The 103,161-nt window shown below is 47.8% G+C and overlaps 3 protein-coding genes across 3 annotated transcripts; 2 read left to right on the forward strand and 1 right to left on the reverse strand.

Moving 5' to 3' along the window:
• Nucleotides 1–34,517: 34,517 nt before the first annotated feature.
• GALM (galactose mutarotase) lies at nucleotides 34,518–69,997 on the forward strand. The gene is made up of 7 exons (XM_065401306.1): nucleotides 34,518–34,762; nucleotides 40,340–40,494; nucleotides 45,298–45,504; nucleotides 48,351–48,432; nucleotides 66,095–66,236; nucleotides 67,096–67,270; nucleotides 68,352–69,997. The coding sequence occupies exons 1-7, from the start codon at nucleotides 34,567–34,569 to the stop codon at nucleotides 68,427–68,429; spliced, it is 1,035 nt and encodes a 344-aa protein (XP_065257378.1). The 5' UTR covers nucleotides 34,518–34,566; the 3' UTR covers nucleotides 68,430–69,997.
• A 2,269-nt stretch (nucleotides 69,998–72,266) lies between these two features.
• LOC135875609 (serine/arginine-rich splicing factor 7) lies at nucleotides 72,267–87,795 on the reverse strand. The gene is made up of 9 exons (XM_065400550.1): nucleotides 87,674–87,795; nucleotides 81,526–81,706; nucleotides 79,951–80,127; nucleotides 79,009–79,083; nucleotides 78,824–78,925; nucleotides 77,884–77,937; nucleotides 76,024–76,068; nucleotides 75,425–75,460; nucleotides 72,267–74,121 (listed from the first exon to the last, which is right to left on the reverse strand). The coding sequence occupies exons 1-9, from the start codon at nucleotides 87,699–87,701 to the stop codon at nucleotides 74,064–74,066; spliced, it is 756 nt and encodes a 251-aa protein (XP_065256622.1). The 5' UTR covers nucleotides 87,702–87,795; the 3' UTR covers nucleotides 72,267–74,063.
• Nucleotides 87,796–90,085: 2,290 nt separating this feature from the next.
• On the forward strand, nucleotides 90,086–100,249 carry GEMIN6 (gem nuclear organelle associated protein 6). Its single transcript, XM_065401367.1, has 3 exons — nucleotides 90,086–90,165; nucleotides 92,312–92,457; nucleotides 99,606–100,249. The coding sequence occupies exons 2-3, from the start codon at nucleotides 92,330–92,332 to the stop codon at nucleotides 99,976–99,978; spliced, it is 501 nt and encodes a 166-aa protein (XP_065257439.1). The 5' UTR covers nucleotides 90,086–90,165; nucleotides 92,312–92,329; the 3' UTR covers nucleotides 99,979–100,249.
• The last annotated feature ends 2,912 nt before the right edge of the window (nucleotides 100,250–103,161 follow it).

Genomic DNA, 103,161 nt, shown 5'->3' on the forward strand with positions numbered 1-103,161 from the left:
TCTGGATGCTCAGCAGACAATACTGACAGGACGGTTACCAGTCGTAATAAACCATCTACTGCCAAAAGGCAAGGGGCTGGTGCAATGCAGCCCTACGGCTGCCAGCCCCACAGCTACCAGCATCCCGAGCGCCGATGAAGGCTACTACTCATGCTGCACCGTCTACCGCCAAAAGGCAGTAATCTGCTGCTGCTGTTTAGCAATGCAGTCCCACGTTTGCCGGCACCCGGAAGACATATGGTGACGGTGAGCTGAGCTGAGCGGGCTCCATGCTTGGCGTGGTATGTTGTCTGCACAGGTAACCCAGGTAAAAAGGCGCGAATCTATTGTCTGCCGTTGCTGTGACGGCGGGGGAGGTGCGTGACGCAATGTACCCAGAACCCCCCACGGCACTGCTTTGCATCATTCGGGCATTGCGATCTCAACCCATAATTCCAATGGGCGCCGGAGACTCCGGGAACTGTGGGATAGGTACACATAGGCACCCATAGTGCTATGCGCCGGAAGTCGACGCTAGCCTCAGTACTGTGGACGCGGTCCGCCGACTTCATGCACTTAGAGCATTTTATGTGGGGACACACACAGTCGGCTGCATAAAACCGGTTTCTATAAAACCGGCTTCTATAAATCCGACCTAATTTTGTAGTGTAGACAAGCCCTCTGTCAGCCTCCGACCCAGTGTTTAGCCTCCAAACTGCCTTGCTCTGAAGGAGGTAAGGGTCAGCTCTTGTGCCATTGTGGGGTAGCATGGCCCAGGGTTCACCCTCTTACGTGAGAAAGGATTACTCTATTGCAAATTTACCCTGCAAGGTTTGTGAGTGTATAACAGCCTGTACTATCGCTGTGTGTATCCATTACTAACATTCCCTGGTGATTGGTGCTAGTAAACACCCATAATAGGGCCATGTGTTGTTCCCCAGCCTTTGCTGCTTGTGTATGTTCAGATGACGCAAGGAGTATATACTGCTGCTCAGCTCATGTTATACATGTCTCCTTGATGTTTGTAGGGGCCGGAAGGAACATCTCAAGACAGGGGTGCTGGAACAGTTTTTTTAGTGGGGGTGCTGAGAGCCATTGAACCAAACTGTAAACCTTGTATATGATGGAAACCACTTGAAGCCAGGGGATGTGGCAGCACCCCTACTTTTAACATTTATGTCTTGAGGTCCTCTCCAGCCCTACGTTTATATGATTCTATGATGCGCTGATGAGCCCATACCTATCTTGAATTACCCTTTTGTGCATGCGTGACTGTGCATGTGGGAGGAAAGCTATTTGTGTTTGGTGCATGGCTAAGCCTTAAAGAACCTTTAGGCGGCTTTATGCAGCACTCTTTTGACTGCCTAACCCATGAAAACATGGAGAAGAACGGTGGTTAAAGTAGAGCAATGGAGTATAGGGAGTTCACACATTCGGTTAGCCTTTACCAACTGGGGGGAGGGTGGCGTTGTGAAGGATTTTTCTTTTTGATTAGTCTATTGTCTTTTTTGGCTTTGTTCTTTCTGTTTCATTCTATTGAATTGCTTTATTTATCTTTCCCTCTGTCTTTTTCAGTGTCTCTTTTCTCTCAGTCTGTGGTTCTTGGAAGTTTTTCAAGTGTATTGTTAAGATTGTGGTATCCAAACAGCTAAAGTTATGCCTCTGTTTTAGGGACAGCTTGTCAGAGATTAATATCAATTGCCATTGTGATTAAGCTTTCTTTTCTCTGTACTTGCCATTTTTCTAGGTACCCAGCACATGTTATCCCAAAGACATTTCTATCCTGGACATAAATGCTTACCTGCAGTATATGAAGTTTCTAATAAATATCAGTTATATGGAGTGTAGTTTTGGGGTTTTATCAGGCATGACATTCTTCTAGGCTGTGCTGCAGATCTGAATTATAGTCAGATAAATTCCGCTGCCTTTGTGGCATGCTGTGATAATGAGGTCATGTCTACACTACACAATTAAATCGACTTAAGTTAGGTCGACCTACAGCCACCGCAGTAATTAAATTGGCTGTTCGTGTGCACACTACCCTCCTTCCGCCAGCTGTGCGCATCCTCACCAGGAGCACTTGCACCGACTTAAGTGGGGCATTGTAGGGGGCTGCCCACTGGAGTCCCGCCACCCCTGGGCGGACTGCTGGCAGTGTGGCTCTGTCTGTCAGTCCCGGAACGGCAACTGGTGATGTAAGCAACGCAGTATCCACATAGATACTGCATCAACCTAACTACATCAACTTAAGTGCTTTGCCTTTCACCTAGGTGGCGTTATTAAGTCAGTGTAGTGGGCAACTGACATCCCCGGGAGGGACATTTTAGTTTAGGTGCTTAGAGAGTAAGGTCAAAGTAAGCTGCCTTAGGTCGACCTAACTCTGTAGTGTACACTAAGCCTGAGTTTCTTTCTTTGTGAGAATGAATGATTGTTTGACCAAGCTCATTTGTGGTCACTGTTTAAGCAGAATCTACCCTCTGCTAACAGGAAATAGCCAGAAAAGTTTCAATATGTTTCTATGTAGCATAAGGATTCAAGGAGCGCCATTTGGTAACAGATCCAGTGTCACTGATTGATGCAGTGTTTGCATATTCCAAATGGGGATTTCAAGATTTTTTTTCTCACTCTCAAGCTGCAACACTGATCCCTTTACATCCTGCACTTCTGTCTTGTTCCTTAACCTCTGTAAGGCACAGGCTTGGAACAATACACCTCTACCCTGATATAACGCAACCCAATATAACATATATAGCGCTCGGGGGGGGGGGGGGGGGCTGTGCACTCCGGCGGATCAAAGCAAGTTCAATATAACGCGGTTTCACCTATAACGCAGTAAGATTTTTTGGCTCCTGAGGACAGCATTATATCGGGGTAGAGGTGTAATTCTTTCTGTTTGTCATTCATACTTTTGAAGGAAAAAAGTAATGGAAATGTATCCCATTTATTTACACGCAAAATGTAGTACATAGGCTTGGAACAATAATTCTTTCTGTTTGTCATTCATACTTTTGAAGGAAAAAAGTAATGGAAATGTATCCCATTTATTTACACTCAAAATGTAGTATCTGATTCAGAAGATGATCCAGGCAAATATGCATTAATCATCTATACTGTGATCATTTGTTGAACGGTAGGGACGCCATTGTTTTTGATGATCAGATTTGTTTCCTTGTATGAGAAGGAAAGCCAATGGGTGGTAAAGTTTTCCAAAATAATCTTATTAATTTTCATGCAGTTTTTTATTACACAGTATTATTAGTGAATAGGAGATACGGTTTTCAGTCCGCTACGCTCCAGTAGGAAAGGAATTAAAGATTACTCACGTATCAGCATGCACATAAGTGCAATGGCATAATTACACAAAGAATATTTGCTCAGAGGTTGGAACAAAAACAACCACCTCCAAACTCTGAATGACTTGAAACCACCTGATAGTGCACAGAGCTATGTAACCACATGGTCCTGTCACTGGGCTTGTCTTTGTTGCTGTGTTAGCTATTTGAGTGTTGCTCCTAACCAGACTATCAACCACACACAAATTTGTCTAGCTTGAGTTAGGTGGTATTTTAAACTTAGCTGGCCTGTCAGGGAGTGGGGGTTGAAGCTTGAGTGCTGCTGACACTAAGGGTATGTCTACACTACCCGCCGAATCGGCAGGTAGCGATTGATCTATCGGGGATCAATTTATCGCGTGTAGTGTAAACACGATAAATCGATCCCCGATTGCTCTCCCGTCGACTGCTGAACTCCAGCTCGGCGAGAGGCGGAAGCAAAGTCGACGGGGGAGAGGCGGCCATCGGTCCCGCACTGCAAGGACGCGAAGTAAGTGATTCTAAGTCGATCTAAGATACGTTGACTTCAGCTACGCTATTCTTGTAGCTGAAGTTGCGTATCTTAGATCGATTCCCTCCCTCCCCCACCCCCCCAGTGTAGACCAGGCCTAATGCAGTGTGGATGCATCTACTCTGTGCTGCCTGATTGTTATTTTGCAGACTGGTTGCTCTCACTCCAGCTAGGCTAACATGAGAGGGTGTTAATTTGAGAGTAAATAATGAGCTAATTCTGCAGTGACGACATACCCACTGTTGACCTTGTCTTTCCTCCTCCATTGTTTCTTTGCTTCTTTGCATCAGTTTGCTGTGACTTATATTCAGTTACACTGTACACTATGTGGTGCCAGGACTGTCTCTTACTATGTGTATGTACAGCACCTGACATAATGAGGCTCCGATTGGGACTCATTGGCATTACTGGAATACAAGTTATTATCAGAAGAACAAACAGCAAAACTATTTCATGCATTTAGGCATAAATATAATAAAATAATCAACATGGGTTGATCTAACATAGCTACAATAGCAGGATGAAAATGAGAAAGAGAGCTCCCTGGAGATCAGTGTGCTCATGAGGCTTTCAAATGTGAATTGAAATTATGCGTTACACTTTGCCATCTGTTGTATGCCCATGCAAGTGGCTATATTAGGATAAGGAGGTCATGGTGGATAATCAGCTGACATGAGCTCCCAGTGTAGTGCTATGGCCAAAAGAGCTAATGCAATCCTTGGAAGCAAAAATGAAGAGGGGAATTTTGAGTAGGAGTAGGGAAGTTTTTTTACCTCTCTATTTGTACTAGTGTGACTTCTGCTGGAGTACTAGTAGGGATGTGCTGGCCGCCGCTTCCCACAGCTCCCATTGGCCGGGAACAGCGAACTGGGGCCACTGGGAACTGCGGGCGGCTGTGCCTGCAGATGGTCAATGTAAACAAACTGTCTCGCGGCCCGCCAGCGAATTACCCTAATGGGCTGCATGTGGGCCGCAGGTTGCCCACCACTGGCCAAGAGAATGATTAAAGGATTAGAAAGTATGTCTTATAGTGAGAGACTCAATCTGTTTAGCTTAAATACAAAGAAGGTTAAGCAGTGACTTGATCACAGTCTGTAGCTATCTACAAATATTTGAAAGTGGTCTCTTCAGCCTAGAAGACACAGGTGTAATGAGAGCCAAAAGGTTGGAAGTTAAAGCTAGACAAATTAAGACTGGAAATAAGGTGTACATTTTTACACAGTGATGGTAATTAACCATTTGAACATCATATCAAACGTTGTGGTAGATTCTCCATTCCTGGAAAATTTTATATCAAGATTGGATTTTTTTTAAGATATGCGCTAGAACTTACTTTGGGGAAGTTCTATGGTCTGTGTTATACAGGAGATCAGACTAGATGATCACATTGGTCCCTTCTGGCCTTGGAATCTATGAATGCTCTTGAAGACCCAGGGCACGATGCTGTGCCCACAAATCCACATCAGCTGTGGGTGTACTCCAGTGCATTCTCTTTTTTATTGTTGGGAAGTGGTCTTGAGCGCAGGGCTCCTATCATGGCTCCAAATCTCATGACAAATCCCATGAGACCTTATAGCTCCAAATCCTGTGCCAATCCTGCAAGACCTCCAACCCACCCCAGAAGTCCCATGGGAGCTGAACATCTTGTGGGACCCAGCCCCTGCCGTACAGTTTACCCTCTCCGATTGTGGGAGCCACCAAACTCATCTCTCACTAGGCTCGTGGCTCTCTTCTGTTATGAACCTTCAATTTTTTTGTTCTTTTTCAATATCTAATGGCTCTGTTAAAGAGTGCATGTCCTTAAATTGGAATAGGCATACAGTAACCTGTGTTGCTAACTAAGAGGAACGAGGCCGCCCCTGGAGTCCAAGCTTTCTTGACCTCTTGGAAGCTGTGACAGGACTTTTGCAAACTAGGCACAGCTAGTGATAGACAGGGTCTGTGTCTGCCTTCTCAATTTGTCGAGTATCTCCAACCTTCACCAAAATTGTGCAATCTCAGGTTCTTTGTAGACTCATCACTGCTCCTGGATGCTCATGGAACTGCAGTGTTTTGTAAACCCTTTTTCTATCTGTGTCTCGCTAGAGGGTTGCACTCTTTCCTCCCTGAATGCACTTCACTAGTTATCTGTACCTACGGTGACCAGATGTCCCGATTTTATAGGGACAGTCCCGATATTTGGGGTTTTATCTTATATAGGTGCCTATTACCCCCCCACCCTCTGACCCGATTTTTCACACTTGCTGTCTGGTCACTCTAGTCATACCTATCCATGGAGGACTAGTACAGTGCACTTGACATATAGGAATAGTCTTGAGTATTGCCTGTAAACTGGCATAAGGAAGATGCAGCTGCTCACCTCCTGAATGTGGGGCTACTATAAGGAGATAACAGTAAGGTTCTGTGCTACATACTGGCTATCTATTTGCTTCTCTATGCAGGAAAGAAATACCAGTATAAATTAACACCTTAGCCTACACCTATATAATTATACCAGTGTAACACCAATGTGGACAATCTTATTCCTGTGTTAGAATCGCCTTGTTTTGGTTTAGCTTATGTCACTTTGGAAGGGTTTAATTTAGGGATATAAATATTGTTTTAAAAGTTAACCGGTTAAATTATTACAATTATATCATTTAACTGGTTAACTGAGGTCGCTCCAGATGTCCCGGCGCAGACGGGGCTGGGATCCCTCCGGACGGACAGCGTGGGGGGACTAGGGCCACTCCGGCCCATCCATGGCTGGGGCGGGGGCTGTGCCTGCCAGCGCACAAAGGGTTAATGGTTAAGGTTGGTTTACCTGGTAAACCTAATGTTAACCGGTTAATCTTTTACATCCCTAGTTTAATTATAATAATACTGGTATAAATCATAAAACTTTCCTATCCAAACAAGCCCACAGTGCAATTCAAGGTGTGTTAGGGTCTTGAAAAGACAGAATGGTTTGGAACCTGACAGAGATCAAAGGCTACATTTTCAAAATGTGGCCTCTAAAACTGCATACCCAAAGCAGCATGCCCAAGTTGATGTATACCCTCCAATATGGATCTGTTAACTCAGACTGGGCTGTTAGATGTATAACTACCTGGTTTTGGCACACAAGTGTTTGTTCACACAAATCTAAGTTCTTGGCATGTGCAAAAAGTTTAGGTTGAAATCTAGAAGCTGGGTTTAGGCCACTTTGGAAATATTCTGCTCTAGCAGCAAGACAAGAAAGGGTCATCATACTCATTCATTTACAGGGTTTATTGCTTCCGCTTATCACACACTAACATCCATCCCTCTTGCAAAAGGATTATTAAAAGGGTAAGAAGAACTGAAAGCTTGTTTTGGTTTGATAGCTTCCTCTCTCTGCACAATGATTATGCTGCTATTCAAATTGGAAACAGATCACAGTGAAGTGAGCACTACAAAGTTATTTGCTACCGTTATGCAATGAGCAACATTATTTAAGTAGATCGCAAAAAGTAAACATTTAGGCCAACATTTTCAGGAGCATCCATGTGACAGCATTTCTGCATCCTACTGGTCCCCAGTACACAAGGCAGCAGCAGGACGATAAAAAGGGCTGCTGGAGAGATAGGATGGGGAGCATACCTGGGGAAAGTCAAGGCTGCCTATTCAGATGAAGTGGTTTGATCCTTAGCTGGGGAAGTGTTTGTCAGTCTCTATTTATGCTTATATCACCTTTTTTGGATTTGGGGTTTATAAAGATCTTCTCCTACTGAACACTATCTGCTGTTACGGTTTGATTCTGCACAGTCACCCACCAAGTTACAGTCCTCTAAGTTTGGATACTCAATGTAAGTCACCTATAGCCTGATATTCAGAGTTCCTAAGCACCCACTAGGATCCAGAGGAGCAGGAGCGGTGGCTGCTCAGAATCCATGTGGATCTCTGGTAGGGCACCCAAACATTGAAGCAACCAATGTTAATGGACACTTTTGACAATGTTGGTTTTAAAATTCTACCGTGAAAAGTAACTACGTAAAATTAGCACTTTCTTACCCAGTAGATCCTTGCAGTGTTGCTAACTCTCATGATTTGATCATGAGTTTCACAATATTTGTTGTGTTTCTTAAAGTATCAGATACTGGAATCAGGTTATTAGCTGAGAATCTGGGCTTTCATATTTTAAAAAAAGTTTCTAGCCCTTGTAGAGAAAAGCTTGAAAAGGTGATCTTTAAACACTCGAACACCAGGCCAAAAAACCACCCAAACAGACCCTTCCCCCTCTCCTTGCAACAACCATATTATCTTGAAATTCTCATGATTTTAAAGCCAATCTTATGATTTGGGGGGTCTGACTCAAGATTTTTGAATGCTTGGGATTGGCAATACTTTCTGTGAATATATTCAGAGGCATATACTTACTTTAGTATAAAACACTGAACAGCTTTTTTGAGTTCCCCTGTGATTCTGGGAAAGTCACTTCAACCAGATTTTTCAGTTGTGGTCACTAATTGTTACCCTGCAGACAGATTTGCAGAAGTCTGACCACCGATAACTGCAACTGAACTCAGTGGTAGCTGTGCTTTGAATGTATAAAGTGCTATATAATGCTGAGTGAGAACTCTGAAATATTGGGCCCTAAGTGTCTGAAATTGGGCATCCAATATGAGTGGACACTTTTGACTTTAATCTCTGTGCCTCAGATCCCTATTTGTGAAATGGGGATAATCCCAACCCCTTGCCTCACAGGGATACTGTGAAGATAAATTTAAGTTTGTGAAGCACTCAGATACTATAGTGATGAGCACCATAGAAAAATCCACGAGGAAGTCAATAATTCTGTCTTCAGGGAATTTTTTTTTTTTTTTTTAAATAATTTTGGGGGGAATTTCATGTTAGTTCATTTTATCCACCTGGGTGGGAGGCCCGGGGGGCCAGGCAGGTCCTGCCCTGGGGGGTGGGGTGGGTGGAAGGCCCCAGGAGGAGCCTACACACACCCAACCCACAGCGGTGCCCCCTGTACCACAGGACTGAAACTCTGGGCATTGCAACCTGATGCATGGATTCACAGTACTGCTCAGGTTTGGCCCAGCCACCCTGACAGAGAGGTGGCTATGCCAAACCTGAGTGGTGCAGAGACCCCAGGGGCTGGGGTTTTTTCTCAACATGAGTATTGGACACATTAGTTCCTACAAAACATAGAGACATCACTTTCACATCCTTCCTAGCTGTTGTTTTTGCCTCTGTTGTGCCAATGTCATGAAATAATTGTAGTTCTGTGGCAAATTTTCTAGAGTCTCAGTAGGTCTCCTTGGCTTCTAGACACTCATTTGATTTTTGTGTCCAGGTCCAGGTGGGCATCAGTGAATTGGTCCATTGCCATAGAATCACAGAAATGAAGGGCTGGAAGGGACCTCAAAAAGGTCATCTAGTCCACCCATTGCACTCAGGCAGGACCAAGTAAATCTAGACCATTTTATCCATAGTATCTGCAGTGGCCTTTTTTAAACAATCTCAGTATAACTTCTCTTTCTGTCCAAAACAGGACCATGTCACTGAACCATATCGCCAACGTTTTACTTTTATTTATTTCTGTGAAAATGCTGTCCACACCTAAACAGTCACTAAGCATCCCCTGCCAGCAAGGCCTATAAGGGATGTGAACAGCTGCTTCACCCAATAAACTAAAAGAGCCTTGGTTGAAATGCCTCTGGGGTCTCCTTCCTGGCACATCTGACTAGTATCCAGCTCAGCTACCAGGGCTGAGCAATGGCCTGAATGCTTAGATTGCAGCATGGACAGCTCAAATTTCAAAATACTGGTTCGTTGTTTGGATTTCATAAGAAGGAGATTGTTTCCTTCCTTTAGTTTTGCTTCCATCAGCTGCAATATTCACAAACCATGTAAAGTAAACTGTGATAACTAAAACAAATAGGTATTGAATTCAGGGTTATTTAATGCATAGTGTTTTAAGATCATTTATTTTAACTGGATGTACAAGCAACCTTCCTCCCTCTTATTTGCATGAGTCACTGGGAGCTCATTAGAAACTCCAAAAATGTGACAAAAATAAACCCAGGATAACAACAGTAATTAGTATCTAGGTCTTATATAGAACTTTTTGTCCATAGAACTCAAAACACTTTACAAAGGTGGTCAGTATCTTTATCCGCATTTTACAGATAGGTAAATGGAGTCATGAAGAGTGGAAATGACTTGCTCATGGTCACCCAGCAGGCCAGTGGCAGAGCTGGGAATAGATCCCAGGTTTCCCTAAAAGATCCAACACTCCAGATTAGAAAACAACCTCACTAGTGAGTGAATATATCAGTATTTTAATTCCCAGGCATTCAAAAGTATGAGTTAGACTCCCAGTGAGGTAATGAGGGTTTTTTTGGGGGTGGGGTTAAATATATATTGGGTTCTTTTTGTTTCCCTTCTGGTTTTTGAGGTCATTAGGATCCTGTTTATAAGCTTTTCTCTGCAGCCCTGAGAGCTAGAAGCTTACATTTTGAATTAAAGCTGAGATTCTCAGCTAATCAAATGATTCCAGGCTCTGGGGCTTCAAGGAATACACCAAGTATTGTGAGATTTGTGACAAAAAGGCTAGAGATAGCAACACTGAATATGGACCTGCTATTCATGTAACAAATTGCAAGGACACAGTTTGCAGAACTATGTGAGAAACTGTATTTGTCACAAACCTTAGACTGCTTCACCTGAAATCTGCCCACTGATCTGTCTCCACTTTAAGGTAGCTTGTCAGATAAATATTTTCTTTTTTATCTCAAATGTGGAGTTTTCCACCCTGAAAATTACACTGGCCAGAGGGCCAGGACAGGTAGTATGGAGTTCTGCATCAGTGACGTGTTTAAGGCCTGATACATCTTTATCCTGCAGAGCTGGAAACAGGGAGCTAAATTCTGTGCTGGTAAGATACACCAGCAGAGAATATGGCCCAGAGCTTTATTTCAATGGCAAGGAGAGATTCATAGCCCTCAGCAGAGAGGTCATGAGATCAGATTTTTAAAATTATGACATCTTTAGGTTTAGAAAAGCCACTTGAGAGGTTTTCATGGCTTCTGCTGAGCCAGGTGTAGTTGGACTGCAATCAAAACATCTGGCTTTATAGTCAAATGGATTTAAAATAGCCGCCCTAATTAAATCCTTACACTCTCTGAAACATCCATTTTCGGTATGTTAGGGCCTGCTCCAGCTCTTACTGGGGTCAACTGAAAGATTCCCATTGGTTCCAGCAGGAGTTGGATCAATCCTTTATGTGGCACATGCCAAATAAGTGATAGTGAGGCACAGTTTGAAGGTTTTTCAGCACACATTTAGGAGGTATTGTTGTTGTATAACTCTCTTGGCTTCATCACAAAGGAAGAATGGGCCCATCCCAAACACACACACACCTCTATCTGGCCAGCCCCATCTTGTAGAAGAGCCACCAGAGGAGCTCCATCTGTGTGGGTGGGGTTTCCCTGTGACGGAAAACCCCTGGAGAAACTCATGCATTTCCTGAACCTGGGTTGGTCTGGATGTTCACTTCTTGGTGCCTTAACTGAGTATTTCCAGACACTGCATTGGCAGAAAATACATTTGAACAACCTTAACTCTAAGGCCTTGTCTACATACAAAAATTGTATCACTTTAATGTTACCTGTATACTTAAAATGGTTCAACCCCTCTAATGTGGATGCAGTTATACCAGTATAAAGGTGCCTTATACCCAGGAGCGGTGCCAGGGTTTTTGCTGCCCTAGGCGGCAGCGCTCCTCCTCTGAGCATTCGGCGGCGGGGGCCCTTCCGCCCCGCGTCTTCAGGGTACTTCGGCGGCGGGTCCCGGAGCAAGCGAAGGACCTGCCGCCGAATTTCCGCTGAAGACCCGGAGCAGAAGGACCACCCGCCGCCGAATTTCCGCCGAGGACGGCAAAATGCCGCCCCCCAAATCCTGCCGCCCTAGGCAACCGCCTAGGGTCGCCTAGTGGAAGCGCTGGCCCTGCTTATACCAGTGGTTCTCAACCTTTTGGGGCTCAGGACCCATTTGTATATGTTCATGGCCTGTCCCAGTAAATAGCTTGGGGGTGGAGGCCCTGGGGTCGTTTTGGTCATGTCCTTCCCCCCTGGGAGGGGCTCTTGCCCAGCACTTACCCCACAGTGGAGGCTCCTGCAGCTCCTGTGCTGTGGGTCTGGCTGAGCTTGGCTCTCCGCTCCGGGTGTTGCAACCTCGGGTTGCACTGCTGCTCAGGTTTGGCCCTGCCCCCTGACTGGACCAAATTTGTGTGAGTGGAGTTGTGCCGTTCACTTAAATTTGGCCTACCCAGGCTCCCGTCATCATGATGGCTGGGCCAAACCTGAGTGGCACTGAGACCCCAGAGGTTGCAGTGCCTGGAGCAGGGAAGCGAGCCCAGCCAGCCGTGTGGGAGAGGAGCCACAGCAGTTGCTATGTGACCCTTTGAAACATTCTGGCAATGCAATTTTGGGTCCCGACTCACTGGCTGAGAAACCCTGCCTTATACCAATAAAGCTTATTTGTGTACAAGAAGGAGAATATGCAATATTGATATGAAGCACCCTTATACTAGTATAAACAGAGTGCACACACGGTTTGTGCTGCTCAACTGTAAAGTCAGACACTTAGCTCAAGTATACTTCTGTTAGTCTTAAAGGTGCCACAGGACCCTCTGTTGCTTTTTAGCTCAAGTAGTTATACTGGTCCAAAAACTCGGTTTATACTTGGCCTAAGTTGACGAAGATTGCATGTGAATGTGTGTACAAAATAAAGCCTTACCATGCTGCCTTTAGTCCTGTGAAAAAAAGGTTAACGGCTTTTTGCACTCTAAAATGCATCTTTGTCCTGTGGTTTCCACAGCCATCCTTCCTCCCTACACCTTTCTGTTCTGCTTTTATTTAAACAGGAACTGTCTTGTTCAGAGTCTGCTAGCATGTTTTGCAGCTTTTTTTTCTCTCTATGCTAATCAGCAACATGCACCTCTGTTAGTGAACACTTCTAAGACAGCAGCAAATTTGCACTAACTTGGGTAAATCCTTCCCCCACAACCCTCTTCCGTCCCTCACGCCATCCATGGCATTGCAGATCTCTAGCAGCAACAAAGCCAGTAAAGTTCCATTGCACACGGGCTGGGGCAAGGCAAGATGCTGAGCCATGCAGGCCATCTGTGTACCATGGATGTGTGCTCTGTGGGGGCTCCAGCACCCTAGTGATAAAGAGTTGGGCAGGGATTATAGATGCACTCCTTTGCAAACCCACTGCAGAGTGGAGTGTGGGAGTTGAGGTGAAAAAACTACCACTCTATGGCCTGGGAGGAAGATTCCAACAAAGCTGGAGCAAACATTTAGCCGTAGATCATCTGCCATAGTGTGCTTTTCGGTGGTGTTTGCAAGGGGTGTGTGTGATGTTTCATGCTGTCTCTAGTGGCTCACGACCGTGAATGCCTACCTCAGGGCAGACTGTTAAAAAAACGGCAGATACCCCCAATTATGTTCTATGATTAGATTTTACCAAGCCAGTAACAAATGTGAACTCCTGGATCACTATAACAGTCTTACCATGGAGTCAGACAGTCTCCTTAGACTCTCCAGTCTATCTTGCCACCCAGGCAAACTGGACTTAGTGATAAATGGTTACACCAAAAATCACACTGAATTCAGATTGCTTTCAGTCCCAACAGACTACTCACTTACCCCAGATCAATTGGTACTCTAGATCTTACACTAAAGACAACCCCTGTGCCCAATTCTGTAATAACGTTAAATTTTTATTGAATAGGAAAAAATAAATAAGTTATTTACTGATTAAATCAAGCAAACATATGTACAAGCTAAATCTTCAGAGTGACAGAGTTGTAGTGCTGTGGTCTGTCAATTCAAAGTGTCTTACAGGGAAGATCCAGGAGGCAACCTCATAGGATCTCTGTCTTCAGTTTGGTGGCTCTGGCCCTGTGTGAGTTCAAACGGTGAAGAAATGGAATATTTTCCTGTGACTTTGTTTTATTTTCTTCATTCAGCTTCCAAGTCCCCAGGATGAGCATCCTGGCAGGTAGCATTTCCAAGGTGGGATAGGCCAATTAACCAATCATTTGTATTGCAGTGTTCCCCGATGGCCCATCTGATTTTGATGATCCTTCAGGATGGACAGAGGGGTAATTCCCATACCTGGGTTCACAAGTTCAGAGCAAATGTTTTCAAAGTTATAAAGCAAAAACCATATTTTCTTATAGCATGGAATAGCGACATTCATAGGCGTGCGCATGGGGTGTGCCCAGGTACACCCTAATGCAGGGGTGGGCAAATGGCTCCACTCCCCGACGCGGCAAGCCGCGGGGTCCGCGCTCCTGGGCCGGAGCGCCCAGCCGAGTGCAGCAAGCCGCCGGCCCCTCCCCCGCCTTCCCCCCTCCTCTGGAGTCATGCCGCCGCGCGCGCAGTGCTCTGGGGGCCGGGGCTCCGCGCTCCCACAGGGCAGCGTTTAGCTCCGCGGTGAAGCAGACACGCTCCCCCCTCCCCTGGAGCCATGCCGCTGCGTGCGCAGCGCTCTGGGGACCGGGGCTCCACGGGGAGTCAGACACGCTCCCCCCTCCCCTGGAGCCATGCCACCGCGTGCAGTGCTCTGGGGGCCGGGGCTGCACGCTCCTGCGGGGCAGTGTTTGGCTCCGCGGGGAGGCTAGGAGCCTCATCTCATGGTAAGGGGTCTGGGGCCAGGGGGGTTGGATAAGGGGTGAGATCCGGGGAGGGGTGGTTAGGGGGTCTCTGGAGGGGGCAGTCAGGGAGCAGGGGGGGTTGGATGGGGCATGGGAGTCCCAGGGTCTCTCAGGGGGCGGCAGGTGGATAGGGGTCAGGGCAGTCAGGGGACAGGGAGCAAGGAGGGTCCTGGGGCGGGAGTTAGTGGGGGGAACTCTGGAGGGGGTGGTCAGGGGACAAGGAGCTGGGGGGGATTGGATGAGTCAGGAGTTCTGGGGGGGGCTGTCAGGAGGCAGGGGTGTGGAAAGGGGTTGGGGCAGGCAGGGAGCAGGGGGGGCTTGTAGGAGTCGGGAGTTCTGGGGGTCCTGTCAGGGGGTGGGGAGCAGTTGGATAGGCGTGGGAGTCCTGGGGGTCTGTCTGGGGAAGAGGGTGTGGATAAGGGTCGGGGCAGTCAGGGGACAGGTAGGGAGTAGGGTCCTTGGGGGGCAGTCAGGGGACAAGGAGCAGGGAGGTTTAAATAGGGGGTGGAGTCCTGGGGGGCAGTTAGGGGCAGGGGTCCCAGGAGGGGGTAGTCAGGGGACAAGGAGCAGGGGAGGTTGGGGGTTCTGAGTGGGGAAGTAGGAGAGAGTGGATGGGGGCGGGACTAGGGCAGGGCTCCCTGGGTGCACACCCTAATGAAATGGGCTGCGCACGCCTATGGCGACATTATAAGTGGGACGAATGCATGCAGCAACTTACAAACGTTTCATAGAGTCTAAACACTCCATACACTCTTATATGACTAATACCTATTTTGAGCAAAACTAACATAGCTGGAAACTAGACCAGTTCACCTATGTGTTTCAGTTCTTAGCTAATGACTGCAGCCTGGGCTGGAGCTGGCATTTAGCCTGCCAGTGTCCTGATGGACTTCAAAATAGACAGGCATGGTCTGGTTGTGCATGCTTCCCCAATCCAGACAGGTGAGTTCTTAGTTATCCTATGCCCCTAGCATTGCTCCTCCATAAAGGAGAACGACCTGATGATGTTCTCTTCTGAGGCATTAAGATTTAAACATGTCTATAAAGACTAAATAAGCAGCAATTTACTACATCCAAACAGTAACAAGACATTTATAAGCATTTGGATCAAGATACTTACAAATGTGCTAAACCCCCCGGGAGGGTGTGTGTGTGAAAATCCTCATTGTGGTCAGGCAGGTATTAACCATGAACCCTTTAACAAACAAGTGATGTCATTGCAAATTTTCGGCTTCAGCTAAAGACCAGTTTGAGACAGGTTATCCTTTTTTTCCAGTCTGAATCCAGATAAGATTTACAACTTCCTTTCTCCCCAAGGCCTTTCCTCCCTCTCTTCCCCTCCTCCTTGCTGACCAACAGTTTTTCCTAATTTTTGAGATAACACTGGTATGTGGGGTGAGAAGGGCCATGTCGGCTCCTTTGAAGATAGATACTGTGTCTTATTTAAACCCATCTGCAGTCACCCCTATTGGTCCAAGGCCGCCTTTTTAGAAGCTTCCCCTTATTTTGTTAGTTATTCTTTGAACCAGACACTTTCCCCACTTCATTCCTTCTGGCCTTATAAGTCACTTCTTGAAAGGCTCTTTTTTACGGTCTAGTTTGGGTCTTCCTTTATAGTACATGTTTCTATAGCCAAACTTAAGCTAATTTTAATTCTCTAATTTTGTTTATGCTCCAGCAGGTAATGCTAGTATAGGGGAGTGCATCTGAGCTCAGATCATCCTCCGCACCTCTTCATATCAGAGAACGGTGGCTATTGAGGCCTCCTTAACAAAAACACAGGAGCATTGCTTCCAGACCCATCCATCCCCTAGGGAATGCATCTCTCCATTCCTCGCTTAGGTAAAACTCCCACAGAATTGTCCCTTTGATCTTTAAATCAATGTCCCAGAAGTTCTCTAAGGGTGCACTGTAATTCTTGAAACCAAACTAATTACAAAGAGAAAAATTTAGTGGATCTCTATTGACGCTCTGTTGTGGGTAGGCTTTAAATGCTTGTATTCTTTCAAAGGAAAGATACCACATAGGTTATTTACCACACCCCTCCCCCAAAATCCCCTTTTCTGATGCAGCAGTGTACCTTGGGGAGTTTCATGGTTCTCTCTGGCACTGAATATACTAATTCTTGAACTACTTTTAACAGTTTTATTATTATAATAGTGCTACGATACCCCAACTGGGAGCAGGACCCCTTTGTGCTGGGGCTGTACATGCACATAAGAAAAAAATTCTAGACAAAACAAGGATTACTATCCCCATTTTATACCTGAAGGACAGAGAGATGAAGACCCAGATTTTCAAAGTTATTTGGGCACTTAACATTGCAGATTGGTGCCTAGTGGGAATTTCAGAAACATCTGAGGAAGGTAGGGGTCTAATCCTATTGATTTAAATGGGATGAAGGCATCTAGCTCATTTTATTGCTTTAGAAAAAATTCTCATTAGGCACCTATCAGCTTTTTATACACATGAATATCTGGCCTGAAGTGACTTCTCAAGATCACAGGGAGTCAGCAGCAGAACTGGAAATTTAATCCAGATTTTCCAAGGCCCAGACCCACACAGCACTCCTTTAGCTACCTGATGTGCTGCATGGCCTGGCCCATTTGGGTTGTCTCTTACAATACATACACAGTCCATCCCTCCCACCATGTATCTTTAGATTCCCAACATTACTGAACATAATACAGGCATATGTCAGGGGAGCCCTTCCATTCAGCTCACTCTGAACTTCCCCCTTACTGCCTGTTCCTGCCAGCTATATATCTTCCCTTATTGAGCTAATTACCTCATTAGCCCAGTCATTGCTGCCCCAAGCGTCAATCTCACCATAAGAGGTTAATTGCTTCTGATCAAGTTTGTAATCTTCTGGTATGCAGTTACCTAAATGAGGAAGGTGCTAGAGCTAGCATTCTATCCCACCCAGTCTAACACTTTAGCCACAAACAATCCTTCCTCTTTGTACATTTTGTAAGCGGGGGAACGGTCCCGCTATCGTGGGAAACTTTCGTGGCTTCTGCACTACCCCGGTGAAGTGGGCTAGCAAAAGGATCTGAGTCCTCGCTGCCACTTCCTTTACCCAGAGGCCTCCCTGCCCTTGAGGACTCCCCTTCCACTCTCCTGTCTGTCAGAGTCCTCGTAAACCCCGACAAGGCTGGGCCCAGGATTCCTGGGGGTCTCGACCCCCAACCCTGCTGTGGTCACCCAGGACAGGGGCTAGGGTGTCCCTACTCTGGGGTACTCTCTTTCAACTGGGCACCTCCCTGACCCACTGATCATTTCATACAATTTAAAGCAAATACAAGTTCTTTAATTAACAATTAATTTTAAAAAAGAATAAGGAAAAATGGGAAAGGTTAAAGGAAAACCCATCACCCCGCTCTGTGGCAGGGAACATCACAAACTGTGTCTCTGGAACGTCAGGGCAGGTCACAGTCTGTTCCTTGTAGGTCCCAGGCTCCTTCTCAGGCCCGGGCTGTGCTGCAGAGACGCTGCGGGTCGGACACTTGCTCTGGCGGTGGCCACACGCTCCCAGGCTCTAGGTGGCAGGACCCTTTTTCCCAGCGTCGCCCCCCCCCCCCGCCCTGACAGGGTTACGATCCCCCTCCAAGTCTGGCCTGCAGAGCCTCTTGGCTGAGGTGTCTCCCTGCGCTGGGCCTGCTGCCCAGGGTCCCCCTCCTCTCCTCAGGTGCTCACCGCACCCAGCTCCGGACTGCTCCAGCCCCTGCTCCAGCTCCAGCCCCAGCCCCAGCTCCAGCTCCACTCTACCTCAGCACGGCTGCTGCTGCTGCTCTGCCTTCAGCTCCCTGGGCTGCTTCTCTGGCCCCTCTGGCTGCTACAGCTCTGCCCCCAGGGCAGCTCTGCTCTCTCTGGGCTGGGCTCTGGCTTTGGGGCTGCAGCTCTGCTCCCAGCAGCTCAGCTCGGGCCCCTGCTCTCTCCTTAGCTCGGCCCCCTCTGTCTGACTCAGGCCATTCCAGTTCCCACGGAGGACGGGACCCCCCTGGCCTCCTGACTCCCTGATTAGCCTGCCCGCCCTGTCAATCAGGCTGACCTGGAGCATTGGCCTCTCCCCATTGTTCCTGGGGACTGTCAGTCTCAGGGTCCTGATTTCCCATTGACCCTTCCCCTTTTGGTACTGGGAGCTAGCCAACCAAAACACCCCCACTGAATGTTAGTAAGGGGCAACAGTCCCCTTACAGTTGCTTTTCTTTTCTCACCCTTCAATGTCCTAGGATGGATTAGATTAAAAATTAACTAGGATGGAAAATAAGGGAAATTCAGATGCTGAGGACAGGGCCGGCTCTAGCTTTTTTGCTGCCCCAAGCAGCAAAAAAAAGCGCCGCCCCCGAGCCCCCACCCAGCCGAGCGCCGCGCTGCCCCCCCCAGCCGAGCGCCGCGCTGCCCCCCCAGCCGAGCGCCGCGCTGCCCCCCCCGCCGAGCGCCGCAGGGAAACCCCCCCCCCCAGAGTGCTGCCCGCCGTGCGCCGGAGCCCACCCCCCCCCGCGCCGAGCACCGCCGGAACCCCCCCCCCAGCCGAGTGCCGAGCCCCCCCCCCCCGCTGCGCGCCGGAGCCCGCCCCCCCCATGCCAAGCGCCGCCGGAACCCCCCCAGCGCGAGCCCCGCGCCGCCCCCCCCCGCCGAGCGCCGCGTGCCGGAGCCCGCTCCCGCCGACTGCCGCGCGCCGCAGCCTGCCCCCCGTGCCGAGCGCCGCCGGAACCCCCCCCCCCAGCGCGAGCCCCGCGCTGCCCCCCCCGCTGAGCACCGCCCCCCCGGAGCCCGCCCCCCGCCGAGCGCTGCCCCCCCCCCCCCCCCGCCGCGCGCTGCCGGAGCGCCCCCCCCCCGTGGAATGCCGAGCCGCGCTCCTCCCGCCGCCCCTTACCAGGTGCCGCCCCAAGCACGTGCTTGGGTGCCTGGTGCCTGGAGCCGGCCCTGGCTGAGGAATATGTAACAAAAAAGAATAAGTGAGGCACAGGCTCAGCACAGCCACAGTAAAGCAAACGACAAGAACTTTAAGCTATTGTGTAGCTCAAAAGAAAAGTACCAATTCCTATAGCAACTGAGGGCTGGTCTACACGACACAGGTAGGTCGACATAAGCTGCCTTATGTCGACCTAATTATGTCAGATCTTGTCTACATTGCAGAATTTTGTCACCAAAAGGCAGCTTTTGGCAATGAAACAGTGGAGGTGTACACACTGCAACGACATTTTTGGTGACAAAACTCTTCAGTTTTGGCAACAAAATATAACCACCTCAATGAGAGGCACAGGGGTTTTTGCAGCAAACTTAAAGTGACAAAGTGTCAGTGTAGACACTGCTGTTCATTATATCGCCATCACTGGCCTCCCACAATGCCCGCCATGACTGCTCTGCGCACTGTTTTGAATGGCTGCCCTGCATTCCTGCTACACAAGCATGCCCCCCTTCCCTTTCAAAGCTCAGTGAAGTTCTGGCAACAAAGAGCAAATCATTAATGTGGAATGCTGCTCTCTCCCACACTAGGAACACAGAGGCAAGTAGGCAGGGGTGGATATATGTGTGTGTGTGTGTGTGAGTGAGAGAGAGAGAGAGACTGCTGTGCTATGCAGAGCCAGAGAGGGAGGTGGGGGCTGGTGTCGGGGATATCCCCCTCCCCCTGCCTCAGGACTGGTTGCTTTGGGCGACTGTCTGAACTTAGAGACATGGTGCCTACACACTCACTCCCCTCACTCTCACACACACTCGCCCTGACACACACTCTGTCTCTCCCTCAGACACATACACACGCTCCCTGTCACACACTCGCCCCCACCCCCCTTCCGTTGAAAAGTGTCTGGCAATCTAGTAGGATGCCCATGGAACAATGGGATTGAGAAATCTGCATCATGTGAGGCTGTGCCTGCCCCATGAGGCATTGCAAATCCTTCCCAAAGCATCTTGCAGCCAGTTGCACAGTGGGATAGCTATCTATAGTGCACTGCACTCTGTGTCAATGCAAGAGTTGCTGGTGTGGTGCACTCTGCCGACACAAGGAGCATAGTGTGGACATACAACAGCGCTTTAATTAAAGTGTCATAATTTTTGGTGACAAAATTCTGTAGTGTAGACAAGGCCTCAGTGTCTACGGCAGAAGCTGTGAAATTGACAAGAAAACTGGGCAGGTAGAGCCCAGTTGCCGCCCTGGAGAGCTGGGCAGCTTCCCTCCTGCTCTAGGATTGCCAACCTTCTAATTCCAGAAAACTGAACACCCTTTCCGCCGCCCTTCCCTGAGGCCCCGCCCCTGCTCACTACATCCCCCCTCCCTCCATCGCATGCTCTCCCCCACCCTCTCTCACCTGCTCATTTTCACTGCAAGGCCCAAACAGGCATATTTATTGTTTTGACAGATGTGTTATGCTAAGTTCAGGTTTTATTTGTTACAGGATGCTAGAGCTGGCAGCAAAATAATCAAAAAGGGTAATTTTAAAAAAAATGAAATTTCACAAAGGTTTTCATGATTCATTCCCTCCTCTCTTCCCATTTTTCTTAACCAGCTCCATGTTTTTTGTTTACTAAAGTTATTGTAATTTTATGTGTGGAATTAGGACCACACATTATCACATCTGCAATGGGTCCATTAAAGACCACTCCTGAAGCCCAAATACAAATCCATAGAGCACAACCACAAAAATGCACCAGTCCAGATACCTATTTAAATAAATCTGTAGAAACTGACTCCCACACTTACACGCAGATACACACGTGCATTTATGTGTACATATCTAGCATGCACTAACACACATACTTCCACGTTATTTAATATTACAATTGTTGTTTTGTGCCTAGAGACCCCAACTAAGATCAGGGCTGCAGGGTGGAAGGTGCTGGACACAGACATAAACAGAGAGAGTCTGCAACACAGAGTTTATAATGTCGCTAGACAAAGGTGGGGAGACGTATCTGATCCGTCGGCTCTTCTGCAATTACTAGTCAACAACAGTCACTGTTTAAGAAATAATACATTTCTTTTAGAGTTCCCTTCTCTTTTAAAAACTTGTTATGAAATTAATACAGACATATTTTATGTCATCAATTTTTTTGTGTGCAAGCCAGCAAAAGGAATAAAAGTCAAAGAGTTAGGCTGCAAATTTTATTCACACAGATATGCACACATGCGGCAATACATGTACCTCCCTACACGAAGAGACACCGTCTCTTACACACATACAATGCATGCATGTACACACTTGCTGTTAAGGCTGATTCCCCACTCTGGCACTTCGAGTGCAGAAGGTGGGGGCCCACAAGGATTTTAAAAATTAATACTGGCCACTTCAGGCTTGTATTAAACTTCCAAGGTTACAGCTTTTTTTTGACCTTGGATTGGTAGATGCTGCCAGCACCCAAGTGCAGAACCCCTTTGAGAGCCCAGGAAGGCGCACTTGGGAATTTCTTTCTGTGGGGTACCCTCAAGCCCTTTCACACACACCCGTCCAGGGAAGAGCTGAGAAAGAAAAAAAAGGGGAAATTAGCTATTGCCACCAGCTAATTAAACAACATGTGCACAAACCTTTTAAGAAATAAAAATCCAATTTTGTTTTTAAAAAAAGATAAATTTTATTTAAAAACAAAGAAAGAAAGAAAATACATCTGGAAACTTAGGCTATTGCTAGATTTTAAAAGAATAACTACAAGGATTAAGCACCAAGAATAGCTTTCTTGGGGTCCCGCTTAAAGGTTACAAGAAAAACAAAAGCACCTGGGGTTAGCACAGAGTTCACAAGCCATAAAGAAATAAAAAGAGATAAACCGAATCACATTTTTTTAGACATTTTCTGATCTACTTACATGTTTGGGGTTTTAAATGAGTAGTTTTTAGGTATGATACTGAGGATTTTTCATGGGATTTTATAGCTACTGGCTGGCTGGGATTCCATAAAAGGGAGCTACCCTCCCCCCCTTCATTTATTACACGCCCCCCCCAAATTACAGACGGTGTTGGGCAGCCTGGTTTAGGTCAGGTCCACACTGGCTGGGATTTCTTCCTGGAGATTTAGGAAAACAGAGTTAATAAGATACATGCACCTTTAATTTTACTACTAATTACATGAAGAATTAAACAGTATTTTTCACAGTTTAAGGACTACAATGACTTAGAATACAGGGACATTTTTACCCAGCTGATTTTGGGAAACCTTCCCGGGAAAGTGCATTAGCCACTTTGTTAGAGGCTTCTGAAATGTGTTGTATTTTAAAATTAAAATTTTGAAGAGCTAAACTCCACCGAAGAAGTTTTTTGTTAGTTTTTTTTGACTGTATGAAGCCACTTCAGTGAAGCATGGTTAGTCTGCAGGTGGAAACGCCATCCCCAAATGTATGGGCGTAGCTTTTCCAGAGCATACAAAATGGTGTAACATTTTTTTTTTTTTTTTTTTTAGACTAACCAGGGGCTTTTCCTTTTAGAATTTTTTTTGCTGAGAAACACGACAGGATGGAATTGTTGATTTGGTTCTTCCTGCATTAAAACTGCTCTTACACCACGCTCGGACGCATTTGTGGTTACGACGAAAGTTTGGTTGAAGTTCGGGGCCCTTAGTACAGGGTCAGATGTAAGGGCTACTTTAAGCTGGTTAAAGGCTTTTTGACACTTTTTAGTCAATTGAACTGCATTTGGCTGTTTTTTCCTGGTTAGGTCAGTTAGTGGGGTGGCAATTTGGCTGTAGTGTGGTACAAATTGTTTGTAATACCCGGCCAAGCCCAAGAAGGATTGGACCTCCTTCTTTAACTTCGGGACAGGCCAATTTTGGATAGTATTTACATTAGCCTGTAGGGGGTTGACCTGTAGGGGGTAGATTTTAAAAGAATAACTACAAGGATTAAGTACTAAGAATAGCTTTCTTGGGGTCCCGCTTAAAGGTTACAAGCAAAACAAAAGCACCCGGGGTTAGCACAGAGGAGTTCACAAGCCATAAAGAAATAAAAAGAGATAAACCTAATCGCATCTTTTTAGACATTTTCTGATCTACTTACATATTTGGGGTTTTAAATGAGTAGTTTTTAGGTATGATACTGAGGATTTGTCATAACTGGCCCCAAGCCGTTTACAGCATAACTGCCCTGTCTGACTTTCCCCGAGAACAACAGACAGACAAAGGGGGAATCTTTTTTTAATTTTAAAAAGTTCTAGCCTTCCCATTGGCTCTTTTGGTCAGGTGTCCACTTAGTTCCTTTTACCTATGCATAGCAGTGAGACTTTTTAACCCTTTACAGGTAGAGCAATTAGAGAACAGCTACTAAGAGGGATTTTATAGCTGCTGGCTGGGTGTCCATAAAAAGGAGCTCCCCCCCCCATCATTTATTACACTTACCTACACAGAGACACTTTTTCATACACTTTTCCAGGGGCTGCCTAAATCACCCAACTGGGAAGGGAGGAGAGTTGGCTGGAGGGGAAAAGATGGGGTAGGGGGTGGAGGAGAAAGGATGGGGAGGGAAAGAAGCCAAGGATGAGAGGAGGGTGGGGGTGAGAGGGGGGCAGTGAAGGAGAGAGGAGGGGTGGGGGGGTATGTGGGGTGGATGGGAATGCAGGGGGAGGCAGAAGGCTACAGGTGCATGAGGATGTGGGGGGCACACGGGTGTATAGGGACATAATGGGAGTGTAGCAGTGTATGGAGGTGGCAGGGGTGTGGGGGGTGAGGAACACAGGGGTGGCAGCTCTGGGAGGTGGAGAGGATGGGTGGGAGAGCACTGTAAGAGGTACAGGGCTGGGATGGGTAGGTGTGGGGGGCAGGACAGGATAGGATGGGGAGGGATGCAGTGAGGGGGATGGGATGTAGGGGGTTGGGACAAGGAGGGATACAGTGAGGGGGATGGGGGGCAGGGAGGGATGGGACGGGGAGGGATGCAGTGATGGAGGATGGAGGTGCGGGGGGGTTGGGACGGGGAGGGATGCAGTGAGGGGGATGGGGCGGGGGGGTTGGGACGGGGAGGGATGCAATGACAGGGGGATGGGAGGGCGGGGGGTGGGACGGGGAGGGATGCAATGATGGGGGGATGGGGATGCGGGGGGTGGGATGGGAAGGGATGCAGTGAGGGGGATGGAGGTGCGGGGGGGTTGGGATGGGGAGGGATACAGTGATGGGGGGATGGGACGGGGAGGGATGCAGTGATGGGGGATTTGGTTCAGGAGGGCTTGGGACGGGGAGGGATGCAGTGATGGGGATGGGGATGCGGGGGGTGGGACGGGGAGGGATGCAGTGATGGAGGATGGAGGTGCGGGGGGGTTGGGACGGGGAGGGATGCAGTGAGGGGGATGGGGCGGGGGGGTTGGGACGGGGAGGGATGCAATGACAGGGGGATGGGAGGGCGGGGGGTGGGACGGGGAGGGATGCAATGATGGGGGGATGGGGATGCGGGGGGTGGGATGGGAAGGGATGCAGTGAGGGGGATGGAGGTGCGGGGGGTTGGGATGGGGAGGGATACAGTGATGGGGGGATGGGACGGGGAGGGATGCAGTGATGGGGGATTTGGTTCAGGAGGGCTTGGGACGGGGAGGGATGCAGTGATGGGGATGGGGATGCGGGGGGTGGGACGGGGAGGGATGCAGTGTTGGAGGATGGAGGTGCGGGGGGGTTGGGACGGGGAGGGATGCAGTGATGGGGGGATGCGGATGCAGGGGGTGGGACGGGAAGGGATGCAGTGAGGGGGATGGGGGTCCGGGGAGGGTTGGGATGCGGAGGGATACAGTGACGGGGGGATGGGACAGGGAGGGATGCAGTGATGGGGGTTAGGACGGGGGGGATGCAGTGATGGGGGATGGAGGTGCGGGGGGTTAGGACGGGGGGGATGCAGTGAGGGGGATGGGGGCGGGGGGGTTGGGATGGGGAGGGATGCAATGACAGGGGGATGGGAGGGCGGGGGGTGGGACGGGGAGGGATGCAATGATGGGGGGATGGGGATGGGGATGCGGGGGGGTGGGATGGGAAGGGATGCAGTGAGGGGGATAGAGGTGCGGGGGGGTTGGGATGGGGAGGGATACAGTGATGGGGGGGATGGGACGGGGAAGGATGCATTGATGGGGGATGGGTTCAGGAGGGGTTGGGACGGGGAGGGATGCAGTGATGGGGATGGGGATGCGGGGGGTGGGACGGGAAGGGATGCAGTGAGGGGAGATGGAAGTGTGGGGGGGTTGGGATGGGGAGGGATACAGTGACGGGGGGATGGGACGGGGAGGGATGCAGTGATGGAGGATGGAGGTGCGGGGGGGTTGGGACGGGGAGGGATGCAGTGATGGGGGGATGGGAGGGCGGGGGTTGGGGCAGGGAGGGATACAATGATGGGGGGATGCGGATGCAGGGGGTGGGACGGGAAGGGATGCAGTGAGGGGGATGGGGGTCCGGGGAGGGTTGGGATGCGGAGGGATACAGTGACGGGGGGGATGGGACAGGGAGGGATGCAGTGACGGGGGTTAGGACGGGGGGGATGCAGTGACGGGGGATGGAGGTGTGGGGGGTGAGGACGGGGGGGATGCAGTGAGGGGGATGGGGCGGGGGGGGGTTGGGACGGGGAGGGATGCAATGACAGGGGGATGGGAGGGCGGGGGGTGGGACGGGGAGGGATGCAATGATGGGGGGATGGGGATGCGGGGGGGGGGATGGGAAGGGATGCAGTGAGGGGGATAGAGGTGTGGGGGGTTGGGATGGGGAGGGATACAGTGACGGGGGGACGGGGGGAGAGATGCAGTGATGGAGGATGGAGGTGCGGGGGGGTTGGGACAGGGAGGGATGCAGTGAGGGGGATAGAGGTGCGGGGGGGTTGGGATGGGGAGGGATACAGTGATGGGGGGGATGGGACGGGGAAGGATGCAGTGATGGGGGATGGGTTCGGGAGGGGTTGGGACGGGGAGGGATGCAGTGATGGGGATGGGGATGCGGGGGGTGGGACGGGAAGGGATGCAGTGAGGGGAGATGGAGGTGTGGGGGGGGGTTGGGATGGGGAGGGATACAGTGACGGGGGGATGGGACGGGGAGGGACGCAGTGATGGAGGATGGAGGTGCGGGGGGTTGGGACGGGGAGGGATGCAGTGAGGGGAGATGGAGGTGTGGGGGGGGTTGGGATGGGGAGGGATACAGTGACGGGGGGATGGGACGGGGAGGGATGCAGTGATGGGGATGGGGATGCGGGGGGTGGGACGGGAAGAGATGCAGTGAGGGGAGATGGAATTGTGGGGGGGTTGGGATGGGGAGGGATACAGTGACGGGGGGATGGGACGGGGAAGGATGCAGTGATGGGGGATGGGTTCGGGAGGGGTTGGGACGGGGAGGGATGCAGTGATGGGGATGGGGATGCGGGGGGTGGGACGGGAAGGGATGCAGTGAGGGGAGATGGAGGTGTGGGGGGGGTTGGGATGGGGAGGGATACAGTGACGGGGGGATGGGACGGGGAGAGATGCAGTGACGGGGGTTAGGACGGGGGGGATGCAGTGACGGGGGATGGAGGTGCGGGGGGTGAGGACGGGGGGGATGCAGTGAGGGGGATGGGGCGGGGGGGGTTGGGACGGGGAGGGATGCAATGATGGGGGGATGGGGATGGGGATGCGGGGGGGTGGGATGGGAAGGGATGCAGTGAGGGGGATAGAGGTGCGGGGGGGTTGGGATGGGGAGGGATACAGTGATGGGGGGGATGGGACGGGGAAGGATGCAGTGATGGGGGATGGGTTCGGGAGGGGTTGGGACGGGGAGGGATGCAGTGATGGGGATGCGGGGGGTGGGACGGGAAGGGATGCAGTGAGGGGAGATGGAGGTGTGGGGGGGGTTGGGATGGGGAGGGATACAGTGACGGGGGGATGGGACGGGGAGGGATGCAGTGATGGAGGATGGAGGTGCGGGGGGGTTGGGATGGGGAGGGATACAGTGACGGGGGGATGGGACGGGGAAGGATGCAGTGATGGGGGATGGGTTCGGGAGGGGTTGGGACGGGGAGGGATGCAGTGATGGGGATGGGGATGCGGGGGGTGGGACGGGAAGGGATGCAGTGAGGGGAGATGGAGGTGTGGGGGGGGTTGGGATGGGGAGGGATACAGTGATGGAGGATGGAGGTGCGGGGGGTTGGGACGGGGAGGGATGCAGTGAGGGGATTGAGGTGCAGCCCCATTCACAGCATTCAGAGATGGGGATACACATAGATTGAACTCCTGGGTGCTGGCGATGGGGTGACAGATAGACCGCGGATCGCCGCAGGGCATGCGCCGCGTCTCAAGCCCAGCCGTGCGAGGAGAAGGGGCCGAGCAGCAGCAGGAGAGGTGCACACCACGCGACCCCTCAACAGCCACCTGCTGAGCGCTCGTGATTCTTGCTCACACTAGTTCCTCCCCTGCTCTGATCCAGCCAATAGGAGCTGCAGCTGAGGGCAGGGAATGGGGCAGCATGCAGACCCCCCTGGTTACCCCTAAGGCTAGGAGCCGGACATGCTGGCTGCTTCCCGACCTGGGAGCCACGTGGCATGGTGGCTAGCAGGGAGCCTGCCAGCCCTGCTGCACGGCACCGCGAACCAGACAGTCAAGGGCCCAGTCAGTGGTGCTGACCGGAGCCTTCAGGATCCCTTTTTGACCAGGTGTTCCGGTCCAAAACCGGAGACCTGGTCACCCTACCCTGCTCCCAAGCAGCTAGTCAAAGTTCAGGGCCCTGGGGATGGTCCAGTTGGAAATAGAAATTGGTGATAAAACTGCATCAATGAAATACCTGACTTATTTACAAAGAACATACAAAGTCCTGTTTCTCTGAACTCTGAAGGAACCAGGAACAAAGAGAGCAGTTCCTCCCTCAATCTCCAGGTGACTCAGTGGTAGGAGTGAGCTGACAGGTTATTTCCCATTCTGGTTAACCTGTAACCAGAAGACGCTTGAAAATTGTAAATCGCTAATTTATGGTATTTGATCAAATATAGTACAATGGTGTTGCCACCCACTCACTCCTTTGAGCATCACTGTGGGCTCTTGTATGTATGGGTGGGGAACACAGAGAGCATGAATGAATTACTGATGATAATGTTAGATAAGCAGATGAACCCAGACCCTCCTTGAAATGAATCATAGAACTAAATCAGAATATCAACTCCTTTAATGTTACAAAAGCCACAGTCTCCATCACCACTTCCTCGCCAAGCTACAGATCACAGAGCACGTTTGCTAATCACAAACAGTTCTCCTAGTGTCAGCAGTATAGAACAGAACATTAGAATTCTCTATTACATTCTATAGGATGGATCCAAAAATCTAGAGAGAGGTTATCATTTTCTATTAAATTGGAAAAGTGTTGAGAGTAATTGCTATAGAATGGTGATACATTTCTATAGAACCTTATTGATTTAATCCCTATGCAATTATATAGGACTTTTCCACAAGGGTTGTCCCGAATACGGGATTTAGCAAAGCGCTTAAACCCCATTGGAGTCTATGGCATTTAGTCATGTGCACAGGGGCTTTGCTGAATAGGGATGGAATTACTGTGATTTGCTTGGAGCAGGGGGTGGGACTAGATGACCTCCTGAGGTCCCTTCCAACCCTGATATTCTATGATTCTATGATGGTTCCGGGAGACGGGGGGTGCCCAGGATGTGAGGCACCTCACTACCACCTGCCCTTAGCAACTCAAGCACTCCCTTCTCAGCCCACGTGGGCACTACTGTCCCTCCTGCAGGTCAGTGATAGGCACAGTCCAACCCCTGAGCCCTCCAAGCATCCTCCTACAGTGCCCAGCCCCTGTGCCACGGGACACTCACAGCATTGCCAGCCCCGCTGTTCCCCCAGGAACGGCACCGTGTCCCCTCAGTATTGTCGCTCCACTTCACACACAGCACTTATCATCTTTTGTAGTGAAAACAAGAATAAGTTTATTTAACAAAGTATGGAGATGGGAGAAGCAGCAAGTCCGATTAATAGAAAGAAAGGGTTACATATCAAATAAAATCATAACACGCATTCTAAAGCCTAAGCTTAACTAACAAGATGCCCTCTGTCTGTAGTAAGGTCCTGCTTCCCCATAGCTCTTCTCACAGCATTTGTCAGGCAGGATGGCTGAGACCCTCCTTTCATAAGAACAAACCTTGTTCTGGCAGCATGTGTCCCTAAATGAAGGATGCCCAGGCATCTCTCAGTACCTCTAGACCTATTAGACCAGTCCTTTGTTCTTCACTAGTAACCAGGGTTCCCAAACCCCCAGCTGTTCATCTCTTTCTGTTAACTTTCCTCCTAAAGTCCAATGGAGCCCACTCAAGCTTCATCCCACTTCTTAGTGCCTGACTCAGGGCCCACTGAAGAACAGTGGAAAGACTCCCACTGATTTAATGGGCTCTGGTTCAGGTCCTTAATGAGGATGGGCCGGGTCTCAGAATGGGGTAACAAGAACAAATCCCATTTACCTCAGCCATACTGCTAAAAACCATCCTCTGGGAACAACCCACTCCCCAGAGCTGAGCTACCTCCACCCACATACTCCCCAAATGCCTACCGCATCAAAGCCAACAGCCTTCTCCAGGGTATCCAAACAAATAGCCCCACAATCCCTCCTTCTGCACAAACAACCCACCCGAGCAGCTCTCTGTGGTAGGGCGTATACCCTTTCAGTGCGCCCCCAAGGGAATCCCACAGCCCTTCCTTCTGCTGCCCCACTCAGAGGCCCCCCCGAGCCAGGCAGTCTGTTCAGAATCAGATCAGGGGGACAGTCAGCCGCGAGGGGCTGTCAGTCACAAGGGAGTGAGAGGCAGGGGCTTTGCCAGCAGCAGCCAGGACAGGGAGCTCTGGGGAAACAGGAGCGGCCCTGGTTATTGGTGTGGAGTTCACTGACCGGACGCTGCATGGCCAAGGACTGTGGGCGAGTTTGAGTTTTGTGGAGTAAAGCAGAGCTTCTTAATACCCAGAGAGGGATGTTTATGTTTGATCCGGTGCCTCTTGTGACCAGAATTTTTAGTCACTTGGGCCACGGTGTGTGGAGGTGGAGTGGAGAGCTGAGCAAACACTGGCTGAGCTCTGTCGGTCTCCTGCTACCAGTCCACATCACTCCCCACCCTGGGGACACCCAGCCACAGCCTTGACTAATCCCAATTCAGTGCTGGCCTCAAACTCACCAGGCAAGGTCCCCCACTAACTGGAACACAGCAGTTCCCCATCCAGGCTGAGTGGTGGGGCCTGATGAGCACTACAGAGGCTGGGATGGGCTGCCCCAGACAGGGGCATGTGGATTTGAAAGGGTTCTCTTCCCACCTGCTTGTTGGAGATAAGTGGCAGGAAGTCTGCAGCCTCAGGTTGTGATGTTAATGAAATTAGGGGATGATCCGTTGGCTGCCATAATAATACCTCACACACATTGCTCTTCCTCTAGCATCACCACTCAATGAATATCTGTTTGTGTTACCATAGTGACTGCAGCAGCAACATCTGCAGCCCACTCCTGATCATGGTACTGTCTGTCATCACAGTTACATTGGCCAGCTGGCCACCAGGCCAGCTCCCCAGAGGCTTCTCCTGCCTGCAATAGGATCCCTTGCTTCTGCAGTTTTGCTTTTGCCTGGTTACCTAGTTGCTCCAGCCAACATGCTTGATTGTTCTTGTCTATATCAGCTCACTACCTGCTCCAGCCCAATCCACTGGTTCCTCTCCCCTAACTGTGTTTAGCCAGTATCTGTCCTCATCTCAGCACCCGGCTCTTCTCTGTGCCACTTTCTCCTCCTCCCTCCAGCCCCTTTTCCCCTCTCCTTCTCTCTTGCCCAAACAAGTCCACAGCCCCAACCCTTTCTCCTACTGTCAGGGACCCAGGGCTGAACAGACCCAGCTCATTGCCCTCAGCTGATTCAGCTAATGAACCTGCCTCCTGATTGGCTGAAGGCTCCTGCAGGCACATTCTCAAACCCTGCAGCAGGTCTGGTTGCTCAGTAGCATTTCATACCTGTGGCTATGGCCTTGGTCCTGGTCCAGCTGATGCTCTGACTCATTCCCTGGACTTGGTAATTTGACTCTTGAATTGGGCTCTGGTCACTAGGCCTGGCTGCCCTAGTTCCAACCAGCAGGCCAGCTTCCTCTCCTGACAAGGCCATGCACAGCCCTATCCATAATACCTCAGAGTCCTGGAAGCAGGGCCTGTCCTTTTCTTTCTGTTCATAGAGCTAAATCTATCTCTTTCACACACAGATATGTACCCCAACCCCCTTCACCTTCCAGTCCATTCAAGATACCGCTGCTAGGGTTGTTTCCCTGGCTCATTGCTTGTCTGTGCTACTCAGCACCAGTTACCACCTCACCATCACCTTAGACTCTGGCCCTCACCAGGGATCTGCAAGTCTCTGATTGGTGAAGTGAGGGAGTCAGTGCAATGGGGCCAGCCTTGAAGGCCCAGATGTCTGTATCTGTTGCAAGCTGCTCCATACTTCCATCCATGCTGTGCACTATTCATGGGATGTCCTCCTGGAATTAACCCATGAGGCTACTGCCCTCTTTCTTTAAACCCCAGACTGGCTGTTATGTTTACAGGCAATAGGTAGGGCTAGTAGGATATTTTCCATCAAAACTGGTTTTTGACAGAAAATGAAGCAACCTTTTTTCCCCTGCAAAAAGTGTCTTTTCCATGGAAAATTTTGACCTTTCATCAAGAAACCAAAGCCCCACATTTTTCAGTTTCAATGAGAAGTTGAAGATTTCTGTGGAGAATTTCAACAAAAACTATTTTTTTTTAACTTTTGTCAAAATTTTCCATGAACACCCTTTCCCCCATCTTCTGTCCAGCTCTAGTAATAAGGCAAGTGGGGAAAGATGTATTTATTTCATATTCTTCTAATGCTCCTCTAGTATATGGGGCCATCAGGCTGCACAGTAGTGACCTATGTAACTACATGATCTTAGTTTTGTTATCCTCCTTGTCCTTCCCTCCTCTTGACAAAGACACAAGTGAATGTGACAGGCAAGTCAGTTGTTTGGGGCAGGAACTGTCTACCTGTGCACTGATACAGCTCCTAGCACAATGAGACCTCTATCCTGAATGGGACCACAAGGCACCTCCTATTAGAAAGGATAAATCATCATGATAATGTAAATGCAATAATATCAACACTGTGACTTACAAAAATCCACGTCTCCCATCCATTTCCAAATGTGTAGCCATTATGCAACTACATCTATAGAAGTACACCTCTACCCCGATATAACGCGACCTGATATAACACGAATTTGGATATAACGCGGTAAAGCAGCACTCCGGGGGGGCGGGGCTGCGCACTCCGGCGGATCAAAGCAAGTTCGATATAACACAGTTTCACCTATAACGCGGTAAGAGTTTTTGGCTCCCGAAGACAGCGTTATATAGGGGTAGAGGTGTATATGTGCCAGATGTTGTTGCTTGTTATAAAGACTGTCAGTGTCCATGCTTCACAGATAATCAAGTTTATAAATTTAATAAAATCAATAACAAGACATTAATTGACAAAAGCCTCTGTTTTTCATAATGATTTTATTTTGATTTACTCAATGCTGCAACCTAGTCACACCTGCTTGATTTTAAGTTGGGACTGCCCAAGTGATATTTTAAAGAACACAAATGCTGAAAACAATGGAATCTACTAGCTAAGGTCCTGATCCTGCAATCCATGTGAATGGCCCCTTTGCTTTACTCCCATGCGTAGCCTCATTGATCTCAGAAGAGCTACTCATGTGAGTAAAGTGATGCAGGTGTTACAGGATTGGGGCCTAGGGATATTTCAACACTTATTTTACTCCCTTAATGTCATACTTCCTAGAAATATCAAGCTGTTTACCTGCATGGTGCTTAAATAATGCATGGCAAATACTGCCATGATATGGGAGAAGAGTATACCTTGTCTCTCCAAAAATCTCAACTTCAAAGGAGTTAAAATCACTCCTTGAGAGTTGCCAATTCTCGCGGTTTTATTGTGAGACTCATGATATGTAGTATGTTTCTTAATTTCCAGCTCCTGGAGTTCTGTGATTAAATGGGAATCTCAGCTTTCATTTAAAAATTAAGTTTCCAGCCTTCAATTGTGGAGAATACCTTGAGAATGTGACCCTTTAAAGGCACAAACCCAGAAGGCAAACAAAAAAACCCTGAACATTTATTATTTTAATAAATCTCATGATTCTGAGGCCCTGACTCGTGATTTAGAATACATGGGGGTTGGCAGTGCTGAAGGAGAGTGTCCGCAATGTGATTTCTAGTACATATCACTTCCAAGTCATAGCAGATCGCCTTTCTTCTCCAGCACAGACAAGTTATCGTTGTTGCCAATGCTCACAATTCGATTGTGAGGCTTGCCATATTTGGTGATTGTCTTAAACCCCCAGCTGCCAGAGTCAGGTGCTTATGGGAGAATCTCAGCTTCCTTTTAAAACAACAGTAAGTTTCTAGTCCTCCTGATTGCAGAAAAAAACTTGGAAATGTGATCTGAGTGTATCCTAAAAACTCAAATGCCAGAAGGCAAATAAAATGAGCCCACAATGGATTATTTTGTAAAATCTCATGATTTTTAAGTCAGTCTGGTGATTTTGAGGGTCTGACTCCAGCTTTTTGAACCCAGGGGGTTGGCAATCCTGCATTTTGAAAGTCTCTCTTCTCTTTTATTCTAGCTCAGGTCTCTCAAAACTACAGACCACAGCCTACAGCGCTCCCCCTCTTGGGGCCAGCAGTGTGAACTACATATCCCAGCATGCAATCCTCCATCTGGAGTTGAATGGCTGGCTGCTCATGTTATATCAGCATTGCATGCTGGACCCCGTAGTGTTCACCTGCTTGCTGAAATGGGACAGAGCAGCTGATAGTCGCGCTGTAGATGAGGTTGCAGCTTAGTTTCTGTTTAGCAGAATATTGGCTGGCCTCCCTGCTTCAGAGAGGGGCCAGGAAAACGTACGGGACAGTCTATCCCTGTCTGCTTATCTGGCTTGGCCCGCTTGGGGGAGGATCATGTGATTTCCTGGCTCCAAGCTCTGCCCTGTTTGCAGTGTGTGTTTTCTTGCTGCTGCCTCTGCTTTCCGGATTTCCCGTCCTCCGCCGTCTGCTTACCTTGGTGTTGTGGTTTCTCTCTTGTTTTCCAGAGACATCCGGCTGTGGGGAGAAATGACAGAGGTGACCAGAGAGGTGTTTGGACACTTGCCCCAGAAGGGAGGAGGAGGGGCCGTTGAAAAGTTCCTGCTGAAATCAGACAGTGTTAAAGTGGAGATTATCTCCTTAGGCTGTATAATCACTGCATTGGAAACCAAAGGCAGGGATGGGAACCTCTCTGACATTGTCCTGGGCTTTGATCGCTTGGAAGGTGGGTTTAAATCCATTTTTTCAAAGACAATATGCATTGACCTAGCTTCTTGGTTATTTTCTTTCTGATCCTTTTCTAAGGCACCTCTCACTAGGCCCCTGGTTCTCCATGGCCCTGCTCCCAGTGTAGTCCTCTGATGTAGTGCACAGGGGGTGCAAAACACTACCATATCCCAGTGGTGTTGTGTTCCATCCACCCACACTGGTGTGAGTGACTATGGGCAAGGCAATGGAGAGGCTTCTATTTCAGTCAGTGTGTGTAGGGGAGGAGAGAGGGGTTTGCAGGTTGCCATTTGCTTCAGTGGAAGCAGGATCAGACCCATATTATGCAGAATCTCCACCACAAGAGAAGAAAAATTTCCTTCCTCAGTCCAGAAGGACTTTTTATGTTTAGAACAAAGACAATCACAGCACAGCATCTGGGACTGTACGATTAGGAAAGAGATGACTAAGGGGGGGATATGACAGAGGTCTATAAAATCATACTGGTGTGGAGAAAGTGAATAAGGAAGAGTTATTTACCCCTTCACATAACACAAGAACCAGGGGTTGCCAATGAAATTAATAGGCAGCAGGTTTAAAGTAAACATAAGGAAGTATTTTTTCAAACAACACACAGTCATCCTATGGAACTTGTTGCCAGGGGATGATGTGAAGGCCAGAAGTATAACTGGGTTCAAAAAAGAATTAGATAAATTCCTGAAGAATAGGTCCAGATGGTCAAGGTTGTAACCCCATGCTCTGGGTGTACCTAAATCTCCAACTGCCGGAAGCTGGGGCTGGACAATAGAGGTGGAGCATTCAAAATTGCCCTGCTCTGTGCATTCCCTCTGAAGCATCTGACACTGGCCAATGTCAGGGACAGGATACTGGGCTACATGGACCGTTGGCCTGCTCCTGTAGAGTCATTCTTATGGCAATGAGATACATTATTATAATGTTGATTACTGTAGCAGCTAGAGGCCCCAATCAAGAATGAAGCCTTGAGAAGGAGGATGGTCAAATGGTTAGGGCACCAAGCTGGGACTTAAGAGATCCTGGGTTCAGTTACCTGCTCTGCCACAAACTCCTTTTGTGACCTTGGGGAAGTCACTTAGCCTCTCTGTGCCTCAGTTCCCCAACTGTAGAAGGGGATAATCGCCCTGCCCTGCCTGATGGCAGAGTTGTGAGAATAAATGCAACAGCATGTGAAGTGCTCAGATATGGTGATGGGAGCCATAGGAGAACCTTAGATAAATTGTGCTAGGTGTGTACAACCACAAAATGGCATAGTCCTTGCCCAGTATATAACCTTTACCTCTTAGCACCAAGTGTCTCTCTGTCGGTTGCACTGGAGTTGCCCCTGATTTACACACCTATGCAAGTGAGATCAGAGTCAGGCTTGCGAAACTTGAAAATGGGGCAGGGACCATGTTTTTGTTCTGTTTTTACAGCACCTAGCATGGTTCTGGTCCATGGCTAGGGCTCCTAGGCGCTAGGGCTCCTAGGCACTAGGGCAAGGGTAGGCAACCTATGGCACGGGTGCCAAAGGCGGCATGCGTGCCGAGCTGATTGTCAGTGGCACTCACACTGCCCGGGTCCTGGCCACCGGTCTGGGGGGCTCTGCATTTTAATTTAATTTTAAATGAAGCTTCTTAAACATTTTAAAAACTTTATTTACTTTACATACAACAATATTTTAGTTATATGTTATAGACTTATAGAAAGAGACATTCTAAAAACGTTAAAAGGTATGACTGGCACGCAAAACCTTAACTCAGAGTGAAAAATGAAGACTCGGCACCCCACTTCTGAAAGGTTGCCAACCCCTGCACTAGGGTCATACAGATAATTAATAACACTGTGAATGTGGTCAATCCCCGGCTGCCCCTGGCTGCAGCAGCAGAACTGGATGCTGAGGATGGAGAGGTTGGGGACTTACGGATCAGTTCAGGGTGGGTGTTCCATGTGCAGGTGGCAGTATGGATGCTGGCGCAGGGAGGTCTGTGTGAGAACTGACAAGGGGGCGGAGGAGGCTGGCAACCTTGGCGCAGCAGAGCAGGCGGGGTTGGTGGACAAGAGGCGGGAGTGGGCATGCAGTGAGTGCAGAGTCACGAAGACCCGTGAAGTGAAGACAAGTAGCTTGACCCCAATGTGGAGAAAGAGGGGAACAGGTGGAGAGGCTTCAAGAGGGGGCAGGCCGGGTAAGTGATCCAAGCAGTTGTGCTTTGTATGGAGAGGAAGGACAGCGATGTGGATGGTAGAGGCCTGAGAGGACAAGCGTGTATGTTCAGGGCTCTGGGAGCGAGGGATGTGAGTGGACGTTTCTGACTAGTGCCTTACTAGAGTGGAGCTAACAGGCCCGTCTGTTACTCCGCTGAGTCTAGTTCTGAAAAACATTTAGTTCCTGATTCTGCCCATCTTGCTCATGAACTACAATGGAGCAGTGCCACTGAAATGAATGGGATTCCTCAGACTAGGGGTTACTCTGCATTACGTTGAGCTGGGTCTTTGGAAAGCCCATGAAATAAGGCTTGACGGGGAAATGGCTGCCTTGAGGTCATTGTATCCCTAAACAGATCTGAGCCAGGCACGCAGCACACATGAGTGCACTCAGTCCTGCAATAAGCAGCTGATCAGTCACCACCTGACTGCAAATAGGCGCTTTCTTCCTGTTTTTAAGGCAAATTATATGAGCCACTTGGAGCACCATGGAGTGACCACTGAGGGCAGAATGCCCCAGCTGTCACATTGGGTCCATGTTCTCGCCTCTTCCGAATACTGAAGAAGCACCTCCGAATGCTCGCTTAGCTCCAGAAGGGAACACACACTCCAGGCTTGCTGGCAGCTCCCTGGCAGACACACATCAGACTGCTTTTATTTCATGCATTCCCTCCTTTTTGTTATCTCACAAATTTGCGTGAATGTAGGAGGCCAAATTCTGCTTTCCATTCTCGATGGAGAATCTGAGAGCAGAGCAGAGACCATGTATTAATCTTGCATGGTGTCCAGTATCAGGGGGTAGCCGTGTTAGTCTGTATCTACAAAAACAACAAGGAGTCTGGTGGCACCTTAAAGACTAACAGATTTATTTGGCCATAAGCTTTCGTGGGTAAAAACCTCACTTCTTCAGATGCATAGAGTAGGGTTACCATATATAACAAATAAAAAAAGAGGACCCTCCACGGGGCCCTGGCCCCGCCCATTTCCCACCCCCAGCCCCGCCCCAACCCCGCCCCCTCCTCCCTCCCACTCCCAGCCACGCGAAAAGGGCTGCCCGAGGGCTACCGGCTTCACGGTTTGCCGGGCAGCCCCCAGACCCTGCGCCCCCGGCCGGCGCTTCCCCAGCGCAGCGGAGCCCGGGAGGGGAAGCGCCCAGCCAGGGGCGCAGGGTCTGGAGGCTGCCCGGCAAACCGTGAAGCCGGTAGCGCTCGGGCTTCGGGCAGCCCCCATGCCTCCGGACCCTGTGCCCCCGGCCGGGCACTTCCCCTCCCGGGCTCCGGCGGCGCAGGGTCCGGAGGCATGGGGGCTGCCCGAAGCCCGTAGCGCTCGGCTTTTAAACAGAGCCGAAGAGTCAGGGGAGGAGCAGAGCCGCCGCGGCCGGAGGCTCTGCTCCTCCCCTGACTCTTCAGCTCTGTTTAAGAGCCGAGCTGCCCCAGCGCTACCGGCTTCGGGCAGCCCCCCTGCCTCTGGACCCTGCGCCGCCGGAGCCCGGGAGGGGAAGTGCCCGGCCGGCGGCTGGGGTCCAGAGGCAAGGGGGCTGCCTGAAGCCCATAGCGCTCGGGCGGCTCAGCTCTTAAACAGAGCTGAAGAGTCAGGGGAGAAGCAGAGCAGCTGCGGGAGGGGAAGTGCCCGGCCGGCATTTTTCCCGGACATGTTCGGCTTTTTGGCAATTCCCCCCGGACGAGGGTTTGATTGCCGAAAAGCCGGACATGTCCGGGAAAAACCGGACGTATGGTAACCCTAGCATAGAGTGCTCTCTATGCATCTGAAGAAGTGAGGTTTTTACCCAAGAAAGCTTATGCCCAAATAAATCTGTTAGTCTTTAAGGTGCCACCAGACTCCTTGTTGTTCATGTATTAATCTGGTTTTTTGCCCGAGGAATGGAGTAGATTTGGATGAATGGGTTTGGTTTCTCTGGTTAATAGGGTGCGTTTGTTACTATGGTAGAGCACTAATTGGTTTCTGTGTAGATTCTAATTTTCAAACCGCTCTAAAATCCACATGCGTCATTAGGGTGGCTCAAAAATTGGCCTGTCAGTTCAGAGTCTGGGGTGAGAATTTGATGACAGTGGATGACAGTGTTCTCTAGAGTACAGACCTCCTCATCCCTTCCCCCCCCCCCCGCCCCAAAAGGAAAAAGACCTGTTTTTTAAATGTCAGCCTTCTCATAATGCACAGATATGGACCCGACAGGGGGTGCTATCCCCCCAAATCCCCCTCACTGCACTGCCCTTGCTGAAACCTAGCATCAGCACCAAGAACCTTTTAGCTTGAATACCTGCAAGCTATTGGAGTTTGCTTTGTGAGCTCACCTGCTGTGAGCCAGGTTCATCTCTTGCAGCAGAGAGAGATTGTTAGGGAGACCTTCCCACACAATATACCACAGGGGAAGGGGAACTGAGCTGGGAGCTAGAAACCATGAATTAAAATTTCTTCCCCTGACTGTGGGAAATATTTCTATGCATTTCATAGCTCTTAATAGTAACCCAGGCTGCCTATATCCCTGTCCTGAGAGGAGATGACCGTCCTTCCCCTATTTAGCAAATAAGCGGCTGCTCAAGGGCCTTTCAGCCAAAGCCAGGAATAGACCCAGTCTCTAAAGACTGGCCCAAGGCTCCTCCCCTCAGCCATGCCACCCTTTTAAGTGAATCTGCCAAGGTGGCTTGCCTTAGGCAGCAACATAGTGTCCGTATATTGATGGTGAATAGGGCAGGGGCTGCAAGCAGCAAAAAGACGGTCTTGTGGCTGTGCAGTGTACTGGGGCTCAGGAGATCTAGTGTCTGTCCTGGGCTCTCCCACAGCCTGCCTCTGGGATGCTGAGCAAGCCACTTACAGCAGTGTGTTTTGGAGGTGACCACCTGGCTGAGATCTGTGTAGAGAACGCCTCACCTCCATGGTATTTAGCAGGAAGGATTGCCTTGTGGCTAATGCATCAGCCTCGTGCTCCAGGTGGCTACATTGGGTGGGAAGTGTCACCTTAGCTCTCCATTTCCTGGCTTTTTAACATGTACATCTTGTTTAGGCGGCTGTTCTTGTAAAGGGACCTTAAACTCCACAGTTCCTTGTTCGGCAGCCATGAGCTTTGAGGACTGAAACTCTCCCATTCTGGAAGGGCACGAGGAGTGCAGGGCAGTTGTTGGGTGTGATGGAAATGGGCATGCACCTCCAAGATGCGCCATTGGGGATGCCTTCTAGAACTCAAATTAGTAAACAAATGGAGACTTGCAGACACCTTCTACCCTTGTCTTTTTGCCAGGACTGTTTTTCCCACCCCACCCCACCCCAATCCAACTTTCTGAGCTCCATCCGCCTGGCTCTAGGGATCACAGTCAAACTAGAACTTCGTTTTGAATGATGACTCATTTATTTTTGTTAGGTTATGTCAACAAACACCCCTACTTTGGAGCCACAATTGGGCGAGTTGCTAACAGAATTGCTAATGGGAAATTCACGGTGGAAGGAAAAGAGTATCAGTTGGCCCTCAACAACCCACCCAACAGCCTGCATGGAGGGAACAAAGGGTTTGACAAGGTAAATCTGATCATGGTCAAATTGATTCTAATCTCCCTTGTTTTCAATCAGGAGCATCCTGTTAAAGCAAGAGGTTGATTTTTAGTAGCTTTATCCCTGTGTTATTGATGCTTGAGGACAAGCTTTCTGTACCTTGAAAGTTGACACTCTTTCCAAATGGCTTCCTTATCCCGCTAATATCTCCTTGTTTTACAATGATCCTTCAGCTCTATACAGTTAAAACACCCAGTCCCTGGAATTTGCACCAAGCAGCTTTTACAGCTGGTAAGCTGCCCCTAATTAGAAATATTGTCTGCTGCAGACTTGGCCACTACAGCTGGTCTGGGGCTGGACTTTACCTGCTGGGTTACTCTGGCAAGCCATTTCTCCTCCCAGTGGCTCTGTTTCCCCTTGCTCCCCTTGCCACGGCAGGGACCTCTTCAGTTTTAATTTTAGCAAAGACATCTTTTATCCCAAATACTAATTACACACTGGAGTCAAATGGATTCTAAAAAAAACTAAATAAGGAGTTTTAAACAGTGTAAGTCTCTTTCCCAGTACTTGTCTACATTTGAAAACTGTCCAGTGTTTAAACTCAATTGGGTGTGCTCAAGTTAAGAGTGCTGACCTCTGTGGCCAGAGTAGACAAGGACTGGATGTGTCAGCAGTGTAATAGCTGTTAGCCATGACTAGCTGAGTGGTGGTGAGCAGAGCCAGTTGTCATCTAGCTGGCCGCAGTGCTTTGGTCATCAATAAGTCATCTGGTTCCCAGGCAGGTTACTGTATAGCATTACGTTCTTTCTGTTTGGAGAGATGAACGGTCTTTATTACAAGTTTGAGATATTTTCCTGAAATATCTTCCAAATGTTTTCTATGAAACCCATTTTTTTCATACTTACAAATGTTGTAGGCTCTGTTCTTTTCAATCAGTTACAGAAATAACTGTATATAGCATTAACAAAGAGCTGGCTCATGTCCTCCAAAGTGCAGGCATTAGCAGCTTTGGATTGAGCACCCACGTTTAAAGATCAAGATGAAGTTTAATGCCAGGTATCCCCATTTTGTAAAACACTCTTTGCCATTATTACCATACTTCCCATACAAATATCAACACAGCTGTTTTGTAACCTGTATTGGCTGCCTTTTAAAAGACCCATTTGTGTTTGATCACAACCTTGTTTTGTTATCTGTATATGTATTTTGTTCTGTTTCTAAAAATGATAAGTATACAAAACTTGGCCTGTAAGCTCCCTTGGGGCAGAGACTGTCTTTTTGTTCTGTGTTTGTGCAGTGCCTGGCACAGTGGAGTCCTGGTCTATCACTAGGGCTCCTAGGTGCAGCGGCAATACAAATAGTATCATTTTCCGATATACACATGACCTCAATCACTCAGGTCCAGCCTCTTGTCTTTTGGGATGTCATTAGAGGCTCGATCCTGCAGGGAGCCCAGCACTCTGGTCCTGATCCAGCAAAGTCCATAAGCACCAGTTTAACTTCAAGCACATGAGCTGTCCCATTGAATTCAGCAGGACGACTTATATGCTTGAAGTTAAGTATGTGCTGAAGTGCCTGGCTAAATCAGGAATAGAGTACTCAGCGCCTCTTAGGATCAAGCCCAATTTCCCTAGGGCGTCACAGTGGTGCTGGAACAGTTTTTAGAGTGGGGGCGCTGAGCTGCGCCCCCCCCTTACCCATGTCTGTGCCCCTCACCACCCCCTCAAGCTGGGGCCAGGAGCAGGGCTATGGCTTCAGGAGCGAGGGATGCAGACAGGGTAAGGGGGCAGAGGCTGGGGTCACAGCTGGGGATGGGTGCGGAATCCCGGGCCAGGGTCAGGAGCAGAGCCCCAGCCATGGGGCTGGCAGCCTGGACCCTGGGTGCCAGGCCGGGCGGCCAGGCATGGGGCCTGGCGGCTGGGACCCCTGGTTGGCGGCCGAGACTCCAGGTATGGGACCAGCGGCCGGGACTGGGGCCAGCAGCAGAGCCCCCAGGTGTGGGGCCAGCAGCCGAGACCCTGTGCAAAACCTGGGGGTGCTGCAGCACCCCCTGCACCCGTAGTTCCTGCACCTGTGGGGCTCTGGCTGCCTTAGAGCCTTCATGGATGGGAAAAAAACAAATATTTAATTTAAAAAATGAAGTAGAAATATATGTACATTTAATAGCAAATCCTCTCAGACAGTTGTTTTTGTCCATGAAGCTGCTATTCTGGGCTTGGATGGCTGTTAATGGCTGGTGGGGTTTTGTGTGCTTGTGCTTTTCTTTTAATCCTGGGGGGCAATGTTCAACAAAAATTGTCAGTTTTTGCGGGAATAGTATGCTGATTTTGGGGGCCAGAAAACCTTAATGATGTTTCTTTGAATAGTCACTTCAATGAGATCTCCCCTTCAGCTAGTTAGTGTGTATGTACAGGCTCTAATAGGAAGGCCTTTAATCACCCAAGAAGTGCTGTTACCACAGTGCAATAGATGTCATGTTACCAAATAGTCATGTTATCAAAGCAGTCGCAGTATAACCAAAGGCCAGATCCTCAGCTGGGGTAAATCAGCATAATTCCACTGAACTACACATTTACATCAGTGAAGGATGTGGGCCAAAAACGCATAACATTTTTTCCTACGGTTTCTCCTACTGCACAATGAAAATGTCATCACTGAAGTCTTAGCGGCAATAGTAATTATGCAGTAGTACTTATTCTAAACATGTAGGTTATTTTTTTTAAACATTCTCTGAAGATTATTTTAAAGAGTAAAGAAGAGATTTCAGGACAGAAATTCAGCCTCGCAGGCAGGACACAATGTCCTGTGCTGTTGTTAAACTGACAGCTGGGAGAAGGGAGAGAGTAACAGTAATTTTTGTGACTACATCTCCTACCACCCAGACCGCATGATAAATAATGTTTGACACTCCAGAAAGCTGGTAAGAAACTAATCTTGCTTTCCTGGTCTGAGTTATATGAAATAGGTCAGGATTACATAAAATTACATCCTTGCCATCTGACAAGGAGTTAGTAGCCACTGACTGCAGCAGCTATTTTTACACTCTGTGACATTGGACTCTCATTTCCCCACTAGCTAGATTTGTCTACCTCCTTCCTTCTCTGTATGCTTGCTGTGGTATAGCTGCTTAGAACTCAGGGTCAGCAGTTGTAGCAGTCCCACCTACAGAAAGGCACATTACAATTGACCTGATTATTTGATTTCTATGTCTGGGTCAAGACCATGCACATCTGCAAAGAGAAGAGCATGTGAAGGTCCATTCAGCCATGGCAAATAGAGAGCAGGCTGATGTAACTTCATTCCAATTAGAAGGAAGCTGACTAGGGAACTTGGAGGATGACACTCTAGGTGGTATGAGAATACTGCGATTCAACTAGTTATTGATCCTGTCTGTGTCCAGAGAGCTGGGGAAATCCCAGAGTCTGTGCCATCCTGACCCAAACCCAGAAAGCAAATACATACGATTATAATTTGCCTATGATTTCCCCTTTTAGAGCCATGGAGCTCAAAGCACTTTCCAAGTGTGAATTAATTAATACTTATGCTAGCACTGTACGGCAGGTAAGTATTTATTATCCCTGGTGTAAGGGTAGGTAAAGTGAGGTACACAGAGTTGTGAAGTGGTGTGCCAGAGTTCTTATCACAATGCAGCGTCTGAAAGCTTGCTGCAGTGCTCAGCTTGATGGTGCTATAAAAGAAGAAAGCAAGGAAAAGAGGAAGAAAGGGGTAAGCAACATCTATGTGACTTGGAGCCTCATGCTGTGAGTACATTGCATCTCACAAGCTAAGCAGGATTGGGCCTAATTGTGACTCCCAGGGACGTGCTTCAGCACAGATGATATTCCTTGCTCTGTGTTGGTCACGTACACGTGCTTTCGCATGGTGCCGTGGGAGCATGGCACCTTTCTGATGTGATCCTAACTGTTTGTGGTCATTCTGGGTATGTCTACACTGCAAAAAAAGACCCATGGCAGCGAGTCTGAGTGCAGGTCAACTGACTTAGCTTGTGGGGCTCATGCTGCATTGCTGAAATAGCAAGGTGGACGTTGCATCTTGGGCTGGAACCTGGGCTCTGAAACCTAGCAGGGGTGTGTGTGAGTCTCAGAGCCTGAGCTCCAGCCCGAGCAGAAATATCTACATGTCTGTTTTTAGCCTCCTTGCCTGAGCCCCGTGAGCCCGAGTCAGTTTACCTGGGCTCTGAGACTCGCTGCTGTGTGTTTTTTTGCAGTGTAGATGTACCCTAAAGATCCTGTGACACTTATCAGAGGGGTTTGAGAGTTATCCCTAGTGCTCTGATTGGACTCCAGCTTTAGTTGTTCTGTTCCTCCAACTTCTCCTAGTCATTTCAGTTGGATACAGTGTTTGTTTTCACTTCCTATTTTAAACTGTGCAGCTGAGGAGCTCCCACCCCAGGAGTGGGCTAAGTGATCCCTGTAGGACCTCTAGATAAAATGCAGTCTATACATTTGTTTTTAGATGATGTATCTGAAATATACAGGACCTTGAGGAAGTGGGAAATAATGCTGGTTGGCAGCTTCTTCTTCCTGTGTTAAATCCAACATGTAGCACGAGAGAAGGGTGTTACTCAGTAACATATTATGATTGATATTACTGTGTCACTTAGGAGCCTCAGTCATGGATCAGGACCTTATTGTGGTAGGCACTGTGCAAGCACAGAACAAAAAAGGCCCCTGCCCCAAGAAGCTAACTGTCTAACAATGGTTTCAAGAATTCTGAGAAATGTGTTTGCCTCCGGAAATGGAGCCATGTCAAGTATCTTGCATGTGGTTTTCCACGGGGGTAGAGAAATGAAATGAATTGTTGTTGCAGGTTCTCTGGACCCCGGAGGTGCTGCTAAATGGCATACGCTTCTCCAGAACGAGTCCAGATGGTGAGGAAGGGTATCCTGGGGAACTAAAAGTCTGGGTGACCTACACGCTCGATGGTGGGGAACTAGCAATAAACTACCGAGCTCAAAGCAGCAGCACTACTCCTATTAGCCTGACAAACCATGCCTACTTCAATCTAGCAGGCCAGGTAAGATAATCATCCTTGGTACTTCTCATGCTTTGGAAGCATGACTGAATTCATCTCACTAAACTAAATGCCTCGTAACTCTCTCCTGAGCTACGTTGTCCAGTGATCTTACTCTGCTTGCTATAACATCGGAACAACTAATACTTTAATACATCGTGAGGGGAGGGGAACCAAGAGCCATGTGCAAGTTGGGGTAGGATGTGGGAGGGAGACGCTGGGGCTATTTGTGGTGTGGGTGGTCAGAAAAGCCCAGTCCAAGGGGGTTCAGGGCAATTAGGGACATGCCCTGCTCAGGGAAGTTAATTTAGCACCAGGAGAAGCTACTGTGACTCTTACAGTCTGTTTGGATTCCCAAGCAAGTGCAGGAGGGACTGCGTACAGGACAGTGGCCTGTGATGTACAGAGCAGACTGGATGAGCACCTGGTCTTTTCTGGCCTTAAACTCCCTGACTCTGAGAGAAAATGAAGCTTGTTGGGGTCACCACCACTCATGGCTTTTGGGAAAATGGCTCTTTTCTACTCCCCATTGTTTCTGGGCCAGGAGACCCAGAACAACCCAACCAGCTAACAAAGCGTTAAATAACCTCTGCTTCAGTGATGCAAGTGTATCCCAGTGTCATGGGTGCTTCACTTTGTGCTGACACATCCCTTGGTCTGACCACATTCTATTAGTGCCTAGAGCCCCAGCTGAGATCAGGGCCCCCACACTAGGAGCTGTAGACAAATGTAGTGAGAGAGTCCTGGCTCACAGTCTAACTAGACAAGACAGAAAACAGCTGGAAGGAGAGAAAAACAAAGGCATAATAGAAAGGGAAAGTGAATTGTCTAAAGTCACCCAACAAGTCACAGCAGAGATGGGAGTAGAGCCCATATCTCGAGTCACCGTGCCCTGCCAGGTGGACCACACTGCTTCTCAAGTACATTTTGCTCTCATTACATTTATAATCAGGCATGAAGCCAAAGGTATAGAAAATAATTCTCCCAAGTACTGCTGTGCAGTGAGGATAGCATCTGATAGCATTGTTACATTCTTACACTTAGATAACAAGGCTCTTTGAAACATGCTAGATAGAAAGAGAGATTTTAGAATGTCTGCGTAATTTAACTGTATCAATGCCATTGTTTTAACAACTGCAGTGTAATCATCAGTGTATAGTTAATTGGTTAATGATAAGGCAAAGTAAACAAATATAATTTGCAGCATAATCACATTTTATGGAGCAGACATAACACCTGCAGTGTGTGTGTCTCTCTGTGTGAGAAATTGTTAACGCTGATTAGAAAGTGACACACATATTTAAGGGCTTGATCTTGCTCCTATTTCAGTTGGGGGGGGCAGTTTGCATGTTGCCATTCGCTTTAGTGGAAGCAGGATCAGACCCATACTTACACAGAATCCCCACCACAAGAGAAGAAAACCTTCCTTCTCCAGCCCAGAAGGACTTTTGCCCTCTAGAACAAAGACTGCCAACCACAGCACAGCATTCGTGACCCTGACACCTTCTGATCTACTTTAGTGCCTTTGCTGGGTTACACTTTAGTTTTGCTTTTTTGATGATTTGTAAAAGCTTATTTAGGCACTTTCGGTTTGTTTGTTTTTTGAGTTTTTGTTGCTAAACAAATGTTATACTGAAATAAAACAGATGGTTTGTAAAACCTAGACAGAATGTGCTTTATTTGTTTCTGAAAGATAGCTGGGCTGTTATGGAATTTTGGGGGTAAGACTTGGAAAGTGTACTGAACCCCCTTCACTGTGAAAGCTAGATAATGTTGACTTGTCTTAGAAACAGGTATTGACCAATAGCCATTGGCAATATCAATGGTAAAAAAACATTTTGCTTTGGGATTTACAGATTTAATTGGGTTAGGCATTTTGGATACAACAGCTGCACAAGCTAGAATTACTTGATTTAATTTTTGATAATTAATAGTAAGATGCCATGACCCATTTGGTTTTTGTACTAGCCAAATTAGAGAATTGCATACTGAAGAATACTTACGGATGATTTTTTGTTGCAGCAAAGATTTAATGGTTTCAGCAATATGAGGATTGGCCTGATATGGGAAAGGATTTGGGGGATTGTTTTTTTCCCCCCAATTTTAACAGTTACTTTTATTTTTTTACACTTATGCTTTTGTTTAGCAAAAGCATTAACATATTTAGCCACAATTGCCTGCATCTTAGCTTTTTTTTTTGGCAATTTTTGTAGGGTACAAACACAGAACAAAAAGACAGTCCTTGTACCAGAAAGCTTTCAGTCAAAGACCCAGATCCTCAAAAAAACCAACAACAGTGGGAGTTAGGTACCTAAATACCTCTGAGGATCTGGCCCCAAGAAACTGTCTATCTTAGGTTTTATATGGTACCTTCCCTAGTAACTTTCCTGTGTGCACTAGGGGGAAAAGCAATAAGGAAGTGCAGGACAGGCAGACAGAAGTGAGTGCAGAAATTTCCAGCTCAGTACAGTTGGCAAGCTTTTCAGCATGCCCACTGTACCAGTACATACAAGCTGTCATTCTGACAAGTAGTCTGTTCTTGACTGTGTATAGAGCATTGATTAGGCTGTGAGTGTATCGAGCAGTGGAGTGGGATTAAAGCCTTGGGATTATGAGGGTTGCTTTTGCGTCTCTCTGCTTACTGGGTAACGTGGAGACTGTGCCAGTTGTAGGGAAGCTCAGAGTCACTAACGTTTGAACGCTGCAATCCAGCGACATGGGCTCTGCTGGAGTTTGTGGTCAGTGTCCATGTGGTATGATAACTGCCAGTGGAAAACACCCTGCACAGGTATCTGGACACATGTAAGGGGTACAGTGTAAGTGTAAACATTTCTTTCATTGTCTCCTAGGGATCACATGATATCTACAACCATATGGTCTCCATAGAAGCAGACTCTTACTTGCCTGTGGATGACACCCTGATCCCTACTGGTTGGTGACTTTGAGAATTGCATTTGTTTGAGGGGAGGGGATTTCATAGCTCAGCGGGAGCAGGACTGGCTCTAAGGCGAGGAAAGTCATTCTTAAACCTAAGTGAAGTTTCTTATTCCAGTAGAGTAATGGTTTGATCCTTCTGTTAGCAAACAGGAGTGGCATGAAAGGGAGTCCAAAGCCACATGACAATAGCTCTCCTTGCATGAGGCAGCTCTGCAGTTTGCACAGAACTGACCCTTGTCTCACCCAAACATAGTTGGAGAACGATTCCCTAAGCCCTGGTGTGACTGATTGCTTTGGCCTTGTAGCCCCCATTATGGTGCTGGTACCTGCTCCACGGTTAACTGAGGTTTCAACGGATGAGCCTGATGTTTGGCCTCCATTTAAAATCCCCCCAAAAGCTGCATGTGTCTCCAAATTGAGAGGTTGTATTTGGGTCCCATCTGGGATCCTTCCATCAAATTTGAAGAGATCAGACAAAGTTCTGAGGGGATCAGTGGCATTCTAAAAGTCTAACACTTTTTGCCATGTACTGCAAGGAGAGGGCTCTGTGACCTCATGTGTATGCCAGCTAGTGAGTCACATGTCGGAAGGAAGGGCCAGAGAAGCCCAGGATCTTCAGGAGGTGAGATCTCTTCCCCCCCATCATGTGTCTGGGGAGAAGGGAAAAGCCTCATGTTGTGGGGAACAAGCCCTCATATAACACCTTGTAAATGAAGCACACAGGGTTGAACTTGCCATGGGTGTGTGTGAGGACTGTTTGCAGAGAGTAATCCAGGGTGAGGGACTTCACTCTGCTACACATAGGTATGAGTAACTTCATCCGATCATCTCGGGGCATCATGGGTCTCCATACTTCCATTGTGTAATGAGTGGGGAGGGGAAGCCAGTGAAGCCCTTTCTGCCTGTGGGTACCTGTGGGTATGTCTGTGTTGCAGCTGGGAGCAAGCCCCCAGCCTGGGTAGACAGACTTGCACTAGCAGGCTAAAAACAGTTGTGCGGACAGAGGCAGAGGCTCAGGCTCACTGCCCCCCTAGGCTTGAGCTTGGGTGGCCAGCCCAAGTCTCCACCTAAGCTGCAGTGCCAAAGTCCCACAGCTGTTTTGAGCGCACTAGCCCAAGCCACACCAGCGCAAGTCTGTCTCTCTAGCCTGTGAGACTTGCTTCCAGCTGCCTCTCATGTCCTTCTCCCCCCCGTTCTCCCCACCTCCTTCCAGCCCAGCTGCTTGTGCTGTTGCCAGCCGAGCAGCTCCTAGTGCTAGGACCTGGTTCCTTTTCCCCTTTCCTTCCTCTTGCAATGCCTGGCTTACTCAGGCTTGCCTAGCAAAGGTTTCCACATGATCTTGAGGTCCTACTATTCCCATAAACTGTGCCTGGATAATCTGTCCCTCAAAGCCTGGCCATATTACATGATGGGAATCCCAGGTACAGTCTGATTGCTTTGTTTCACATGTGATGGGTCAGATCCTCAACTAGCATAAACCAGCATAACTCGATTGCTGTGTCACTGGGGCTACACCAATTGACACCAGCCGAGGAGCAGGCCTGGTAGCTTGTATTATGAAGGACTGCCTTGGTGCTGAGCAAATTAATTTTTTCAAAAAGGAATGAATTAAATGCTGAAAAGTTTGAATCGGTCCCAAATCAATTTTAAAACTAAAAGTAAAATGTCAAAGCAGCCCAGGCGCCTCTGAAGTGTCAGGTGCCCCAGCAGGGAGAGAAGAATGTGGCGTTTTTCTCCTCGAATTGTTGCTGCCAGCCAGGCCTGTTTGGGGGGGGGGGGGGGGAGAAGGGCAATTGCCCAGGGGCCCAGGCGATTTAAAAGGGCCCATGGCAGTGGCGGCGGGAGCCCCGGGCCCTTTTAAATCATCCGGGCGGCCGCAGGGCTCCTAGGCGTGCGCAGGGTGGTACCGGCAGTGGTGAAGGCAGCCGGGCGGGTATGTGGAAGCCCTGGCCGTGCCCATTGACTGTTCTGCCCCGGGGCCTGCAACTGCTGTCGGCTGGCCTGCTGCCAGCAAAGCACTGGCAGCTAAACCTCAATGGAAACCACCAGAGCCCTCCCTGTCTAACCTCCGAGACACTTCAATACAATGAGCGCTGGTGGGTGATGGTCACACACTGTCTGGATAACTGTGTACAACAGAGGAAAGGCGAATCCTTTCAAGTTTTTGGCGAGGTCTTTCCCCGTGTGGAAGTCTCCCTGTTCCAGGGTTTCTCCGTCAGTCTGTTGATTTCAGCGGAGTTCTGCTGAAGTGAATTGGAGTTGAGCCAGGCCCCATGTAAACACCTGACTGGAGTGTAAGCCATGCTGCAGCTTTCCCCATGAGGGTGCGGTGCACAGTTAGGCCTGCAGGGGGTGCACCACTCTACCTGGCTAGGGGCAGCAGCATGGAGAAGGGAGAGGGAGTTGTAAAGGCCCTGACTGAGTTGTCCAGGCGCCTTGCTCCTCTTGGTTGAGGGAGAGTGGGAGTTAAATTTACTGGGTTCTCTGTGCCTGTGTCGTCTTCACTTGACACCAGCTGAGGCCAGACCTAGAGCACTCCTGCTGTACCAGCTGCTCCTAAAACTGGCCTTATACCCGCCTCCCACCCAGCAGCAGAGGCCCCTTCCCAAGACCTAGGATGGGCAGGAGCCAAAGATCCCAGCAGTCCTAGTAGAACACCAGTGCCTCCCTAGGGACTGGGGAGCTGGCCCTGTTTGTGAGCTCTGAGGAGCAGAGGGGAGGCCCCTGCCCAGCTAGGGCAGAGATGGCTGCTCCCGCTCTGAAGAGCTAACAGTTTTGGGTGGGAGGAAGCAGAAAACTGATTAATTTGTGCAGCTAAGGTTGAAGAGACCAGAGAACTGATGAGCTGAGGGTGTGAGGAAATGGAGGGGGTACGGCATTATGGGCACGTGGGGGACGAATGAGGGTGTCTGACATGCGGGGAGGGGTGAGCAGTGATGGAATGGCAGGGTGGCGTGGTTGTCACGTGTGGGAGAGAGTGAGTGCCTGGTGTGAACGATATGTGAGAGAATGAGATAAAGTTTGGAGTGAAGTGTGTCTGTCTCCCCCTCTGTCCGCCCAGGGGTCTGACAGGTGTGCGTGCATGTGTGTGTGTCCGTCCCTCTGTCCACCCAGGGGTCTGATGGGCGTGTGTCCTTCTGTCCACCCAGGGGTCTGACTGGGGTGTGTGTGTGACCCCCTTTGTCCACCCAAGGATTTGATGGGTGTGTGTGTCCCTCTGTCCATCCAGTGGTCTGAAGGGTGTGTCTGTGTGTCTGTCCAGGGGTGTGTGTCTATGTCTGTATCAGTGTGCGGGGTGGGAGTGCTGTGTGCGTTGGCGTTTCTGGTAAGCCTCGGCTAGCAAAATTTTGCTGGAGCTGGTAGGTTTTATTTCCTTGACGTTTTTGCAAGTCTGCATTACCATATGCCTTCCGGCTCCGCTGTGGGCAAGTCACATTGATTTGCACCTGGGGGCGGGGGTGAGTAGATCTAGGTGAATCTGCATCATTACTCCTCATGCGTCTCCTCTGGATCCAGCACCCAATTCAGCAAGAGACTGAATGTAGGCACATCAGTATTCCCCCGGGGTTCAGAATGCAAAAGGGCATTGACTTCGGTGGGACTGATGCCGTGCTTAGAGTTCAGCCCATGCTAAGTACACGGCACTTACCTTGCTGAATTGGGACCTTAGTGTAATGTTTCAATGGATGCTCATGCATTTTAAGTAACATCTCTTTCTTGAAAGTTATCAATTACCTGGCTGGTTATTTAAGTTTTTAATTGCGCCTTGGCTTGATATTCCTGTTTTCTGTATCTATTTGCCTTTTAACATTTTGGATAAATGAATCCATTAAGGCAAAAAAATAGATGGATATTCTGTGCTTAGCTAGGCGGAGGTTGTGTATATTTTAAAAACCATTTTGTGTGGGACTGTCTCTTTTTTTTTTTTTTTTTTTTTTTTTTTAGCGTAAGTAGAGACCTGAATAAAACAGCTTCTCTTTTTAAAGTGATTCTTCCTCCACGCTAATGTAGTCAGTAGAATTCTACATTTAGATCAGTTCGAAAGCCACAAAAATGCATGACTTGTAAGATACAGAGTGATTCTGAGCATTTGCAAAGAAGAACTGGTGCAGAGCAACTGATGAGTTCAAAGTGAGTAGATCTGAAAAGTCAGGGCAGTCGGCAGCGAGGTGAGGCTGTGACTGCTGATGTGAGAAGAGAAATGTCCCCAAACAGGGACTTCAGAGCAACAAAAAGATTAACTGTTTGATGGGAAGTTTGTTGTTCCAGTCAAAGTTACCCGCATTGGCGATAAATCCGAGCAAATAAAAACCTGGCAATTGCCAGGAAAATAGTTCATACAAAACTTGATCACAGACGGCAGCACTGCGCCAGAGAACCGATGGCTGTGATCCGTGGCCCTGATCTCCCGCTGCCTGTCACTTACACCTGTGCTTCCAAATCTGGCTGGCAGCGTGTGGCACCTGCTGTGTGGCATAATTTCCTATTGTCAAGGACTGTGCCGAGTGGAGGAAGAGTCACTTTAAAGAGAGAAACTGTTTTACTCAGGTGTCTACTTGTGCTAAAAAACAACAACACAGCCCCACACAAAATGGTCTTAAAAGTATGCACAACCTCCACCTCACCCACCAAACACAGAATATCCAACTAGTATTTTTGGCAGCGTTTGACACCTGCTCTGTGGTATTGTTTCCTATTGTAAAGGTCTGTGCAGGGAGTGGGGAATGACAGCCCTGTGTGACTCTGAAGAAGGGGATGATTTTCAAAGGGCAGCTAGGCACCGAACTCCCATCTGTGCCTCTGAAAATCTCCCCATAACTTATAACTTTTTGCTAATGGGTTTGAATGCTTTGGGCTCAAACAATTCTTAAGGTCCACTAGAAGTGGAGAGATCACACTCTGTGACCTTGTCCTCTCTACTGGCTTTATTATTAGCATATCAGGTCACTATTACATTCTTCTCTAGCTTCTCTCTACTTCTTCCATTTGCATTTATTTATCGATATGTTTCTGGTGATCACCTATTCATGTGCTGAAGTGTGTGTGTTAGGGCTTCTAAAGAGTGATTATGTGGATATGTTCTTTTACACTTTATTTACCAATTGTCACTTGTTATGGCACTTAAATACTAATAATGTCAGAGTATGGCAGGCCTGGTGGGGTACGGAGTGCACGCTGGAGCCCCCTGGTTTGATCTGCCATGAGTAGCCTGCTGTGTACTCTGAATGCAGCATGTGAGACATGTTTAATTCCACCCACAGTCCTGGTGGAGTTTGGTCCATTATTCTCCCTACACCTTTCCTTGGTTACATAGTCCTTGGCAGTATTCGTTGCCATGTGGGTATAACTCTTGATGTACAGAACAAACCCAGAAGTTTCTTGTTAATTTCAGAGGGTTTGATGATGCCTGTAAGGGCCAGTCTTGTGTCCCAGAATTCCATGGTCCACAGTGTGAGGGGCGCATAAACTGCTGTATCTCTTTAAGGAGTGCATATACCGCTCCCCACATGGCTAGCCATCTCTGCTGATTGGTAGTTAGGGATGGAGTCATGGCTCTGCCCACTCCCTGCCTCTCTGGTGGGAGCCCCATCTCAGCAGCCCCTGCACTCCAACACACTCACTGTGTGATCACATAAGGCCACAGTCTAGGAGCTGATAGTGATTTATAGCAAAGCCAAGTGATCTGCAATAGCCATTGCCTCATTGCAGCAGTCGGTGACACCACACAGCCACGTGCACAGATCCGGCTCTATTCATAGCCAGCTTGTGATTTGTACACCGATGGTGCTTGAAGGTAAACCATGAGCTGTCATCAGGAGATGAGGAAATGCTGGTGATCATGTGACCAAGAGTATTGCACAATACCAGCATGTTCATGAAAATGCTGGGTGCTGGGATCCTCAACCACAGAGAAAATATGAAGTTAGATCCTGAGTCAGCCTAGATAATTTTATGTTTCTAGAATAACTAGCTGCAGTCGGAGGTGGCCCTCATCCAGCCTTGGCCCTCGTCCATTTCCCCAATCAACTAATCACTGTGTGTGTTCTGCGTAGCAATAAGGAGATGGAGGAAATCAATGGCAGCCAAGGTCAGTTTGTGCTCACCATTGGAGTGACAAATATCTAGCAACTCTTTGGGAACCATGGGCCAGATCCTGAGAGCCAGCTAAACTGTGCAGGACACAGAGGGAGTGGGGAAAGGTGACTCTAGGCAACATCTCTGTTCCCCTAATCCTGGGGCTGTGAGGTTCTGCAGGACGGGACAGGAACCTGGGTTTGCAGGAGGGCGGACACAAACCCGCAGCCATGGTAAGGCTGCATGCATTACCGTATACATCCTGTGGAAATAAATACCACAGGAAGTACTGCCTCAGGAGGAGGAGACCAGGAAGTGTCTGTACAACAAGATGGACTCCCCTGTTGGCTGTAATGGTGGACATGCCTCTTGGATTGCTCTGGGACGCCTGACTCCAGTACTGACTTTCAGAGCTGTTCCTAGCCTCTGACTGCCACTGCTCTGACCACTAGATATGACTGCCCAAGCCCCAGTCATGACTGACTGACTGGCTAGGCAGTAGTTTGTCTCTGGTGGAATTTGCAGCAATCTCGGGGCTGCTCTAAATTATGCCAGCAATAATGTTCCCATAGGGACTGTTCTACCAAGGATCACCAGAGTCCAAGATGCTTCTGGCCCACCCCCGTGCCTAAGGGGATGCTGGAACAGGTAGTCAGAGCTGGCTACACCTACTTTATATGCCATACAGGGACTCTCCTACAGTAGGGTAATCTACCCATAAGGGGAGCTTTCTAATTGTCCTGTCTGAGAAGCACCAATCAGTTGGACGGGGGCCTGAAGATCTGCTGTGTCTATGCTAAAAAGCTGAGGCCCTCTGATCTGAATGTTTTTCCTCTTCTCTTTCCTTTCAGTAGAAGTTTAAATCATGGCTTGGTCTCAGTTATCTTTCCAGCCTACTTTAGGAGATCATTGTCTTTTGTTCCAAACCATTTGCCGTCTGGTTTGCCGCGTGGTGGAGGCATGTTATGCTGCCATGATGCAGGACACCCAGCTACAGGCGCTCTCTGAAGCAGTGGAGAGAAGGGATGTGGAGGAAGTGGTTGTGGGATATGACTAAGAAAACTTGCAGCGAGTGGGCTTGTATCAGCTTCGGTGTCTGAGAACTGAGCATGGTTCACACAGGCACAAGTCAGGAGGTGCAGGTCTCAGGCGGCTTGCAGCAGTTACTCCTGCTGGAAAGAGGAAGCAGCTGACAGTGGTGGAATTGAGCAGGGTGGTTAGAGGATGTGGCACTTGAGGCTTATGAGGATTGGCCTGGAGATTATCCCTAATTTACAGCTGGGGAGAGACACAGAGGGGAAGTGGCTTGCCTCAGGTCACCATGCCTCTTGTGACTGTGGGAGAAGGGAAAGAGACACCACAAATAACACCAATAGCCCTTTGTGTTGGGAAGTGGCTATCGCCTAGGTCTTGCAAGCTGTTAAGGCTGTGCACCTCACACCTCTCCTTGTTTTGTTATCTCTTTAATCTGAGCTAAGGGGCCCAGACTGAATGCATGGTTGCACTTTGTGGGAAAACACGTAGACTCACAATGTATCAGTCACTGGATCACTGGAGATCCCAGACCTTATGGCATGGCAGGCTTAGCCTCCAGAGAAGTGGAAGGAGGGAACTGCTCACTTAGTGCATAGGCCTTCTCCCCTCTGACTGAGAGCTTGATCCAAACCCCACTGAAGTGTGTGGGAAGACTCCCATTGAATTCAATAGGCTTTGGATGCGGCCCTGACACTGAGCAGCATGATGTGAAATAGAAAGGCCCAGAGAAAGGGAGCAGTTTGTCACCTTCTAGCGCTGTAAGGAAGTTCTTGTGCTGAAAAGTTGTCACGAGTTTGCTCATCTGAGAAGAGAAAGCGCACTGTAGTTACTGGGATCACAGCCACCTTAGAGGGAAGCAGTCTGAGCAAAGGGACAAAATGCAAGATTCAGCATAGAGCTTTTCGATGGTTCCCATTGGCCTGTGACATCGAAGCCGCTCTGGGTCTGTAGGGGGTGTAGCATTTTCTACTGGGATCCCCACCAAAGCAGAATTTCCCATTGCAGTGCAGAGCGTAAAACAACACTGGGGTAAAGACAGACTGGACTCGCAGTGCTCCGAATGTGAAATAACACCAGTGAGGTCAATGGCATTATACCCGTGGGAGTGGGTGGAGAATCAGGCCCCCAGTTTCAGAAGTTTAGCTCCCTAAGGCTAGAGCATTTGAAAAGTGGCTACTGATTTTTCATGTCTCAGTTTTTGGGTACCCAATCTGAGATCCTGGGGGCCAAACTTTTAGAGGGGCTGTCCCCCCACAACTCCTGTCAAAGTTAATGGAAGCCTGTGGGTACTTGGTGCCTCGGAAAAACCAGCCCTAGGTATCACAAGCTGGGTTCCCAAAGTGTGAGGCATACTGAAATTAGTGTACTCATTTGAAAGTGTTGGACTAAACAGTTACCAGAAGCCCTTGTTGGCTTTGCTGTTCAGATCCTATGTAGTAGGGCTTGGGGCCCAATTCACTCTTAGAGGCGCTATTGATACAAATGTAGGACTCTATCCAACGGCAATGGAGATGCTTCGCTGAGCACTGGATCATCCCCTTAGTTAGGTAGCGACGCATGCACACTGAATCTGCGCCATGTGAAACCAATGCAACAGGGCCATGAGAACAGCTTTGCTATTGAACACGGCTCACTCCAAAACGACACGTCTCTGAGTCAGCCCTGGAAGTTTTGATATCAAATTCACCTTGTTTTGAAGCAAAATGACTTGATTCTGAGTGTCAATGTGTGTTTGCGGTACCAGGGGGAGGAGGGAGGAAGTAGATGTTCCATCTGCTTAATTATTTTACTGTTGACTGAGTTTAGAAAAATCCTACGTGCTCTTCCTTAGCGTGAGCAGCGCTTTGCTTGTTGAGAGAGCCGACTGCTGTTTTCAGTAACCAGTTCTAAGATTGCTGTTTCTTAGAGCTGCTATCTAGAGAAACCACATACAGCAGTTGCCTCGTTGAAGCAGGTGTGCTTGCATGTTAGCATCTTTCTACTTCTTCCAGGGGTGTTGCTCTATGGGCCTTCTGTGATAACAGAAGAGAATTGCAGAACATCTGACCGTGCCTTGGTGGGTTTACTCTGGAAGTGTGGGGAGCTGGAGAATGTTGTGTGCACTTCATGCTGACTTGCTACCTCATGTCTTAACATTTTGAATCCCGTCTGTTATCATCAGGGAATATACACAAAGAGTTGGGGGGGAAAAGGGGGAGAAACAATTTACACTCTGTCTGAAAGGCTGCAACATAACACGACTTTATTCCAGAAATCTAACACACACACCAAATGGAGCGAGAGACAAAGCAGGCTGCTCCCTAAGGCAGAGAAGCACAATTCATCCTACTTTAGGCTGGGTCACTGCATACTGACTGCTGAAGAGCCAGATGGCACACTTTCCTCTGAGCCCCCTAACCTGCCAGCAAGACCAGAAAGCCTCTTGGAACCTAAAGTAATCGCTTGTAATTTCAATACCATGTTCAGTACCCTAGCCCCAGGGGAGTAGGGAGTTATCCTGGTTGTTCTGAGCTTCTGCAGAATCTCAGCTTTCACATAAAAGGAAGAGTAGGGTTCTAGCCTTTATGGTTGTGAGTGTAACCAGTGTTGTATTGATCAGGGGTTGTGAGCATCTCTCTGGCCAGGGGGTTGCATTGTGTATGTCTGCCTAGAGTGTGGGGGTGTGAGGATGGGTGAGAGTGCCGCCATTTATCCAGGGTGTGAAATGGGTATAGGTGTGTCTCTCCATCCAGAGCGGTGGTGTGTTCATCCCGGGGTTTGAGAGCATGTATGTAAAAAGACCAAGATTCCCTTTTCTCTCTTTAAGTGAATGAAAATGGGTGAAGTCAGAGCGCGCCCAGGAGAAGATCTCCCTCTCAAGAATAAACCTGGATCAGTTCTTTTTTTGCTGGGAGTTTCTGCAAGATACCCTAGAGAACAGCCCATTGATCTCCCCTGCCGAGCTGTAGGTCCAGCAGCTCCTTCCTCAGCCACGCACACTGCTACTTAGGCCAAAACGTACAGTGGCACAGCTAGGTCGGTTAGAAGTGTGAAAGATACCTCACCTCCTAGCTACGAGCTGGCAAAACCCGCCGGCTAGAGCAGCTTGCTGACAGCTGTGCGGCCAGAAGCCCTCTGGTAACGTCGGTCAGGAAGGTGGTGTTCCTATGCCATCAGAAAAACTCCTGTCAGCGTAGCTGTCTGTACTGGGGGCTCTGCCGGCATCACTCTACTGCCATCGGCTCTGTAGTGTGGACACAGCCTTAATTGCCTTCTTCTTTTACTAAGTCTCTTTGGCTCTTCCATTTTTCTCTCCTCTCTGACTCTCTCCCACTTTTTAGACTCCGAGAGGCCGCTGAAGTGATGCACCACGCAGTAATACTGAGCACAGTGTTCAGACTATGCCTCGTCCCTTGCATTTGCATACACAGTGCGCTGCAAGCTAAGCGATCTTTTGCCTTCCTTGCAGCTGGCTCTGGTTCCTCACCTGCCCCATTTCTTACTATAAAGCTTAAAAGCAGGGCATGCTTCTCTTCTTCTTCCATAGCTCAGCGGCGTGAGCTGGCTCACCTCAGCCAACAGTGCCCCCTGCAGAGCCGTGGTGAAGGGTGCAGTTTGAAAGAGCTGGTGATGCCGGAATCTGCTGCTCAGCTGAACTCTGTCACCAGATTAATGGTGTCTCAAGCAGATGGGTGTGGAGGGGACAGTGCCTATTCATTGTGTGATGTCACAGTACAGCAATGCCGAGGGGGACACTGCTTTCCTCTCCCCCTCCGGCTCTGCACTGCTGGTGTTTCTTGAACAGAGGCCCCTGCCCTCACAAGCTTTGTCACTTTGCAGATCACATTGGAGTGGATCTGACGTCGGGAAACGTCTAACAGCCCTGGCCCAAATCCTGAGGTTCTTACGCAAGCAAACGTCAATGAGAGGGAACAACCCCTGTGAATCTGGCCTTGTAACTAGAGGGTCACGTGCTCCATAGCTTCTGTGGGCTGAGCTCGGTGCAGCCCTCCATTCCCCCTGCAAGCTCCCTGTGGGCCACCACCAAGTGCCTCTGCTTCAGGGGTTCCCTGCAGCTCTGTGTGCCCCCATTTATTTTCTTCTCCCCCATACCAGAGCCACCCTGCCAGGGGTTCGGTGTGCTCTCCATTCTTCCCACCCCCAGGACAGGAGCTGTGTGTGCACCCTCATTCCCCTCACCAGTACTACTTGTCTTCAGTCTGTCTGGGAGGTCAGTGATTCAGGGTGTCACCATGGGGCAGCGCTGCGTTATGCTGGCAGGGCCATCAGCCAGCTCTTAGGGCTCTAGACAACTGCAGAGTGCTTAAAGCTGTGGCTTTGCTAATCAGTGGCAAGGGCTCCCTGTGCGTCTCCTTCCACCCTTCTCGTTTTCCAATTTCTTCCCAGATTAAAAGGGTTCTGCTTAGCGATGCCTAGAACATCCCCTGCGGCTTTGGAAGTGATCGGATGAGGTGTTCACAGACATGCAGAAAATGCCGGGAAATGCTGTTGCACTGTGTGTAAAGCCTTGCACGTTTGGCCAGCTGTTATCCATAGCTAGGTGGTGTTTTGCACAGCAGGATGTGAAACATTGACTGTATTAATGCATTAGGGGCTGATTGTGCCATTCTGATGCCCGATTGCTGGTCTGCATGAAATTAGCCTGTGAGCTCGGTCCAGTTCACTGTGGGCAGCACAGAACCCTCCTGCACAGTGTCCTTGTTGGCGTCGCTACTGAAAGCACCAAGGAGTCAATGGGAGACTAGTCTGTCATCCCTACAAGTGGTCCCTTCGGCGCCAGGTTGAGCCGTATTGGCTCTGTCCTGTAGGAAGTCTGCACAGACAGGGCCTGTACAGGAACTCGTTCTGTCACGAAGCAAAGGGCTTCCCTCTCTCAGGCTATCCACTTTTCTGCAGCATGAAATGCTCACTTTAAAAAGTTGTCTAAGGAGTTCTAAAAACACCCAGATTGTAAGGCCCTGATTCAGCAGATTCACTACTTAGAACATCAGTTCTTTGGGACAGGAACTGTCATTGTGTTCTGTGTTTGCACAGCACCTGATGCAGGGGGACCTGGCCCACGATGGGGCTCCTAGGTGCTGCGGTATTGTTAATAATAATAATAATAATAATTAATAAAACACTCAAGCACATGCTTAACTTTAAGCACAAAAGTAGTCCCAGGAACGTAAAGATATGAATGTGCTTAATTGCTTTGCTGGGTTGGTAATACAATATGGGGCATAACAGTCTTCAAGTAAGTAAAAGGTTGTTACAAGGAGGAGGGTGATAAATTTTTCTCCTTAACCACTGAGGATAGGACAAGAAGCAATGGGCTTAAATTGCAGCAAGGGAGATTTAGGTTGGACATTAGGAAAAACTTCCTATCTGTCAGGGTGGTTAAGCACTGGAACAAATTACCTAGGGAGGTTGTGGACTCTCTGTTATTGGAGGATTTTAAGAACGGGTTAGTTAGACAAACACCTGTCAGGGATGGTCTCTAAGGCCTGGTCTACACTAGGAGTTTATGTCGAATTTAGCAGCGTTACATCGAATTAACTCTGCACCCGTCCACACCACGAAGCTATTTAGTTCGACATAGAGGTCTCTTAAATTCGACTTCTGTACTCCTCCCCAACGAGGGGAGTAGCGCTAAATTTGACATGGCCATGTCGAATTAGGCTAGGTGTGGATGGAAATCGACGGTAATAGCTCCGGGAGCTATCCCACAGTGCACCACTCTGTTGACGCTCTGGACAGCAGTCCGAGCTCGGATGCTCTGACCAGCCACAGGAAAAGCCCCGGGAAAATTTGAATTCCTTTTCCTGTCTGGGCAGTTTGAATCTCATTTCCTGTTTGGACATCGTGGCGAGCTCAGCAGCACTGGCAACGATGCAGAGCTCTCCAGCCGAGATGGCCGTGCAATCCCAGAATAGAAAGAGGGCCCCAGCATGGACTGATCGGGAAGTCTTGGATCTGATCGCTGTGTGGGGCGATGAGTCCGTGCTTTCCGAGCTGCGCTCCAAAAGACGGAATGCAAAGATCTATGAGAAGATCTCTAAAGCCATGGCAGAGAGAGGATACAGCCGGGATGCAATGCAGTGCCGCGTGAAAATCAAGGAGCTGAGACAAGGCTACCAGAAGACCAAAGAGGCAAACGGACGCTCCGGATCCCAGCCCCACACATCCCGTTTCTACGAGGCACTGCATTCCATCCTAGGTGCGGCCGCCACCACTACCCCACCACTGACCGTGGACTCTGAGGATGGGATATTGTCGACGGCCGGTTCCTCGGACATGTTAGCGGAGGGGGAAGATGAGGAAGGAGATGAGGAGGACGAGGCAGTCGACAGCGCTTACAACGCTGATTTCCCCGACAGCCAGGATTTTTTCATCACCCTTACAGAGATCCCCTACCAACCGTCACCAGGCGTTAACCCGGACACAGAATCAGGGGAAGGATCAGTCGGTAAGTGTTTTAAACATATAAACATTTATTTTTAACAGAACAGGAATATTAACAATATTAACAATGGGTTTTGCATGATTACTTTGCCCTAGGCGCTTAACGTTTCAGTCCTTGGCAGTGCAACTACTGAAAAAAAATCTAACAATGTCCGGTTTTGCATGATTGGTTTGCCCTAGGCGCTCTACTGTTTAGCCCCTGCCAGTGCAGCTACAGTAAAATGTGGTCTACATGACCGGGGATAGAGCAGAAATCCTCCTGGGACATCTCCACGAAGCTCTCCTGTAGGTAATTGGAAAGCCTTTGCATCAGGTTCCTGGGGAAAGCGGCCTTATTGGGTCCTCTGTGGTATGAAACGTTTCCGCGCCAGGAGACAAGCAAGTACTCCGGGATCATTGCCCTGCAGAGCATGGCGGCATACGGCCCTGGTCTTTGCATGCTTTCCCGAAGCATCCTTTCTTTCTCCGTCTCTGATATCCTCATCAGAGTGATGTCGCTCATGGTGACCTGCTTTGAATTAGGTAGGGGAATGTTAGTATTGGGACTGCTTGCCTGTTCCTTTACAGAACTGTAACCGGCGGTTTACAGCCACGCGGTGGAGGCGGGAGAGGGGCAGCATACAGGGATCTTTCCCTGGAACAGCCGCGAGGGGGTGGGACAGGGGCAAAGTTCATGCTTGCCGGATTGCTGGCAGCAGGGACTGGCATTGCTTTGAACGTGAAAGGAGGCCAGTGCTATTATTAAAGTTTTAAGCAGCCACAAGTCTACGGCTTACCATGTCAGCCTGTTACCCAAATTCCGCTGTCCTGTCCCGCTTGTCTGATCTGCACTGCAAGACCCCAGGCACTGAATGCGAAGGCCGAAAATTCGACCTTGTCCTGAGTGCGCATGTGATAGGTGCTGTGCATGGTCTTGTTCACAGAGAAAGACTATGTTCTTTGTTCACAACTAAATTTATCTTTCTGAGGAATTCACTCCCTTTTTCCCATCCCACAGCGTCGGCTGTCTCCTGACCTACCCTGGCATCACACTCCCAGAGGCTAGCGCAGATTAGGCGTAGGAAGAAGAGGACACGGGAGGACATGTTCTCGGAACTTATGGGCTGCTCCCGAGCCCAGGCAGCACAGCAGACCCAGTGGAGGGATAACTTGTCCCAAATCCACCGATCACACATGGAACAGGAGGAGAGGTGGCGGCAGGAAGACCAGCAGGCGACTCAAACGCTGCTTGGACTAATGAGGGAGCAAACGGACACGCTCCGGCGCCTTGTGGATGTTCTGCAGGACCGGAGGCAGGAGGACAGAGCCCCGCTGCAGTCTATCTCTAACCGCCCTCCCCCGCCACAAAGTCCCATACCCCCCTCACCCAAAGTCCCAAGAAGGAGGGGCGGCAGAGTCCGTGAAAACTCTCACTCCACCCCTGCAGACTGCTCAAGTACCAGAAGGCTGTCATTCCTCAAAATTTGATAAGTCCTTTCCTTCCCGCCTCACCCAAGCCCCCGTCCCAGTTTCATCCCCCAGTTTCATGTGTAGTTGCTAATAAAAAATACGTTTCTGTTAATTACTGTTTCCATCATGTTCTTTTAGAGGAGAGTCTGTCTGAAGGGGGGGAAGGGGGTTGGTAATTGGACAGGACAGTCACCTTTAGCAGGGTACAGAGGCGGGGGCAGGTCCAGCAGCAGGGCACATACACAGTGCAGTCACTAGTTACCCTGGTCAGTATGGGAGGTGGTTTTCATGTTCTGTGTGTGGGGGGGGCTATGTGACTTTGTGGCGGGGGAGGGCGGTTAGAGATCTTATGCAGCAGTCCTTATCCTGGATCACAGAGCCACACAGCAGGGGATCTGTAACCGTCCTCCCCCTGCCACAAAGTCACATAGCCCCCACACACAGAGTCCCGATCAGGAGGGATGGCAGGCTCCGTTGCAACAACCAGTCCGCCACTGCGGAGCCTGTCATTCCTCGAGTTTAGAAGCGTCCTCTGCATCACTACACTACACCCGCTCCCCACCACAGTCTGCGTCCCAGGTTCAACACTTTCCCACGAAAACAGTAATAAAGAAAACGGTGTTCATTAACAAATTTCAACTGATTTTATTTTTAAACGTGTGTTGGAAGGGGGTGAACGGGGTATGTAACTGGAGAGGATAGTGAACATTAACCGGGTAAAGAAACGGGGGCAGGTTCAGCTTCTCTGTAAACAAACTTAATAGTCACAGGTTACCCTGCTCACTCAGGAACCTAGCTTTCAAAGCCTCCCGGATGCACAGCGCGTCCCGCTGGGCTCTTCTAATCGCACGGCTGTCTGGCTGGGTGTAATCAGCAGCCATGCTATTTGCCTCACCTTTATGGCGGGGTGGGAGGTTCTCCCCCTTGCTCTCACAGAGATTGTGGAGCACACAGCAAGCTGCAATAACAATGGGGATACTGGTTTCGCTGAGATCAGAGCGAGTCAGTAAGCTTCTCCATCTCCCCTTGAGACGTCCAAAAGCACACTCCACCACCATTCTGCATTTGCTCAGCCGGTAGTTGAAGAGTTCTTTTTCACTGTCCAGGGCGCCTGTATAGGGCTTCATGAGCCAGGGCATTAGCGGGTAGGCTGGGTCCCCGAGGATCACTATAGGCATCTCCACATCCCCAACAGTTATTTTGTGGTCCGGGAAGTAAATACCTTCCTGCAGCCGTCTAAACAGACCAGAGTTCCTGAAAACACGAGCGTCATGAACCTTGCCCGGCCATCCGACGTTGATGTTTGTAAAACGTCCCCTATGGTCCACCAGTGCTTGCAGCACCATTGAAAAGTAGCCCTTTCTGTTAATGTACTGGCTGGCCTGGTGGTCCGGTCCCAGGATAGGGATGTGAGTTCCATCTATAGCCCCACCGCAGTTTGGGAATCCCATCGCGGCGAAGACATCTATGATGACCTCCACGTTTCCGAGGGTCACTACCTTTGAGAGCAGTAGCTCAACGATTGCGTTGGCTACTTGCATCACAACAACCCCCACGGTAGATTTGCCCACGCCAAAGTGGTTCGCGACTGACCGGTAGCTGTCTGGCATTGCAAGCTTCCAGAGGGCTATGGCCACTCGCTTCTGGACAGTCAGGGCTGCTCGCATCCGGGTGTCCTTGTGCTTCAGGGCAGGGGACAGCAACTCACAAAGTTCCAGGAAAGTCCCCTTCCGCATGCGAAAGTTTCGCAGCCACTGTGATTCATCCCAGACCTGCAGCACTATGCGGTCCCACCAGTCCGTGCTTGTTTCCCGGGCCCAGAATCGCCGTTCCACAACATCCACATGACCCATTGCCACCATGATGTCCTCGGCGCGGGGTCCCGTGCTTTGTGACAGGTCTGTGCCACTCTCAGACTTCAGGTCCTCACCGCGCTGCCGTAGCCTCCTCGCCCGATTTCTCAGCATCTGCCTCTGGGAAAGGTGGATGATAAGGTGCGAGGTGTTGACAACAGCCATAACTACAGCGATGGTCGCAGCGGGCTCCATGCTCGTAGTGCTGTGGCATCCGCGCTGTCACTGACCAGAAAAGTGCGCGAACTGATTTCCCGCCGGCGCTTTCAGGGAGGGAGGGCGGGAGTGACGGACGGATGACGACAGTTACCCAAAAGCACCCTCGACACATTTTTTTACCCAGAAGGCATTGGCGGCTCGACCCAGAATTCCAATGGGCAGCGGGGACTGCGGGAACTGTGGTATAGCTGCCCACAGTGCACCGCTTCCAATGTCGACGCTTTCCCCGTTAGTGTGGACTCACAAAGTCGAATTACTGTCCTTAGTGTGGACACACACGTTCGACTTTGTAATATCGATTCCACATATTCGATTTAAGTGAAATCGAACTACTCTCGTAGTGTAGACATACCCTAAGACTTAGTCCTGCCTCAGTGCAGGGGACTGGACTAGATGACCTGTTGAGGTCCCGTCTAGTCCTATGTTTATTTCTATTATTTCTACCGCAGGGTTATTCACTGACATCGTTCAGTATTTCAGAGCTGCAGTGTCCTTTTTTCTGTGGTTCCTGGAGCCTCTCTGTGAGCTGCTAGAACAGGCTGTCTGCTCACCGAGAGTTTCCCTGTGCTATTTCCCCCCAGGAGAGGTGGCTGCGGTGCAGGACACAGCTTTTGATCTGAGGAAGCCGGTAGAGCTTGGAAGACACATGCAGAAGTTTCAGCTCCCTGGCTTTGACCATAACTTCTGCTTGGAACAGTCGGCGGCTCGACGCTACTGTGCAAGGTGGGAACTCGATGCATCAGCTGTGTAAAGCAGTGGTGGCTCCCTGGCTTCAGGTCTTTCTGGTTTGCACCAGTTGTGCTTGCAGCACAGAGGGCATCGACTGGGGACTCTGAAGGAAGGTCCCAATTTTCTGTCCCTTCCATCTAAAGGCCCCCCATTACCAGAGTATTTGAGCCTCCCAGTCTTTAATGTATTTCCCCTTACAAGAGGCCTGTGAGGCAGGGCCGTGCTGCCGTCCCCGTGCTGCAGATGGGGAACTGAGGCACAGAGAGATTGAGTTAAGGTCACAGTGGGAGCCTTGGGCAGGGAGTTGAACCTCTCTCCTGAATACCGGGCCAGCACCCTGACCACGGAACCATCCTTCTCCCCTCTCCTTGCCCTGCTGGCTCCTGTTTTTCCTGGCTCCTTGCCACTCACCCTGTCTGGCTCTCACTTCCCTGGTCAATGCAATGCATGGCCCTTTCCCTCCCCCACGCCCTGTCTTGCTGCTCCCATCCCCTCCACTCCTGTCCCATAGGCCATCCACTGCCATCAGCCTCCTGTCAGCGGCCCACCGCTTTGTCTTCTTGGCCTCCTCATTGCCTGGGCATGTAGACTGCACTAACTGCCAGGGAGGCGAAGTGCCCTACAAAATTGCATGAGCTGCAGACTGACCTTCTGGTTCCTCTAGCAGGCTTCTCATTAATGTCACTCTTCCTGTGGGGAAGCTGGGACAAAGAGGGGAGTCTTGCACTGTGTCCTGAAGTGCTGGTCAGTTCTTCTCAGCCTATCCTCTTTCCTTGCTCTCCAGGTTTCGCTCCTTCCCCCTCTTGCTTTCTGTCCTTGCTCCCTGGGTACAAACCTGCCTCTCTTTATACAGAGCACATCATCCCCCTAGTGGCAGGACGATGGAAGTTTACACCACTCAGCCTGGGATCCAGTTCTACACTGGAAATTTCCTGGACGGCTCGCTGGAGGGCAAAGGGGGCTCTGTGTATCCCAAGCATTCAGCCTTCTGCCTTGAAACACAGAACTGGCCGGATGCAGTTAATAAGGTAACTATTGCTGTCCTGGAAATCCGTACCAGCGCTGGGGGGGAAGGGCTCCTCTGAGCTAATGGAAGTGACACACATGCTCATGGAGCCGCAATGGCTCCTTAGGCCTGGTCTACACAGCTTTGTACCAGTAGATCGAGGTTGGTTAGGGTGTGTGCCTCCTAATGTAGATGCAGTAACTCCAGGGTCATGACAAAACGCCACTAGGAGCACCACAAATAACCTCCGCTTCCTGGATCTCAGTTTGGACTCAGGTTTCCAGGAATGTATTAACCAAATGCACCACCAGCCCCCCCCATGTAACAGCCCTATCAAATGCCAGAAGCTGGGTGTGTAAGGAGGTAGCTGAATGCTTTTCCTGTAGAAGGAGGAGATATTGTCACTTGCTGAATGATTGTATCTTAGCAACCAGGGGGTCGCACACTTGGTTCCTTTTGTCAGGTGGGCTCATTGCACCCACCAGGGGCTCCCTGCAGCCCTCCCTTCCCCCCCACAAGCTCTCTGTGAACCACCTCCCATCCCCCTCCATTTCAGGGACTCCCTGCGGTCCCTTCCCTCGTGCCAGGTGTCCTGAACTGTGTCTTAGCAATGAACGGTTCCTACAGTACTCAGGCCTGACATCGCTTCGCCCATGCCCTGCTCCCGTTCGCAGGTGTGAGAGCCTGTGAAAACACACGTGGCCTCCTGCAGCCAAACTGTGAACCACAATGTACAGCTCACTTCACAACGTTCCCCTCCCGTGGGAGAGCTGTGCCTGGAACAGAACAGCTGTTTCAAATGCACAAAACGACGCCGATGCTGAGGCTTAAAACAAATGTTAAACTAAGCTGTTTGAAGTAGCCTATTTGGTCCTAGCATTTCCATTGCAGGAGCAGCATTAAATGTGTCCTTAGTTAGCTAACAATAAGCAGGATCAGGTTAAACCACCTCACCTTAGAAGGCTACTGTGACAGTTAAAAGGAGCATGAGGATTTTAGATCTTTTTACCAAAGCTAAAAATGGCTCTTGCTGAGCAGTGATAGCACTCGGCCCCAAGCTGTGAGACTGTCCGATCCAAGATACTGTGTTTTTCTTTCCACAGCCCCATTTCCCCAGTGCACTGCTGCGGCCAGGAGAGGAGTACAACCACACAACTTGGCTCAAGTTTACTGCAGCTTGAGGAGTCACCTCTGCAGCCACAAGGAGAAATTCATCACAAAGTGCTCTGGTAGTGGGAGGGGAGCAGGGGAAATCACTTAAGCAGGAGCTTCCAAACTTCTCCAGCACAGGCAGAGGTGACAGGTGCCAGGACATCTCCTAAGGATGGCGTTTGTAAAAGCTCTCGACACTGGCTTGACGGCTCCCATTGGAATCACTGGTAAAGCTCCCCTTGATGTCAACAGAGGGAGAGTTAGGCCAGCGCTGAGGCCCTGATCCCCAAAGGGACTTATGCACCTAACCTCCGTTGATTTCAATAGGAATTAGGCGCCTAAATACCTTTAAAACCTGGCCCTTAGTGGCTACAAAACTTGTCTTCCTCATCCATCAATTGGACCATGTCAAGGCCTCTTTTAAACTCCTCTCCCCTTTCTCCTTCCCCATGGAATCCCTGTCTTCCTTCAGGGCCATGCAATCTCCACTCGGGATGAGCTTGTCTTTGAGTCATTCCCACTTGCCCTGTCATGTTTGTCTCTTCCCACTCCCCCACCAGTGCTTTTTTCTGCACCAAACCTTCTGCCATTCAAGTGCTAACTAAAACCTCACTTCTGTGACCCCAGAAGTGAACCAAAAATAAATCTACCCACTATTCCTTCCTCTGGGCTGCCCCATGCAGCCCAGCTTCTCTGTATCTCTAGTATAGACCAGGCCTAAAAGACAAAGTGTTACCTGTGTCTCGGTTAGGGGGTGTGATGTTTTACCAGTACAGTTATACCAGGAAAGGCACTAGTGTGGATGCAGGTAAACCGAATAACACAGATATACTTATTGCCCTCTCATCTAGGTATAAAACAGTCCAACTTACTAGTGTAGAGAAGCCCCCAGAGAAAGAAACACCTTTGTACGGGTAGCTCATACTCATACAAGTAGGGACTAAAGCCAGGGGGTCTGTGGCCTCCATCCTCAAAGGCATTCAGCTACCTCACTCCCATGGGAAGTTACCTTTGAGGATCTGGGCCTATGTGCAGCACTAAGGCCAGGTCTCCACAACAAGCATTAGCCAGTGTAGCTAGGTTGGATGGGGTGTGATGTGATTGACTCAGCTGTGTTGGCAGAACCCCCCCTCTAGTTATACGAGCTGAGCTGCGCTTTGGCTGGTATAGCTCATTTTGCAAGAGGGGGATGGAGTAAGTTATACCAGCAACAGTGCAGTATTGCCAGCATAAGCTGCACGCCCCCCACTAGGCATGTAAAGTACACTGGCTAAGTGTTCCTTGTGGAAATACGGCCTAAGGACCATTCACAGGACTAAGGATCTGCAGGAGCAGTGATTTGCAAGATCAGCTTGACCTTGTGTTGCTTAAATAATAAAAATGGACGTCATCTCAACCCAAGTCCTGGGCTCCGCTGGTAGAAAATTTCTCTGAGAAGATTTAAATCTGCTCAACTTCATCATTTGAATAGTTAATCTTCCATCTGGCGCTAGTAGCTGATGCAGGACTTATGCCTACCTAACTGTAGAAAGATCTTGCTTATTACTCACTTTCACTGTATTGCTTTTACTTCCTCAATAAAAATGAATTTTCAAGATGACTTGTAGACAAAGAAGGCCCAGTTCCCAAGCTGAAGCCAAGGAGTGGGACGCGGGTATGCGTGCACATAACCTTTCTGGAGCTGATTGTGCTGGCCAATCCCCTACCCTCAGAGCGCCTCTGGCTACCAATGGCCATCAAGGAACTGTCAGAGCAACTGGGACTCACTGAGGTACAAAGATGCCCCAGCTATGCCTCTAGCACCAGCCCTGGAATGCAGAGGTGACACGCAAGGATCTGCTGATATCGTGGAGATCCTCCCCACTCCAGATCTACGAATTTGGTGCTGGTGGTAGCAGAGCAAAACCACCCCAATGCAGCCCAGGATCTGACCCAGAGACTACATGATCCATGCAATCTGATCACTGATAATTCTACTGGCACTGTATTCATTTTCCCCCCTTAGATTCACACATTAAGGCCAGAAGGGCTCATTGTGATCATATAGTCTGACCTCCTGCATAACACAGGACTTTCCTTAATTAATTCCTACTTCAAATCCACTAGCTATGGTTGAAATAGGAAAAGATCAAATCTTGATTTAAAAATTTCCAGTGATGGAGAAGCCACCAGATCCTTGGTAGGCTGTTCCAATGGTTAATTACCTTCATTCTTAAAAATGTGGGGCCTTATTTCTAGTCTGAATTTGTCTGGCTTCAGCTTCTAGCCCTTGGCTCGTTAGACCTGTGCTAAACTGAAGAGCCCTTTATTAAGTTCCTGTTCCCTACACAGGTCCTTACAGATTGTGATCAAACTGCCCATTAATCTTCTCTTCAGTAAGCTGAACAGATTGAGCATCTTGAGTCTTTCACTATAAGGCATGTTTTTTAATCATTCTCACAGCTCTTCTCTGCACCCTCTCCAATTTTTGAATATTCTTGAATTGTGGAGACTGGACCTGGACTCAGTCTTCCTGTAGTAGTTACATCAGTGCCAAACACAGTGATAATATAACCTCCCTAAGTCCATAGTCCCCTTTATACATCCAAGGGTCACAAGCCCTTTTGGCAACAGTATCATGCTGGGACCTCATGTTCAGCTGATTATCCACTGTGAGCCCAAACCTTTGCTTCCTAGGAGACTCCCCCACCTTGTAAGCATGGCCTTGGCTCTTTGTTCCTAGATGTATGACTTTAGATTTGGCTATGCTGAAATGCATAGTTTGCTTGTGTCCAGTTTACAAAGCAATCCAGAACGCACTCTATCAATGTCCTCTTCATTATTACTACCAAACCACTCCTGTTTTTGTGTCATCTGTCAAATTATCAGTAATGCTTTTTCTTCCAGGTCAGTGATAAAAATAAACAGCAAAGCACCAAGAACCAATCCCCACAGGACCCTACTTATTAGCAAGAGAGTTTTCAATCCATTTAATGTGTGCCATTTTGATTTTGTATCATTCTAACTTAACCACAGTGTTGTACAGTACCGAGTCAAGTGTCCTACAAAGTCTAAGTATATTGTATCAACACTATTACCTTTTTCAAGCAGATGTAAACTAGCTCACCCAACTCCCTCACACATGGTAAATTCCCACTCAGCCCCTACTTCTAGCTCGAATTGTTGCCTGGTTCTCTCCCACTGAACATTCTCCTCCCAGCTCTAAGCCTGCAGGTTTTCCTGGGCAGCTAGTTTCCTCTTGAACTTGGTCTACATGCACAAGTTGCACTACCAAAAAAAAAAAAAAAAAAAAAAAGTGTTAAACTAGTGCAGCAAAGCTCTGTGCTGACACATGTTTCAGTTTAACGGTTTGTCATTCCAGTTTAGGTCAAACCGGTTCCCAACCAGTTAACACCAAACCAGAATCAAGGAGCATCCACACAGGAGTTTGCACAGGTTTAACTAGCTTTACATTCACACATCTTAAGCTCATGCAACTTTTCATGTACACAAGCCCTTAAACTGCTATGGTGGTTAATAGCAATAACTAGACTGGCATTTCCAGCTGCTCACACCACCAGATGCTCTTAAGGTTTTCTACTACTTGCCAGTTTTTGTTTCCAGAAGGGATGCACTGTATTTCAGCACATCTCTGGCCACAGCTCCTTTAGTCTGCGCTGCCCACTCTTTGGGCACTATTGCCCCCTACCAGAGAAGGGGGAACCCTTCTCTTTGGAACAGTCCTGCCCGCATATACCCTGGTTCCTTAAGTACTCCCATGACAGACAGTTAAAACTCTTAAATCCTAAGGCAATGCAGTCCCCGCTGCTCTGTTTTCTATGCTGCTCTGGAGGAGCGGAGAGACAGAAGAGATGTACCAGTACAGTAATTGTAGAGTTTGCATGTTTATTGTGGAGTAGGTTTGTCTTAACAGTACAGAAGAGAAAGAGCTCATTAAATGCAATAGCATCATTCCATGTGGCACTTTTACTAGTTACACTGTAAAACTGCCAGACAATGGACAGTCTATACTGATGAATGTCATCCTAAGCAATGGCTTCTGGGTATATTTGCTGAATTATTCCAGGAGAATCATACAATGTTGTCATTTCCTGCTCCCCATTTTGCAGTCTTGTTTTATGGATATTAGCAGAATATTAATCACAGCATAATTAGTACTGGGAGTGGATGCTTCTGTTGCTAGGCAGCAATGCACTGAACGTATGGAAATCAAACACCAGAAAAATCAAGACTAGACGTCAACACTAGGAAAGTGGCTAGTACACTTCAGAAATAAAGCTGCCAAGTGTAACATTTTCAGAGTGTGGGGACTACTTAAGGGTTCTAACATCTACCAGACATAAGTGGAGTCTAATGAGAAGTCTGTTATCTGAAAATTATGGGTTACCCAAAATTTGTCTTTTGGTCCAAAAGGTCATTTTGCTATTTAAGGTACTACATTAATAACTTGATGCTTTTACAAGTTGTAAACTTTTAATCTGCCATTAGCCATTTCATTAGGAGCCCAAACAAGTCTGCTCTTTCAAATTCAGTGGATGTTTAGAAAACCCTAACAGTTCTCTTTAAATGTTGAAACTGACATCTAGCTACATTAAATAAAGTAGTCCAGAATAAAAAAAAAACCTGGAGATTTGTAATATCTATTAAGAAGGAAGCTGGCAGTCTAACACTATTTTTGCCAATCAGATAAGACCTATGGACAGCCAGGCTCAGTTTCAACACGAAATGCCAGATCCCCATGCAACTCCTGGCTACAGACCAACATGGCTTTAGGGAGTTTCACATAAGATTCATTTTAAGCTCTTCAACCACATATTTGCTGTGTGCACTATAGAGTTTATTTTACCAATATCTAAACAGGTTTTGTCTACCAGCGTACAGGCTGCTTTAGGACTGCAACTTGTGTTGCAGAACAGTTCTCAGTTTCACTCAGTTTTTCTCAGGTTAGACTAACTGACCATAAATGGGTTGTGGTAGAGAAAGAGCAACATAGCTACCTTTTCTCTCGGAACATGAACCGTTATTTGAAGGTAACCTGCAGTGCAAATATTGTGCTTGTGCCCTTCTGCTTTGTGATAAGAAAGGCTTTACTTTTTGTAAATAAACTTTAGACATTAGAAATTCATACTCTCTCTACATTGGAAGATTACAATGAATAGAGAGCTCATGTAAATGGTATTACAGGAAGTTATGGCAACTGAGATATCAAGGATTTTTAGTCACTGTTTAAAATTTTGTCATCCATTTAACGTCAATAACAAGTTCACATAACTAGAGACTATTTAAAATAAACTGGGAAGAATATGATTGGTTTAGGGTAGGCTAATGGTAGCCACCTTTTTTTTGTTAAGCAGTAGGGCATCACAAGGAGGTTTTTAGTTAGAAATACACATTTTATTTCAATGAGGCAATAAAAAACGTGGCAATAAAAGAGTCCCACATTTTCAGATCACAGGATGTTAATACATACAACAAAACAAGTTGTGCACTAGTCTACTGATGTGACTTTGCAGAATTTAAATGATCCAGATCCATGTCAATTGTTATCAGATTGAAATACTCTTCTAGAACTAAGCCCTTACCATTTACATCAAAGACACCACAAATCCCTTATAATAATGTAAACAAAATAACGTTCTTCCCAGAAGGTTAACTTTGAAATTTCAGTCCATTCTTACAGGACTTGCACTCCTCCTTCGAGGGCTTCCTGATGGTGAACGACTGAAAGTGAAAAGAAAACAGAAGTCAGTTGGAATAACTTCAATATTCATCTGGAACTGCAGATTCAACACCACTCACCACACCCAGAAAGCCCTTTCCTCCCAGCACTGATGAGTTTAGTGAGTTAGTTTTTCTTTTAAAACAGACCTTGCAAACATACACTGTTAGATGATATCCTCAAGGATGTAAGAAATCTCAAGTTTGCTATAGAGTCATTAGTCTTTTTAATTAATAAACAATGCATCTTTAAGATTTGACAGTCTTTTCTAAAGTGTCCAAAAGAATAAGAGGAAGAGAACAGAGTAAGGAGGAAAAGGAAGACTACAAACAAGGTCTCAGTGTGGCATGTTACAAGCTACTCCAGTTCCCATGCACTCCTTCCCTCAGGAGATTTTTACCAAGCTTGGAAGAGTTGTCTCCAAGTGTTCAGAAGAGCATACTTACCCAAGTTAATGGAGAATGGTTATAAATGGCTCAGACTAAAATTGAAAAAACAAGGCTAGTGATTAATTACATAAAAACATACAGAAGTTCTAATAAGAACTGATCTGGGCTACAAAAGGAAACTAGAGAATTTCATCTTGCTATTACCATGTCGGAACAGCAGACTGTGCAGCTATTTGTTAAGGTAGAGCCAGCAGCAAGAACGACAGCAGTTTGAGTCCATTGGTGTTTGTTACAAGAAGTCTTTAGTTTGTTTTGTTTCACACATTTAATCGGTTTCCAGCTTTACTCTGAGCCATTTCCATTTCCCACTATCCTTAGTATTATTCAGATTTTTCCTCTGGCTACAAACATCCCTTGAGAAACTGGGTTCAGTCCTTCTGAAAAAGGTTTTAACTGTAAGCCAAAAGTAGCCCATTGCACTTTCTACAAAAGAAGTTAGTCTCATTACAGTCACTGGAGTTTTTAAATAGACTGTTTAAAATGGATTCTCCCTGTGATTATTTGCCCAGAAGTTTAATGTGCTTTTGCTTATCCTCTTGCATGGATCTCAGTTCAATTAAACCTTTACAGAGGATGGAAGTCCAACAGAAATAGCCCAAGACAAGCTCTTCATGGCGCACCATGTTCCCACTTTCTTTGGAGCAGTTTACCTCTGGGTGCCTCACTTTAGTAATCAGTGTCATATGCATTAAGGAAGCCCAGTCTCTCCAAAATATTCCTTTTACTGCTTACAGTTAAGTAAAGGGAAAAGTTCCAGTAACTTCAGTGCTGGCAAATGCTGACTTTTCAGTAGTGATGACAGGACACGGTAATATGTGCTACACCCAGCAGTCTTTAGTAGCAAGATTCAACTTACCTTCTCTTTGGAGAGGGGGATCTGGACTTTGATCGGCTGCAAAACAGAAAGAAATACTAAGTGACAACTTAATAAAGTCACATTACATTATAACAAAACAATTTCTCCCATACTTAAAAATAGTGAGAAAATCTCCAGAACCTTAGTCAGCATTTTATATAGGTATCACTGACAACATGTCCAAAATCTTTTACAAGGATTTGTAGGGGCATCAAATTAATCCCCACCATCCCTACTACAGCTGGAGCTAGATATGCCTTTGCAGCAAACCATTTTAGGTGTTTTAAGAACAATATTTAACTGTCACAACAATTCTGTGATATAGGGGTGGAGGAGAGGAACAAGTTTAAGTAAGAGGAATCAGTACTGTGGTGGAAACTAAACAGTTAAAACAAAAAGATGGGGTAGGGAAATCCCCCCTCCCCCATCTCACTAAATATTCATGACCTTTGAAGTAAAAATCCCAACTATTAAAACTTAGCAATAACATCCTTCAAATACAAGTGAAATATTGGTCCAAGCAAAGGGCTTTGTGAATCATGACGAAGCAATACTGACTTCTAAAAGGTCTAGTGCAGGTTTCAGCATTACATGCTCACCTTTTAGCAGGTGAGCCAGATTTAGATCTACCATGGGACCCAGACCTACAATGGGAGAGAAATAAGGCTCAGCAAGGCACCAGTGGGATGCATGTACAGTGAAGTTACCTAAACCAGTGATAATGAAATTCATACTACATGCCAAGAAAACTGTGGAGAGCTAGTAACTGACAGGCAGAAATCCACCCGTGTGTGGGACTTTTGCAGTTAAGTTTCAGAAGACAGCTTTTTTTAATTCAGTACCACACATGCTGCAGTCGTCATTCATCAACCTATTCTAGATATTACTTGAGACAGTTCATATGAGTACATTGTCCAATCGAAGCTATGACTAGTATTTTCACAAAAACAATTGAGTGCTGTATTCCAAACTGGCAAGATTCCATTGGGATGGATGTCTTCCACCTAAAAGCCAAGCTGTTTTCCAGACAGTACTCTCCTGCAACTTAACCATCATCATTTCAATGTTAACACCTTCACCACTTGAAATCTTCAACCTTGGTTAAGAGTGTCTGCTGAAAGTGTGACATGTTTTCTAGCTATGGAAAGTTAACTGTTCTGAAAAGACTTCCAAATATGCCAGCTACATTGGAACAAGTTTGAAGTGCACTTCAATGTTACCAATGTTGTCCATGAAAGTAGATGAATTTTCTAGATAGTTTCATCAACAAATAATATTTTAGTTTTCCAGTATTCAAGCCTTTCCTCAACTATTTCAGCATTTCATAAGCTTTGATGTTGTCAGGATTGTGATCGCTATGTTTAGGTAAACCTTGAACTATTACATTGAGTTCAGTCAGCAGAACACATCAAGTCATTCAACCACTGCATCCCTTAATGTCCTTTCTTGGGGCGTTTCTAGCTGCTGCTAGAAGAAATGGAAGAGATGCAGCGAGGAGAGAGCTCTTCTTTAATTCTGCAGCCTTTCGAGACAGGGAGCAAAACCAACAGATGTAGTCGAGAGCAGAGACTGGAACAGCATCATCCGTAATCCCAAATTTTAGTTCTATCTTTACATAACAGACAGCAGGAGACCTGCTCCACGAAAGCCAGCTTTGTTGTCCATGGCACACCCATGCATGGACTACAGCTTAGACCTACTCATTACAGAAGTATTAATGAGAACTCAGGCATGAAACATTTTACACACAATTCTTTAGATCTGGTTTCAGAAATTTAATTCCATTCTGTACAAAACAATCCTCCACGCTATTATGCCACCTTTTAATTTAATTCAGGTACCACAACTAACAGTTGCTGCCCAGTACCGTTCAGAGATCAGTGTTCAGACAGTCTGAGTCAGCAGTAACCAAGAATTTGGGCACTGGTGAGTCTTTCATGCACTTGTCCTGGTCACGTACCCAGGACACTACAGAATACCAAGAATCTGGCATGGAGAATCCTTGGGAGGGGGATGCTTTAAGTAGCAGCACAAAAGTACGCTTTGACTTCCTGCAGGTTAGAAGCAGGAAGGAATTATGATCTCAAATGGGCAAGGTGCATTTAAGTACTAGAACTTACTTCAGTTTTAGGTGACTTATGTGTTTCTCATACATATTAACTGGCGTACATGCATACTAGTCACAACTGGTTTATGTACCGAAGGTTTGCCTATTGTTCACCATCACAGATCTAGACCTAAGGTGTCCTGTAAAACTGCAGGTAAAGTAATAAAATCTATTACAAATAAGACTATGATGTACAATTTTAGAACACTTCATACCCCAAACTTGCTGGAAAAGGAGTTTAGACAGCACCTAGCATTTACTTAGAATTGAAAAAAATTAATGCATTTGCACAAGTTAATTCAGCCTGCAGCTATTAGTTAGTTGCTTTAATCAATTCTGTCAAAGATCTTACCTGCTTCTTGGCCATGTAACGGACCTGGATCTTGATCGTGATCTGGATCTAGATCTAAGTTTGAAAAGAAACTAATAAAAACCAATCCAGCTCCAGGAGAAAGTATTAAGATGATTAAAGTAGCCTATCAAAGTAGCCTTGTTGCCGATTGGTGCTAAGATAACTTTCAAGATCACAGGTCCTACAGGGTGCATAGGACAATCCGAACAGACACCTAGATACACAGAATAAGGCTATAGCTTTAACCAGGTAGTCCCAAAAGCTCAGTGCTTGCCTACATGGTGGGGTAATGTACTGCACATTAATTTGTCCGTGTAGCCCCTGGTTTTGTTTGAAACAGCACTATGTTAAAGCACACCAGAGAACCTTTAGTGCGCACCAGCAGGGTCTACCCAGACCAATTAACGCACAAACATATTAATGCTCTTTAGAAGTCAAACTGCAGTAGTGCACATTTCTGCTCTGTGTAAACAAGCCCTCAGAAAACTCTTTTTACACTATCTACTATCTATTCCACCTCCCACCCTCCTTCCCCTCTGTCGGAGTTGTCTGGCAAGAAGGAACCGAGGGTGGGGGGAGCACGCAGCCCCCTTTATGGCGCGATATATCGGCGCCACTCCAGGGGTTGCAGCGGTGCTCCCCCACTACGGATACTGCTAAGGGAAAAACTTCCAGCACCAGTGCACGTGGCGAGCACGCACACCTACTGTGGAATAGACAGGAGCAACACAGCTCGAAGAACGCCAGTTACGGAACAGGTAACTGTCCTTTCCCCCATAGCCCTTTTAAAGGAATTATAGTTCGGTCTTGAGGGTTGTCAGGCCCTTTTCAAAGAGTTTGCTCTGCAAACACAGAAAGTTACACTTCCCAGAAATATGTTCTGAATCTACCACCTTAATAAAAACATGATCTGGTAATTATTGTGCATAACAACAATTACCTTGATCTTTTTAAAGAACCCGATCGGGACCTGCGGGGTGAGGCTGATCTAGATCTACGAGGAGAGACAGATCTGGATCTGCGAAGGGACGCTGACCTGGACCTGCAGAGAAAAATTTAAAAATATAATTATGCAATGTTTGACATCTCTTAAAAAAGGGAAGCACAAGACAGCCTGAAACTCACCTCCTACCACGGCTTCGGCTGCGTGACCGAGAATACCTTCTTCCTCTGGACCTTGAATGAGATCTAGACCGTGACCTAATGTTAGGTTAGAAAAAATAAGTATTAGAAAACAACTTTAGCAATTAGCGCACGTGAGCCTCTGCTGAAGTCAAAATTTCAGACAACTAAAAATTAGTGTCTGTCAGTTGGAAAAACTCAGGGCCTATTTGCTTTGAGTATTTTTACTACCTAGAAAAGATGTTAAGCTGAATTACATTTAGAATTACATTATAATATAAAACACTGTAATGTGTATTAAAATAAACCTTGCAAGTTTGCAGGTCGACCCTCTTTGGCCCAAGGTCTAGCAGATCTAGACGATCTAGAAGTATCTATAGCCGATCGCTGCATCTAGGTGTTCTCTTCAATCTAACGACGATCAAACTGACAGCCAAATGAGCCAGGGTGAGGCTTGATTGACGCAAGAAGATTTTTCTAGGTGGGAATGTGGTCAATCTGGTGTTCCTCTTTCTAAACCGGAGGGGGGGGGCCCCAATTGAAAGCCAAATTTACTGTTACGGCGATCACCGTCTCAAATTTTCTGCCCTTTAAAGAATAAGGTGAAGCTAGGTGTAGATGGCTCGAGGGGATCTGGCCTCTTATGCTGATCACCTCAAGGTCTAGGAGGATCTTAATTGTCGGATTTTGCAAGGCGCCTCAGCATGATATCTTAAGGCTCGTGACATTCTGAATCAAGGCGACTGACTCAAACGAAGAAACCTGAAAGGTTTTGACCAGGTTGATTATTAATATATTAACATTTATATGAAATAACAAATTGTAATATATGCCTGTATAATTACAGCATTAAAGTTAAATTAAACTGGCATAACATTCTCTTCTTGGCTAACAACTACAACAGTAACTGGTGAAAAGAACCAATCACTCCTTTCACACACATACCTGCTCCTCCTCCGACGACTATAGCGATGACAGTCATAAGCATAATGACCTTTCTCGCCACATTCGTAACACCGGTCATTGGGATCAAATGGTCGCCGTGCGGGAGGTCTATCATAGCGGGAGCGGCGGGGCATGCCTGTTGACAGCTCAACTCTCACTCGGGAGCCACAAATCACCCTGTAATTTGATATATGCAAAATATCAATTAATAATCTGGTATTTTTCCTTATCTAACGCCTATAAAATAAGAAAGCCAATCTCTAAAGAACCACTAAAATTTGAGAATCCCATTACTGTAAAAGAGCTACATCTTTTAAACCCTGGTCTACAGCTCACACTTAGGTCAACCTAGTTATGTCACTCAGGGGTGTGAAAAATTCTCACCCGAGAGATGTAATTAAGCCTACACAAGCCCTGTTGTAGACGCTAGGGATGTAAAATATTAAACGGTCAAATGGTTAACCGATAAGTATTAGTCTTACCGTTACTATACTGCAGTTAACGTTTAAAACAGATTGCCCTGCTCCCAGGTCCGAGCACACCGTGTGCATTAACAAATCCGGCTCTTCCCTAGCCTCATCCTACTCCCCCCTCAGCGGCAGCGCCCAGGGCAGGACAAGCCGAGCTGCCCTTGCACGGCAATGGCTTGAGAGCCCGGCACAGCGGGGGCCGGGGGCGGTTGGAACACGTTGTGCTCTTGGGCTATCAACGCCGGCTCCCAGGGCTGGGTGCCTCGCTCCCCACCAGGAGCAAGCACAGCAACCCCGGCCGGGCATATGGCATCCTCCACAGACACGGGCCCCCTGCCTGCGGAGCAGCTGCCACCCCCCGCTGGCCCAGCCCCTCGCGAGACCCCTCACCACCTCGGGAGACTATGCCGAGCCCTGGACACCATCCAGACCCCTACCGTGTGGGCGGCTACTTAGGGCGCCGCTCGCTACTGCCACATGATGCAGGCGTGGCGGGCTGAGGGGCCAGGTGGTGCTGGGCACGAAGTCCGGCGGCTGCCGCTACTAGGGAGGTCTCTCCGCCTCCTGGCCCATGGGGCGACCAGGGAACTGGACAGCAAGGGGCACGTGACCGGAACTAGCCAAAGTGCCGCAACGCACCGAGGGAGACCAGGCCACGTGACAGGGGAGACTGGTATCGCCATGACACCTCCCAGTCACTTGACAGGTTCTCCCCACCACCATAATACTCCCAGATCACGTGATGGTCTCTCCCTCCCTGCACCTCCCATTGCCATGACAATGCGCAGGAGGGAGTGGTGACGGGGTGCCAACTGGGGATGTAAAATATTAAACCGTTAACCGATATAATTTTAATAGCTTAAACGGGTATTTTTTTAAAATGATATTTACATCCCTAGTAGATACCATGAGGTTTATGGAAGAATTCTACCGTCCGTGTCTCTCGAGGGTTGGATTTACTACAGCGATGGAGATACTCTTTCCAGCACTGCTGTAGCAAGTGTCTACACTCCAGTGTGGCGGTGGCAATGCTGCTGTAGCACTTGTAGTGCAGACATACCCTTAGTGAGAAGTTAAGGCCACCAGAAATACAATACATTCGTACTTTCCATCCAAACCTCGAACTGCATCTTCCGCGTCTCGCGGGTCTTCAAACTCCACGAAGGCGAAGCCCGGCGGGTTCCGTGCGATCCACACGGTGCGCAGGGGGCCGTAGTAGCTGAAGGCTCGCTCCAGCTCGCCCTTGCCGGCGCCGGTGCCCAGGTTCCCCACGTACACCTTGGTCTCTGCAAGAGCAAATCACACAATCGTTGAGTGACTGAGTAGCCCCCTCCCTCCCCCCCCCGCAGCGTCTCCCCAGTTCAGCAACGCGGCCGGTGTAACATTACAAACTGCTACCATCACAATTCGCTACTGGCAGAAGTTACGGACACCTAGGTGTTCTTTTTTGCTGCCCTGTCACAATTTGTTGTCTCTGCCTTTCCCATACTCCCACCCCAGGTAGCAAATTGTGACAGATGGGGGTAGACCTGTCACAACTTTCTACCTCTCATCTTCCCCGTCCACGTCAAACTGGGGGGCGCAGAATGTATTCGGGGACAGGGGGGATTGAGAAGCTTTAGGGGAGAAAAAATGACGGCACACATTTTACCCACAGCAATGAACAACTAGCAAAGCTGATTCCTCCAGACATATCAGGTCCTCAGACGGCGCTGTGCATTTGACTCTAGATGGCGCTGTGCATTTTGACGGATTTCTGTTTAGCTTGCAGAGCATTATCCAAAGTCGTTGCCATCTGTACTTTAATCCGTTTGCTACGATGCGGTGTGCACATTTAATGGAAGGTAGAAGGGATCTCCAGATAGTTGTCTCGAGTGTCCAACCCAGAATGGAATTGCTCTGCTCCAAAAAACAGGTGCACCCAGCACACTAGTAACAACAGTGTGATGCAAGCAAGCGTCTCTCACTTCCAATTTACATGACTGCACTGTATACTTAAATGGCTCTGTTTGAATCAATGCCTTACTGTTTTTATTCTTTAGTGAGAGTTGCATGTTGATTTTTTTTTAGATTGGTATATGTACTTGTGTGGGGTGGGGGGTGGGGGGGGGTAAATTACTACAGACACAAAGAAGGGGGCATGATCAGGGGTTAGAGCAGTGGCTTTCAACCTTTCCAGACAACTGTACCCCTTTCAGGAGTCTGATTTGTCTTGTGTATCCCCAAGTTCACCTCACTTAAAAACTATTTGCCTACAAAATCAGACAAAAAATACAAAAGTATCACAGCACACTATTACTGAAATAGTGCTGACTTTCTCATTTTTACCATATAATTATAAAATAAATCAACTGGAATATAAATATTGTACTTACATTTCAGTGTACAGAGCAGTAATAACAAGTCATTGTCTGTATGAAATTTTAGTTAGTGCTTTTTATGTGATCTGTTGTAAAACTAGGCAAATACCTAGATGAGTTGATGTATCTCCCCCGTAATACCTCTGTGTACACCCAGAGGTACGCATACCCCTGGTTGAGAACTACTGGGTTAGAGCAGTCAGCTCAGATGTGGGAAACACTATTCAAATAATTTTTCCCGTTCTGCCTGAGGGAGGAATTGAACTTGGGTATACCACATCCAAGGCAAGGGCACTAACCACTAGGCTAGAAGCAATAAGGTAGCTTGTAACCTAATCCAGTAGGCAGCCTCAGAGCACAACTACAGGATAAGGCCCACATGCAAAATAAGCATTGCCTCCCACCATCTTCCCTGGTTTGTGAATTGCTCTGGGGCTTAGGTGGGATATCGGTATCCAGATGCCTAGAGTAAGGCAGCAGTGTGCATGCTTAAAGGTAGACACGTAGGCACCTAAGGAACTTTACCCTGAGAATATAGAAACCGAGTGCTTAAAGGGTTTGGCGAGATTTTGGGAATTGCAGTGAAACTTAAAATTGGGACAGAGGCATCTAAATCTTTGTGAATCTAGCCCTAAGTCTCTTTATAGAGGAACAAAGAGGACCCAGGAATTACAGGCCAGTCAGCCTAACTTTGATACCTAGAAAGATATTGGAACAAATTATTAAACAGTCAATTGGTTAAAACCTAGAGGATAATAGGGTTATAAGGAATAGCCAGCATGGACCTATCAAGAACAAATCATGCCAAACAAACCTGATTTCCTTCTCTGGCAGGATTACTGTCTAACTGGATGGGGGGAAGCAGTAGACGTGATATATCTTGATTTTAGTAAGGCTTCTGACACAGTCCCACATGACATTCTCATAAGCAAACTAGGGAAATATGTTCTAAATGAAACTACTATAAGGTAAGGGCATAACTGGTTAAAGATGATACTCAAAGAATAATTATCAATGGTTCGCTGTCAAATTGGGAGGGCATATCTAGTGTGGATCTGCAAAGGTCGATCCGGGGTCCAGTACTATTCAATATTTTCCTTAATTACTTGGATAATGAATTGGAGATTATGCTCATAAAATGTGCTGGTGACACCAAGCTGGGAGGGGTTGCAAGCACTTTGGAGGACAGGAGTAGAATTCAAAATGACCTTGACAAATTGGAGGCCAGCAACTGCTGATTAGCCCCACCCACTGCACCTGGGAAAAACACCTGCAGCGTAACTGGTTGATCCTCATAAAAGGAAGAGCAGGAACTGGAGCAGAGGCATTGTAATACCAGCCAGAGGCTAGAACAACTACTCCAAGAAACAAGTAGACAGAAGGCAAACTGGGAAATCCTTTTATCACAAAGGCTCTGAGGTAAGAATCAGGAACTTTTGGGCTGATGAACTTGTGGGTGTGAGGGATAGACTTTAACTTTAGATCTTGTTTTGTTGAGGAGATTTGAAATAACAGAAAGAAACCACAACTAACCTTGCTAGAAACTACCTCCCTGGGCTCTGAGAAGGTTCCAGGCAGAATTCCCCCAGGGAAGGGGTTAACTGAACAAGTCTATGCCCAACTGGAAGAGGGTGCTATAAGACAGTCCCCAATCCTTCACACTGCCACATTCTATTCATGGATGTTTCTGGCTAGGTGATCAGCTCTGCACTCTGTACATGTGCTAAGAAAAACATCACAATGTTTTAAGTTAGCTGAAAGGATGCAACAAAAATATCATACTGTGTCCTCATACCTTTGTGGGTATCCCAATAATAGACTCATTAGTATTACCATCATAATATAAGAAAGATGTTGTTTGTATATGTATGCAGTATTGTTGCAAACTTTCCTGGGATAAGATCTGGTTTATAGTGGGGTAGTGAGCAGGTAAAGGCAGAAATTAAAGAGGACTCTTCACAGTTAAAGCACCAAACATGTGAACCAATTGGCTAATTCTAATGGGATAAGAGTCCCACCACTTTAGATGCATTGCTCAGCGATGAGATCACTGTACACCTATGCCATCACTTGCTACATGCACAGCAGGATCTCGCATGATGCTATCAGGCCTTCATTCTCCAGCTCATGAAAGATGTCCTGATCTGCACAGGACAGAAAGGAAGAGCAAGGTCACCTTAAATTTTAACCTTAACATTTCAGTAAGTGGCTTATCAGTCCAAAATTGATACCTGTGAAATAGTGCAAAGGCTTTTCTGTAAGTTAAGACAGGTACTCCAGTACTACACTCCTACTCTTTGGATACAAAAAGTGGAATAACCTAGACTAGATCAAATTTTAAAACTGTTCAAAACAAGCCAAAGGTCTGATTATTAATAGCGTGTTGGGGAAGGACGCCTGCAATCTTCTTTGGTTGCCCTGACTGCTACTGTCAACACTGGCCACTTTACTTTTGAATGAAAATGTCCACACAGGGTTTTATGGTGCTGTAATATATGCACATTAATTTCACATCCTCTAGACATTCCCTTAATAAAAGCAGATAAGGCAAATTGAGGGAGACAAAGACTATTAATTCCTTTAGTTCAAAATGCTTTATCTGGTTTTCCATGACACCCACAGAAATGGAGAGCTGCAGACATATAGACGCAAGTACCTCTGATGGCAAAGGAGCAGAGCTAGCCACACAATCAGTACAGTATCTGTCAAGCTATGAATAATGTTTCATTTAATAGGCTAGCCAGAATCAAAGTCTGTGTCCTCATTGTTAAGAAAATGTGGGGTTTTAGGTGTTTGTTTGTTTAATAACAAACAACTAACATGGATTAGCTATCCATCTGTAAAAACCTATTGGGAGACAGTGTTCTAATTTAACCAAAAGGCAACCAATACAAAAGAGTAACAGGGTAATTCATTTTTTAAAAGCCTTCATTTCTGGCAGAACAGTAAACTTGTCAGAATGAAAAACATCACTGAAATGTAGCATACATAAGGCTATGAAATTAAAATATGCAATCTGAAGTGTAAACGATGCAGCAGAAAAAGCAACACTTATGCATGCAACAAATGAAGTAACAAGAGGACAGTGCACTTCAGCATTTGCAGGATGGGGAATTACTTACAGAAATAAGGATTTTTTTTTTTTTAAGTGTTTTCAATAAGGGGAGGGAGGGAATCTCACTACTGGATGTCCACAACAGTATTTAATGTTACAGGTATGTACAACTGTTCTAGATACACCTCTACGCCGATAGAACACAAATTCGGATATAACGTGGTAAAGCAGCGCTCCGGGGTGGGCGGGGCTGCGCACTCCAGTGGATCAAAGAAAGTTCGATATAATGTGGTTTAACCTATAACGTGGTAAGATTGATTTTTTTAATTTTATTTTATTTTTTGGCTTCCAAGGACAGCGTTATATCGGCGTAGAGGTGTATATGAATTCTTTGGACGAGGCAACAAAAGTATGAAGCTAGTGTACCCTAATAACTCAAATAAAAAGGCAAATTAAAATAACCCCTATTTTTAATTTCATCACTTCTGTGGGTGTATGATTCATGATGTTTGAATACTTGTTGTTTATCTGGGGGTCACCTATATGTAACTTAAAAAAAAAAAAAAGTAGAGATTTGCTTTTGAGAATGACTTCATACAGGATAGTAGAGTACCCTGAGGGCCAGGTTTTTGAAAGGTATTTAGGCAACTAGTGGGATTCTCAACAGCATCTAGGGGCTTTCAACCTTTGCAAATCTGGCCTGTAGTGAATATTGTGGAACCAAGTTCCACACAAGTGTTGATATGAAAAAGCATTAGGGTCCGGGAGAAAGTGACAAAACAGCACCTTGCAAATGCAATCCCCATGAGTGGAGTAAAAGAAACCGAAGAAGCTGTGACACCAACCCACGAAAGCTGTCGGCCTTGATGTCCAATAATCCCCAAGAATAAACGTTGTGCTTTTTAAAAAAAAAAAAAAGTGGGAGGGGGGAATTCAGAGCTAATTGCTAATGTCAGAATACACAGTGCTCTCTGAGAAACACTGAGATGTGAGGAGAATGCTGGTGTCCGTTTCAGCAACGATTATTTGCTCTTACAAGTGTGCCCAAGGGAAAGGAGGTGCTGAGCTACTCAGTCCCCGTGGAAGGAAAGGTCAAGGCAGGCCCTTACCCGCCGGGTTAGAGCAGAACCCCCCAGGACACGTGCGTGTCCCGCTCTGAGGCGCTCTGCAGACAGACGAACCGCGGGGGATTAGACACGAACCAGGGACCCCCCTGAACCGGGAGGGGGGGGGGCGGGACACACACAAACCATGCCCCGGGTCCGGGCTGCAGGGAGCCCGTGTACGGACCCAGCCCCGGGCAGTGGGCGCTGAGCGGTGCAATCCGGCCGTGGGGACCCCCCGGCCCTGCTGCCTGGCAGCACCTCAACCCCTCCGTGCCCTGCCTCCGCCCAGGCCCCGCGCGCTACTGCCCCCTCCCGGCTGCGGGCGGCTACTGCAGCCGCTGGGCCTGGCCAGGGCCAGCTCGCAGGCGCATGCTCGGTAGCAGCCGGGCGGCGCGTGCCGGTTCGCAGTGCTGGGGCGGCGCCCCTCCCCGGCCGGGGCAAGCAGAGCGAGGCGCTGCGCGCGCCGGCACTCAGCAGATAGTCCCCGGGCCCCGCCCCCACTGAGGTGCCGCCATCTTTGTTGACGCCGCCTCCATTTCGCTCCTCAGCGCTCCCCCCACCACTCCCGCAGCCCGGCGCTCCCGCCGCGGCCCGGCCCCGACCCGCGGGGAGCCGCGGCCCAGCCCCGGCGCGCGCCCCACCTGCGCAAAATGGCGCCGCCCCAGCGAGACCCGCGCAGGCCACTCCCCTGGGCCCCGAGCAGCGGAAAAGCGACGGCGGCCCGGCACCTACCGCCTCCATAGCGCCCGTAGCGAGACATCGTCCCGGCTCCGGCTGCAGCTCCGCACCAGGCCGTTCGCGCGCATGCGCCGGGAGCCCCTGAGAGCGCGACTGCGCATGCGCACGGCACTCTCCTCTCCCCCCGTTTGTGCGCGCCGGCTGAGGCAAAGCGGGAAGTGGAACCGGACTCCTTGTTGTTCTTGGTTTCTATAGTAACGCGCCGTGGTGCAGTCCGGCCTGTGCTCCAGGGCGGCGGCGCGCGAGCGCCCGGAACTTCCGGCCTGGGGTGTCACGCGCCGCTCAGCAAGGGTGGGGGCCGGGCCCTAGTGCAGCGGGGGGTGTTGTGGGGCTGGGCCCCAGGAAGGAGGCGGGGCCTATAGCCTCTAGTGCAGCGAGGGGGGGTGGGAGTTGTGGGGCAACTGATCTCTGTTCTGCTTCATGCTTTTAAACTATTGATTCCCCAATGGGCTGTTGATGCTGGACACTGGAGCTGAGATCAATCCCAAACTGATGATACCGGTTTATGGGAGATCAATGCCCTAGTTTGAGCTTGTGTCTCTGACCAATAAAAGCTATTACCTCGCCCACCTCATCTCTATAACATGTTGATGATGTGATTTGTCTCAAGGGGGGGAGGGGGCAGTATCTTGGGGACCCTTGCTCAAATGACTTCAGATTTGGGCCACTCATACTTGAGGTACTTACCAAGGCAATGTGACTCCGCATGTGGATTTTAGAGCATTCAGGAAAAAGTAGCTGTTAAACAGTGAGCTAGTCTCATCCCAAACTATTCCGCCCCACTGTAACACAGGACCACATTTCGGCCCAGATCATGCAGACACTTATGCACGTGCCTAATTTTGCTACTGTGAGTAGCCCTACTGGATTACTCATGGCAGTAAAGTTAAGCATGTGCATGTTTGCAGGACCTTGTCTGGGAAGTGACAGTCCTAACAATACCAAAAACAGGAGTGTTGAGTGTGCATGGGGGCCGGGGAAGCAGGGGCACAACCCCCCTCCCCCCCAGTCAGCAAGGGCACAGATTGAACTCCTCTGGGGCAGGAGATGGGACTGCGGACAGGGGCAGAAGATGACAGCTGTGAGAAGAAGGAGGGAGAGCTGGAGACACAGCTCCTCCAGCCACGGGGAGTACAGAAAGTACCCCTCTAAAAGCGGCCAATTTTTTTATTCCTGTGTACACTGCTGGAAACTCATATCATTCAAACACATAGAAATTGAGAGAATAATGATTGACTTCCCATCAAAAGTTAAGTACCATATTCAGTATTGCTACTCTCATAATATTTGAGGTTTTCCTTAAATACACAGCTCCTGGAGGCAAGTGATTAGGGAAGACTCTCTGCTTTTTAATTTTTTTTAAAGTGTTCCTCTAGCTCGCATAGTTACAGAGAACAGTTTGTAAATGTGACCCATATGCAGAAGGCAAACAATAATACCACCTAGCTCTTATATAGCCCTTTTCATGAATAGATCTCAATAAAATCTCAATATTTGTATCTCACTAAAAATAGCCTAACTTAAAAAAAAAATCCTCATGATTATTAATCCAAACTAATGCTTTTTCTGGCCTTGACTTGTGATTTGTTAATGTTCTGGGTTGGCAACACTGTCTACACCAGGGGTCCGCAACCTTTCAGAAGTGGTGTGCCGAGTCTTCATTTATTCACTCTGATTTAAGGTTTCGCGTGCCAGTAATACATTTTAACGTTTTTAGAAGGTCTTTTTCTATAAGTCTATAATATAGAACTAAACTATTGTTGTATGTAAAGTAAATAAGGTTTTTAAAATGTTTAAGCTTCATTTAAAATTAAATTAAAATGCAGAACCCCCGGACCGGTGGCCAGGACCGGGGCAGTGTGAGTGCCACTGAAAATCAGCTTGCGTGCCGCCTGTGGCACACGTGCCACAGGTTGCCTATCACTGGTCAACACCTAAAAATACTGCGTTTTCTTTAAATCTCATGGAAATTGGAAATAAAAAGCATAATGATTTAAATATATTTCATGCAGTCCCCCCGTTTATTGGTAATATACATCCAATCGATTTTGTAAAACATCCCAAATACACGCATGTTTTTGTGAGATAAGGTTTTGTAGTCAAACGTTGCTTCCAAGCTATTGAAACCGAAATTTGCAGTTGAAAAACCCCCAGGGGGCTGGAATGCGTGGAGTTTTCTAGGAAGACAGATGCTGAGCACGTTACTATTTTAGTACAAATCCCTGTAATTTATTAAATTTTCAATTGCATATGAGCTAACGGAAGCACGTGAGCTACTCCAACAACGCAACACCGGTAGCAATGAGGAAAGCGATCGTACTCTCACAGGATCACTGGAAACTACAGAACAGGGGCTTCTGGGGCCAGGAAATGAGGTCTCTGAGCAAAGCGCGCTGGGTTGCACGTTGGGCTATGCGTTTCCGGGCTCGGGGATGGTGGTGCTGCTTGTGAGTGTGAGCCAGCTCTTCGCTTCAGCACTGTTGCATGTAAGTGAAACACAAGCGTGGCTGTCTGGCTGGTTTCAAGGGGTCTTAGTACTGCAGAGTACACTGGCCTAGATTATGTTGGTTGCCTACTGCAGGAAGTGTAATTCAGTGGCAATAACGATTTGAGCAGGGGTCTCAGTCTGCTTTTTCTGTTGGCCTGTGGGGGAGAACAGGCTCCGGGAAGCAAGCTTGGTTTAAGTGAGAATGAGTGCATGAACAGAGCAGACTAGCAAGGACACTTTGCAACCAGCAGAATGTGCAGTGCAGAGACACTAATAGGCCGGGATCCTGTGAACAGTTCCACACTGGCTTAGTTTTGCACACCTGAATAGTCCTATTGCGTATAGTGTCTGCCTAAAGTTAAAAACAAGTGTCTTTGCGAGACTGAGGGCCATAGATTGTAGGGCAGGGACAATCTTCCTCTGCACAGTATCGAGCACAAACTCTGAGTGGGGCTCTGCGCTCTACATGCCGGATAATGGGCATCATGAACAAAGGGATAGAGAATAAGACAGAAAATATCATATTGCCTCTATATAAATCCATGGTACGCCCACAGCTTGACTACTACGTCCAGAAGTGGTCGCCCATCTTAAAAAAGATATATTGGGAAAAGTTCAGAAAAGGGCAACAAAAATGATTGGGTATGGAATGGCTGCCATATGAGGAGAGATTAATAAGACTTTTCAGCTTGGAAAAGAGACAACTAACGGGGGGGGGGGGGGTTGATTAAAGTCTACAAAATCATGACTGGTGTGGAGAAAGTAAATAAGGAAGTGTTATGTACTCCTCATAACACAAGAACTAGGGGTCACCAAATGAAATTAATAAGTAGCAGGTTTAAAACAAACAAAAGGAAGTATTTCTGCACACAACGCACAGTCAACCTGTGGAACTCCTTGCCAGAGGATGTTGTGAAGGCCACGACTATAACAGGGTTCAAAAAAGAACTAGATAAATTCATGGAGGATAGGTCCATCAATGGCTGTTAGCCAGGATGGGCAGGGATGGTGTCCCTAGCCTCTGTTTGCCAGAAGCTGGGAATGGGCGACAGGAGATGGATCACTCGATAATTGTCCTGTTCTGTTCATTCCCTCTGGGGCACCTGGCATTGGCCACTGTCGGAAGACAGGACACTGGGCTAGATGGATATTTGGTCTGACCCAATATAGCCGTTCTTATGTTCTAATAGAGCACAGGTTCAGAAAAGCAGAGGGTGAACTGCAGGTTCCATGATCCATGCAGAGGGGTCTAGGAAGTGAAGGACTCTCCCTGCCTGCTGGTGCTTTCCTCCCCCCAAATACAGTGGACAGGAAGTGGAAGAGACTCCCAGTGCTCCCTGCCTCTGCACAATGAAGAAATGGGCTTCCCCAGGCTCTTTGGACTCAGTCCTGTACACTCATCTCCCTCTTCCACCCTCCACTAAGCTCTGTGGAGTGGTCCTGGGAAAACGAGATGCCTTCCTGCCCCAAACTGAGAAACAGAAGCCGCTGTGCTGCTGCTACTGATCAATGTCCTTTGGCAAGGCTTGAGGAAGAGTATGTATATATCTGAGCTCCCCCCATGGCAGGGCACAAGAATGATGTCATAAGAGTGGTCATACTGGGTTAGACCAATGGTCCATCTAGCCCAGTAGTATCCTGTCTTCCAACAGTGGCCAATGCCAGGTGCTTCAGAGGGAGTGAACAGAACAGGGAATCCTCAAGTCATCCATCCACGTCATCAGCTAGCACATGAGGCTGGAAAGCAAAGGCACTGCCCACAGTAGTGAGAGTGACCGTGCACAAAGGGTGCTCAAAAGCCCGCTGTAGAGTGAAAAAATCTTTCTGCTTGTCTCAGTGACAGTGATGGTAAGAGTTACTTGGGCCAATATAGAAGGTACATAGTCATCTCAGCGGTTACATGTGACAATAGAAGGTACACATTTTTGTATGTTAGGAATATGATTTTTTTTTTAGCTGTGTGCGCCTTTAAAAACAACAAATGAGGGAGGAAATGGAAGTGTTTAATTGACTTTTTCATTAAAATATGATGTAAGAAGTGACTAAGATGATTAAACAGAAAAAGGAGGCAAACTCAATGCTGGTGCAACGGGTTGGAGTAGAGGCATCTGCTGTTGCTAATAACTACACTGATTGCTCTTTAGGTTCAGTGAGTGGGAAATATGAGTGAATGGCAGAGGAAAAGTCCTTTAGAGTGGCAGACTTATGTGAACAAAGAAGTAAAAGTCACAGCTGCTGAGAAACATGAATACAAAGGATGGGTCTTAACAATTGACCCAGTTTCTGCAAAGTAAGTACAGAGCTGTATTTGCTTATAACAAAGAGAACGGTGATCTGATATGGAAAGACTGAATCTGAAGCAAACTTGCTTGGAGCAGAAATGGCACACTGGAATTTGGTCCATAATTCTATATCTGTGTTAATTAGCAGGGCCAAGAGGAAGGGGATGCTAGGAGTCATAAGGATTGTTCATATGATTTCAAATGGTCATCTAATTTGAGAGACTAATAGTTTTGGGGAACAGATGGAACCCAGGAGCTTGGTTGCTCTTCATTCATGCCAATTTTGCTGTGCATTTTAAGCACTCTTAAAACATCATCACTGCTTCTGTGTAGTGCTGTGTTTTAAATATAGAATGCATTTGGCCTTCGTCACATCCAAGAGAAAGCCAAGGGGAAATATTCAAGGGAGCTTAACATCTTAAAAATACCAATCTATTTTCCTGTTAAGTATCACCTAAAGCCCCAGTGCTATATTGTAATCCATAGGGTGAACTGATTTGCACCAATGCAGATCACAATTGGGGCTGTAGATAATTAAAAAAAATCAAACTTTACACTATACTTTGTTTTTTGTATTTCACTCATCTTGGACAATGGAAGTAGATAGATGAGTTTATTTTCTGTTCTCATGGGCTAGCACAAGTGATTTTAGGCTGAAAACACTGCAAGGGGATGTTTATATCCAAGCAAAGTGTTTTAGCTAAAGAAAGAATGTACCAGAGGGGACAGGATGCATAAATTCAACATAAGGGCTCTGCATTATTATTTAGTTGGGAATTGAAAGTCTACTACTCTGTGTCTTTACGGTTCCTAGCAAAATGGGGCCCCATTCCTTGTTGGCCCTTGGGCATTAGTGTAATAAATGTGATTAATAATAATTAGGGCTGTCAAGGGATTAAAAAAAAATCACGATTTTTTAAAATTGTGATTAATTGTGCGATTAAACAATAAAAGAATACCATTTATTAAATATTTTGGATGCATTCTACATTTTCAAATATATTGATTTCAATTACAACACAGAATACAAAGTGTACAGTGCTCACTTTATATTTTTGATTACAAGTATTTGCACTGTAAAAAAAAAAAACCAAAAGAAATTGTATTTTTCAATTCACCCAATACAAGTACTGTAGTGTAATCTTTTTATCATGAAAGTTGAACTTACAAATGTAGAATTATGTACAAAAAAACAGCATTCAAAAACAAAACGATCTAAAATTTTAGAGCCTGCAAGTCCACTCAGTCCTACTTCTTGTTCAGCCAATTGCTCAGACAAACAAGTTTGTTTACATTTGCAGGAGATAATGCTACCCGCTTCTTGTTTACAATGTCACCTGAAAGTGAGAACAGGCATTCTCATGGCACTGTTGTAGCCAGTGTCGCAAGATATTTACATGCCAGATGTGCTAAAGATTCATATGTCCCTTCATGCTTCAACCACCATTCCAGGGGACATGTGTCCATGCTGATGACGGGTTCTGCTTGATAACAATCCAAAGCAGTGCGGACCGACACATGTTCATTTTCATGATCTGAGTCAGATGCCACCAGTAGAAGGTTCATTTTCTCTTTTGGTGGTTCAGGTTCTGTAGTTTCTGCATCGGAGTGTTGCTCTTTTAAGACTTCTGAAAGCATGCTCCACACCTCGTCCCCCTCAGATTTTGGAAGCCACTTCAGATTCTTAAATCTTGGGTCGAGTGCTGTAGCTATCTTTAGAAATCTCACATTGGTACCTTCTTTGCATTTTGTGAAATCTGCAGTGAAAGAGTTCTTAAAATGAACAACATGTGCTGGGTCATCATCCGAGACTGCTATAATATGAAATATATGGCAGAATGCAGGTAAAACAGAGCAGGGGACATACAGTTCTCCCTCAAGGAGTTCAGTCACAAATTTAATTAATGCATTATTTTTTTAATGAGCATCATCAGCATGGAAGCATGTCCTCTGGAATGGTGGCTGAAGCATGAAGGGGCATACGAATATTTAGCATATCTGGCATGTAAATACCTTGCAATGCTATCTACAAAAGTGCCATGCAAATGCCTGTTTTCACTTTCTGGTGACATTGTAAATAAGAAGAGGGCAGCATTATCTCCTGTAAGTGTAAACAAACTTGTTTGTCTTTGTGATTGGCTGAACAAGAAGTAGGACTGAGTGGACTTGCAGGCTCTAAAATTTTACATCGTTTTGTTTTTGAGTGCAGTTATGTAACAAAAAAAAATCTACATTTTTAAGTTGCACTTTCACGATAAAGAGATCGCACTACAATACATGTATGAGGTGAATTGAAAAGTACTATTTCTTTTGTTTATCATTTTTACAGTGCAAATATTCGTAATAAAAAATAATATACACTTTGATTTCAATTACAACACAGAATAGAATATATGAAAATTTAGAAAAACATCCAAAATATTTAATAAATTTCAAACGGAATTCTATTGTTTAACAGTGCAATTAAAACTGTGATTAATTTTTTTTTGAGTGAATCACGTGAGTTAACTGTGATTAATCGACAGCCCTAATAATAGATGCTTATGTACATCTCCTAGGTTGTGTTTTGGGAGATAAGTTAAGAATGAGGTAGTCTGTGCTTGGAGACTAATCAGAGCAGACTCTTCATTTAGTCCCATTATGATCTTCTTGGGTACCTTAGTATTCAGAAGTTTTAAGAGCTTGCTCCATCATATCTAAAGCAGCCACCGCAGTGTGTCTGAGAACTGTCCCTTATAGAGATTTGTACGGCTGCTAAATGGAGTTCTGGTCCTCTGAAAATATAAAGTACTACAAGTGATTAGGGTCTTTGCATCTTGGTGCAGCTTTGCACATGAGAACAAACATTCTTCCCCGTATCTTAGCTCTGCTTTATGCTGAACTAGAGCATGGGGTGCAAGGCTCTGAGTATGCATTGAGAAGGAATCGGAGCTGTGTGTGTGTGTGGGGGGGGGGGGGGGGATATCTGGCAGGAACATTTTGGGAAAGTACAGTGAGTAGCGCTTTAGCTCTTGCAGACTTGTAAGATGGGGTCTGAACGTCAGGTTTGAAACACTCAGTGTGCCTGGTGCTACAGGCTGAACTCAAGGCTGGGCTGGCATAGCCCTTGCTTCTCAGGGTAGATAAGTAGAGTTCCGTGCATTTAGCTTTGAATTTGTTCAGACAATGAATGATGGAGGCTGTCTACTCTGTATGAGACATTGGAGCCCACAATGCGTTGTGAAAGAGTAGAGAGCTGCTGCTTCACTGCTGTTGCTTAGCCCTGCCCTCTACTCACCAATGCTGTGTTTCCTGTGCCCACTGGTGACGGTCCTCCCCTTCAAGGTGGCTGCAATGCTGTGGTCTTACATCTGTATCATTTGTAAAGCAGTTTGGTATGAAAGGGGCTGTGGAAATTTAGGCTAGTTGGCTAATTGGGCCAGGCTAAATTGGGCATCTTCTAGGAAACTAACATAGTCAAATAATAGTGAATGGTGTGACAGTGCTAGCACAGAGTTCTGACAGGTGGCTGGCAAAGCGGAAAAATAGCTTCTGCCCTTTTCCCCTGAGGTAGGGAAAAACTCCATTATTGTCTCCCTTCTCCACATAAACTTACTTGATATTTCTAAGACTAAATATTTTCTTCACTGCATTTGTTGTGGGACTCTTTAGAACAGGGGTCCCCAATGCGGTGCCTGCAGGCGCCGCGGCATCTAAGTGCGCCCACGTACTGGCTGGCGGACGAGCATCCGCCGAAATGCCGCCGAGAAGCAGCGTCATCCAGAGGTGGCGACGCCTCTGGATGACGCTGCTTCTCAGCGGCATTTTGGCGGTGACGCCTATTGACGTTGCCACTTGTCAGCGGCATTTTGGCGCATGCTCGTCTGCCGCCACGGTCCTCCGTGGCTCGTCTGGCGGCCACCAGACAAAAGGTTGGGGACCACTGCTTTAGAAGATCAGAGCTGGAAAGGCAGCACTCTGAGCCACTAACCAACTGGCCCGGGGCCTGAGTCAGTTACAAAGATTTCCCCCCCAGCTGTTGGCCAGATTTGAGTTGAATAGTTGTTTAAAACTTGTTTTTTAACAAGCAAGACCTAGATGCACAAAGGTACTTAGGTGCCTGCATCTGGGGTTTAGGTGCCTACGTCTGGGGTTTAGGTGCCTAAATCCCAGTTTTGGCTCCAATGCATTCCTCAAAACTCCCACCGAACCCCATAGGCACCTAAACTCGGTGCCTACGTTTTCAGGGTAGAAGTTGGCTCGGCATCTATGTTTCTGCCGCTGGGGATGTGCACAGTTGCCTCCCTCTAGGTGCCCAGATGCCTATCTCTGACCTAAGACCCAGAGCTATTCACAAACTGGGAAAAGATAAGCGGAAAAACACTTACGGCAGGGGCGGGGGCCACTCTGGTAGGTGTGCTCAGGGCCTGCCTACCAGGTCAAGTCTAACTCTCAATCTGGCTGGAGGAGGATATGGTGGTAGTGCCCCACCTGTAACTTTTAGTCCAGTGGTTAGAGCACTCACCTGGGATGTGGGAGACCCAGGTTCAATTCCCCTCACTACCAGAGGGGGAGAAAGGTGGAAGCCCCCTGTTGAAATCCTTTGAGTGCTCCCCACTGAACTACAGATAGTCTGATGGGGTCCCCTCAGTCTCTCCCATTGAAGCTCCACTCGGGGTAAATAAGGGAGCAGGGGGACTGCATCCAGGTCTCCCACCTCTCAGCTGAGTGCCCTAAGCACTGAACTATAGACTCTCACTCAGTGACTATTTATGTACATGTCCACCGTGGAAAGTTGCTGGGCCGGAGAGAGAGAATGATTCTGTAGTCCAGTGCGTAGGGCACCCACTTGGGAGGTGGGAGATGCAGGGTCCAACCCCCCTGCTCCAATCACTCTGTCATTAGTTATCCAGAGTGGACCTGCTTCAACAGGAGAGACATGGGTCTAGTCTACACTGCAGACTGATAATAGTATAATTGTCGCTCAGCGGTGTGAAAAATCCACACCCGAGTGACTGTAGTTACACCGACCCAGCCCCCGGTGTAGGCAGCACCATGACAGCAGGAGAGCTTCTCCCATCAGCAGAGCTGCCACCTCTCGGGGAAGTGGATTGACTATGCTGACGGGAGAGGGCTCTCCCATCTTCATCGAAGTGCTAGAGGCACAACTCCATCGGTGCAGCTGCATGATGCAGTGTTTGAAGTGTAGACCTGCCCTGAAGGTGCCCCACATCAGACTATCCCATAGCCCAGTGCTATGAGCGCTCTCCTGAGCGGTGGGAGTCCCCTGTTGAAATCCTTTCTCCCCCTCAGGCACAGAGAGAGGAGTTGAACCTGGGGCTCCCCCATCACAGGTTAGTGCTCTACCCCGGGACTAAAAGTTGCGAGGTGGGCGGCAGCAGCACCACTTCCTCCTCCTCTGGCTGTTTGGCGTGGAGTGAGGCAGGCACTGAACTCATCCCCGCAGGCGCCTAAGCTGCCTGACACTAGGAGACAGGTTCCCATCTATGGATTGCTAAGCAGAGACTTAGGTCATGTCTATGCCATAGTGGCACAACTACTGTAGCACCATAGCATAGACGCTTCTCACATCGACAGGGGTTTTTTATGTCAGTGTAGTTAATCCCCCTCTCCAAGAGGCAGTAGCTAGCTCGACAAGTGTAGACCAAGCCTTAGGCACCTCTTCTTGAGAGAGGAACAGGGCTTAGCACACACCTCTCTGGTCAGCATCTCCCATTGGCTAGCTTAGGTGGGGAGCTGCCTAGCATGCTGGCTTTTGTGGCTTCCATTCTGAGTCATCTCTGTCTCCCCATTGATGGTATAGGGACCCTAGGTGTCTGACTCAGGCTTTGTGGATCGCAGCATTGTTTCCATGATTTTTTTTTCTAGGTGCCTAAAAGATATATCTGTGATGCTCAGCATTGCAGTGCTCAGGCTACGTCTACACTACAGCTTATGTCAGCATAACGTATGTTGCTCAAGGGAGTGAATAAATCACCTCCCTGAGTGACATAAGTTACCGCGCCAGAAGTGCCAGTGTGGACTGCGCTATGTCAGTGAGAGAGCTTCTCCTGCCGACACAGCTACTGCCACTTGCGGGGGCTGTAGTAGTTAAACCAATGGGAGAGCTCTCTCCCGTCGGCTTAGAGCAGCTACATTAGAGAGCTTACAGCGGTGCGTCTGCATCTGTGCCGCTGTAAACTCTCTAGTATAGCTGTGCCCTCAATCACTTTGTGGTTCCCACCCTAAATTCCTTCCCAATGCAATCACTCAGGCCATGTCTACACTGCACTTTGTCATTAAAACTTTTGTGGCTCAGGGGTGTAAAAAAAAATTCCCCCTGGACCACAAAAGTTTTAACGACGAAATGTGCCTGTGTGGACAGCGTTTTCTTGGCGGGAGCTGCTCTCCTATCGACGAAGCTACCGCCTCTCGTTCGGGATGGTTTTGTCACCAGGAGAGCTCTCTCCTGGTGACAAAGAGTAGCTACACTGCACACCTTACAACAGCATGCCATTGTAAGGTGTGCAGTATAGACATAGCTTCAGGCTTTATCTCTACTGTCCACAGTGATGTCCTCTCCTTGCACTGCCAGTCACCAAGGGAGTCTTCCAGAGGAAATGAAACCTGATTTTTCCAATGTACAAACAAACAGCCCTCCTCTCCCATTCTTTTTTTTTCCCCACCAAAAAGCATTCTGGCACTGTTATATAATAAACAAGCAAAAAAGGCAGAATCTCTCCTCTGCAAGCACCTTAATGGTGGTGAATTTATCTCATGTATTTACATGGTAATTAAAGTGTGGAATTCTATGTTCTGGCCTTCAACATGCAAGATGTTAAATAGACTAGGTTATAATATTCCTGGGCACTCAGGAACCCTGTGTCAAGTTTGCACTTCCAGAGTGTGTGTGTGTGTGTGTATATGTGTGTGTGTGTGTGTATATATATATATCCAAGATTTTCAAAAACAGGTGTTTGAAATTTGCCTGATTATGTGGCATGATTTTTAAAGTGACTTCTAATGAGAACTCCTGAGCTCTCAAATTTTGGAAATCTGGCTATGTATTTACTAACGTAATTCTAAGCACCCATTTTTGAGCAACACGGCCTAGATTTCTCACTGTCTTTTTCTAGTTAATGATTTATCATTCAATATACGTCCTCTTTCCTGGCAGTGTTGCCCTAGTGAAGCTCATGGAGGATGGAAAAGTATGTGTCTCAGTCATCCTGGGTCACGCTGTACAGAAAGTTGAAATAGTGAATGAAGGGGATGATGAAATGAAGGAGCAGCTTGCTCACTTATTCATGCCAGAAGAGAGCAAAGCTTATGGCCACGAAGAACTGGAGAAGAGGAAGAACAGCCTGAAGACTTGGCTGGAGACCAATCACATCCCTGTAACAGAACAAGGCGAGTCACAAAGAACACTGTGTGTGGCAGGTGTATTAACTATCGACCCACCATATGGGCCAGAAGACTGCAGCAGCTCCAATGAAATTATTCTATCTCGAGTCCAGAGCTTGATACAAGGCCATCTTGCAACGCAGTAGTAATGGACAAGTTGACAAACGCTTCTCATCTAAAACGCTTCTATTTCAAACAGGGGAGGTGTTCTTTTTCCCTTAAATTAAGAATTGTTCTATACTATTGGTTGACTTGATTTTCCACTCACACGTGTGAGGGTGAGCGGTACTGTTGTGCGTTAGCCACTCTGGCTTATTCTGTATGTGAGGGAACAGATGGTGGATCAGTCGTACAGCTGAAAGCATTTGTACTACCTAATATTTTGTATAAAAAAATGTTATTTGGTATGAATGACATTTTATTCTATGGAATCCTAATTCTTTATCTAACACTGTCTCATATGAAAGATTGAGTTGATGAATCTTGTCTTCCTGGCTGTGTCCCTCCCCTCTGTGTCCGCCTTTAATTGCCTCTCCTCCTACCTGTGGGTGACAAAGATTGGTGGAGTGGTAAATACTGAGGAGGACAGGACAGTCATACGGCACAATCTAGATACAGCCACATGCAAAATTATACATTTAGGGACATGGAATGCAGGCTCTCCCTACAGAAAGCAGAGCCTCTGAAAAAGATTTAGGGGTCATAGTGCAAAAGCAACCCAAGGTGAGCTCTGAGGGCAATTCTGTGGCAAAGAGGGCTAATGTGATCCTTGGATGTATAAATGGGGGAGTAGAAGGAGGGAGATGATTGTACCTCTGTATGTGGCATGGATGAGACCAATATTGGATTACTACATCCAGTTCTGGTGTCCACATTTTAAAAAATCAGTTGAAAAATCAGAGCGTGCTGAAAAGAGCCACAAAACATTATTCGGGGCTGGAGAAAATGCTGTACAGTGAGACTTAAAGAGCTCAATCTGTTTAGTTTATCAAAAGAAGACTGAAGTTTTGTCTTCATTGCAGAGTTAGCCCAGGCTCTTATCCAGGTATTGCCCTGACCCGCCTCCCATTCACACACACACCCACCCCTCTCACCTGAGCTAAGTGGTGCTTTCCATCTCGGCTAGCTGGCCTGGTTGGCGGTTTAGGCTGGAGCTCAGCTTTCATTTGGGCTGGAAATTTGCCCACTTTAAAGTGAGGACACAGGCTAAGTCATTTGAGTGCTGACAGTCCTCCAGTGCTTTACCACAGTTCCACCTGTGTGCCCAGGACAGATAAGTTCTCCCACAATTCACTCGTAAAGAATCAGTGCCACAGCTTACTGCAGAATAAAGAGCCTTGGGAAGTCCTACTGATGCAGGTGCATGAGTGCAGCACCAGTGAGGACACGGTAACTTGGGTATGGCTGAGCTGTGAGACTGTATGTACCCAGTGTAGTCTGACCCAGGGGCCAATCTGAGTGAACTGCATAGTGTGAGAGGTGACTTGATTACAGTGTATAAGTATCTTCACAGGAAGAAAATATCAGATACTAAAGGTATTTAATCTAGCAGAGAAAGGCATAACCAGAACAAATGGCTGGAAGCTGAAGCTACAAAAATTTCCTAACCTAATTTCCTTATCTGATAGTGGATGGGGGGGGGCCCTAGTAACACTAAGCCACCAACCCTGTTAAAAATTAGGTTAGTTCGGTATGATTTGTTCTTGACAGGGTCAGAGCAAAAGCTTATCTCTCTCACCAACAGAAGTTGGTCCAGTAAAAAAAATGACCTCATCCACCTGGTCTCTCTCATCAAGGATACTGACATTTAAACTTTCATAGGCTTCAGAGCTATTTCAATCCCATATTGAGGGTTTAAAATCATTTTAAATCATTGTAATCTGTTGATTTCAATTGGCTTTGAATTAGACTCCCCTTAAAATAAATAGGGCTTTTCACATTCTTTTCACTCCAGTTGTTTGTGTATCTGATTCTTAGACATCAGTGTACTGATTCATTTTGAAGATTATCTTCACAACCAGCGACAGAAGCTTAATTTAAAACAATCACTTAAATTCTATATTAAATGAAAAAAACAGAAAGCAGTATTAATTAGGCTTTCATTATCCTTTCTTGTACCTTTTTAAAATATGTAATCTACATAATTTTAGATCAGTTCCTAATTACTCTTCTTCAATACAATCACAGCTGAGAAGGTACATCTGTTATAAGCCTTTTTTATGGGTGTTATGTCCAGAAACAGAAATATCTTTTACTTATTGTCACTCCCAAAATGATTTTTTTAAGTTAGATGAAATTCTGTTGGCTTGTTTAGAGCTATGGCACACGAAATAACAGGATGCTTTTCACCATGGAAGACCCTGGTCCAGTAGACATTTACACACTTAACTCAGGACAGCTGACTGCAGGAGATTCTACAGGACGCTGAAGCCATGCAGCAAGATGCACATAATTTCTTCAAACATGTAAAAGACAGTAGTTCTCATTTAGGACTAAAGCCCCTGGTCTGCTGTTGGATCTGTATTAGCCTCAGCACTCCCCTGACTCAACTACATGAGCAGAGTCTCTGTCCGGACAAACCTGAGCTAGCTGAAAGAAGCTGTTACCCCAGTACATGTTAACGGAGTACAGAACATGGCTGAAAAAATGTCTCCGCTCTCAATCTGGGACATATTTAGGCACTTGCATAACTTTAAATGGGTCCTGCTGGAGCCCCTTAGCGCCCCCCCCCCCCTCCCCGGTCTACTGGAGTTGATCCCTTGCTCTACTGGGGCCCAGCCCCTGATCCCAGGGGAGTGCTAATGGGGCCCAGCCCCCCCCCCCCATGGCTCTAATGGGGCCCAGCCCCCTCCCACCCCTGGGGGAGCTCTAATGGGGCCCAGCCCCCTAGCTCCCCCCATGGCTCTACTGAGGCTATGTTCCCCCCCACCCCTGGGGAAACTCCAAGGGGGCCCAGCTCCCCAGCCCCCCCCCCCCCCCCATGGCTCTGAGGGAGCTCTAATGGGGCCCAGACCCCTAGCTCCCCCCATGGCTCTACTGAGGCTATGCTCCCCCCCATGCCCCTGGGGGAGCTCCAAGGGGGCCCAGCCCTCTAGCCCTCCCCCCATGGCTCTATTGGGGCCCAGCCCCCCCCCATACTCCTGGGCGAGCTCTAAGGGGGCCCAGCCCCTAGCCCTCCCCCCATGGCTCTATTGGGGCCCAGCTCCCCCCATACCTCTGAGGGAGCTCTAAGGGGGCCCAGCCCCCTAGCTCCCCCTATGGCTCTATTGGGGCCCAGCGCCCCCCCCCCATACACCTGGGCGAGCTCTAAGGGGGCCCAGCCCCTAGCC

Source organism: Emys orbicularis, chromosome 3 (genome assembly GCF_028017835.1).
Source record: "Emys orbicularis isolate rEmyOrb1 chromosome 3, rEmyOrb1.hap1, whole genome shotgun sequence".
Classification (NCBI taxonomy): Eukaryota; Metazoa; Chordata; order Testudines; family Emydidae; genus Emys; species Emys orbicularis.

What these genes read in the sequence shown, in the direction of transcription:
- GALM (XM_065401306.1), top strand. Translation starts at nt 34,567, where the DNA reads ATGACAGAGGTGACCAGAGAGGTGTTTGGACACTTGCCCCAGAAGGGA. An exon ending in ACTTCAATCTAGCAGGCCAG is followed by an intron (nt 45,505 to 48,350) that starts GTAAGATAATCA and finishes ATTGTCTCCTAG; the next exon opens with GGATCACATGATATCTACAA. An exon ending in TGACACCCTGATCCCTACTG is followed by an intron (nt 48,433 to 66,094) that starts GTTGGTGACTTT and finishes ATTTCCCCCCAG; the next exon opens with GAGAGGTGGCTGCGGTGCAG.
- LOC135875609 (XM_065400550.1), bottom strand. Translation starts at nt 87,701, where the DNA reads ATGTCTCGCTACGGGCGCTATGGAGGCG. An exon ending in AGTCGTCGGAGGAGGAGCAG is followed by an intron (nt 79,084 to 79,950) that starts GTATGTGTGTGA and finishes ACCTAACATTAG; the next exon opens with GTCACGGTCTAGATCTCATT. An exon ending in TCTGGCTCACCTGCTAAAAG is followed by an intron (nt 75,461 to 76,023) that starts GTGAGCATGTAA and finishes TCTGTTTTGCAG; the next exon opens with CCGATCAAAGTCCAGATCCC.
- GEMIN6 (XM_065401367.1), top strand. Translation starts at nt 92,330, where the DNA reads ATGAGTGAATGGCAGAGGAAAAGTCCTTTAGAGTGGCAGACTTATGTG. An exon ending in ATTGACCCAGTTTCTGCAAA is followed by an intron (nt 92,458 to 99,605) that starts GTAAGTACAGAG and finishes CTTTCCTGGCAG; the next exon opens with TGTTGCCCTAGTGAAGCTCA.